Below are 143,341 nucleotides of genomic sequence, written 5' to 3' on the forward strand. Positions count from 1 at the left end.
GATGCTTGTTATTCGGCAGAAAGAGAAAACAATATTCTAGCCTCTGTAACTCTGTGTACATCACACAGTTCTTCTGATTGTTTTCCAAGAAACTACAGTGTCTCAACTTTCCAAAGAAGTCAAGCATTTGATTATAGGCCAAAGAATGTAGGAGCAATGCCCTCCTAAGTAGATGATGTGCAATGTCGGGCAAAAAACTCAAAATGGGGCATAAGTATAAGGGGTTCCTTTTTTTTTTGGTAAGGGGTGTAGCATGTTTCCCTCACTGCCAGAGCAGAGCTGGCTGAACCAGCTAGCATGTGTCACCACAAAGCAACAGGAAACTATGTAATCATCCCCACTCTCATGGGCACTCAATCAGTGGGCCCTTTGAGGACACATGCCCTTCGTGTGGAAACTCCAAGGCACTCGAGCGAAGGCTTGGAAGTGATGAAAGGTCACAACTCGGTGGCTCAGGAGGGATATCTCGTGTCTCGCTTGAAATAACAAGTGAGCTGTGTGGCAGACATCCGCTACTGATGAGGGTTTAAGGCTTGCACTCAGCTGACACTGAATGAATAAATTCAGTCTAGTGCTCAGGCTAGAAAGACCCATGTAGCGTTGATGTCAGTTATCAAATGTATTACTTCATTGATCTCTCTATTGACCAACATTTTAGTCATGTGACAGGCTCCTGTTATAATTATAATCCTGTTTTAAACTGACATCAAATGCAGGAAAAATATGAAATTTAGGTAAATACATAGTTCATTTGTATTGTGTTGGTTTCAATAGCTGTTCTGATAGCTGATTTCCGGATGTTTTTTGCTGTAGTAAGGGAAGACATGTCTGGTCTTGACTTGTGGACTGTCTGTTAGGACAAGTCCAGACCTGCTCAGAGAGGAAGCAACTATACTCACCAATCCATGATGGAACATAATCCTGCCTCATCCAGTCGATTACAGGTTGAATAATAACCTTTCTCCTCTCAGGATACCATATCCTCTCAGATGGCTGATGCTCCATGAAGAATCAGCTTCTTTTTGATCTGACATTAATTCTTCTTAAACTGTCTTTTTATTAAAAATGTCACTATTTGTCACCACACAGTTAAACATTTGAACTAACAGCAATATAAATGGTTTTAGGGGACCATAGAATAACTTATTTCTTTTTCTGTACTCACTTGAATGTGTATGAATGTGTGTTGCTATTGTAGCAGGATGGACTACTTAGCACCAGATTGGTAGCACACTTCAGTCAAAACATACACACTTCAGTCAAAACATATACACATATTTGTAAAAATGCTATTAGTTTTCATTTAACCAATACAGTCCTCAATGATCAGACACTATTGCCGCCAGTTCCACACTGCTGTGATAAATAAAAAACACGTTTGTAAAAAAAAACCTAATTTTAGGAAATAGCATGTGCTTGATTTTTGGCCAGACATTGTTATGTAAGGGATAATTTAGATGACAATAGTGACAAACCCACAACATTCTTCATGATTAGTTTGAGATATACTGTAGGGAGAATGTACACAAATAGGCCTACTATAAACCTACCGAGCACTGCACAACCCTGATTCTGCAGACTGAATATTTCAAGTATTTATTTCAATACTTACAGTATTTCTTAATCAGTTACAGTAATCAACCAACAATGAAATCAATGAAACAAATAAAATCTGTAGACAAATAAAAATTACTGCATGAAGTACATACACTTTGACTCTGAAGAAAAACTAAGCAACAAGAATACTGTAACTATTCATCATCTCTGACTCTTCCTCTATCTCCTTCTTCTCCTCTTCCTCTACCTGGGCCTCCTCCTCTACCTCCTTCTCCTCTTCCTCTACCTCCTTCATCTCCTCTTTGAGCTCCCCCTCTCATTCTCACTCTTCTTCTTCTTCTAGCTCCACATTTAAACACAGCATAAACTGACCAAAGTGCTGTACAGTGGATAACTAAAAAGACAAACAATACAAAAAAACACATTGGACCAACAGTCATAATTCATGAATAAAAGGAAACCTTCAATATCAGGGTACAGAAATACAGAGGACACCAACCCGCGTGTGTGATCGGGTTGAGGACACAGACACCAACAAGGAAGGTAAGCCACAGAAGGTCATTGTTTAAAAGGCAGGTTGTTCAGTTCATTGAGTGCTGTATCAAAGCACATTCATGAAAAGTGGACTGGAAGGGAAAAGTGTGATAGAAAACGCCACAAGGATGACTGCAGCCTGCAGAAAGAATTGTCTGAGAATTGACTGAGGCTGGACTCTGCATCAAGAACCACCACGCACAGACATGTCCAGGAAATTGTCTACAAGTTGCACATTCCAATAATGTGAATCAGAGACAAGGTTAGAGTGTCTTACCTGGGCTAAGGAGAAAGTAACCTGGAGCATTGCTCAGTGGTTCAAACTCCTCTTTTTACATAAAAACAAATTTAGCATTTCATTTGGATATCAAGGTCCCAAGAATCTGGTGGAGAGGCACAGAATCCAGGTTGCTTGAAGTCCAGTTTGATGTTCAGTCAATGATGATTTGGGGTGCCATGTTATCTGCTGTTGTTGGTCCACTGTGTTTTATTAAGTCTAGAGCCAATTCAGCCTTCTAGCAGGAGATTTTAGAGCGCTTCATGCTTCCATCTGCAGACAAGTTTTATGGAGACGCTGATTTCCTTTTCAAGCAGGACTCGGCACCATAGTTTTTTGCTGATCATGGTATTACTGTGCTTGATTGGCCAGACAACTCACCAGACCTGAAGCCCATAGAGAATCTATGGAGTAATGTCAAGAGGAAAATGAGAGACACCAGACCCAACAATACAGACGACCTTAAGGCTGCTATCAAAGCAACAACCCAGTCGGGTTGCCAACCCAAAGCAACCTGGGCTTCCATAACACCTCAGCAGTGCCACAGGCTGATTGCCTCCATACCACACCATGCAGTATTTGTGCAAAAGCAGCCAGACCAAGTATTGTGTATAAATGAGCTATTTTAGATTAGTCAGATTTGTTGATTTCTTTTCAAAATGTCGACATTTCTGTATTATAACCTCTTTATTCTGTTTTGAGATACTACTTTTTGATTTCCATGAGCTGTAAGCCATTATAATCAAGATTAAAAAATGGCTTGAAATATTTCACTTTATATCTAATGAATCTAGAATATATGAAAGATTCACTTTTTGAAATTAATTAAGGGGAAAAAATGAACTTTTCCACAATATTTTTGAGTGAGACCCACCTGTATCATAATATATCTGCCCCTGATGGTCAGTATTTGTATTTGTATAGGCCTATGCCAGAAACAAATAAAGTCACCTGGGAAGATCTCCTTCAGTTTTTGTAAAGTTGTTAATGTTGTCACTGACATTCCAAAAGTCCAACGCTGAGGAGGTGTATGGCTGTATGCCCTTAAAAACATACATCAGTGAGTCTTTACTGGTTATGTACCGGTATATCTGACACAGTGATGAATCTGAATCTGAATGCAAGAGTGATCAAGAATTTACAAAAGCAATTAAGAAGAAAGGAAGATAAATCCATATAATTTCTTATTTCATTTGTCAACTGAATTCATTATTAGCCACTGTTTCTAACGAGGGCCGCCTAAACATTCGATCTATTTTCTAATTAGCCAACATTCAATCTATTTACAAATGCTGGACACAAATTAAACATCCAAAAGCTACCCTATTGCATCCAAAGAATGGAGTAATTTCCAGCTGAGGTTATCAAAGTGTTTTAAATAGATCTGCGGTACATTCACTCGGTTGGCCCTGGCTGTAAGTAGAGATGGCATCTTGGATTTCGAAAACAAGGAAAAGGTTAGTGCAGCCTTTCTAGGTCACTAGGGTCGACATGATGAAATCCGACATCCCCTGGGCAACGCGTGCAGGGGACACTTTCCTACACCTGAAGAGATGCTCGTCTTGGTGAGAGATTACTACTAAATATTAACGATATTTATATAGTGTAAGCCTACTAATAATCGTGTCTGAAACACGATGGCGTGCAGGCAAAAGTTTAACATATGCACATTTAGAAGATGAATAATGTAATAGAGACATGCACGGCTGACGCCTCATATGCACCTCAAATAAAATGCGCGGAATGAGAATGTCTCCACAACCTATTTAATGAAGATCGGCCCCTTTTACAACCAATGACGTAGGCTTACTGCAGGGTTACCTGCCAGGCAGATGGCACCTGCGCACCTGTGGTACGTCGTGGGAAGGTAAGCTACGGCAAGGAGGAGGCGCCTTGTGTTGAATCATTGAGCAGGTGAGGCGAAGCTTTATATTCAGTTGAATGTTACATTCACACACACAAACGAGTCATTCTTCTCCTGTCTCTACGCGGTGTCTAGGTAAGTTTTCATACAGAATTCTAGACTGAATGGACGCATCTAGAGCCTAGAAGTTGAGGTCTGGAGTGTGTTTTTTTTAGAATTCTGCTAGGCCTACATTTAGCTATACGATATTGAGCCATTTTCTACGCCTTTAGTTTAATTGGTATGTGCAGTCTTTTAGACACCTTGCGCGTGATGGCCTATGCGTCAAATTTCATCTTGCTTGGGGCGAAAGGCCTCGTTTAGTCTACAGGCTATATCCAATTTAACAGTTTCACTAAACTGAATAAAAATAATTCCCCAACTTCTTAGCTATGTAATATGGGGATTGCTACTGTTAAATGTATTTAACTATTATGTAACGTGTAGAACTGGCCTTTCAAAATTACCAATGTGCTGTGAGTGATGTAGCCTTGATTGTTATATGAAGCCTTTGTTCATTTAGGCAAGATCTGATAACATCGTTTTGCTAATGGATGTACCTCTTGTTGGATGTTCAACTTAGACAAACTCAAACTCAAACAAAGAGGGCATGCATAATTTATACAATTCTGTCTGCTCATAGAATATATGGACACATCAACGTAACAGATATCACAGTCTGGCACACAATGACATCACATAATTGAAAGGAAATTTGACCTAACTATTAATGTGCCTTGTTAATCTTTTGGGTTAAATTTAATTGGTGTCCAATTTTGTTTAGGCCTGAAGGCATGTTGAGAAATGTGTTGTTGTAAAAGGTTACTAATGTTAACCTCAGGGCCTTTTTCACCCAGGCTTCACTGATCAGAAAGAAAAATGGTGTCCCAGTTGGAAAAATCAATGGAGGGCCTTATCAAAGTATTCCATAACTACTCTTCAAAAGAAGGGGACAAGTACAAGTTGAGCAAAGTCGAACTGAAGAGTCTGTTACAGGGAGAACTCAGTGACTTTCTGGCGGTGAGTCCTACATGTTTTCACCAATTCAAGTTACTTTAGTCATATAACCATACACATACATTTAACTGGTTTCTCCAACATCCAATTTAGGCCAGTAAAGACCCAATGGTCGTGGAACAAATGATGTCTGACCTGGATGTAAATTGTGATGGGGAAGTCGACTTTCAAGAATTTGTTGTCCTGGTTGCAGCATTAACTGTTGCTTGCAATGAATTCTTTGTGGAGAGTGTGAAGAACTAAGTCTTTTCTTGTTGGCATGTTTCCTAACCTGTCCTTCACATATCATGAAGGCAGGCAGGTATATCTTTGGGAATAATTTTAATATGATCAACATGTTTGTTACAGTCCTTTGAAAAATGTTGCTAATACCACATTTAATTAACATTTGTTGAAAGATCAATGTGAATAATTTAAATGTATTTCAAACTTAATGGGAAGTGGTATTTGGAATTGTACATCTATGACTAACAACTTTGTGGTAAGTTGTAGTAAAATATACATTTCCTCTCAAGACTCCTAGTGTGTGCTTTCTATTTTATTTATTTTTGAGTATGACCTAAGTTCCTTTTCTCCAACACACTGATTAAATCAAAGCTGTAAGAACCAGGTGCCTGCCAGAACTGCAGTCTATTATTTAACCTGTCACTCACGTAAAACAACCTGTGTAGCCCATACCTAATTGTAATTTATAATGTCAAACAGAGGCTTGAAAGAAATTGGGAATGAAATTGATCCTTTCACCAGAGTTTTTAAATATCACTTTGATGGGACACTTTAAACACATAGTTCTATGCTTCAGAGGTGATAAGAATTTTTCATTGAGGCTATGAAGGCACTATAAGTACATACAAAGCTATCCAAAATCTCAGTACACACAACCACCCAAGGCCTTTCTTTGCATTTATTTATAGGTACATGGCTTCTGCAGCTCCCCAGGGAGCAGAACTTTCCATGGTTTCTATCTACTGGATATGCCAGAGCAAAACAAAATAACTGGACCCCCAGGCAATACAATTTCAAACCCAATTTCACCTTAAACACTGAGCAGCTCAAGGAAATTGAAGGAGCATACAGTACATGCTTAGACAGACATCACAGTAAATGGAATTTTGGTTTGAAAAACATGTTTTTAACCTTTTCAATACACCACACTGATTTCATTCAAATAAGATGCACAGACTGCCTAATATGTTCTTAAATAGTCTCATCTTTCCACCTGTTCAATGAATTATGCAAAACATTTAAAATGTTGAATAAATCACAGGTGTGTTTGGTATACAACCGCATACATACAACAAGCACAGTATACATTACAACCATTTATTCCAAAAGACTGTATCCCATGAGTCCAGTCTGACTTGTCATAAACTCTACAGTAAAAAATGTAATACATTTTAATTTATATATTATGCCCCAAAAATGCATACTTGATGCGGTCATCTCTGAAAACTAAAAATTCCTTAAAATGCAAACCAACATAATCTGTAAATACACTCTGTCGACGGTACTACACATGAAACTCGTATGATATCGACATTGTGAAGCACAGTGATGGCCCTGTGTTGTATAATAAAAACCTTCTTGTACGTTCCCATGTTCAACAAGCATCCTTTACCCCTTGGGTAAGTCCCTGCTTCACGGCCACAAGTACCAGGTTACGAGGAGAGAAAGCAGGATCAAAGAGAGGCACCAGCTGGCTCGGTATACCTGCCAGTAACAGGACATAAGACATGACTTTAGTCATTCACGTCACAATTTTTTTTATTTTTATGACATTTAAACATGGCTCTAGCTGTGAGATTATAATTTGACTTTACATGCACATTACATGCTGAGCGGGTGATAATTAAATGAATAAAACACCATGCAATAGCACGTATGACTACCGGTACAGTTAAGAACTAAATTATTCATACCCCATACACCTTATTTTTTTGATTCCATGTTTCTACCACATTGTCTTACAACCTTTTGGCATGTGGCAGTGTAATTTTCAGTCAGAACAAACATATTGGTCAAGAGAAAATCAACATTACATCAATATTCGCCAGGGGTATGAATAATTTTGTTCTTAACTGCATATGATATCACTATCTTTTTGCAAGTCAGATTAATCTGACAAAGATGCAGGTATACATTTATATTTTAACAAATAACTTTTTTTAAGTTTGGCCACCTTGGGATTAACATGGCCACGGCTGGGTAAGTAGTACACTAAACAATTGTAGATTAGGCATCCCTGGACTACCTCTATGCTATTTTTAACAGTAACTCTTGGAATAACATGGCCTTGCGTAAACCGACACAGAAAACTCCAGAGAGCAGTCTCGGCCCACCTTGTTCCTGCAGGAAGAGCATCCGGTCCAGCAGCACCAGAGTCTCCACCACAGGGGCCAACAGCAGCACCAGGCTGAAGTAGGTCACCACACGGCCCTGCTGTTGCAGCATAGTGTCCACGCGCGCCTGGTCCAGAGGCAGGTCAGCAGGTAGGCCCACGCGTGGCAGACCTAGTCGAGCATACCTGCAGTGGTACATGTTATGCTTTTATTAGAGTGAAATCACAGGGCGGCGGTATTTCATATGGTTAATATAGTTACTGCATTTTATATAGCTGATATACAATGAGCTTTCTTTTTTGTTTTGTTTAATACGGCATAATTTCAACCACTCATTTTCAGCCTCTCAAGATAATGAGCTAAATACTTCATTCACTCTCTTAAAAAAAGAATTCGAAAATACTAGTCTAAATTAGTCTGATGGACAAACCAAGAGAGTGTATTTTTGGGAAATACAAATTCTTTCTGTAGTTAACATATGTAAAAAGGAGCCACAGGTGCCATTATTCAGTACTATTTACCCAGAGCCTATTTACCTACCTCAATAAAGTTAGTCAATGCTCAAACATATAAAACCATTTAGATTATGGCTGCACGATTTGGGGAAAATATCTAACTGCAAGTCAAGCTTTTAGTTCAATATTCCAAATTTTGCTTTAAGTTGGGCCACTGATGCCCAGCATGCCTAGCCACAGAGCTTCACTATCTATCACACAAGGAGCGTGACATGAATCTAAAAATCATGCATGTGACAAGATTGGAAAAGAACTGTGAGCTGCACCATTAATTGCATTAGTTCAAATTGTGAGTTTGATTAAAAATCGATTCATTGTGCAGGCTTAGTTTATACTTGGTGCCAAGTCACACAAGGCGGCCCATGTACTGACTCTGCAAAGGGAAGGGTGTGTGCTTTCTTGATGGTCTGGATGCCGGCCCTGCGCACGTCTGGACGCGACGCCCGGATGACGGTCTCCAGCACAGCCCGATAGCAGTGCGTCTTCAGCAGCTCGCTCTCCTCACGGAGCCTGTGGACGTAGTCCTCCACCGCGTGGCACGCCCCCTCTCGCGCCTTATAGGACAGCTGGTGCCCGGGCAATCCCCTCACCCACTCGCTCATTGGGTAGCCAAAGTCAGAGGGTGTGAGGGCGTCAGCCGATTGGGCGGTGGGAGGAGGAGCAAGGACACCAGGCGGAGAGGGATTCTCCTTGGTGGTGATCTTCATGTAGCAGCAGGCCACCGAGGTGATGCCCTGAACGCGAGGGCAGCTGACAAAATGGCGCAGGAGGGTGGCGCTCAGGTCTCCGCAAGCATGGAGGCCAGTTAAGACGAAACCTCTGCCCATGCGCTCCTCATCCCCAGGGCCAGCAGTCGAGTCCGACAAGGTGCTATTAAACAGGCAGCTAGCTGATTGTCCTGAGCAAACCACTGGACTGGACCTACAGGGACGCTTCACCAGTGGCGTTTGGGTGTGTTTGACATCTGCTGCTGGCGCCGAATCTGATGAACAGTCGTGTGCCTGGAGGTCCTCCAAAATGGGGCCAGGGCAATCTGTCACCTGGTGCAGTGACAGCGCTCTGGCTCTGGATCCTTCAGCGCAGCTCGGCGAGTCACACTCCGCTGACCGCAGACACTGGCCCTTGGAGTCCGGCTGATGATCCGAGGCTGACATGGATATCCACTGTCTCTTTTTACAGAGGCCACCAGCGGAGACCGGCCACTCACTTTCATCATCCCTACTATTCAGCTGCTCGATAAAGTCTTCCCACGAGGCCTTTGGATTGACCCAGCCTACAACGTGATGAGGTGACGGACCAGACACCACTTGGGGAAGATGGTTAGCGTCAGTCTAGGAGGGTAGAAATGGGCATTGGAGACATTGTTTGATTGGCAGTTAGGTACTGTAGGTATAATAGGGGGGAAAGTGAGTTTAGCTGAAATGAACATGAAGTTTGTTTTGTTAGAAGCTTAATAACAGCTACCTTTCTGAGCCTCTCCTTTTCCAGTGTAGAGCGGAGCTGTCCGTCAAACTTTTTGGCCATTGACACCAGGTTGGCATCTGCCTCAATTGCAGTGACAGACAAGCCAAGCCCAAAGGATAAAAAACGTGTCAGGTGCCCCTAATAATCAATTAAAGATTAAAGATACATTTGGTGCATCGCTGTTCTTAATTTGTTTTGTGTAAAAGTGGGCAAGAATTACCTGTCCTGAACCCACGTCAACCACGTCATCACAGTTGGTCTGTTGACACAGATTTGTCACCATCTGACAAAAGAGACAAGAAACAAATCAACACATGTACTGCTATAACAGACTACCTTCAAAACTAATAACCTTGACAAAATGGGGAAAATATCTTTGGTCCTATAATTTTTATGTGACTGGTGGTTGATTAAGACGCTACTCTGATGCTAAATGTTACTAAGGTTACGACATTGATGATGGCATCAAGACTACACAACATCCTCTGAGCATACCATCCCCAGCCTGCGAATCTCATGCTGCTTCTTTGGTTTCACATGCTTTCGGAAGATGTGTCCTAAGAGGGAACTCTGGCTTTGATTGCTGTGGAATTCTTCCGGCTTTATCCCAGGATGGATTGACCCCTGATCAGGAGGGACTCTCGGATAGGCCAACGCATGGGCAGAGGCTCGGAAGGCGAGGAGAGAGAGAGGCCAGACAGATGGATATCTGTTCAAGTGGCAGGTTGAGGGAGGGAGGGAGAGAGAGAGATTTGTATAGGGTACATCAACAAAAATCTGATCTGTACGCTTTTGCCAAACCTAAAAGGATAGCTCACACCCTTACCCTCTATTTGTGACACTTTTGTCAAGCAGTAGATCAGCAATCTGTGGTGGTGACAGCTGATTTAGAGGCTCCTGCCAGCTTAATGGCAAGGACTCCCAGAGATTTTCACTGAAAAACTCCTGCAGACAATCGAGTTAAACAGCCTGTAGCTCAACCTTATAACGTTTAAAAGGGAAACACAGTGGATAAATGACTTACAATGATGTATGAATCTGAGATGTGCTTGTAAAGAGAAAGCAGATTCGTAACACTCTTCGCCACATGTCTCTGCTGTTCATCGGTGAGGGTGGCAGAGAACATCCTCTGAGGACAGCACAATAAAAAGGTAAAGAAGTCGCCCACGGCAATTTATCAAAGAGATTGTCAAGACATAACTAATGCTGTTTTGTTTTGCCCGCCTGCTGAGAACCATAACATAAGATGCCTTTAGTTTTCTGCAATTCAGTCAATCTAGTGACCTACTTTTCGATAATACACAGTCATATACTTAGATCATATTCATCAGCTCGGCACATACAGTAAAAATGCAGTTATGAAGTCAATGAAAGAAATAGGACCATCTAGCTCCTAACACCGGTTTCCCACATTGCGTTTGTACCCGGAAGCACATTCGTTGTAGTTCCAGGCCCCAGGAAGCCGAAACAAATCAGCGTGGCCAACAGTAGAGTTAACATAGGATTATGTCAGTTTTTATGTTCTAGTAGGCCTACATCCGGACTAATGATTTTACGGCTACATAACACGGAAACAACAGTCATTCGGTAGGTTTGCGATTTTTGTTTAAAAATGATTGAATGTTCGCTAGTGAGATAGGAGCTAACCATGTTAGCTCAAAGGCTAACGTTATCTTACTTAACGTTACTTGAGTTTGCGACATTAGCTCAGCTGTTCTCAAAAATATTGCTGGTTTTGGTACCGCATACCAATACCAAAAAAAAAATTCCTAACTAGTTGTAAGGTTAAACTATAGGTAGAATAAAGGCAAGCACCTTGTAGGCTAACGTGAAGTCCATGCCCAATATTGTTGAAACCTCTGTGAAATGTGTGCGGTTACTTAACGTTACCTCTGGACTGTATTGTATTTTTCTGTTAAATAAACGGTTGGTCTTCTGTTTTAGATGTTCAAGAGGCAGACATGGTTTGGCATTTTTACTTACTGAATTTTTAATTGATCTACATCAACATCAACTCCAGTCTTCCCACTCCACATCGTGTTAAACAGTGACCGACTGCAACCATCAGAACAGTGTGCAGGTAGTTGAAAGACCACTGTCAAAAATGTCGGGACTCATGGTGCATTATGATGTGTCTGGCAGTAGTGAGACTGGCGGGGATTGTAAAAAGCCAACAGGGAACGACAAGCACAAACGTTTCCTCAAGAGTCGACGATTCCTTGAAAGAAAAGGCTTCCTGAATAACAAACAAAACAAAACCCAGCAAAGACACAACTCGTGCCCAAACGGCAAATTCCAACACCAGCAGCATCACCCAGGACCTAAGCCTTTCCACACTGCTGATAAACAAGCTTTAGAAGCCGGCAAATCCTTCCACACAAAATTCACCCCACAGCAAAGAGAAGGTGCAAGTTCCTCCACTTCTACTTCAGTCCATACTAACCCAAAACCCTGCCTCGGTTCTAGTCAGACCAAGAAACCCACAGCCCCTGCAGCCAGTGCCAGCTCATCCTTACCTCAGGGAAAAACGGTTACGACCACCTCAGAGAGCATTGTTGTCACACAATCGGTCCAGGGGAGTGTGCCCCCCTGTGGTAACCCACTGAAGTACTTGGCCATAGACTGTGAGATGGTGGGCACAGGGCCAAAGGGTAAAAACAGTGAGTTAGCCCGCTGCAGTATTGTGTCCTATGAGGGTGACGTTGTCTATGACAAGTTCATCAAACCCATCAATCCAGTTACGGATCTGAGAACCCGCTGGAGTGGAATCCGTTGGCAGAACCTACGGAACGCCACACCATTTATAGAAGCCAAAAAAGAGGTGTGTCAACAGTGATTTTTGTCTTTAATAGTGTCTGTAGATTTGATGTAAAATAAAAATCCAGTGGCTTTTGACAGTATTTGAAAAAGCCTTCTTTCAGAAATGCTGATGTTATCTTTTGCTTTCAGAGAATAGTATTCAAATGTAACATTGTACTGTAAATCTGTGAATGTTAAAAGTGATAAAACAAAGAAGAACTTGAGTGGCCTTGTTGGTGACAGTGCAGTATTCAGTGTCCCTTCTTTTTGACAATGTTTGTAGATTTTGAAGATCATCTCCGGCAGGGTGGTGGTTGGCCATGCCATCCACAATGACCTCAAAGCCTTGAAGTACACTCATCCAGCTGGGCTGACACGAGACACCTCTCGCATCCCGCTCCTGAACAAGAAAGCAGGCATACCAGAAACAGAGGTTGCCTCCTTAAAGAGACTCACCAAGGCTCTTTTCAATCGTGACATTCAGGTACTGTAAGCACCAGATGGAGGGACCCATTCCCATACACTAGAACAGAGGTCACTAACAGGCAGACCGTAACATGATCCTATCCAGACCCTGGACCCATATCCTAGTTATTGAGATTTTCACAGAACATTTCAAAGCTGCACTGATAAAAAAAGAGATGTTCCATATAACAATAAGAGCATTAAAACCAACTTCAGTAGCTTTAAGAACCATCACATCACTTAAGCTTACTGCTGCTCATCCAATCAAATCTGTGCATTCTGATAAAGTCGAGTCTGTGTTTGAAGTTGCTATGACAGCTGACAGGAAAAATGAAAGACGAGAGAAGAGGGATGAGACGAGAGACACTCAGATGAATAAGTAGGTTGGCGATGAGTAATTTATTTTGTTTCATGCCTTGCTCAAAGAGAAGAAAACTAGACTGCAAATATAGAGCTTTTAATAATGGTTGGACCAACATGTATATCAAATATTTTGAGATTACAGCATCATTAAAGGACCTTGAAGCGCCACTATGAGACAACAAATCTTCTGAGCAAGCATACATTACCCACTCAACAGTAAACTGAGGGCACAGAAACTTAAGATCAGAGAGGGCAATGGGATTGACCAATCAGAATCTTAAAGGAGAATTCCGGTGTGATATTGACCTAAAGTGTGTTGAAACATCGGAAGTCTACCAATGAAGTGTGGAGATACATTGAGCCTCGTAAATGGTGTAAAACAGTGATTTATTTGGCTAGCCCGATGCCGAAGCACCACCATTGAAAAAGCTGTTGGTAGCATCGGCTAACTAGCGCCAGATTTTGAAGTGCAGGGGACAAGCCGAGATGGGCTATGAGACATACGTTCACACTCGGTATCATGTTTCAACACACTTTAGGTCAATATCACACCAGAATTCTCCTTTAACACATTCATTCACTGTCCAACAATATGCAAATTAATGTTCCCTGAAAGTTTCCTAGATTTTGGGTCGACATGAAAAAGTTGCTGATGGTGGGGTTCAAGGAACCTTCAGCTGCGGAATATCCCTCTTGTCTTAGCCCAAGTTCTATTTAAGTTCAACTTAATATCCCTTTTGGAGAAAAAGGCGTGATCTCATTTTAGACTTTGCTTTCTTATGGGTATGCCTACTTATTTGATTGGACTTTTGACTTAATTAAACATTGATACAACTAGGCTACCACTATACATATACTGATACAAACACCATCATAATGCATGTTAAACATTATTATGCACTAGAATAATCGCTGAGGGGCCCTTAACCAGCAGCACAAGCAACATAATCAAAAGTCAAAATCTGAGTTCCTAGTTTCAAAAGAATAAGTCTGAACGTGTATATTTGTGATTTGAAAACCACCATGGTCAAGGCTCCATGGTTTGGTCTGTCAGACCACAAATGCATATTTCTGCTTTTTCCCCAAAGTCGGTCGGTAAAATAACTTTGCTGCTTCAGGCGATCTAGGTACTGCTAATATGAAAAATGCTGTTTCCTTTTTCCAGGTTGGGCGGAATGGGCATTCCTCAGTGGAAGATGCAAAGGCCACCATGGACTTGTACAAAATGGTGGCTGTGGAGTGGGAGAAAGCATTAGCATCTAAACCTCTTACTCAGTGATTACACTGTGAACCTTATGCCCTCTGTCTAAGCATTTAATATGAAGACTTTTTGCCGTTCAACATTTTCGGATTTTATCTTGGGAGTCACTGCGCTTCCCTGAGAAAATGTTCTGATGTGGTTGATGCTAGGACTACCACATGGGGGCAGTAATAGTTCAACTTCAGGTTGTAGAGGAATGAGAATGTTTAAAAATGGGGATCCTTCCACAAAGACCAGACAAGAATCTCTGTTGGTGCTTAATATAGTCAATTTCATGGAAAAAAAAAAGTAAAATATGATTTTATACTTGCTATCTCTCTGTGCCATGTCAATGTGTTTTAAATAACGTTTACACCTCATTTGAAATGATGAATGTTTTATATGTAAGTGTTGAATATGTCCGAAACAAGGGATGTCATAAACACTCAGGAAATCCCAAATAATTCTCGTCTTCATGGGGCCATTGAGGTGTCCCATATTTTTAGTGTTCACTACCCTCGGCCTTCCTCCCCACTGATTATGCACATGAACAGTCCAGTCTCAGACTATGAGTTTTGGAAATGGAGGGGGTGGGGGACACACCACACATTCTCAGTACTCATTGAGGAACTTATGCACTTAGAAGTAGATTTTAAAAATTGAGTTTTTTAGCCTTGCTTAGAGAAATGAGCGGAAAGTTACTGTTGCCTGAAGAATGTCAGATCATCGGTCTAGGATGAGTCGCCTAGCAGAGGGAATGATGGAGTTGTGTGTAGAGTGAGGGGCCATTCCCTCTCGCTCTGCGGTTAGGATGGAAGGTTACAGGTTTGTCTGGGAGGAAGATGAGACTTAATCTCGCTCCTCCCGGCTCACACTGTTCCCCTTTAAGCTGCTGGCCAGGGCCCTTGGCAAACTTGGAGCAGCAGCATCGCTCCTCGCCTGTGAATTCAACACCACAACATTAATTATGCCACTTCCTTGTCCCCTTCACGCCGTGGCTCATGCAAAGCTCCACAGCTGCACTGATGCTGCAGCTAATCAAAGAAGGGCTTTTCTCACTAACCGCCACTCCACACACACACACACACACACACCATTCTCAGTTCAGTCCCCTGATCACTGCCCTGTTCGCCACACCACTGTGTTGTGACTGCACTCAGTCAACCTGTTAAAGTGGAGCATTCCTCAACAATCTGTGTTTATTGAGCTGGGATGCTTATTTCTTGTTTAAATGCCATGAGAGAAAGACATATTTTTTCCAGTACAGTCATCTTAACCATCAATGTTTTTTTCTGGGAGAGGAGTGCTATACAAAAGAGGAATAATATATTCCTGCAGACTTCAGCATATTTTTTTTTCTCTTTTCCTTAAAAGGTGTTTTAAGTGGTGGAAAAGAGTGGTCTCCACGTCATCAGTTGACAGTGGGCAATCTATTTCAGGTCATTAATTAGATTACTCAGGATTTGGTTTGGATTACACTCAACTTCCATAAAAACCTCTGGAAGGCTTTGGTAATGTCTTATAAATCCTCTAGTGGTTTTGGTGAAACTGTGATTCAGAAGAAAGCATGCTCATCACAGCTACCAAATCTTTTATGGCTTTACCATGTCGATGGAATAAAGGGCAGCTTTTTGTTCTCTGTACTCTGAGCATGGTCCATGTTTTAGTGGTATTTAGCACTAAAAGCATAACTGTCTAGGCTGTACCTGAACTGTATATCATCTTCCATTACATTTGGAACTGGCATAGGAGAGAACTTTGTGAAGCTGCCTCATTTGTAGTCATATTTGTGTAAGTTACTCACACTTTCAAATACGCATTCTCCACTCGCACTGTCCACTGAAATGACTGTGTCAACTGAGTCCAGACACAGGACTGCTCTGTTCTTTGCTGTCTCGGGCGCAGCACCAAAACTCGAGGCTAGGGGCTGTCGGCACCTCATCTGCCAGTTGGCTAAATCCAGAACACTACACTCCCCCACAACTGGACAGTAGCAGATTAGAGAGTGGGCCTTCAGGTGATGCACCATTCCCTCTAGGGATGTAATGGTATGAAAATTTAACCTCACGCTTATAGTGACCAAAATGATCACGGTTTTCAGTATTATCACGGTATAAAAGGACGCAGAGTGGCTACATGATACAGTACACGTTTTGCGGTGAAAATGTTCCGCCTTTTAAAATCAGGTGTAACTTAATCTAAATCGCAGTTAAATCCATCAATTAGACCAGTGGTTTTCAAAGTGGGGGCCGGGGCTGCGAGGGGGTGCCAGGGGGGCCTCAGCAAGTTGGAGGGAAAAATAAAAGCAAGAAATAAATACATTTGAAACATTTAAAATATACTATGAGGGTTGTTATACAATGCCATTATAATAATGTGACGCATGTCTGAACATATTTCCCTTGATAATGACTGGGAATAATAGTAGAGTGATGGCTCTCATATAGCAGAAAGCCCCAAATAAAATTTTTACACACTGTATGCTCCATCCCGATGTGGTTGTGGCTAAAATAATTATTAGATTAGCTTAATGTATTTTTACATTTGCCGTAGTATTGTCGATGGGTTTAATTAATAAAACATCAAGGGGGTCCTTGGCCAGAACCTAGTGGTATTTGGGGGGCCTTGTCGTGGAAAAGTTTGGGAACCCCTGAATTAGACAACAGAATCAGTAGGGTACCTTTTTTTTTCCATTGTACCAGGCCTACTGTATGTCAAAAGCAGGCTCGGATGAAGCTGGGGAGGATTAAACACACGGTTTTCACACCGTGGTAATCAACTGTGATAATTATGATATTTGAAATGAAAACGGTAATTGTTATCGTCAACATTTTTATCGCGGTTTACCATTATACTGGTAATCGTTACATCCATAATTCCCTCTTGGTCAGGCTTTCCATTTCAGAGAAGTGGGTAGCACCTAAACATCCTGTAGGCTACATGTAGTTTAAGTATGGTTGCCTCTTTGAGATCTATTCATTTTAATCATTAAGGTGAATCAAACATTTTACCAATATCATATATAAAGTATAGTATAATGAACTTCCTGCATAGCTCTTGCAGTTTCACCTTCTATTTGAATTCCTTTTTTATACACTTCAATATACTTGTGACTATTAAAGTTGGCCTAATGAATAATAAAAAGAGTTCAGCGTGTAAATATAGCACACAGACACCGTGAAACATGGAGATCAAACAAATCCTTCTGGATCCAACCGCTTCCTTGCAAATCTGTCTCAGCCTTCCTTATTCCTGTGAATAATGCAATGTCCAGCCATCTCCTAAGTCCTGGCGTTGACCCTCCAGTCTGTGCCTATATGTTAAATTCCTCCAGGGCCTCACACCTAGCCTGGGCTGACAGCTTCAGCAGGACGGGCACAAAGCTGTATTCACCCTTCCTCCCCATCACTGTGCGTTGCTCATCACTACCACGCCCCCACGCCCACCTCGGTTGTCTTGTTGCTCGCAGTCTGTGCTGTGCGTGCCAACCTGAGAATCACTTCATGTCTGCCACAGAGATGAGCAGCGTGAGTCACCACGTTGTTTGCCATGTCACAGGTCACCTGTTAGTACTTAGTAGTCAACCGCATTCAGAGTTAGGAGTGAAGTCCCTAACTCTTCCCCTTGTCTTCAGTTACAGTTCCTAAATCAACTCAGTCTCAGTCTCAGTCTCAGTGTTTCACAAACATGTTGGCAAATATGGCTGGTTGGTCTTGCAAGTCTGCATAAAAAGAATCAGCTGGAGGTTGTTCACAGTTTATTTATCTGAAAAACAAGTCAACAAATAAATCATGCACACGTTGACATTTGCTTTGTGAGTGCAGCTATTTAAAATGTGTAAATCAAAAGAAAGACAGAGTAGTCTGCTTACTGTTCTGTAACTTCTTCCCACGTTTATTTAACTGATCGAGTCATTCTGATGAAGGTCTGAGTGACCAAAATATTAGTTTAGTTATAAAACATGGTGTGTTATAAGTAGTAAGCACGCAGAGCTGTGCTATTCTCTCCTACTTTTCACATATACAACCCCAACACAGAAAAACTTTGGACGTTCTGTAAAATGCAAATAAAAACAGAATGTGATAATCTCATAAACCCATATATAGCTGCGAAAAGGACAGCCAACATATCAAATGTTGAAAATGACCAATTTGAGTATTTCATGGAAAATATATGTTCATTTTGAATCTGATACCAGTAACACGCTTTAAAACAAGGTGGGACGGGGACAACAAAATGCTGGAAAAGTTGTGTAATGATAAAGACAACAATAGGAGGAATATTTCACTACTAATTAGGGTAACTGGCACCATGGTTGAGTATATCATCACAGAGATACAAAGTCTCTTAGAAGTGAAGAAGCCCAGCATCTATGACGGTATGGAGGTGCATTAGTACCTACGGCATGGGGATCTTGCACATCTACTGTATCTACACACACTAAAGGTCATTACGCCACTGACCAATAAAACCTAGTCTAAATTGAAAGGTACATATAAAGCGCAGCTTTTTTAAAGACGCACTGTCACAAGATGTAAACAGCCCTTAGCATGAGTCCCAGGCAACACTTGTCTGCTGGATGAATATCCTTAGGATTTTTATTCAGTCATTCGAACATTATTGGGCTATAAGTGTCGCTTTTTTCAGGCTGTGTTTTCGAATGTAACCCTTTGGCAGTCAGTAGTGAGAGTAAATAACTACTGTAAAACTGTTTTGTCGTTGCCTATGAGACCACGGTAAAGTTAGTTTTAGTTTGCCAATGAGTTCAAATAATAGGCGAGTGCGGATGCACGTAGGCTATCTTCTGCTAGTCACACACGTTTTAGTAAAGGTTTAGTGGAATCCTGGTGCTGCATACAAGGTCTCGCGTGCAAGCAGATTACTTCAGATGCATCGACTCTCAAAATACCAACGCGCTGTTTGATGTTGCCACTGTTTAATATTGCTCTTGCTAATATTGCTTGCTCTTAAAAGGAATGACAGATGTCATTCTCATTGGTTTAAAGGATGGTACGCCCAAAACACTCCCATGACTGATTAAGAAACATAAAAACAATCCTTTTGAACATTGCACATGGCATCTAGCGAATTATTACGCTGTAAATATAGTGATTTTGGACTGGCCACACCCTAAACGTATTTAAACCATCCATTTCAGACAGTGCGTTTCAGATCGCTAAAATAGAGCCCAATGTCTTTCAGGGAAGACCTTGAACATTTCAGGAAAGCAAATGGCAAAATTAACTCTGCACATATTTAAACAGCATTTATCCATAGAGGAAGAGTCCAGGTGCTAAAATGGCCTGTCTGCAGTCCAGACCTGTCAAATTGGGTGCGTCATAGAATGAAAAACATGATTAAGAAGACTACAGACTGCTCAGCAGCTGAAATCCTATATCGGGCAGGAATGGGACAACATTTCATTCTCAAAACTCTAGCAACTGGTCTCCTCACTTCAGTTCCTAAACATGAAGCAGCACACATGAAGCAGCACACACAACATGTTCTTACATGAAGAAGTAAAGCAGCACAGTGGTAAACATGCCCCTGTCCAATTTATTTTCAAACAAGTTGCTTGCATCAAATTCAAAATTAAAGGAACCGTATGTAGGAACCGTATTTCAATTAATCATAAAATGGCCCTGATATGTCACTAGACATTAAGAAATCATGTTCATTTCAAATACTTATATCACTGACAACAGTAGTCTGGCCAGGATATTGTCATTTAAAAAGTGAAGTTGCAGCCCTCAACTGATGTTGATGTTGTGTTTTGTCATGTCATGTTGTGTTTTGGCCTGATGCGCCACCCTCTACCTATCTACTAATCACAAAGTCAGTAGTGTTTCGGCATCTGGGTTGGCAACCTAGAGTCAGGAGGGAGGGGGAGGGGATACACTGCTCTAAAGTAATTTGAAAGTGATTGCAGTACCAGTTTTGGCCACAATCTTACATATGGTTCCTTTAAAGTTTAAAGTGTAAATTCAAGTATTTAGCACTTTGAGTCCCTTTTCTGGTTTGTTTTGGATGAACTAGAGTGGTGGACACCGGAATTTTGACGATTGGTCCTGTCTCGACTTTTCTGACTCGTTTTGAATCGCCTTTGACTAGTCAGAGTGGCAGCCTACAGGCATGCTCAAACATGTCCTAAAACAACCCTTAACGTTCGTTTTCAAAACTGTGCAACTCACCGAGTGGTTAGTGGTGTTTGTTGATGTTCCAAAACAAGTAGTGTAGTGAAATACAGTTTCTGTCGTGTTTTTTTTGGCATTTTGTAAAATCCCATTGATTTCTTTTGGAAGACTCATTGCACTTTGATATTACTGCGCCACCGTCTATGCTTCAGGCTCAAATATTGAGCGGAAGTTAATACGCGATTGTGAGGTGTCTGAAAAAATAGTTCCACAATAGCAAATAAGACGGCTGGAAATCAACATTTGCTATGTTGTCTATGTCCTTTTTGCAGCTAATATATGGGATTATTACATTTGTAGATTATCACATTCTGTTTTTTTATTTGCATTTTACACAGTGTCCCAACTTTTTCTGTGCTGGGCTTGTACATTATTTTCATGAAATGTTAAAATGCTTCAATGTTAATAGCTTTGGATGAACACATACGCCAAATTAATAAATGTTAATAAAAAACACTGACCAGCAGCATTGAAGGCCAAAGAGGTATGGCAAGCAAAATGGACCTGCGCCACAATAATAAAAAAAAATAGTAATAACTAAAGTCTGCAAAAGTCCATCATTATCATGAAGTACATTTTACCCATTTCTACCTGCTTATTTTAAGCTTTGTGTTATTGAATTGAACAAATATACTGAGAGGCCACAAGGTCACAAGTGTAGTGTCACTTTAAGACCACCTTTGACCCCTTGTATATGTTTTGACACATCAAATTGAGAAAGCCTGGCAGGAAGAGCTATGAGGGTACTGTATGTTCTTGCCATATAGATGTGATGGCGAGAGTTCATGCGCCGGCCCATTTGCTGGGAGTTTACATGGAGCAGGAAACTTTTCAGTGCCTGCACTACCCTGCATGTAGACTCCTCTTGAGCCTTTGACCAGAGCTGATTTTAAAGACTGTGGTATTTGGCTAAACAAATACTTAAATACAGTCATCAACACAGGTGTGCTACCAACTTGGAGGCTATCAAGATATTCAGTTATTTCACTGTTGAGTTAACTCTGTGTTCTGACTTCCTCCTGGGTCTATGTGAGGTTATTAGGCTACTGGTAATCAGCTCACAGCTAATTTAAAACCCTCATTGAGCAAAGGCCCAGGACATTTTCTTGGTGACTATAACTCGACTATAAATCATCACCTTTCACAAGCATTTCAGTTCAGTTCAGATATCTTTATTAGTCCCCGAGGGGCAATTCGGTTTACAGCCAACCCATCCATGAAGGGGTTAAAAGTTAAAAAGTGCATTAGCATACACTGTATAAATGTATGCAATGTTAAGAATAATAAATAGACAAATAAATAAGTACTGCAGCAGTCATACATCACCTGTCTACAGCCACACACACACACATACACACTTCACCTGCAGTGACGGAACAGAGCAGCAGAGTCCAAGAACCAATATTGTTGTAGTTATGTGCATTCTTTTAACAGTCTTATATGATGTTCATTTAATAGTCTAATAGCAGAGGGAATAAATGAGTTCGCATAGCGGTTAGTTTTACGTATTGGCACATGGTACCAATACGTAATTGTGGGCAGCCGTGGCCCACTGGTTAGCACTCTGGACTTGTAACCGGAGGGTTGTCGGTTCGAGCCCCGACCAGTGGGCCGCGGCTGAAGTGCCCTTGAGCAAGGCACCTAACCCCTCACTGCTCCCCGAGCGCCGCCGTTGAAGCAGGCAGCTCACTGCGCCGGGATTAGTGTGTGCTTCACCTCACTGTGTGTTCACTGTGTGCTGTTTGTGTTTCACTAATTCACAGATTGGGTTAAATGCAGAGACCAAATTTCCCTCACGGGATCAAAAAAATATATATACTTAATACATAAAACTAACCGCTATGCAAACTCATTCTTGGACAGACACATACAGGTTGCTTGCAGAGTGAACACAAAGTTATATGTTTGAGTAATATTATTTTTAGCAGTCTTAGTCAGTGCACCCGGTTTTATTTTGTTCCACTGCAGTGGAATTAAGACCTGCTGACTAGACCCAACAGGCCAGTGAAGATGAATTCACTGTCAGGTTGCTAGGGGCAACAAAGGACAATCCCTGCCTTGTGTCTCAGGGAATTATAAACCTCAACAACAACAAAAAACAGTCACACATGCACGCATGGCTGCTGTCAAGGAGTCTGTCTGCTTTTAAACTACTCACTGCAGTGCCTTGGCATTAGGAAGTTGTTCCACCATGATCAAAGAGGTCAGTGTCTGTCATGAGAACACTCCACACCGCCACACCAGAACTGTCAGCCTGTCGATATGTTTATATGTGGCATGACGCAATAAGACTGTTTCCTCTCATCCCTGGACCGATGATGTATGGAGGAACAGGAGGGAAACAAATGGTCAGACAACGTTCCTTAGTAGGCTACTCTACAGACAATATAAATGGGCTAGTTAACTATCACATCTAGAGAAGATTTTACATTTTAATTGAATTATGGTGCCTTTTTACTTTTCTACAACATGACATAAAACTACCCCAAATGTTAACAATCCAACATGCAAACAAACAATCCAACATAAAAAAACATGATAGGCTATTGCCCTCAATATGTAGATGATCACCTTGAGGTGACACTAATTTTCTTAAATTTAACTACAAAACAGCCTTTAAAAATGTGTAGAGAAAAACCAGGATGATGTCTATGTTTTTAAGGAAAGTTCAATAAAGTGAAAGAGCACAAAAGTGTTTAGGAGCAGGCGATTTTCCTGGGTAACCACCAATGAATTGCTGCAGTTTGATGCCGTCAGCTTTTCTCTCCCTTCGCTCACTGGGATGCGCAGCCTAGGCTGTGACGAACGGTTGCAGGTGCAGGTGCAGGCTGTGGCAGCATCAGCAGCGTGCGTGCCAGTCTGCAACGATGCAGTAGGCTATCCCAAACCTCAAGTCCTGTTGTTCCGTCGTAAACCCAACTCAGGACAATTTCCCAGAACCCAGAAGTGTAACCCTGTAACTAGCCTATCCGAGCCACCTCGTTACGCGGTGATTCAGAACATCGTTTTAAGATGATGCGTGTTTAAAAAAACGGAATCAGTGCGTCTTGTAGGCTAAACATTTTAATCAGTTCCCACCCGTCCCACTTCCCCTCACATAATTCAAGCGACAAATAAGAGTGCTTTTGTCGTAACCAAAAAAGTGGGCTGTTCAGGCGTTTTTCCTACGTAGTTTCGGCCACCTCTCCATCTCAGACTCTTTCTCTTACCTCCTTCGCTGGCGGACGGAGCGTAGCCTACTAGTATTCTGCACCTTTCTTGTGTGTTTAACTAAATTATCAGTGACATAATTGCTCCAATTTAAGGTACTGGGTTAATCTACTGGGAACGTCTACCTGCAGAAGATTCGTCAACGGAAATACGTCCAAGAGAGATTTTACGGACTTCCAAGATACCGGTATGTAAAATGATCTCTTTTTGTCTTTTTAAGTAGTCTACCTTTAATATTTTTAAGTACCTATCTGTATCTATGAGAAAAGACATGAACATAGAGATTAGACATAGAGCTCATTGAGATTATTTATCTATTTTTTCCACCAAAGTCTCTTTATTGTCACCATGCATCTTCATAATTTTACATGGTTGTTTTGTGTGGTCTCGGTAAAACTCGAGGAAGCTGGAGATTATTTTTCTCATGCAGAATTCCTATTTTGCTCTTTCTTTCTGTTGTTTCTTTCTCAGGTGTATCCTTTAGCTGTTGAGTGGAGTTTCCCTATCAATGTCAATATGATGAACCCCAACACATTTGCTATTGTGCCATAGGCTCATACATTTTCATTTGCTATAGCAGAGGCTTTGGTTTGGTCTGATTCTTTCTGAATGAAAATTATGTTCACTCTTTTGTAGCTCTTTAGTAAGTGATATTTGTCATTTATCTTGTGCATTCTCAAGTATGACTTTCTATGCAGAATCCCACCTCTTAGCAGTTGTCTTTTGGGAGGAAGTTAGCTCTTAAACCTGTTAAACTGATTCATTGTTTGTAGAACTGCGTGGTAAAATGATATAAGATTACTTATCTGAGGATTTTTCATCCTGTTTAGTACTGTGTGTGTGTTTGTAACATCAAAATAACATCTTTAATGTAAATGGGTGCATGAACTGGAAGGGTAATTACAAAGCATTCACACTTTGAAGAAGGCATTGATTCAATATCTGCAGTCTTATTAATACCAGTTTACGCACTCATGGTTCTGTGCCATGCCATGTTATTGCTTTATAGACACTGTTACAATAGAATGTAATACAGTAGAAGAAAAACCTCACAGGCATCATTAGTGTACTCAACACATTAGCATCTCCACCTCTTATGGCCTTCATTAAGAAACATGGCAAGGCTAGCATAGAAGATTATTCCACCTATTTGGCTTTGTATCTGAAACGTTGCACAGCAATAAGAACTATGCATTTCCATGTAGATCATATTGAGATATCAACCATGCTTTTTTTTCTGGATGATAGGTAAGCACAGATGCTCGACAAAGGCAGAGAGAGGAAGCTGTAGGTCTGACCTAATTTCAGAGAGACCATGGCAAGCCCCTTAATCATGTACGGTACCCAGGAGTTTGTGTCTGTCACACCCCACAGAGAAAATGACTGTCAACTGCAGGAAGTTGTCTCCCATTAAAGAGGAGGAGACCTGGGTGCAGAAACACATGGGCCATTTCTGCCTGTGTGATCATTGCACTCATTTAGGCGAGGGGAAAGACGGATATTTGGGTCACGTGGAATGTGGAGCCATGACTGGGAATGCAGAGGCTAGCGTGCGCATCATCGGTCATATATTTGAGTAAAAACCAAGGCAAACATCACACTCTATTGCGCCTTAAGTGCTTCAGCTGCAGACTGTCTACAGAGGTGGCGAGCAATTCAAACTGAAGCTCTTCATTTATGGACCTACATTTTGCCAAAAATAGTTAGTTAGGTGAGCAAACAGCCATGTGTTCAGCTGTGTGAATTGACAGGAAAAAAAGCTCTGAATAAACATAGCACGAGAGCGGTTACGGTAACAGTTGTGTTTACATGTGGGGCTTTGAAGGCCAAAGTCCACAGAAGACATGGGCTCCCACGATTTGCTCAGATACAGCCAACCTAAGCTGTTTAAGGAGCTAAGCAGCAACACAGCAATTTTTTGCCTAATCAGCCTTGCAGCCCAGCCTGCGAATAGGCAGCACCCCCAAACACACACACACACACACACACACACACACACACACACACACACACACTGCACCGCACCGCCCAACCCCCACCGATGGAGTCTGCTCTCTTAAAAGCCACAGGCGTGAGGGCTCACGTCATCCTCCGGGGCCTAGGAGCTTCTGTGCGCGGGGCTGGCCGGCAGGCACGTGGGAGTGCTGATTCACTCTCATCTCGGTTGGTGGTGTCCCCTCAGAACCGGTCAGCTGCCTCCCTGCACTCGCACTCTCCCCAGCAACACACACACACACACACACACACACACATACTCGCTCAGTAATACACACACACAGAGACACACTTACTCAGTCAGTCTCTCTCTCTTTCTCTCTCTCTCTCTCTTTCACACATACACACACACACACACACACACACACACACACACACACACTCGATTTCCTGTCTTGTTGTGTTGTGTGTAAAGGGCTACCGGTTGCCCTGGGAAATGAGCAGACTGAGTCGTTCGAGGATAGGGGAGGCAGAGACAGAGGGAGGGGACGGGGGATCACCACATCCAGAGGTCCAGTCAGGACCCGCGAGGAAAAAGGGTGGACAAAAAGAGTGAGAAATTAGCCTGCTCTTTCTGTGTGTGTGTGCGCGCGTGAGTGTGAGTGAGTGTGTGTGTGCGTGCGTGTGAGTGAGTGAGTGAGTGAGTGTGTGCGTGCGTGCGTGTGTGTGTGTGTGCGTGTGTGTGAGTGAGTGAGTGTGTGTGTGCGCGTGTGTGTGTGTGTGTGTGTGCGCGTGTGTGTGTGTGTGTGCGTGTGTGTGAGTGAGTGAGTGTGTGTGTGCGTGCGTGCGAGTGAGTGAGTGAGTGAGTAAGACAGAGAGAGAAAGCAAGAAGAAGAGAGAGAGGGAGGGAGAGAGAGAAAGAGAGAGAGTAGCTAAAGAGAGCATGAGCAAATCTGTGTGTGTGTTCTTTCCGTAATCTTCTCTTCCAAGCAAGCCTTGATGAAAAGAGGTTTTTTGGTTTGTCTCCATTGTTCTAATCAAAAAGCTATTATCAAAGTGGGGACTGAGTTGGGCTTAGAGCGCTATTCTCAGGGAGACTGTATGGTGGAAGCAGAAGGAGGAGGTGGAGAGGAAGGAGAGGGGGATGGGGTGATGGCGTGGCAAGCTGGCACCCTTCCCTTCCCCCATTTCACCAGTCCGCCACTGAGGCAGCCTCAAATGACCTCTCCCTGGCATCCGCGAGGTCGGACTTCCTTTACTGCGATTTCTCAAGGTGAAGTCATTTGGTATTCCAGACACCGAGCCCTTGTGATGTTGCCTGCCTAAGCACTTCTGAGGTTTTTCTGGTCTGGGACTTGGGACTGCCTCGGCCTCCCAGCTTCCCCTGCTCCACTCTCGGCCTTTCGGAAAAAGTGGCCGTAGCCGTCGGCCACTGATGACCGGTGGGACAGAAGTCTTTCTTTTCCTCAGTGCTGGTTGACCTCGAAGCAGTTCAGACCCACATCTCCTGATAAGATAAGATTCCTGTGCATAGCTGAGGCTGAAAAGCAGGATGTGTGGAGGTTTTCTTTTTAAAGTGACGATAGAGGAGATGGCAGAGACTGGGAGCTCTGGCAGCTTGATTACTGGGTTGCCTCATCCATGCTGGGTTCTCTCTCTCTCTCTCTCCGCTTAGTTCTTTTTTTCCCCTCCTTCTTCCTCTCCTTTTTTTTTCTCAAGAGTCTAAAACGTTATGGAGACTGCCACCATGAATCACAAGAGGCTCTCTAATTTCCCCTTTGAGCACGGCCCAGAACGCAGTGCTCGAATCCCGCAGCACAGTAGACGGGGTGCCCATGCCCACAACCAACACCCAGTGATTTTCTGCCAAGCGAGACGCGTTGGCAGCTCCGTGTGCTGTGTGTCACATTGTCTCTAGAATTTTCCTTTTGTCACATCTACTGACCTTGCTTTGTTCTGTTGGTGATGTTTTTTGCCCACAAAGGCTGATTTGTTAGGTTTTGTTTTAGATGATATATAGGCTTGGTTGTTGATTGGCCACTGTGTGAAATCCCCTACCTATAGCACTGGGAATTGAACACCTCTCCTGTGTACAGTATATTTGAAATACAGCCACACTGCTAGCTCTGATGTATCCCCTAAACAATTTTCCACCTGTTTCTTTTTTTATTCCTTTTCATCATGAGTCAGGATGAGTCATTTTTGAATCATCAAGTTATTTTGGTTTTGTTTCATCGATCCAAGACTACCAATCTATGATATCATACTGTCTGTATTAATAAACCTATTTCCGATTAAAAGCAACCAAGGATGCCAAATGAGCTACAGTGGGAACAGGAATATTAACGCACTAATTCACAGTTTAGTTTGAATAAATCACCACTCAGCACAAAACTCTCAGTGTTTCCCTCCACTCTTTTCATGTCTTCATTGCTTTCCATTCTATTTATTTGGCTGTCCGAGAGCAATAAAATGGGCTTTAGATTTCAATTTTACACTGCAGTGGTGGGATTCGGTTCAGAAGGCTTTTATAACCCAATGATGAAATAGGTCTCCTAAAAAAACACAATTTTTAGTGACCTTGAAACGAGTTAAACCACATTGTAAAAACTATACTATACGGGACCCATTAACGGTTACTGTGTATGTGTGTGTGTGTGTGTGTATGTGTGCGCGTGTGTGTGCGCTGGCATGCTGGCTGCTGGTGAAATGAAATCAGATTGATCTAACTCACTGTATGAGTTGGTGATTAGCAGGTGGCCTTGGCAACGGCTCCCAGTATTCTGGGCCTCCAGCATGACTAGGCACTTCATTTTACTTGCACAAATAGCATCCCAACTGATCCGGGTGGGGGGGGGGGGTCTTTTCCCCATTCATTTATCTTTTAATTCATTCCCTCTCCCTCTCTGCTTTCTCTTGCACCTTCAGAAAGACTGGACACTTTCTCAGAGTGCCGTTTTGTCTCTTGTCTTGTCTGTTGGAAAGACCATGTGGGTGCCTTGATGTATGGGGAGGGGAAGGGGGTGTTGAGAGACAGATGTCCAGAGAAGACCTTACTGTCGTTGGGGGTAGGGCAAATGAAGGTTTGGATTGTTAGCTGTACAGCTCGAGGGATCTATCAAAATTCTGCTCACACGACTGAACTTGGAAAACTTCGCCCTTGCCAGCTGGAGAAGACAGAGGACACACACATTCTCGCATAGCACATGCACACACACACACACACACACACGCACACACACGCACACACACACACACACACACACACACACACACACACACACACACACACACACACATACTCTCTCTCTCTCTCACACACACACACACACACACACACACACACATACACACTCACATGCACACATGCACACACACTTGCACACATGCACACACACTTGCACACGCACACACACACACACACACACTCTCTCACACATACACACAGGCACACATGCACACATACACACTCACACACACACACACACTTGCACAAGCACACACAAACACACACACAAACACAGTCTGTGTCTCTTTCAAGGCATCCACTAGTGTAATCCCCCTGCACAGTGAGACATGGTAAAATTGACCATCAGTGGGCCCTTACCATGTCTGTGAAACCCTGTCATTTGTCGAAGGTAACTCAATACTATGTCTCCATCACCGCAGCATCAGTCGGCTGCAGTGGTCAGAGAAACAGTGCCATTGGCCTCCGCCTTGTAATTGAGTCTGATTTTGATAAATGACAGTGTAATCACATATGTTTTCTGACGTGTTCTTTTTGGGTGGTTGAATCTCTCTCTCTCTGTCTCTGTTTATCTCTACCTCTCTCCCTGTCTGTTTTTCTCTCTCTCTACTTTTCTATTTCTGCTTCTTGACTCTACCTTTTTTTAGGAGAAGTGCTGTCTCTTGTCTAAACATGCTCTTCTTTAGGCATGTGTAAGTGGCATGAGTGTCATTTTCCATCCCAGATCCCAGTCCTATAAACAGTGACTTGCATTTTCCTCATCTCTCTCTCTCTCTCTCTCTCTCTCTCTCTCTCTCTCTCTCTCTCGGTCCATTTCAGATCAGAAATGTTCCCGTCTCGACTGCTGGGAGCCATCTGTCTACTCATCGCCCAGTTCTCCAGCATTGGCAGGACCGCCTCAGGTGGGTCACCTTCTCCATCTGACGTCCAGGAAATAATTAAAGCCAGTCAGGTGCCCTTTAGAGACTCAGTTATAGCACTTGTGAAAGTTAAGCTCTTTTGGCTGGATGGTGTAACAGTGGTCCCTCCTCACCTACTGTGAGATGGTCAAAAAGGGAGACAGCTGCAGTAAAACTCGTCTAGACACCAGATGACTTCCAGGTGTCCATTAAAAGGTGCTGGTTGGATTAAAAAAAAAAACAGACCACAGACACCAAGTCCAACAGGTATCCCAGAAAGGCATATTGTATTGAGTTGGTGTTCTGTCCTTTTCTGGGTCAAACAGATGATGCAAGGCTACTACAGGTGACCATCCCCAAATCGCCACCAGCCGCTGCCATTTTGGGTGGATTCGTTGTGCTCCCCTGTCATGTGTCCCTGTCGCAGTCACCCCCGACGGTCTCCACGGTGGGTCGTCATGCCGTCCTCACCCTTCCGCGGGTCAAGTGGAGTGTTCTGTCCGCGGAGAAGGAGACTGAGATCTTGGTTGCCCGCGGCGACCGGGTGAAGGTGAGCGAGGCCTACAAGAGCCGGGCTTCACTGCCGAACTACGCCACATCCCCGGCTGACCTCACCCTGGAACTGGACGAGCTGCGACACAACGACACGGGATTCTATCGCTGCGAGGTTCAACAGGGCCTGGAGGACGCCCATGACCTCGTCCAGATCAAAGTCAAAGGTGAGACTTAGTCAGTTAAGTCAGTGCTTGTGCTGGGTGGTCAGTGGGGCTTCAGGGTGAGTGAGTTGTGTCTGACACAATGAGTCATTTGACTTTAACCATGATATTTGACAGGCTAACTATGCAGTGCACATTCATATAGTCCACTATAGTATTCATTTATTTGTTTGTGTTTTTATCAAGTGTTTTATGAATCATATCATTTCAACTTTTGCAAATCAGCAAAAACAATCAGCCTTGTTTGTCTGGTGCCTTTTCAAAGCTACAGTAGTCTGTGTCTTGAAAAAGGGAGTACGTCTGTTGATTTTCACAGTATGTCTTTGCAGGGGTCGTGTTTCACTATCGACATCCATCCAGCCGCTACGCCTTTTCCTTTGATCAGGCACAGGACGCCTGTGAGGACATCGGGGCCCAGATCGCCACCCCTGAGCAGCTCTTGGCTGCCTACAACAGTGGATATGAGCAGTGTGACGCAGGCTGGTTGTCTGATGGCTCAGTCAGGTAACAAGCCTTCTGGCCAAGCGCCACTACACCGACATTTAATCTGTGCTCCTGTGGCTTCACTGGCAAAGCATAATGAAGCAATGCCAATACAATGTGCCCAGACTCCACAGGAGCGCTGTTAAAGCAACACCAAAGAGTTTTTTTGTACCTTAAAATAATGTTTCCAAAATTGTTTCAGTGGTTCATCAACTCGTAACAGGGTGAACGGCACTTCTGCATTCGCTTTGCGGCCCTCTATCGGCTATAACCGCACTATGTAAGTTTGCCAGATCGGGTAGCGGATCTGTAGTTCGATGGAATGAGACATAAGAAACTACAAATTTGACGTCGCAATACATCATACCTTCATAAAATCATGCAACATATTCTACCTTGTCTGTGGACATCGTTATTTGCAAAGCCGGAGCTGGATAAACAAATAGCGTGCGTCCGATAAAGGAAAAGTTCTTTGGTGTTGCAAACATGAACATGTACTTTGTTGCTATTACATTTTCTACCATGCTAATATTTGTTCAGTAATGATGACAAACCTCAGAAGTCCCTTCCATTTTTTTTTTACACCAATCAGACTAATTCCTATTTCTCCCAGATATCCCATTCAGATGCCACGGGAGGGTTGCTTTGGGGACATGGATGGAATGCCGGGAGTCAGGAATTATGGAATGCTCGACCCAGATGAGCTCTATGATGTGTACTGCTACGTTGAGAACATTCAAGGTATCCTTCATATACTAGCAAAAAATAGGCTAAAATAAGATGTGATGTCAAAGATGTGATCAAAATAAAAGTCAGTCTAATAATACATTTAGATCAGCCAAGCTTAACTTTTGTCTCTGTCCCAAAGGGGAGGTTTTTCACTCTGCCACACCCCAGCAGTTGACTTTGGCAGATGCCAAAGCTTATTGTGAAAGGCAAGGGGCAGAGTTAGCCACCACTGGCCAACTCTACGCCGCCTGGAACGATGGCCTGAACCACTGCAGTCCCGGATGGCTGGCGGACGGCAGTGTCCGCTACCCGATTGTGACGCCCCGGGAACGCTGTGGTGGGCCCGACCCTGGAGTCAAGACTGTGTACCGCTACAGCAACCAAACTGGATTCCCAGAGTCTCACATGCTTCATGACGTTTACTGCTTCAGAGGTAAGGCCAAAAAAGTTGATTTTAGCTGCACTCTGTGGAGGCTAATGCACAAAATACTACATTAACCCATGTCTTTGTGCCTTCCCTCACAGGCAATAAGGGCGCTCAGACAGAAAGCCCAATGGAGTACATGGCCACCGAGCCAGAGAATCAGGGCCAAGGCATCGTCACCCTCTCTGACCCCCTGGAGGAATTCAGCTTGGGTCAAGTGACGGAGCCAGTGGAGAATGAGGCCCAGGGTGCTGTTGAGTCCTTTCCTGTTCTCAGCAAACAGTTCCCGGGATTAGGAAGGGTGATAGAGCCTCCTGCCACCAAAATGCCCCTTCAGGAGGGTACTCTGGCTGGAGACCCGTTCAGCCCCACAACTCCGGCGCCCATCAACATGGACACTTTCTCCACGCATGACCCATGGCAAGAGGTGCACGTGCTCACCAATCCTGTTGATTTCGAATCAGTGCCAGAAATTTACCGGGAGACCAGCGACCCTGCCCGAGCAGGAGGTGACTCCCAGGAGAACGACACGTACGATCATTCCTCTCCAAAAACAAATCAAACTCCGCTGTATCTGCCAACTGAACAAGATGAACATGGTTCTACTCCCCAACATTACCAGCCAACGCCTGAAACCAGCTCAGGAAATGAAGAATCCTCAGTGCTTTTCAACACAGGGGGCACAAGTGTACCAGAAACAACCATAAGGCCTTTAGTATCAACACTGGTGTATGAGGTGTCAGAAGAGGCCAAGGGTGGTTATCAGACCACGCCAGAGACCAACCTGGGATCAGCTGGCCCATCGGAATATTGGGACGATAATATTAAAATCCATGAGGGTTCTGTGGCCAGTCATGAAATGACAGAGTCCACCAATGTAACGCAGGTCAATCCCACCCAGGAATATGACACCTTAGAAGCAGTGACCTTTGAGGACATGACGACACGACCCCTGGAGGACCTCACTGATTCAACCCTTCTGGAGAACAACACAGAGCTTCCATCCACCGACCCAACCCAATCTCACGACCTGTCTGAAACGGAAGATACGGATCAAACCGACGCACCGGCGCTCACAAGTGGCGCTCACACGGATGTTTCTGTTCACGAGGAACAGGACCAAGTCCAAACTGCCCGACCAACCCAGCCTTCCCTCGTGGACGCCACCACACTCCCTGCCCCCACAGAGGGATCTGGGGATGAAGATGTGGAGGTGATGGTGCCCAAGTTCTTTTTCACAGGAGATGCTGAGGAGGCAGAGGTGGAGGAGAACGGCACGGCTGCCTCAGTGGAGTCGGCAGAGCTGGTCACCCTGACCCCAGACGATTACACAGACCACACATCTCCTGACCACATCCGGGTGACAACAACAGGTAAGTGACGAGTCGAAGAAGTGAAAATAATTTGTGAACTGCACTGACGATTCTTGTATTAGTGTTTGTGTAAATGACGAGCTAAATCGGAAACCAGCCCCAAAACATGAATAATGAACTATTCATGTGTTTATAATACTCATAATCTGCTATTTTTGTAGATGTCTGTTATATGTCAGAGTTCTCTGACTTTTCCCATTGACTGATTTTAGTTTGATTGTCAATTGGTAGGCTTTGATCAGGAGCGGTCTAGTACACCATCTCCGTATTCCCCCACCACTGTAGACATGGTGGAGCAGAAGGCAGGTGCGACATCAGAAGAGTCAGTTTTGTTCCCAACTGATCATGATGGAGAGCATGATTATAGCCAGATGCCTACCATAGCAGGCGGGACAGAGGGAGGTTCTGGCGAAGGCTCGGGGGCTCGTGGTGATGACGACGTCATTTCAGTTACCCTGTTGACCTCCCCCGTGCCCTACACGCTTGCCACTCCGTTGGACACACGGCAGATGGTGGAGGTTGCATCGGGCACTCCGCGTAACCTGGACGTCTTCATACCGGAGAGAACCACCCTGTCTGCCTTGGGAGTGTCCCTGGAGGACCTAGAGAGGGTGGAGCAGGAGGGCTTGGGGGAAACCCCTGACGTTCTGTACACCACAACCGCACAGTACTCAGAGACGACACTTAGCCACGAGGGGAGTGGTGAAGAGGGAAGCGAGTCAGAGGAAGATGAGGTCGAGGAGCCTGTGCAGTCGTCTAGTGGCACATCTGTTCTAGGTGAGTACCCTGACGCCCTGCAGTTCAATGTCACCTCTGCCCCTTCCTTAAACCTCACAGAGAGTGAGGATGAAGACTTCACTGGCCTTCTTGAGGACGTGAACGCCACTGACAGTTTTGATGCTCTGGCCACCACTGACACACTCGAGGCTGAAAGCACCACAGACACGTCGCACATTAATGTGGAGGTCACTCTGCTTCCTGGCGAGACACAGACCCCAAGCTGGGGGACGCCGATGTCATCTACAGCACAAGAGTCTCGCTCCGACCTGGAATTCAGTGGTCAGACTCGCACCTCCACCACCTCAGGGGACCACTTAGACTCGTTAGATACAGAGTCCACCACCTCAGGGGACCACTTAGACTTGTTAGATACAGAGTCCACCACCTCAGGGGACCACTTGGACTCGTCAACCGAGACAGACTCCACCACCACAGGGGGGAACCTGGACTCGTTTGCTGAGACAGACTCCACGACCACAGGGCAGTCCCTGGACTCATCAACAGAGACAGACTCCACGACCACAGGACAGTCCCTGGACTCATCAACAGAGACAGACTCCACCACCACAGGACAGTCCCTGGACTCATCAACAGAGACAGACTCCACGACCACAGGACAGTCCCTGGACTCATCAACAGAGACAGACTCCACCACCACAGGGCAGTCCCTGGACTCATCAACAGAGACAGACTCCACGACCACAGAGGGGTACCTGGACTCTTTAGCTGAGACAGACTCTACCACCACAAGGCAGTCCCTGGACTCATCAACAGAGACAGACTCCACGACCACAGAGGGGTACCTGGACTCTTTAGCTGAGACAGACTCTACCACCACAAGGCAGTCCCTGGACTCGTTTGCCGAGACAGACTCCACCACCACAAGGCAGTCCCTGGACTCATCCGCCGAGACAGATTCCACCACCACAGAGTACCTGGACTCGTCAAGTGAGACAGAATCTGTCACCACACCCCCTCTAGTTGTCACCACCATGGAGTCAGATGAGGTTCATAGCCCCACAACCACATTAGCTCCAGTGGAGCTGGACCTTCTTGATGATCTGACCGTAACAACCGCCACCACCACCACCTCGGTAGAAGAGGATGTTGATGTTGATGAGGAGGAGGTGACGCCTACCGAGCCTGCTATCCAACGACCACTGCCATCTCAAAGAGCGGTGATCGTACGGACGGGGAACCTCTCAGGTAATGACCGAGACACGCCGTGCAAAGTGACCTCCCTGTCCGCCATTTTGTTTCTTCTCCTTGTGCAAATGTACTGAGGTCACCTCCTCCTTCACCACCTCCTCCTCCTCCCCCTGCACCATGCACTGCAACACTTTCTCTCTTCGCTCGCTCCCTCTCCGCGCCTCTCTGTCTCAACGCTACAGCCTCGTTTAGCCGCCACTTGACTCTTTCTCCCTTCCTGACTAAGCACTCTTGCCTCTGCTTGTTTTTCTCCACTGGCTGCTAACAGCTGCCCATGTCAGAATCAAACTTGCACTAGCACATTGAATAGGGCAGCACAAGGCTTGGATCCAGCCGATGAATAGACTGAGTCTACAGCCCAGCCACAAGCAAACCTCAATTATTTTTGGTCTCCTGCTTATTGTTGATGCTTGCAACTCAAAGCTGGAATGAACCCCCAGTAATACTTGCACTGATGTCTCAGCTATGGCTTGCTGGAAACTCTTCTGCACACCTTAGTTGCTCTTTATCTTCCTCTAAATGCAAATGCAAAGCATAATGATTTTAGCATTCATTGCTAATACTTAGAACTGAAAGCCACTGTGTTTAACTGCCAGAGATGGCAACAGGTTAATTAATGCACTTGTGATGCACACGTACTTGCACTAAGTTGATCTTGGTTTGGTAGGGTCTGTTGGTTCTACCTCTGTGGAAAAAAAAAATGTTTATGAATATGTGATTTGTTACAACTGAAACCCATAAACCAGTCAGAAGACCTCAGATTAATATAATGTAGTGTATTAAGGTGTAAATACTTGAAGAAATATCACAGAACCTACGTTCTCAGACAAGGGCACATTTTTGTAGCTGTCTGTGTTGTGTAAGATTGTTGACAGAAAACATTGTGTATGAGTCAAAGAGTGAACAGCAAAGCTCAGTAAAGATCTTTTACACAGTTGATGCACTGGAAGTTGAAAGCCATTTTTTTCAGGACCTGCTGAATGACAGCGATGTAAAATGTTTTATAGAATGTATTTCTTGTATAGTATTTTTGCAAAGGAAAGAATACAGTGTGTGTGGTTCAATGTTGCCTCCCTACATCTAGCACAGTACTAATGACCTACCAACTCTGAAAGAAATAAAATACTGCCCTCCTGTGGCCAACTACTGTAATTACCCAATATCTGGTTGTGTTTTGCCTGCAGTATACAATCATGAAGATGTCATACAACAGCACAAATATAACTTGACCCGTTATTAATTTAAGAAAAGCAGGTAAATTCGTAAATTCAAGAGGGTATTTATGATTCAGATGCCTGCACGGAGAACCCATGTGCTAATGGTGGCACATGTGTTGAGAGTGGATCCACCACCAAGTGTCTCTGCCTACCAACCTATGGAGGGGATTTCTGCCAGATAGGTGAGTGAGCATTGAATTCAGCGTGTGTCAGTCTTAAAATAAAATCTCTTTCTGAGATTATAAAAGTACATATTTCATGTTGATAGGAAAATACATTTCTGCCATGTAACAACATGTCTACAACATTAACAAACCTCACATTGAACATTATAGGCAGCATTTTACTGACTACATAAATGTGGAATCATATTTAAGGGAACAGAAAATGTAGCAAATAAATGTACTGTTTTTTCTGTCCTCTCACTCATTTGTGTGTTGATGTGTGTTCGGTTGTATGTTTACTGCCATGTGTATGCACGTCCATTGGTGCCATTTCCCTGACTGGGTGGGTGGGTAACCCTGTCCCTCTCCCTCTCCTAGACATGGAACACTGTGAGCCGGGCTGGGAGAAGTTCCAGGGCTTCTGCTACAGACACTTTGTGAAGCGCCAGAGCTGGGAGGTTGCGGAGCAGCACTGTCGCATGTGCGGGGGCCACCTGGTGTCAGTCATGAGCCCAGAAGAGCAGAATTTCATCAACGGTATACCGTCACCTCTGAGGAAGTAGTCATTAGGGGTTATCGGCTTGGTCACAAAGTATTCATATCACGATTCTTTATACCCTTGATTTCAGCAATCGTATTTGATTCACTTTACCCTTTTATATTAAGAAATCTGTGACTTGGATTTCCAGTCTTTATTTGAAGTCTATACATGGCCAGACACCAGACAGATTTTGATAACTGCTAAATTTAATAAAGAGCCGACTCAGAAAGCCAAATCACCGAGTTGAAATAAATTTGTACGGCTGCCATTTGCTTTCTATAGCGTCTTTTACATTCAGTAAATGCAAAGCAACACAAGATACACAATATAATGCCAAAATGTATCCATAGCAGTTTTGAAAGTTTCTTCAACTTCCATTACCTGTGTCTAGAGAAGGTCTTTATGCACCACACTGCAGCACAGTTACGTCTATGTATATCACAAGGTATACTTTCCTAATCATTCTGGGCTCGTTCTGGTAGTGCCTAGTTTGCTCATGTTCTTCCCAAACACAGCTACTACTAGTTTTGACTACTCTGTAAAAAGGATGGGGGCTTGAAAGCTATCTTACATTCCAGTGGCCTCTCTGAAGTGTTTATAATCCTCTCTCTTCTTTTCTTTTCTCTCCCTCCTTCCTCTCTCACTCTCTCTGTCTCCAGATAGGTACAGGGAATACCAGTGGACCGGGCTCAACGACAGGACAATCGAGGCAGACTTCCGCTGGTCTGATGGAAATCCTCTGGTGAGAGAAAGTATTTCTTTCTTTTTTTCTCTTTCTTTCTTTCTTTCTTTCTTTCTTTCTTTCTTTCTTTCTCCTTTCTCCTTCCCCTATTGATGTAAATATATTTCTCTCTAAGCTTTATGAGAACTGGTACCGCGGGCAGCCCGACAGCTACTTCCTGTCTGGGGAGAACTGTGTGGTGATGGTGTGGCATGACGACGGGCGCTGGAGCGACGTGCCCTGCAACTACCACCTCTCTTACACCTGCAAGAAGGGCATCGGTGAGTACGCCACAAACGGCACAAAGATGGTCTGATTCCTTTGGTCTTCACATCTGTGACATGACGTCTCAATCCATTACGGTGAGATGGACTATCAGCCAACACCAATCAACATCACCAAACACAACATGAAATGGAAGTAATGTGCTTTAGTAGAGTTAATAATAACCAAAAGGCTCTGTTGAAATGAGTGAGTGTGAAAGTCGAGTTTATTTTAGACGCCTTGATGGTGATCTGTGTAAAGACATACTGTAGCAATCTCAAGACCCTTACATGTTTGAATACACACCAACCATGGACATATAATGCCTAGCCTGGCAGGACAGTATGCTCCTTTTATTGTTAGTGTGATATCTTTATGTTCAAGAGGAAACTGTTCAGTTGGTTGGGAAATACTTGATTACTGTGTTTAGGTCCACTGTAGTTACGTGTGCATTCATCATCCCTAGCCTTCTGTGGACAGCCCCCTACTGTCCTAAATGCAAAGATGTTTGGCAAGCGGCGCCTCCGCTATGAGACCAATGCCAAGGTGCGCTACTACTGCGAGGAGGGCTACCTCCAAAGGCAGAACCCAATCATCAAATGCCTCCCCAACGGCCAGTGGGAGGACCCTCAGATCACCTGCACATCAGGTAGAGTATGCCCAATGCCACCTCCACTAATCCAAATGGGACTTACACATACAATATATTGGCTCTGGCTTTTGTGCATCAGAAAACAGCTTTTAGAAGTCTACCGCACTGCATCCCTTTCATTTATTCTTATTTTCATTCAATCTTTATTCATGCTCTGAAGTTCATTGAGGGTAGTCCTCATTTTCGGTGATGGTGAGATAACATTATTATACTACAGCACTGTCAACACTGTTGCTACCTTTTGTGTGTCTAGGTACACTTCTAACCCAATGCCGTAATCATAATACACTTTGAGGGGGACATGTCCCCCCAATATTCAACTATGCTCAAAATGTCCCCCCATATAAAGACATAAATTGTTTAATGCCTCAATAGCCTGTCACTCACCGCTGTCCGTGCCGCTGTAACCTAATCACAAATTGTTAACCAGAATAAATTCTATAGGCTGATGTAACTAGCCATCAGCCCATTGTGTAAATTTAGAATCTGTTAATGTTCTTATTAATTGTTGATGGGACATTTAATATTGTAACACCATACCAACACTAATACTTACAACTGAATATATATTCCATCGTCAGTTCATTTCACATTCGAGAAATCAAAGACGCTGTAATGTAACGTCAGTCAGTTGCACATTTCTCACAGTCAATACATGAGATTTCAGAGCCATGTTCAGCAAGGACGTGGTTGAAACTGTAAGAACAACATGCAAGGTTGGTAAAAACAGATGTAAAAACTGGTAAAAACAGGTTTTGTTCTTTAAAAGGGAATTCCAGGGAATTCTTTGTCATAACTCCCGTACAAACACACACACACACACACACACACACACACTTACAGTTGGCCTTGGGTGTTGCCATTTCTGAAGAAATAAAAACACAAAAACTGATTATCAAACTCCTGTGCTCTGAATGAATTCCTCTGCCTTTTGTCTGAGGTTCACAGACACACAAGCTGGCCTATCAGTCACAGGCTCATCATCTCTGTCATGCACATGAGTCAGTCATACTCTAGAAGCTTCTTTTTTTTACCTTTCTCCAGTTCATCCAGCCGTTCTCTGAGTCTGGCGATACCACTTTTAGCTCCAGCCTAGCATAGATCATTGAATAAGATTAGACCATTAGCATCTCGCCTGCTAGCATCACGTTTAAAAGTGACTAAGATTTCCGGTAATTTTCCTATTTAAAACTTGTCTCCTCTAAAGTTAGAAAGTGTAATAAGACCAACGGAAAATGAAATGTGGCGATTTTCTAGGCTGATTTGAATATATATTTAAATGTATTTAGCATATTTTTGATCTGAGAGTGAAGTGATGTTGTAACTTCATAAGTATACAGTAGTGTGAGGGTATCTCTATGGGATCATTTTGAAAGTCTGAAAGCTGACGTTTTCTGTCTCCAGCCTCCCCTGAGTCTCCGGCCATTGTGTCGACGTCTGTGGGTACGGAGGTGATGGTGGAGGACACAACGACAGAGAAGGCCTCGCCACAGTTTTGGGACATCAAGTGGAGCTTCTAAGAATCTCACAGGAACCCAACAGAACTTCCTCATCCATAATCCATTGTCATCCCAAGACCCAGGAGATCCTCATCCATCACATAGTCAGAAGCCTCACTGTCACCCAGCGTTTTTAGCATTCTTGAAAACTGCACAACTTCTTCTATCACCAGCAATATACAGACCACAGGATTACACATTGTATATTTCCCCATGACACGGAATTACAAAAATTTTCGTAATTCTAAGATATCAGTCACAACACAGCAGTTAGTGACTCGTTTGCTAATTTGTTCACTCACAAGATGTTTAGCTGATAGAAGACACAATTAAAAAAAAAAGAAAAACATCTGAAAATCTCAGTTTAAAGTGTTCCATATCTGGGAGAATGGGTTTTCTTAATCCTAAACTGCCATACAGGTGCTAAGGCAATGTTAGCCATGCTGATACAGCACAACGAGAGCATGAGCTCCCAATCTCAGCCGGTGCAACTCTAATTAAACAACTCCATTATTACATCTCTGTTTTATTCTACATTCCAGAATGGAGATTTCTGATTCCATTCTTCAGCCTGGTTTTGTTCCCCCTCTCCCTCATGTTTCTACCAAGTCATCATCTCTATCTGGTGCTGTTATTCAGGTCTGTCAGAAGCTGAGGCTGATACCAGGTCTACTGCTGTATGTAATTATCAGTTTTGATTGACTAACATGCAAGAGACAGCAGAACCAAGACACTGTAGTGTTGTTGTTTGTTATTGTTATTGTTGTTGTTGTTATTGTCCATAGATGGGTTTTGAAAACAAGTCAAGACAAAAAGAGAATGACCTAAAATGCACTCAATTTTTTCTTACGTGGAGGTGTTTCTTGAAAACACTGTGACACATTCTAATGACCTTTAAAAACATATTTTCCTGTTGTGTTTCACCTAACCTGAAATCCTGTTTTCTATTTAGTCCTGGTAGAAATGAATGATAACATGAACTGTATTTCCCCCACTCTCCCTAGTTCTGCAATGCTTTGAAATTCTTTTTTTTAGGTTAAGGTCACCTAAAAAACAAGAAAAAATAAACATCTAACACTCATTCAAGCTTTCCTTGACATGTTTATGAGTTGAAATTAAATTGAATCATAGATTATTGTAGATTACATTTTTTAACACACTAACTAAACTTTTAACTAAACTAAAGATTTTTAGCACTTTCCTAATTATATAATAAATTCTGTCTTCTTATGCTCATGTATTCTTACCTTTATTATTTTTACTTTAAAAGTTAAAGGTCATCTGTAGAGTTGACCTCTACAAAGGCTAACAACAGTTTATATTTAGTTAGCTGTCAGGGGTGCGTTTCCCAAAAGCATAGTTGCTAACCTGTTAGCAACTTAGTTGGTTTGCAATGGGAAATTGCATTGCAACCAACAAAGTTGCTAACTTAGTTAGCAACTATGGTTTTGGGAAACGCACCCCAGCATTGTGGGAAAATATTAATGAGTATGTAATTGAGCTGTGCTCCAATTACATCTGTATCTGTAACTGTGAATTTAAATAAAATACATTTACATCTAAATACATTTAAATAAAATCAAGCCATTAGGTGCCATCTGGTCTATGGTACCCACAATTTAAAGCATACAGCTTGTTCCAGGATTTCATAACTGAATAAAGGAAGTCATCTTTTACTAACAATATTGATCATGTTCTTGTTTTATAAACAGTATTCAGAAGACAGAAAACTTCAAAAAGCTTATGTTCATCTTTGAGCTGTTCCAGTGAATATTTGCACTGACATTAAACTACAATCTACCACCAGTCGGATCTGTAATAGTAATAGAAAAAAGGATGTTTGGTGTTGAAATGTGAGCAATCTAATGATAAATCACATTTTTACAGAGAATGGAGAAAAAATAACAAAATACTTCCCAGTAAAATCAGTATGAGGAAGAAAAGGCAGATACAATAATTATTCACTCATATACATTAATAGATTAATCAGAAATCTTCCACAGGCAATAGATTAACAAACATTTATTGAGTGCATAGCAGCGCATTCAAACATACTAAAATACAACCTAAGATATTGGTTTGTATTATTAATTGCTTTTAGAATGCTGTTTTAATTATAATACTGTATTATAAAAAATAAAAAAAATCGAGAAATAGCACTAATGACATTTTTGAAAAGCTATTTTTTGGCTAATTTTATCAGAAATAAAGAAAGACTATGTGTTTACTCTTCATGCAATTAATCCTCCTCCTAGGTTTTGTTAAATACAATATCCATGGAAACAACCCAGCACACACACACACACAAAAAAAAACCTGTAAGATCTATGGTGAATTATTGAATGAAAAACACACATAGACACACACACCTGAAGTCTTTGTGTGGAGATGACAGGCTGTCACTTTTTGATGCCACACATTCTCCTTTACCATATGTGCTTTCAGAATAGGCAAATAAACCTTTCATTTGTTTTCAGAAAGGAAAAGTTCTTCTGCATCAGTGTAGGTCCTCTACTGAGTGTCACCTGTAGCAGAAGGCACCGTAGATTCTTTGGGCCTTGCTCGGGTAGCCAAAGCTGCGCACCCCGGGCTCGGGCAGGCCTCCACAGTGCCGCCTAGGGGCGGTGATGGGGAAGCGCACGCTGCCGTCCCGCAGCCAGCCCCCGTCACAGCGGTCCAAACCCTGGAATCGCCACGCGGCGTACAACTGCCCCACCCGTGCCAGCTCCCCTCGGTCTGCCCGACATGCCTGCTCGGCCTCAGCGAAGTTCAGAGGCCCCGCCAGGAAAAAGACAGATCCTGGGCAGAGAGAGGACAGAGGAGGTAATGTGAAAGGGACATAATCAGATTCACTGCCTTGGGCTCACTGCCAGGTTTCTGTTATTACATTACATTACATTAATGTACATTACATGTACATTAAAGATCAAAAGCAATATTGTTATTGATCTGTTTTGCTTTGCTGGTTTTGTTTATGTTTACTTGTCCTTTTTGTAGTGATACAAAGCTCTAATTGAAATATCTGGCCCTTTGGCTTATTGAGTCGTATTTTCCAATGACATTTCCAATTGTCCATTTGGTTTGGATGTGGTGGGTGCCCTAATGTCATGCCAGGACTCCTGTTTCCCACTGTTTGACCTCGCTTCCACAACGGAGGTCATTGTCTCTTTCCTGTTTAGGTCACAAGTGAACCCACTCTTAGCATTTCCTGAATACAGTCATTGCTCCTATAGTTCTCCAACAACATCGGTACACTCAAGGCAAATACAAATTTTGTCCTACTATAAGTCCCAAGTTTATCAATTGATTATTACATGTGTAGACGGCACAGAATATGAAAAACTCAGATTCACTGATAGCAGTTGCAGGCCGACCCACTTTCACACAAAAAAAATGTTTTTTCTGTCTTCATACAATTACTGACACATTTAGCAAACTGCTGTTTGTCTCCACAATTACAGTTACAACGTCAATATTACCGCTTCAAACAAGTCCTTGTGTTATGGCGTTAGATGGGTCATTCTGAATCCTGCTGAACTGGTGACATTACTGTCCCCAGGACATTAAACGTATAAAAATGTGTGAAATTAAATGTAAAATGCATTTTTATTTTGAAACAGTGTCATACATCTGCATCAACTTGCAAATGTATGAGATTATTATGAGATATGATTTAAAACATTATTAGAAGAGCATAAAAAAATAGCCTTTGCTGCCTGTCCCCAAGGCAAAACACTACATTTTTACTGTGACATATAGCGATTAAAATCTCTCCTTTATCTGTAGCCCCATATTCCATCTACACTTTAAATACATATTTTTAATAAAACCTCCAGAATATTTTAGTTAAAATACAAAAAAATAACAAAAACACATTGCTCAGAAATATTGGCACTGCTAAAAAAATCTTACAAAACCTAAAAGAAGGATTTTCCTATCTAATTTCAATTTATATAAGTTAATCAGAGTGTCTTTGAACTTTCAGAAGTAGTCCATGACTTTCTTTTTCACTATGAAAATAAAGTGACACAGAGGCTAAATCCTAGCCTGGCGGGCCATCCTATATCATTGAAATGTATAGTCTGGAATCGAGCCATTCACCTCGCTTAATCCAAGGGGCGGGCAGAGAATTGTCTTTCAAACTGCCTAGGCATGCAAAAGGCCAGTGCTACGACCATATCCGTATCTGGTCGGCAAAACGGCAAATACATCCTTCTTCGAAAGGAATGACTTAAGTGCATTGTGTTGCTCAACTTTCAAAGAAAAGCACAAGTCCAACTCCTCCAAAGTTCAATTCAACAACCGCCGATTCAAACAACCGCTCTTCGTTCGCCATAGCCACCTTCCTTGTTGTTCACCGTCACAGGACTGTCGTTATCCTGTTAAGCCCGCCTTAAGACTCGCTAACAAAATAGAGCGCTGTGATTGGATAACATCCACGGTGTTAGCCAATAGAAATTCCTATGGTTTGCTACTAGACGTACAGGCAGAGCAAATTAATTTGCTGCCGCTAGGGTGCGTCTAGATTTCTAAATCCTCTTTCAATATTGGAAAGACAAGAAGATACACGTAATCTAAATAAAAACAAAGCGTGTTGACATTTGTAAGTCAGGGGATGTCTATAAAAACTAGGTACTTTGAAAATGCCTATATTTACAGTTAAAACAATGATTAACAGGTTGTAATCAACTGGAAATGTGACAAACATGCTTGGACAAAGACCAATGTCTATCTTGCCCCCACACACATTATGGATGATAGGCAAAAAATTAAATTAAAAAATACAATTTTGGGTAAATCTTAAGAATGTGCTTAGTGTCCTCAAGCTATTAGCATGGATGCCATGTGGCTACATTTCACATATTTGCTAATTTTATCTGAAGAACTCATTGCTGTTACTCTCAGTGCTGTTACTCAAATTGCAAAGAGTAGCAGTAACAGCAATGAGTATTAGGCTACTCTGGTGTATTAATTGCAGGGAAAATATTTATTGGTTCATCTATAAGTGAAATAACTGAAATTGTTGATATATTATCAGTTTTAGGGAGGGACCCAATCCACCATTGAGTTCTGCTGAAAAGCAGCGGCGCTAATTATGCAAGCTATTTAGAGAAGGAACCCAAACAGCTACTCTTACAGTATTTCATGTTACAAGGAAAGGAGCGAGACAAACCCACCACTAGACACAACCATGTATGTATGCACGCACACATGCGCGCACGCACGCACACACACACACACACGCACACACACACACACCAACAGTTAGCTTTATTACTTCTTACAATTTGTAATCAAATGTGACAACATTGTCTTACCAATTGCTTCAATTTATTGTTGGGGACTATTTTATTTTTGACTACTCTATGAGTTTCTTTTTACTCTCTTAGATATTTCACCCCCCCCTTTGTGACCGTCCTAAATCAACAGCAGTCCAGCTAATTGGTGCTAATAGGCTTAGTCTCAAAATGAGTGAAATGGAAATTGGGGGTATTACGCGAGAGTCCAAGCTAGCTGGCAAACATGCTAATTGACAATTAAACAACAATATTCATCATATAACACCTATAAGGCTGTTTAAAATAAATTCCGACAGCTATAACTCCTGTGTAAGTGGTTGGAATCTTGTGAAACCTTCTGACCTAACCCTCTCACCTGACGTGGCAGATGTGAAGCAGAAAGTGTCGAAATGGTCCTTGGTCTTGTCCCGGGGGCCGTAGCTCCGGATGCCAGCAGCGAGCTCACCACCGCAGGCAGGACGCGGCAACAGAATCGGGTAATTGACAGTCCCGTCACTCAGCCAGCCAGCATTGCACCAGTCCAATCCGTCTGTCCAAGCTGCCCCAGGTGAGAGGTGCAATGAGTGTCCACTCTAATCAAGACCTGCATAGCTTTCTGGCATTATGGAGAGAAGTGTGGCTCACCTTTGTAGAGCTGTTTGTGTGTGGCTAGTATGGCATCCTGCTCTTTGCATGCAGCCTGAGCCTGGCTGAAGGTTAACTTGTAGCGACCATGTTTGCTCTGGTATGGAAAAACAACTCCTGAAATTCAAAGTCAAGTTTTGTTAAGTCAATAGTGTTTTATTCTGTCCAATCTTATTTTGGTACAACTGCAATTGTCTCAAGGCCCTTCAATTCAACCCCCCAGAGCATACAGACTAAGGCAATGGTGGCAACGAACACCAAGGAAAGAGGAACACCTCTTGTAGGCTACATGTAGGCCTGCATGATGCATACAAGATAACTGGCTAATACAGATGCTATGTACTGCACACAATGCAGAAACAAAATAGATTTCCAAGAAAAAAGAAATGGAGAGACAGCATTCATAGGTTGTGGAACAGTTTAGCGATTCTGTGTGTTCATAATGCGCAGCATGCAAACATAATGGTCATTCAACATAATTCCAGGAAGAAACCTTGAGCAGAACCTGACTGTATTTTCCGGACTATAAATCGCACCGGAGTATAAGTTGCACCAGTCAAAAAATGTTTCATGAAGAGAAAAAAAAACATATATATCAATATATATATGTTGCACCTGAGTCGCAGGACCAGCCAAACTATGAAAAAAAGTGTGACTTATAGAGCGACTTATAAATATGGTAGTTAGGCTGGCAATTTGATCATATGTGTAATACATTGCAAGCAATATGCAGTAGAACTTTGGAAGAGATTGTTTGTAGCTCCTTACCTTCAATACTCAGAGTGACCTCCACGCTCTCATCTTCAATCCCGTTGATCAGTTCACAGCGGTAGCGTCCGTTGTCCTCCAGCTCCAGGTTGGCGAGGCGGAGGGAGGCGTCCAGAGGATGAGCCTCCCTGAGGGAGGCCCTGGGCCCCAGGCCTCCGTAGTGCTTCTGGGCGTGCCCGTTGGTGATGAGCACGATGTTCTCCACTCCCTGATGCTGGGGCTCCAGTTTGACCCATTTGATTCGATAGCGGGGAGGCTTGGTGTGCATGAAACATGGCAGTGTGGCGTTTCCCCCACGCGGTACTGTGATCTCGGCATACACCGGTGGCTCGATGAGGTATTTTAGCGTCTTCTGGCCTTAGGAGGACAAGGACTTTAGGGTCAGACATGTTAGTTATAGTCACAGAATGTATCACAATGCAAGCACTATGCTGGTTCAGGTAGAGGTATGGGTCAGCAACAGCATAGTTGTTAGCAACAGCTAAGTCTTATTCTCAGAGAGCAGACATAAGGTTAACATGCACATAACATGTACTGTAAACGTGTCTTCTACATGAAGGCATTCAAATGCCAGGTTCTCATACAGTCAATGAGTACAGAGTACCATAAACTCAACACACTGTGTATAAAACAGGCTAAAACCACGTTGTACAGTAGGTATAGCTCCCACATCCTGTATGAAGGATATTTAAATTTAATTCTAAAACATCATCAATGTGACTAAAGTTTGGTTGAGTTTACTGCAGTTCTAATACTAAATAGTGTACTCAATGTACAGATGTAAATGTTCACATTAGCTTTTACCTTGGTCGCCATCAGTGTGGCATAGAACAGTGTTCACTGTGAGGAAACTGATAGTCAACACCACGACAGCTGCCCAGCCCATGATGCCAATGGGAACAGAGGCCCCCTCTGAAACAGCACAGTTACCCTTAATAGCAGGACAGTTTAGAGAAATATTAAAATCCTGGGAGGGATTAGTGTGTCTGCTAGTTCATGTTTTATCAACGTAGAGTTGTAAATAGCCAATAAATAATTAAAGTTGTATTATTATTTTATTACTTTATTGTGAGAACTCTGCAGATTGTTGTTTATGGTTCAAAAATTCACATTACTTTTAAGTCAATAATGATGTGAGCAAATGTGATGAAATTCTTTGGTTCGGTTTAAAGTTACTCTCTGATATGCCTATATGCATGGTTAAAAACTGGTCATCACATTGACAAGACAGCATATTTCTGCTCGAGTTATAAAAAGCATGCATGATATGTATGACCCAACAGAGATGTAAGGAATAGCAGCCAAAATGACATGGTTCAAAACCAACTGTTTTCCTTGAGGCAGTAGACTCCATGAACTCTTAAGTGATATATAACTACCCTTATGCTCTACCACCAAGTGTCAAACAAACATTTCCTTGCTCTTAACAAATCTGACTGCTTGCACTTAAACTATAAATAACTGTCCTGCATAGTATAAATGTCACTCAACAGTTAATTGCGACTGTTGAGTAATTAGAAAAAAAAAACATAAGTAAACTGATTTTTTTATTTAAAAAAAAAAGAATATCATGATTATGCAAATGTAATGTACACTATTTTACAAATGACAGATTGCGTGGAAGCTGAGGCTTGTAGCAAACAGAGACAGAGAAAAGACAGGCTAACCTGATTCAGAGGATGAGTTGCAGCTTTGGTGGAAAAATGATCACTTTCACAGTTATCCAAACATGGTAACTAGCTATCCAGTTGGCGATCTTTTCTCAATTTTCATCAATCTCTTCCAGTAGCAAGTACGCAACTATTCCCTCATCTCCTTGTTGTCTGTCTCTCTCTCTGTCCCTCTCTCTCCCTTCTCCTCTCTTTGCTCTCTGTCCCCCTCTCTCCCTTCTCCTCTCTTTGCTCTCTGTCCCTCTCTCTCCCTTCTCCTCTCTTTGCTCTCTGCCCTTCTCTCTGGTCGCTGTCTCCGTCTCCCTGGTCAGCTGTCATATGTTCCATGCACTAGACACGGTAAACAGCCTTTCACTGCGCGCTCGTCCAGATGTTAATGAGGACTGGACAATTTCCTATTGTCCTCCTCTGCCTATCCATTGCAGAGCAATATGCCCACAGCTAATGGTTTGCAGGGAGGAAATGCAGGAGATAGATAATAATGACTACCCCTCCCTAAGAATGTCCTGTAAAAGGTAAAATGATGATGTCTCTTCCATGTCAAATGTATGGTCCTGTCACTATTTTATTTATTGTTTGTGGTAAGCATTTGATCAGTTTGCAAGTGAGAGATTATAATCACTACAGTATACTACAGTTTACTCATCTTTGCACTTTCACTCTCCCTGGCCTAAATAACCAACACCTTTGGCTGGAAAGGTGCTTTGTTAGAAACACGCTGAATGTAGATGAGAAAATGTTGTGTAATTCATAGAGATTAGAATGTTGAGGTGGCGGAATTGACAAAGGAATAGAGAGATGTGGGGTGGAGGGATAGAGATATGAGGATTGAGGGATATATATGGGGATGGATGGATAGAAAGATATGAGAAGGAGGGATAGAGAGATGAGGGATAGAAGGATAGAAATATATGGGAAGGAGGGATAGAGAGATGGGATAGAGGGGTAGAGATGGGGGATGGAGGGATAGAGATGGGGGATGGAGGGATAGAGAGAGGGGATGGAGGGGTAGAGATGGGGGATGGAGGGGAGCTGATTTATGGCTCTCTATTGTCTCACTGGAGACCCTCATTTAGCAATGAAAGCTGACGTGCGCTGCAGAGTTTGGCACGGTGCATCTGAGCAATGGGAGCACAGCCAAGACTGCTGATGGATTCTGGAATACTGACCGGGACCAATCAGAGTGCATTCTGACAGGAGGGGTCAGTCATTTGTGCTGGCGGGCCACATGTTTATTTACATCACATGTGGGGCCACTAGTCTCATCTGTGTATACCTAAACACTGAAAGAGTACCGGTAAATACAAAAAAAGAGTGTCAGAAAGAGTTATCACAAGGGCAAATATAACACTCAAGCTGTTATCGTCTGTTTGTGAATAAAAGCACTGTATTAGTGCTTAGAGTTGACTTAAAGCGTTGTGCACCGGGTGAGGGCTTTGTGAAGAGATGCCTCTAACTGCCTGGAACAGACCTTAACTGCAGCGCTCTGGCTGACCAACACCACAGAGAAACAGTGGGCACAACAACAGCTGCTTTGTCGGACTTCCTCACGCCCCCCCCCCCCCCCCCCCACACACACACACACCAGTGCCCCAGTGCTGCCCTCCCAGCCCTCTCCCTCCCCAAAGACAACAACAAGTGCACAAACAGAGCAATGGGGGGGGGGGGGGGGCACAAGTAAAAATGAAATAATGGGATTCCTCCATTTCCCCTCGGTGGCTTCCTCATTGTGCTGGCCCATCAATGGTGTCCTTTCTGGGACTCGGCCGGCCCACAATTAGTATGCAGGAGTGCCTGGTTAGGTGACAGAAAACTCTGTTCTTTCCCTGTCTCTCTCCCTATCTCTTTCTCTATCTCTTTCTCTTGATCTCTCTATCTCTTTCTCTATCTGTTTCTCTATCTCTTTCCCTATCTCTTTCTCTATCTCTTTCTCTTGATCTCTCTCAATCTCTCTGTCTATTTTTTTATTTTGGACCTCCTTACTACTTTTTCCACCAATTAGATTACCATTTGGATGTGGAAGTCCTTATATAGCATTGCGTAGACCCTGGATAATGCAAATATGAACCAAAATCCTCCTTTAACTTGCTTGAAGTAAATGTTTGTAGTGAAAATATTCATCATCTCACTCAGATCTAATTCTTCTACCAGGAATCAAAGACCTGACCTCATGTAATCATACGTTTCCTACTCAAATGTAATTCCTTTGCAGAGAACATGGAAATTAATACCCAAAACACAAAATACAACAAAGAAACACAAGTCTGCCTTTCTGAGAACATGGAAATGAATACCCAAAACACAAAATACAACACAGTAACACAAGTCTGCCTTTCAGAGGTGGTTAAGTCTTTGACTTATGTCCCTTGAACCTTGAACACTTCATGCCTTGGGGAAAAGTCTTGATCTAAGAGATGAACAGAGATCTGTTGTCATGGCGATGATGGACATCTCAGAGGTGAGGACACCCCTCCATGCTCAGCCTAATAGACAGGTCATCTGCTGGAAACATGATGCCTATTTTTTGGTCAAAGTTTTCTCCATGGATTCCTGGTCAGAACCCTTATTGAAACAGATTACAACTTGGGGCATGTTGAATTTTGTGCAAAAATCCAATATGGCCGCCGTATTCCAAAATCGCACATTTTTACACACTTTTTGCTATGCTATGGGGACATTTCCAGTAAAAACAGTGTCATTTTAGCAAAAACCTGTCCTTTTCTATCAAATACATATTTACAGAGGATAACGGATGATTTTAAAACCCTAAGTATTTTTCTAATAATTTTAAATCATTAAAAGAATTATAATTTTGTCAGATATGTGTCAAATATCAGAAATCATCAAATTTCCTCTAAACATAAACCTCTTAATACAGTTCAAATAAATTGGGTACCTTGACTTAAACAGATTAAAACATATGGCATTTACACATTTTCCCAAAAACTCAATTATAAATTCAATGATATTCCCAAAATGGTGATTATTTTGGGCCTGCACTTTTGGCTAAGCTAGAGTTTTTTTCCCTATTAAAAATATTATGACAAATGTTAATTGATATAAGAAACAAGATAGTTCCATAAAGGTGATGGAATTACAAAAAAATACTATTTTACCACTCGGCTAGATATATTGTTACTATTATTATATTAATAATATTAATACTTAGAGCTGCTCAGAGAAAATGAGGTAAATCCAGAGATGGAAATGATCTTAGTAACTACCAGTCTTTGCTATTATCTTTTTCATTCCCTGTTACACTTGCAAAAAATACATTCTATCAGAGCAGGATTGAGAGCGCAACTGACAGTAGAAAACTTTGTTCAACTTATAAGTCTCTTCTCAATCCTCCACCACTGCCATCAGCTACAGTACTTCACTTTGCAACATTTTCACTGAAAGTTGCTTAAAAAAGTGCTCAGTTTCATGAGCCCATTAGGAGAGATCAGTATAAATTCAATTATATCCCCAAAATGGTGAATTTTTGGGCCTAAACAATCACAGGAACGGAGAGCACTGGGCTACTCATTCCACCAACGAGGAGCCACTGAGGAAAATAAAGAAATGAAGAAAAAAGAAAAGAAAAGAATTTTGTTCTAGCATTTATGGCTGGTCGACACAACAGGTGCTCATCAGATAACTAGTGTTCAACTAGTGTTATTGAAAATGAAGTCTGTAGTTTGGTGAAAGGCTATTGATGTTCAGTTTAACATTGAATCAAAATTACACCTCTCCCTTTTCTTCTCAAATAACATTGTAGGCCCTACACCTGTCTTCCAGTAACATTGTACAGTAGGCCCTAACTGTTGAATGACTCATGGCACTATGTTTTTATACTGCACCAAGATATATTGTGTTGGCCACGTCATTATTTGTATTAAGCGCACACACTAAATGGAAATCTAGGATTAGTTTGCATAAGATAAGATAAGATAAGATAATACTTTATTGTCTGTTACACAAAGGTTACAGAAAATTGAACTAGTGTTATTGAAATTGAAGTGTTTGGTGAAAGGCTATTGATGTTCAGTTTAACACTGAATCAAAATTACATCTCTCCCTATTCTTCTCAAATAACATTGTAGGTCCTACACCTGTCTTCCAGTAACATTGTAGGTCCTACGCATTTCTTCCTAGTAACACTGTAGGTCCTACGCATTTCTTCCTAGTAACATTGTAGGTCCTACGCATTTCTTCCTAGTAACATTGTAGGTCCTAACTGTTGAATGACTCATGGCACTATGTTTTTATACTGCGCCAGGATACATTGTGTAGGCCACATCAATTTGTATAAGCGCACACACTAAATGGAGATCTAGGATTAGTTTGCATTACAAATGCTGAGTAGGCTATAAACTGCGCCTCAACGGCAACTTTTTATTTATCAGCGCAATGCTATGAACTATGCTATAAGTTGTTTATCCACCCCTCAGTATTTCGTGATCTCTAAAAAGCATACAATAGCTTTTCATATCTTAGCACTGTCACAATACATTTTCTCATGGTGATGTTTAGAAGGATAGCCTATCCCCGAAATAGAAAGACTGGACAAACGCAAAATGAAGAGAAGGGAGAAAATGCCGCTGCAGTTGACAAGGTGTTGGTTAATTATATGATATAGTAAGGTAGACAGGTGATGTGGTTAAAACAATGAAAATCATAGGCCTACCGTGGCTAATTTCAGTGAACTATAAACGGCAGAAATGTAAATCCAATGTCACACATCATATTTTGTTTTATTAACCACATGGATCTCAATACAAATTTCAAGTTTTTGCCTGAAATTGCACTGTGCCTATTTACAAGGGCATTGTTCCCACCTCTTTTGGGGCCAACCATCAAATGCTGGCCCTCTATAGAAAGCTCAGAACCTGTAGTTGTCGTAGGAAACAGTCAAAATAACTGTGTGATGTTCTGACAAAGAGTTACAGAGGCTAGAATATAGTTCTTTCTTTCTGCCGGATTACAAGCATCTCTGAACTGACCACATTTCAGCCCTCTAGGTCACTTGATATCCCTTAGAAACACAACTGAGCCCTAGCACCAGGTCTTGTGAAGCTGTGTGCAAAAGTAGATCAATATAGAATGAAAATATGAGTGCTTTAGACTATTATTTGCCAAGGAATGCGCATGTGTTTTGTAAAATGCCTATGGAAACTCCCCATAGGACTTTTTGTTATCCAAAATGCATACTGACAATCAAATGCTTACTGCACATGAACCCCTTTGTGTAGAAGCATAATCCTGGTCTCAAATGAAAGGTAACACTTCAAGGTTTCTTGTGGACTATTTATATTGTATGTCAGGTGTTCTGATATAGACTGACTACACACAATATGGAATAATGACAAAAAAGTCTCTATTTTTGCATTTACTTGAGTGTGAGTATGTGTGTGTGTATAAGATAGACTGTACAACTAATATTGGATAATACAACATGAAGATTCAATTTCTATGGATTCTTGTGAATATTTCAGTACCCAATATGTTGCATATACTTATTGTGCTGCAGCTACACTGCAGCCAGAAGTCAGGGTAGCACCAAAAGCGGAGGAGGGGGAGGGGGGCATTTTGGATCAAATTTAATTGAGACATAATAAAATTCATCTGAGAATGTAAAGCACTATACAGATTGTACATGAAAAAAGTTGTCATTTTTGGATTCCCAAAAACAAACTCGATGAGAGGGTGCTCGGTGGTAGTGGCATAGGGGCATGAGAGTTGTAAACATTCAAAATTTTGGTCCCCTCAATCTGTCAGACTTGCCAACTGCAGCTTTAACGTATTTAGGCTCGTTAATCGGTTGTAGGCCTAATGTATGCAGACTCATTTTCTGCTAGTGACAGCGCAAAATATTCAGTGTCTGTCAAAACAAACTACTTATAGCCTATTTTATTTGATTTACTTAAATATTTTGGACACACATGCACCCGCAGTGGCATGTCGCTGCTGTTTCAGGCTTTAGAAATGTAGCCTGTAGCCTAGTAGTGCTCAGGCTGATAAAGAGGGTGGGGTGCAGACTGTTTATGAATGATAGTTTTTTTTCCCCATATGCAGCGCTCAGATTACTGGGTACAATATTGTTACTTTTTAAGTAAGTATACAACGTAGTCCTACATTACTGGGGAAAAACACTGTTCATCAAGTCATGATGATAAGCTATTGCGTGACGCAACAGCAGTTTGTGATGTTTACTGAGTTTAGGCTAATCTTATAGGTTATGTCATGTATGAAAACTAGTATTGCCAGGCAATACAACAATGAATTGTAGTATTGCCGAGGCAATACTGGTGACGGCGGCCATGTCACCATGTGCCAGAGTGAAAACCAAGTCGAGGTTGAGAGAATTATCTTAGACCTGCGAGACAGGCTAGCATGCACGCGTTGAACATGAACCAAGTGCACATTATGAAAGTGAATTTATTCATTTAAATCTGTATAATCTGAACTTTTACCTAGGCTAGCATGTCATGGAAAAACTGTCCACTCTCGAATCCAATTAACAATCAATCACTTATTTACTAATTAGCACTCTGGAACAAGACATCCGAAGGAGACAATGCAGACAGGAGATCTCTAAAGGCTGTTGATCTTTATTCACCGTATTGCAGTGACAGCACAGCCCAACCAAAGTCCAGACCATCCATCAAAGCAATAGGGAGGAGATGTCATCAGCTGGGGCCCTCCGATGAAATCTGACTTAAAGATGGCTGCGGCCTATCTTTTATACCCCATGGCCTTCGAGAAGTGCCCTCTCCTCACGCCATTCTCGAAAGACACCTTTTGACCAATCAGCATCTGACAGGGTTACTAATATTGGTGGAAACCATCTTCCCATCATGTATAAAAATATATGCAAAACTGTATAGCTCTGGGTCTTTCTGGTTCTATCCAGTTATAAGCAGGGCTTTCTTATCTTGTTTACTTCATAGCAGCCAATTCCCACCTGTTACTTGTCCTTGCTCTTAACCTCACCAGCTGACATCATTCCCTCTCTTTTGACCATGTAATGAGAGGGCTAGTGTCTACTGTATCCTCCTGCACCCCACTCCTTGACTGTTGATCTGGTCTGTTCAAGATGTGTAATAGCCTTGACACGCTCATAATAACTGCAGTAATATTAAAGCTTATAAAAACCATAAATGCATCCTTTACGTCATTGAAAAACACCACACTAGCTCTTGTGAAGTATGAACTTGCACAACACTGCCTACAGAGCAGACCTCATTGTCAGTGCTGGCCAGGACGGCACATTTCTTTCTTACTTTCTTAGCTGGCTGTCATATTCAAGTCTGTACACTTTCAAAAAGTTTACTGACAAAATGACAACATTACTGTCAGGTTTCTTGTACAATTGTACAATTAATGCCATTTGTGTAACTTTTGTTTTTTATTCTGTTAACAAGACATTGTTTTACATCTGTCAGTTCATAGTAATGTGATGGGAACATGCATCCAATTGTAAGAGCAGCTAAAACATTTCTTAACCAGGCTGAACAGCAATGATTTACCTTATGACTGATTAGGCCTTCCTTAAGATGTAGTGTTACTAATAAATGTAATAGAGGCAATCACAAAGAAAATAGTTAGGCTCCCTGAATTCCAAATGATTTACAATAACTACAACACATTGGGCTTGGCCAGAAATGTGGCAATACTACTTTCACACAAGTGATGGCGCCGCTGGGTTGAACAAATAAAAACCATTGCTATCATATGAACATAAATATATGCATTGGTAGAAAATAAGTCCAAATATTGTGGTCAAAGTAGCAAATATTCAAAAAAATTGGTTGCGCAACATCTGCATGTGCTTTCTGGGTATGCCTTTGTGTGGTTACTGGCTATATTACCATGGTTACATGTGATCATGTAATCAGAGCAGCCTAAAGAGGCGGGGGACATGATGATGTCAATTCGGCAAGGATACATGGGGGTGAGTAAAAACTGACTCAAAAAGCTTAGTCTAGGGTTGTTTTGGTTTGATTATTGATTGCATGATCACATGAGACAGATGAAAGGCAAATGACATGGCCTTAGAATGTATTCTAGTTAACAAAAGTTTGAAGTAGCTAGCAGTTAAGCACTACCTTAGTTCACCTTAAAAAGAGTAGGCTACTGATCAAATGCTACAGGAGAGGAACGGAGGAGAGAGAAGACAGGGCGAAATTCTCAGAAATGATGACCAATCTGTACATCTGCTTTTTGCAATTGGTATGTTGTAATTCCATGGTATTCTAAAACGTTCCGTTTCCATGAACGGAATTCCAGGAAACTTGGCATGCATTCATTCATGCATGCATCCAATTTCGTACAATTTTGACCATGTCAGCCAGAGATACAGTATCTGCGATTGCAACACATCAACACGATCCGATAACTCTGAGGTCGGCACCTCTGAGATCCGATAACTCTGAGGTAGGCACCTCTGAGGCAGATCCGATAACTCTGATGTCTCCTTCATAGATCTCCTTCACTCCGTCATACTCGGAATGAAGTTGTAATTGTGAGAAAAAAAACTCGGAATTCTGAGAAATAAACTTGCATTTGCAAGAAATAGTCACAATTGCGAGAACTAATTTGCAATTTAGCCTCTTTTTTTCTGGTAGAAACAGGCTTCCATACCCACCTACCACGCATTAAAACATTTTAACATAATGTGTTGTGTCATTACTTTTCACTATTCATGCAACATCATATTCAGTAATGTCTATTAATGTCAATAAATAACAGCCTTCATTGAAAAGATCTGATTCTTATCTTAGCTGGCATGAACATAAAGGCAAACAGTACATTTTTAGCTCAATTTTAATTTAAGTATTTCAAACTGGGTTTAGTCAGAATTTCCAAAAGATTATTCAAATAGTCTCCATTTTATCAACCGAACTTTTTTATTTAGTTTTACATGACCACAATTTAACATTTTAATCAGACCACACCACAAAGCGCAAAGCTAGCTATTCAGTATCTACCTTTGGTAGGACTTAAATCTGGCATGCCTCTTGCAATATATTCGTCTGTGGTTCAAACAAGACAATTTGTCCTCTTACTGTAAACACTTTGACAGGCTTTGGACAGTAAATTTATACTGGATCATGTCTCATCTTAAAAGAAAAGGTAAAGATTTGAGACAACAACATGACATTTCTATGTGGTCAACGGTATTTTGCGTTCACAATCACAAAATAACTTGTTTTAATACAGTGAAAGAAATGTATTTCCACAACATGATTAATACAATGAGAGAAATGTATTTGCACAACACGCTTTAGATTTCTTTAAAATTTTTGGTTATCCACATACTGCATGATAATTCAACACATCACATACCTGTGTGTTTGAGAGAGAGAGCTTGTGTTTGTGTGTGTCGCGTACAAACATGTAATTGTGTGTATTTGTGCATGTATAGTATGTATTAGCATGTGTTGTTTGCTTCTGTGTGTGTGTTTGTTTAAATGTGTGTGTGTGTGTGTGTGTGTGTATTATTGTCCTATAGGCTACTAAGATATTATTGCTAGATCTGACTAGTCAACATAATTCTTTATGCTGCTAGTACCACAGAGGCCATAGTAGGCTGAGGGGTAGCATCACACTGGCACAGCCGGCTATGGTCCGCTCCGTCCCTGAACTCTGGGGCCACTCGCACGGAGGCTGACGGTTCTGGTCAGGTTTCGTGCCGTTTGGGTTTCTCTGAAAGTGAACAGGTCGGCACACTCCGTCGATGTCATCGCAGGCCAGAATGAGATGCTTGGTCTCAGAGAACACTTTCTTGATGGTGCAGTCTTTGTAAAGAAGGTGCACTGTGGTGAAGGAGAACTCCTGTCCGCTGATGCACAGGTTGTTCTGCATCGTCCTGCCTCCGGCCGCCGAACACACGTCCAGCACCTGCTGCTTGTCCTCCGGGTGGAGGAAGGACTGGGTGGGTCGGTGACAGAGCTTGTGTTGCCTGATGAAACTCTCCCACTGGTTCTGGTCCAGAGAGCTGGGCTGGTCTTCGGGTAGGTGGCGCTTCAGGAAGGTGTCGTATGCGGAGCGCCACGCTGACGGCATGCAGGGGTGGCTGTGTTTGTTGGGTGGGTGTTGGGTGTTGTTGGGTGAGTGTTGGGTGTTGTTGGGTGGAGCCCCATGCTGCTCGCTGGTTGTGCACAGGTGAAGCTGGCACAGCAGGACACTGAGCAGCACAACTGCGTGGCTACAGACAGAGCCTGGAGTCTGTGAGGGAGATCAAGGTTAGCCACAGAGATTATTACATATAGAGAGATCCATAAATACGGTACATACATACATACATATACGTATATATACACACATGTCCTGTGCATACCTTTCATACTGCATACACACCACTACACACACACTGAACACCTAGCCGTACCATCAGTTCTACTGCATATCATTTGCAAGTTTAGAGATCATACATTACCATGACGCAGGGAATAAGTAGCAATGATCTAGAGCGTCTGCTTCCTCAAGAACAAAGAGTTTCAACTTACTTTCAGTTCCTCCATTTTCCTCCTGCATCAATGTGTGTGTTTCTGGGTGTGTCTTCACATAAATCAAGAAAGCCACTTCCTGCCCTGCTGGGCTTATGGGGGCCCATGTTATGCAAAACTCACCTTCTCTGTGCTCTTATACCATTTGGGTCTCCGATGCTTCTACAAACACTCTTAAGTGTGAAACAAAACCGTACATTGAGTTTTTGTGGGTTACTTGAGAGATACTGTATAATCATGCACTTCTGTAAGTATGGGGAAATTTGAATATTACTACCCCCAGAACCATATAGGGCGCTGACTACCTTTTAAACTTTGGAATAGGCTACATCACCTCTACTGTGCTTATATACCGACCCAAATGAAGGCAGAGGTGCCCTATAGACCCTTTCAACAAGGTAAACAAAAACAATGCTTGAACGTTCTATTTGGGCCCCAATCTACTTCCTCTGCATTAAGATAACATATGGAATGTTAAAAAGGAAGCCTTGTGGGGCCAACTATGATGCTGATAATGGAACTCTCTTGAAAGGGTCCATAATATCAAACTAAGTAACTATCTAACTAGCACCTGTGTGTGCTTACTTTGATATTATGCGCCTCTGTCTCCCATGGACTCTGACGAAGACACAGATGTGTCGACACACTAGTCAATTGCTTGACAAGACCTAATTAAACCCACAACTAATGATTTGGTTGCCAAGGAATCTATCAAGTTATTCATACTTTATATGTTAATGTACATATGTCAAGTGTGCTCATGTCAGCCACCTGACTGTCAACATTTCCCCTCTCAAGAGTTTTGTTTTGTCATTAGAAGCCATTTAATATCAAACATACACACACACACACACACATGCGTGCGCACACACATGCACACACAAAGACCAGATAACATGAGATGGTGGTCACAGCATTCGTTTATTACAGATGTTCACAGTAGAGTATGTACAGAATGATAATAAGCACACAGTAACTAAGACCATCGATCCAACCTGACATCAGTTCAAGAGAGACATTTAAATAACCAATTACACAGACATGCTTACCACTGGCCAGGGGAGAGAGGGGAACAGACGAGGAGAAAGAAGAGAGAGAAAGAGAGAGAAAGAGAGAAATGAGCAGGGTGGAATATATACAGCAGAGTATATATAGGCTTGGTTGATAGAAACCGAGAGAGAAATGGAGGAGTGGTGAGAATGGGAGGATGAAGAGATAAGAGAAGGAAGGAGGGCTCTGGATCATGCAAAGAGCAAGAAAGATGAAAGATGTGGTGAGAGGTCAAAGTTCAGGGTTCAGACTGAGTGGGCTCTGCTGATTTGCTGGACTCGGTGGCTGTCTTTAAAGCCATGTCTTGCTTCAGTGCCTTCTCCATATCTTTACTTCTGCAGAGGGAAACACGAGACACCATGTAAGTCACTCTAGTCCATCTGACTGTGTTTGGGATCCCTAGGCTCCTTTAAAAGTAATTTCAACTATTCACCAGCAGGTGGTGCTGTCACATTATTTCACAGAGCCTATACACTGCTCTGATTTCACCTGCTGTAGACAGTTTTTCTGAATGGTTTCACTCTCAGTTGAGATCTCTTTGTATAAACAGAGCAGGTGGCAGGTATTTATACAAACACATGAAAGGGAAATGATGAAAAAGTACAGACAGAAAAGTAATGAAACAAGGAGGAAGTGGTTTACAGTTTCTTTATCTGCCAGCCACAAAAACCCTGCTGTGTTAAGAGCTTTCATTTCCTAATCAGAGACTAGGGAAGAGTGATTAGCCTGTTAGTGGTACAGCTGGCCTAGAGGAGAGGTGACTGCAGGTCAGTAGCGTCCATACGTGACCTAGTACACGTATGACAGGGTGAGCGGAGGAACCCTGATGGGGTGGGGGGGTCAAGGGATTAGTGTGTTTGGGATTTTCTCTGAGGAGAAACATGTGATCTGGAGTTCATGGGAACTGCTGAGATTGGGGGTCTTGAGTGGTCAGTAAGAGTAGGGTGAGTTAGGATGGGCTAATGTCTTACTTTGATGGTCTATGATAGCTGTTAAAGACATTACACACAACATATTCTCACGTGTCGACTACCTTTCAACTGCCCTTTATCTAACTGTACCCATGTCCTGGTCTTAACCTTAGTAGTCGCATTTCTGTACATCTGAAGAAGATTGTGGTGGACGTTAATCTGTACTTGGATAGACATAGGGAGACAATATTACAAGTCACAACTTGTAATATTGTAGTGACTTATAAACTGAGCTAGTTATTTTTTCTTCTGTTCCTCAGGCCTTCCTCTACTGCATTACCCCCTGTTTCACCCCATGATTGACTGCAGTATACTGAATATGCTCTTAATTTAAAGTTTAATTAGATGTGTTCACCATATCACAGGTGCTTCTGATGAGTTCAGATGAAAAGTTGGCACACCGCCTGTCCTAACCAATCCAAACAAGCTGCAGCCATGAATATGATCAAAAAAATCTTGCCAACTGCAGCTTTAACCTGAAGGGTAAAAATCCCTTAAACCTTAACCATAAACATAAAGCTTTGGGCTCTTCTTTTACATGAATAAAACAAGTAAAGCTGTCAGTTGTTGTTATTGTTATTTTTGTTTATGTCAGTGTTAGGGTCGATTAGGGTATTAGGGGTCATAGGTCATGAATCAAAGAAGGACCTGGATGAGGGCGCTGGCCTGACGCTGGGGAGGACGTCCCAGCTGGACGTGGAGCTGTCATGTGACCAGGAGACAAAATCACATGACTAATGCACGCGCAATCACATGACCAGAACACAAAGGCAAAAATCATAACACAAAATCAACCAATCAATCATGAGAAACGGATCAAAATAGGATTTAGGTTGAAATGAAAATCAGCTGCAGCACAATCAAACTCAAAGAAATGTTGTCCTTAATTTACATAGCCCTACAGTTTGTGATCATTACCAACTATGCCATGCCAGGATCAGTCGACTAAAATGTTAGCAAGTCCGTGCCAGGGTTGGTAGAAGTAAAACTGAGGGAGACGTGACATCAGATTTACTTCGAACTTACCGTATGGTCTTTATTATGAAGCGAACGATCACTGCAAGGCCCACACATCCACACAGTGATCCCATCACTATCGCTGCAATTTCACCTGATAGGGAGAGCGAGAGATAGGGGATTACAGTGAGAGGGGGGATTACAGTGAGAGAGGGGATTACAGTGCAAGGAAAGCAAGAGATATGGGATTACAGTGCAGGGGGAAAAACATAAAAAAAGAAATGATAATCATTTGCTAATACTTTAGAATGAAATGCCACTCAGTAGTACTTTTTACAAATATACCACAGGACTAAAAAACCTACCTGCATTGTAGACTTTGACCCCTGCTGGGAATGAAAGTATAAGGGAATACAGTTAGCGATGTGGTTGTAAAGTAGGAGACATAACAGGATAATTACCATGATAATGCCGGTATATGTCTGTGTGTCTGTGTGTGTGTGTGTGTGGTCATCTACGTTGCACTGTACACTGTGCTCTACTTCATCTGTGTGTGCGTGCGTGCATGCGTGCGTGCGAGCTAGCTTGCGTGCGTGCGTGCGTGCATATGTGTGTGCGTGCATGTGTATGTGTGTGCGTGTATGTGTGGTCATCTATGTTACACTGTACACTGTGCTCTTCTTCATCTGTCATGTAGCACTGATGGCACTCACTCTTTTCTCCTTTTTCTCAGAGTTTACTCCTCTCTCTCTCCCTCTCTCCCTCACCCTCTCTCCCTCTCTCTCCCTCACCCTCTCTCTCTCTCTTTCTCTCTCTCTCACCCTTCCTCTCTCTCTCTCTTTCTCTCTTTCACCCTCTCTCTCCTCTCTCGCTTTCTCTCTCACCTCGTTTTTTGTGCCGTTCTTCTCTGATCCACGTAACAACAATGGTGGCTGTGTTCATGAAAAGAGGTTTTCAGAAACTAATGATCCAACTCATAAACAAATAGCTCAGCCCTAGCCCTAGCTTCTCTCTCTTTCTCTCTCTCCCTCCATCTCCCTCACTCCCATACTCTCTGCATGCACCCCCAGACCCCCAGACCCCCTTATCCTGCCATCTCTCTCTCCCTCCATCTCCCTCACTCCCATACTCTCTGCATGCACCCCCAGACCCCCTTATCCTGCCATCTCTCTCTCCCTCCATCTCTCTCTCCCTCCATCTCTCTCTCCCTCTTCTCACTGCCCTCCTCCTTTTCTCCTCCACCATCCCTTTGATGAAACTGCGTTCTCTGTGTGACTCTAAGGTACCGTCTAAGGACTAAGGTCTAATGGCTACTTTTGTTTTTGAGATTTCTTGTGACACCTTTGGTACTCTTTTTTTATGAGTTCTGGAATGCCATAAGGATTTTAAATTGTTCCCCTCTTCCATAGGCCTATAGATAAATGTACTTCACTGTCGGTGGCTAGTGGAAAAAGATTGTTGGCTCTCGTTCAGATAAATGCAAGATGCCTATAACTTGTTTGTTAAATAACTATATGTTTTCTATCATGGTCTTTTTACGCAGTAGAGGTCACATACTACTAAATACATTCTTATCAACATGATCAAGATGAGCGCTGGTAACGTACTACCCATGTGGAAATATGGGTTTGTCTGAGGATTCGTTAACTCGTTACAATTCTATTTTAAATTGCAGGTGCAAAGCACTATTACTGTAGCCAGATGGTATAATACACATCTGATAGATCATGTAAAGTTTATATGAAGTTAACACGATAGAAAACACTAGCCTGGAGATTCCAGACCCTCGTAATTTAGGAAGATTAAGGGTGTGGCCATGACTAATGTAATGACCCAACTCGAGGGGCGGCACCAAGCATGCATTTGAAAATATCACTGCACGCAATTGTATAACACTACGACCAATGTTTACTGACTGATTCGTTGCAGCGCTGTCATCATCTGTTTAGCTCGCCTCTGGCCCGCCTATATCAGATACACCGATGTGATTGGTTCCTCGTGATGCAAGGGGTAAAAGTAACGTGCATCTTTACTTATTACCAGAGTGTCTCGCAGAGACAATTAAAATTGTGCTCTCGCTAGAACTCTGGATTTCCATGGTAACAAAACACTGTCGTAATTGTCAAACTGCCACCAGCTAAGGCTCACGCCATGGAATGTTAGTAAACAAAAGGCTGGTCTGTATGGTTGAATGTATAGAATGGGCCAGTGCATTCAGTAAAGGGTGCCCTCTCATTGGTTGGTTGGCATGATATCCCAGGTGCCAATTATGATGGTGGTTGGGCATGACCGCAGTCTGACTGGCAGCAAACTTGCAAACGTGTCACATGTCACTTACAGCTTTGGCATGAGAGCCCTACAAACTGGGCATGCAGGAAAACTGTGGCTGTTGATTTGTTTTGAACAGCAACAATGCTATAGACCCTTTCAACAATAAAAACATAAACAATGCTTGAACGTTCTATTTGGTTCCCAATCTACTTCCTCTGCATTAAGATAACATATGGAATGTTAAAACGGAAGCCTTGTGGGGCCAACTATGATGCTGATAATTGAACTCTCTTGAAAGGGTGTATAGTTCACTTGGTGCTTCACACTAAAGTCAGCTTGTTGCAATAATGCAATTAGTCCAGTGTGTACAATGTTGATAATTGTGTGGAAACCCGCTGCACATATAGAGTGCATAGCTGTAAGCGCTTTAGTGTAATAGTCTGAAAAGTAGTTCCTGCGACGTGCAAACCCTGGTGTAGCTTAGATAAGTGTACCATTAGGTAAGGGAGAACTGTTGTTATTACAGGACAACCCTTACAAAAAATGACTGCAGTTATGGGACAAAAAAACTGCAGTTATACTGTTTTTCTGAGGTACAATGCAGTTTCATGGCCATAAGTCCTATCCTCCTCTTCTTCCTTTTCTCTGTCTCTTTCTCTCTCTCTCTCTCTCTCTCTCTCTCTCTGCCTCTGCAGTTTACTTTTCTTCTCGTTGTCTGTGTCTGTCTCCCTCCATTGGAGGGTGCTGTGTGGTACATTTCTACTGACTGTGTTTGAAGGAGGCGAGGACCACCCTCTGGTTGAGTGGCTGGGTGGCACGATAGTTGTCCTGGAGCACCAAGGGATCAGAGCTCCCCTCTTCTGTGGAGTACAGCAGCGTCTCCAGCTTCACCAGCTGAGGAGAGGAGGAGAGTGGAGGAGAGGAGAGGAAGAGTGGAATAGAGGGAAGAGTGGAGGAGAGGAGAGGAAAGGAGGAGAGGGAGGAGAGGAGAAGAGGAGAGGAAGAGTGGAGGAGAAGAGAGGAGAGGCCAGGGGAGGAGAGAGGAGAGAGGGAAGAGTGGAGGAGATGGAAGAGTGGAGGAGAGGAGAGGAAGAGAGGAGGAGAGGAAGAGAGGAGGAGAGGAGAGGAAGAGTGGAGGAGATGAGAGGAAGAGTGGAGAAGAGGGAAGAGTGGAGGAGAGGAGAGGCCAGGGGAGGAGAAGAGAGGAGAGGGCAGGGGAGGAGAGAGGGAAGAGTGGAGAAGAGGGAAGAGTGGAGGAGAGGAAAGGAGGAGAGGAGAAGAGAGGAGAGGGCAGGGGAGAAGAGAGGAAGAGAGGGCAGGGGAGAAGAGAGGAGAGGGCAGGGGAGAAGAGAGGAAGAGAGGGCAGGGGAGGAGAGAGGAAGAGAGGGCAGGGGAGGAGAGAGGAAGAGAGGCCAGGGGAGAAGAGAGGAAGAGAGGGCAGGGGAGAAGAGAGGAGAGGGCAGGGGAGAAGAGAGGAAGAGAGGGCAGGGGAGATGGGAAGAGGAGAGAGCCGAGCATAAGAGCTTACAAGGATAGGACATGAAAGAGCAAAGCTAGCAAAGAATCAATAGTGATGATTTGTTTAGCAGAATATCTCCCCACTCTGTACTTTACTTAAATGTGTCCTACAGCTCTTTCCTCTCAGTCTCTTTTCCTTTCCTGTCGTTTCTCTCTCCTTTTCTCCCCTCCTCTCCTTTCCTCTCCTCTTTCCCCCCACCACCCCACCCTTCCTCACCTGGGGCAGAGACAGTTTGACAGTCTCCTGGAAGACGGTCCAGAGGACGCTCTGGTAGCAGGGCGGGGTGGTCAAAGAGCCGTTGTAGCGATAGTAGCTCCGCAGGTCTTTGGGCAGCAGGGTCTGGATGTCGAACGCAGGGATAGTCACTTTGTCACCTACCAGAGAGACGGCCAACAGGGAAGCACCACTGATTAGTGGCTCCAAAGTAGACAGAAATGTTTCAAAATAAATATTTCGATGGGGGGCGTTTTTTGACATATCATTGGCATAATCCTAAACAGTGGACACCACAGTGAATCTGGTTAAAACAAACACATGCAAAATTAGGGTCAGATCATTTAAGTCACTGGCCAAATCATTTCCATTATGATATTCGGCAAATGATTGGATGGTGGTGGTATTGTGGATAAGGAGCTGGGTTAGCATGTAGTAGCTAGATAGAGTTGTGGGTTTGATTCCTGGATGCCACTGCTGTGCCCTTGAGCATGGCACTGAGTTGCCCCGGTGCCCTTGAGCATGGCACTGAGTTGCCCCTGTGCCCTTGAGCATGGCACTGAGTTTCACCTGTGCCCTTGAGCATGGCACTGAGTTGCCCTGTGTGACTGGCCCTGTCGTATACAACTGACGTATGTAAGATGTTTAGACAGAAGTGTCAGCCAAATGGATAAGTGAGTGAGTTATTTTTTCAGTTCCACTGACTCAGAAATGTTATCATTTTCATTACAGGCCATTATGCTTGATAAATATACTTTTTGTAATTGCTCATAAATGTGTGCTAGGTGTTGGGATCTGTGAGGTCCAGTTGGGTGCTGTTTCCATGACAACTCTGTAGCACACCTGCATGTCTTATTCTGCTCAGGTAGTTGATGATGTTGGCGTATGCCTGATTTGTTTCCTCACCGACCTGTGAAGGGAAAGCATCATTCATATAAGATAGATAGATAGATAGATAGATAGATAGATACTTTATTGATCCCCAGGGGAAATTCAAGATACAATTCAATATGGTTATATTCAATATAACCATGGTAACAGAGAGAGGAAGTGCTCTCAAGCACTGGAACACTCCGGAACAGCTGGTAACTAAGCAGACAGATTATTCACCTTATTCCGCGCGCAAACATGGGGGCGCTAGCTTTGCCCACATTGTCTCCGAACTTCCGATTGAGCAGTACATCCATTGCGATACATTGAGATAGCAGAGCTCTATCGAGATGACTGGCATCATATATTATGGGTCCTCCTAAAGTTAGGAACGTTTATTTAGGATTTTGGTGACTTAAGACATTTCTGTTATACAGCTTTCCTATCTGAAGTTAGGAAAAAACTGACTTTGGAGCAGCTGTTCTGTAAGTTAGCCTCTCTATCCTCTTCTGCCGTGTTATCCCAATGAAGCTAACTAGACGTAGCTAGCCGACCGGAAGTTTAAAGACAACGTGGAATTTAATAAAATGGGCGGGGCTGAATAAGGTGAATAGAAATGTTGGATTAGAATCATACAAATCAAATGTCCTGACAAACAGAGCCACATATATCCTTCAGAATGGAGTTTAAGAGTGAAGGTGAATGCTGGGTTTGTGAACACACCTCCATGAGAACTCCCAGGACCGCCAGACCATCCCGCTGAGTCATCGCCATGGAGATATTCTCATACAACTCGGAGTTATAGTGGACAATGTGGAGCTGAGGAGATCAAGAGAACCATAGAACCATTAGAGTGGTTACCAGTGTGTTTATATGTGTGTGTTTGTGTGTGTATGTGTGTGTATTGGTGTTAGTATCAGTGAAAATGCGAGTGTGTCTGTGTTCTTTCCTAATCTGAAAATCCCTCGTATTGTATCTGGATTAAATGGCGAAAGTTTTTCTGTGTTTGCAGCAAAGTTGGAAAGAGTGAAAGAGTGAGAAGCAGGACACACAGAATGTTAGCCAGAGAGAAACAAAAAAGGAGAGAATGAACGACAGCAAACAGAGAGAATTAGGAGAAAGAGTCTTGCTGAGTCATGGCATTCACAGTGGCCCAGAGAGAGGTGAAGGAAAGGGAGGAGAAGAGATAGACAGAGAGGGAGAGAGAGAGACTGACAGAGAGAGAGACAGAGAGGGAGAGGGGGAGATAGAGACTGACAGACAGACAGAGGGAGAGGGGGAGATAGAGACTGACAGACAGAGAGGGGGAGAGAGACAGAGAGGGAGAGGGGGAGATAGAGACTGACAGACAGACAGAGGGAGAGGGGGAGATAGAGACTGACAGACAGAGAGAGGGAGATAGAGACTGACAGACAGAGAGGGGGAGAGAGACAGACAGAGAGGGAGAGGGGGAGATAGAGACTGACAGACAGAGAGGGGGAGAGAGACAGACAGAGAGGGAGAGAGAGACAGACAGAGGGAGAGGGGGAGATAGAGACTGACAGACAGAGAGGGAGAGAGACAGACAGAGAGGGAGAGAGAGACAGACAGAGGGAGAGGGGGAGATAGAGACTGACAGACAGAGAGGGGGGAGAGAGACAGACAGAGGGAGAGAGAGACTGATAGAGAAAGAGAGAGAGACTGACAGAGAGAGAGACAGGGGGGGGGGGGGGGGGGTAACTCATTGGCAACCACCTGTTACCTCAAAGTTGAGATTAGCCTTAGCTTTGTCATGCAACATTTCACATTGCCAACAGACATCACTACAGTGAATTTCATTACCATTCCACGGTGTCTCATCACTACATCACTGCTAGTCTGAATGTGTCTTAAAAGACTCCACTGTCATGCAAATATCTATCTTATCTCCTCCTCCTCCTTTCCTCATCTGCATTCCTTTCATTCCATTTTCTTTTCCCTTCTATTCTTCTTTCTTTTCCCTTCTATTCTTCTTTCTTTCCCCTTCTCTCCTCTCTTGCCCTTCTGCCTCCCTCTGCTTTGGCATACCTGTGGTAATAACAGATGGACAGCATCTCAGATCTCTCGCCAATCCCTCTCCCTCCTTCCTCCCTCTTCCTTTTATCCTTCCTGCATCCTTTCTTTTCCTTTTATCTCTCTCTCTCTGTCGCTCCCTCTCATCCATCAGATGGTCGCTGTCTGCTGTCCCACTGGGTGGTCACTGCCATATGTAGGCCCTGCTGTCCAATCCCTAATCTTTACAGATCTTAGCCTACACATTTTCCCATGAATGTGCCCAGTTCTGTCATGTGCCAGGGTGACCTGTGGAACTGGGAGAAGGGTGCGATAGCATGGCGGTCAAAGCCCATGGATGCTAGCATCTGACGCTAGCTCATCTCTTAACCTAGGGATCAATAAAGTATCTATCTATCTATCTATCTATCTATGTGGGGAGGGAGCTAGCATCTGACGCTAGCACGTCTCTTAACATGTGGGGAGGGAGCTAGCATCTGACGCTAGCACGTCTCTTAACATGTGGGGAGGGAGCTAGCATCTGACGCTAGCACGTCTCTTCACATGTGGGGAGGGAGCTAGCATCTGACGCTAGCACGTCTCTTAACATGTGGGGAGGGAGCTAGCATCTGACGCTAGCACGTCTCTTAACATGTGGGGAGGGAGCTAGCATCTGACGCTAGCACATCTCTTAACATGTGGGGAGGGAGGTTTACCGACTTACAGCACCACTGTGCCCACAGAGGTGGGTCTGAAGGCCAAGGTCAATTTCAGTATGAATGGAAAGACCTGGGTAAATATCCCCCTTGCTATTGTATCGCTCTTTGTTGCTTCTCTCTTTTGCCGCAGGTCCAATCTGCTCAGGTCTCTCTCACACACCGTGTGATCATGTCTCAGTCAGTTTAACCACACCATGAAACCAGGAAGTGATGCTGCTGTTGCCACACCACACCCCACCCCCTCTCTCTTTCTCTTAAATCAAATCAAATCAAATCAAATGGTGCTTTATTGGCATAACTAAAGAAAGTATCTCTAAAGGCTCTCTCTCTCTGTCACACACACACACACACACACACACACACACACACACACACACACATTCTCTCTGTTTCTTTCTCCTTCCACTCTCCTCTCTCTCCTCTCCTGTCCTCTTCCTTCTTCTTCCTTCTTCTTTTACCTTTACACTCAATTTTTCCACCCTCACTCTTTCTATGTCTCTTTCTCTCTCTTTCCCTTTCTCTCTCTCTCTCTCTCTCTCTCTCTCTCTCTTTTCTCAGATCTTCACAGATGGGAGTGGGTCAGAGGAGCAGTTCTGTGTTCCTGCTCCCTGAGGGGAACCGGTAGAGAACCCCCATGGGACACAGTCAGACATTAGACCATGGTAAGCTACTCTGTTCCACTCCACCTGCTCTCCTCTGTGTGTGTGTGTGTGTGCATGTGTATGTGTGTGTATGTGTGCATGTACATGATTTTATGAATGTTTGTGTGTGTGTGTGTGTGTGTGTGTGTGTGTGTGCGCATGTACATGCTTTTATGAATGTTTGTGTGAGTGTGTATGTGTGTGTGTGTGTGTGTGTGTCTGTGTGTGTGAGAGAGAGAAAGCACCAGGGGAAAGCAGAATTAGAAATATGACAGGGAACCATTGGAAAGGTCAGTAAAATTCCATACTGTAACAACAGAAGGCATGTCAGAGTAATCTGTTTGCAATTCTGGGTTGTAATTAACCTGAATTAGACACTGAATTAACACTTTGTTTTTGGTGTGTAACTGGACTGAAAGCAGCTTTGCATAACAGCATTGTTTGGAAGTCTAGACTGGCATTTTGTTGTTCCATTAAATGGTGACTGATTTCAGGAGATCCAATTGGGCACTTTTGCTTAATGAGACTTTAGGCAAACAGAAACTGAACCCAAGAAAGTGCCAAGTTTGGTTTATTCACTAGTGCTCGTTGTGATGAGCACTCATGTTTCATGTTTGCAATGACAGACAGACATGATATACATACTTATATGCACTCTCACTGTAATGGCCTATGCAGATTACAATTTTTTTTGTACCACGATGGTCTTTTACGATTGACCATGTCAGACTAGATGATCAGAGACAATCAGAGGAGATTGGCCACATTACAAGATCATATAGCCTATCGTAGCCTACTCGTGGCATAGTGTCAGTGTCAACCTATACAGTATATGGTGTCAACACGAGAGTCATAGGAGATTCCTCAAAAATTCTGACATGCTAGACTTTTGGTCGTGGAGTCGTGGACAATAAATCCTGGGACACGTTCCTCCTTCGGCGTCGTTACCGACCTTTCATATTCGGGCACGTCACTGGAAATTTGTTGGCTACGACAAAATCGTGGCAAAATCGGGCTGAAATCGCATAGTCTGCATAGGCCATAAGGCTTTTGTCCTATCGTGTTCTGTCTTCCACCGTGTCTCCTATGTTTACTTCCTGTGTCTCCTATGTTTACTTCCTGTGTCTTGTGCCATGTGCTCCTTTGTGTGGCCTGTTCATGTGCTTCCTGTTCCTTGTTTTCCCTGTGTCTGCCCGTCACCGGATTTTGAGTTCAATTTCCTGATTACAGACCTCTGAAGTTCGCCTGCAAAAAAGCTGCCATCTTTGACATCCGGTATCTGGCGATTTTTCCTATGGGAAAATAACATGGAGATTTTAAATTATCGCACCTGTTAAACTCTCGCGGGGATGAAAAAGTCTGAAATGCTCTGCCTTCGAGTGGATACTGTGATCTCCGGTACGTGAAGGCGGCACACTTAGATTTTTGCTACCCCAGAGCTAACTTGCAATGCAACTTGCCATAGGTAGTTAGCTTCAATTAACAACCGGATCTCCTTATATGGGCAAAGATGGCCGTTTTGGTTCTTTTTTGTAGGAACTTCAGAGGTCTATTGTTTCATCATCTTCACCTGTGTCTTGTTACCCTGTATATTTAAGCCCTCATGTTCCCTCTGTTCACTTTGAGTCTTTCTGTGAGTCCTTACTGTGAGTCCTTCACTGAGGTCTGGCCGGACGCCTGTACGGATCCCAGTCCCGAGGCCCCTGCCGGATCCCAGTCCAACTCCGGGGCTGTAAGGGTTTTGTCCCATCTGGTTCTGTTCTCTCTCTCTGTACCTTGATGTTGTATTCCATTGTGTCTCCTTTGTTTACTTCCTGTGTCTTGTGCCATGTGCTCCTTTGTGTGGCCTGTTCATGTGCTTCCTGTTCCTGTTTTCCCTGTGTCTGCCTGTCACCTGATTTTTGAGTTCAATTCCCTGATTTTTGTTTCATCTTCACCTGTGTCTTGTTACCCTGTGTATTTAAGCCCTCATGTTCCCTCTGTTCATTCTGAGTCTTTGTGTTATTGTAGTCTTGCTGTCCATTTATGTGTTTCTTGAAAGCGAAGTTCACTTGATTCCAAGTTTACCCTGTTTGACGTACGTCACGCACAATTGCACAAACACACACACTGGTGATTTTGATTCAAAATAAGCAGGTACCAGTCTTACAAAACTATTTTTATGATATTTGGATCATTTGTGGGCATTAAACATATTAGTCCAATATTAAAGGCTTAAATCAAAGGAGGCTCTCGCTAATATTTGGAGATACAGGCCTATAGTGTGGGGGAAAGTTGAAGACAAAAATAATTGATAATAAGGGTGCTTATGCTTTCTTCAATAGCTTCAAAAAATGTTTTTATTTTTAATCCAGAGCTAATGACAGTCAGAAAATTTAAACAAGTGGGCCTAGTGAAGTTAAAAGTAGCCTAGAACAGGTCAGACCAAATTTAACGGAGTGGGCTGTGATTCATTGGTAGCCTATGCCTATAAGCTTATTGGGGCTTGTTTTAACAGGCTATTACAGTTTTTTTCAGTCGCTAACAAACGTTTGTCCAATCAGTTGTCACATTTTCAAAACTCTAAATACAGTTAGCACAGCATCGGTCTTTTGTGGCCATACCATTCACACATTTCATGTCGTTTTCACACGATATGCAGTCAGTGAACAAATTTCCTCAATGCTTACATTTTCTTAACAGACAAGCTATACCTCCCAACAAAATTATGGATTGTTTTTGCAGTATTTACGAATGTTAACACACAACATCCCATAATAGCAAAAACAATATTCCAAACCTTAGATACAGTATAAAAACCTCTGCTTCTGTAATGATATCAGTTCAAAAACAATATATCTCAGCTGATAATACAAACAAACAATTATAATTGACAATAGAATAATTGACACACAATTGATTTATGTTGGGTAAATTGGGCCAACCACAGCTGATTCCAGTCTGGCTTAGACTCTGGCAGGGGTTATTTTTTTCTATTACATTGACACTTACACAGTAAAAGGAGGACTTTGAGGAGTGATGTTTTTAGAAACAGAAACAGAAAAAGACAAACACTGTAATGTCTGGACGAGGAAGAGTAAGAGCAAGGGGCCCAGGGAGAAGAACAAGCCCAGTGAGCGATGCAGTGAGAGGTGCAGGAGCAGTGAGAGATGCAGGAGCAGTGAGAAGAGCAGGGCCAGGGAGAGGAGCAAGGTAGAGGTGTAAGAATGGTGGTGGCATTCCAAAGGCTGTAAGAACTGTTGTCAGTGATGAAATTCATGCCACTATCATTGACCATGTAATCAATGTGATGTTGATGAAAACATGTGGCCTAACCCTGAAGATCCTGAAAATCGCATAAATTAGATACAGTAATTTTGTGCTTTGGTTTAGCTCCCCCCTTTTTATCTTGTTTTTTTGCTGTTGTTTTTTTGTTCAGAATGCTCCTGTGTGTCATGGATATTTTGTTCACTGTAAGCAATACTGTAAAACTTTTTCTGTTCTATCATACTGTAAACAGTATTTCTACTGTACCTCCTGTAGTAAACAGTAAAGGGAAAAATAAACTGATTTGCTTTTTACTGGAATGCTTTTGAATGTGAACATAACATGTGGACATACAGTTCCCAACCAAGAAATTTAGTGTAATTATTGCATGCAAATACCTGTAAAACTGAAACATAAAAGTCTATGCAGTTTTTATAATGTCAACAATAGCCAGTATTTTGAAACCTGGGGCCTATTGCACAAAACTAGGATAAGGGATTAAGCCAGGATATCTTGGTTATCCTGGCTCAATTTATCCGTGATCCAGTTGCACAAAAGCGGGATAGGGGGCAGCAGGATATGTTATGGTATAAATCACCATGGCGATTTATTCTGTGGAGCTCCAGGATCTATTTAATCTCATCCCTTATCTCAGTCAGCAGTCACCACAAACAGAAACCAATAGTTATTCCACTGCCCACTACACATTGTTATCACATATAACTAGACCCACTGTCATTATTTAAACGTTTGTGATCATTAATTAACTTTTACATATCGCCATTCCCGACCTGTCATGCGACAATGTGACGTCACGGGAGTGCCTAACCATTTCGCGTGTGGTGGTCGCGGCACTAGTTGCAATATTCTCCTAAACAGAGGTGTTGCTGTTTGTTCTGTTGTGAAAGGGCTATCGCTACCTACTTCACACCGTAGAAGAAGCAATGAAGCCGCTCTAGTTGCCATGGTGAATCAGTGAATCTGTGATTGGTGGCGGGGTCTATTTGAGGGAGCCGTGAGCGCGCACTTATCCAGGATAGGTTTCACCTGGCTTGATGAATCCGTGTCTGCTCATCCTGGCTTGCTCGTTGTGCAACCAATTAAGCCTGTACGCTCTTGTTTTAGATTCATCGAGCGCAGCTCAGTAACTTATCCCGGATGTCTTAATTCTGCTTTTGTGCAACAGGCCCCTGGTGTACTTTGATTGACTGCATGTACCTTGTGAAGTGAAAACAAGTGTTATTCTTTGACAGAATAATTTCATTTTGAGTCAGATTTCCAGTGTTTTGGTAAAGTTAGTGTGTGCAGAGAAATATGTGTTAGTAATATATTTAACAAAATGTGTTTTTGAGAAGAAAATGATCCGTTTGGCCAATTGTGTTTTGTAGGTGTGAGTCTGCGTTAAGAGTTTAGAAAAAGTATCTGAAGTATGGGTAAGCGCTTGTTAGCGATTGAAAAAAACTGTAATTGATATCAACAATCTCAATAATCGGGTTGGGGTTGCAGGTAGGGCATCATTTTCTCTTTAATAATACCAAAGTCCTTTTAGACAAGTCCCTCCACTCGGCGGCCATATTGCAACGCACTTTGGGCACTTATTGGGCATCTATTTTGGGCAGAACTGCACATGCTCAATGCTTCACAACACCAACCTAGACTTTTGGCCGTGGAAGGGGTGGGATATGTGTAGACAACTGCCACATTGGTGTTACAAACTAACCCCATTCATGTCTATGGAGGATTTTTTGAGTGCTGTGTCTCCTATTAGCCTCAAAAGTCTCTGAGTACTAGTGATATGAGTCTAGTGATATGAGTCACGGTTGGGAATACTAGTGATATGAGTCACGGTTGGGTTGAATGATGGCATCGAGCGAGTTACGATCACAGACACACACACACACACACACACACACACACACACACTCACCTCGGCTGCAGTGCTGCGTCCATTGATGGTGTGTTCACTGCCTGTCGCCACACTCGCCCCGTTGCCCCAGTGTAGGTGGAGCTGGACCGCACTGAATTGCCATGGCAACCCGCCTATGCCCATCCAGCTGGGTAAGGGCATCACCACTGGGGGGAGGGGGGGGGGGGGGGGGGGCATGTTTTTAGACAGGTCTCAGAAAGTGTCCACTGAATGTCAGTCATCAATGTAGGATACAGGCTGATAATAGATAATAGGCTGTCCCAATAATGTAAAACCATGTAAAAGATAATGGTCACATATTAATTCAGCAATGTAAACTGACATAGAGTATGGTAAACTGAAAGCACAAACATAAGCATTAATGTTAGACTCTGGCCAGAACGGTTTTAGGCAATGCTGCTATGTGGGTCCGGTCCAGTGTCATACTGTGCAGAGGAGACCCAGCGGCCCAGAACCAGAACCTGCTGTGGCATCCCACTGCTCTAGAACCTACTGCTCTAGAACCTGCTGTGGTGTCCCACTGCTCTAGAACCTGCTGTGGCATCCCACTGCTCTAGAACCTGCTGTGGCGTCCCACTGCTCTTACCCATGTGAACCTGCTGTGGCGTCCCACTGCTCTAGAACCTGCTGTGGCGTCCCACTGCTCTAGAACCTGCTGTGGTGTCCCACTGTTCTTACCCGTGTGGCCGTTGTTGGAGAGGGTGAAGGGCTCGTTGCTGTGCTGGCTGTAGCCCAGCGGCCGGATCGCTGGCAGCCTGGGCTCGAACTTGGTCTGGGCCGAGTCCACGTTGATGGGGGACTGACCCGACCCGCCGCAGTCAGGAAAGAACTCCGACCACTGCGGCTGGCCCATCTGACCTGGAGGAGGAGGGGGGCCAAGGGAGCAACTTTACTTTTTTTACACATAACTCGTTGTGCCTCCATATATTTCAGACATCCAAAAGCTAAAAACCCCAAAAGAAAAAAATAAATGAAATGTTAAATAAAATACACATAGAAACATAAAGATAACACTATGAACCTACATCTTTTAAATCTCACATAAAATTAAATTTTATGATGGGGTAGATTATGGCCTGGTAGATTACACATTGTGGATCTAGATTGGATCTGAATGTGGAACGAATCTAGGAGTCAACTGCTATCAGAAGTCAGAGGTCAAAGGTGAACAGATCAAGAGGGAAAACAAGTGTGTTTATCAGGCCAAGGCCAGCTAGCTCGGTCATGATGGCGACAGGGTTAAACAGATATGGGCGTGTATTTTCTTTGGAATTGAATAAACAACTGCATTTAAAATCTTTGTCTACAAGAAAGATTTGATTGCTGCACTTCTGAAATGATTTGGTAAGACTTCAATGGACCAATTGAAGTAACGTTCCAGTTATGTTAAGTTCCAGGGTTATGCCCCTGGAAGTTGTAAATAAATGAAGCCTTTCCAGACCTACTGTCAATTTCCATAGAGATTTGAGAAGCGGTCTGGTGATCACCAGGCTAGTTGGTGATCTAATGATTCTGATGGGTCCTGGAATCAGCAACTGAAAAGGGAACATTTCAGCTGACTACTTCATCAACCCCTCTGCTATAGTTACTTTCACAGATGCACAACACATTTAATTTTTGAACTTATACTATCACTACTGAGAACTTATCACTACTGAGTCCATTTAAAATCATTAGGTATAATAAACGTACAGGTTATCTCTCTAACATGCTTAGGCCTACATGATTTAATTTCATATACTTATAGCACAGACAAAATTGAATTCCATAATGATCATTCTCTTACTCTCTGATAAGCATTTCTCAGTGCATTTCCAGATGCATTTCAGAGAGTTAATTGGTATTCAAGCGCTGGTCAGTGTCTATGTGTGTGTGTGTGTGTGTGTGTGTGTGTGTGTGTGTGTATAGAAGCTCAGAGCTTAGTCATGCATGCCTGATGAGGTGGCCGAGAGCAACACATCAACACTCGCACACACACACAAAAAAAACCTCCCCAAAATAATTGGATTGTGAAAAGAACAGGGGGTCCTTGCGGAAGAATGAAAAGACAGAGAGAGAGAGAGAGAGGGAGAGACAGAATTACAGACTCATTATGGCGTTGAATGAATAGGCGGGCCAACTGCGTTAGTGAAAGGGAGTGAAAGAGAGGGCGCAGTGGGCATCACGTGACACTGAGTAAGACCATCCAGAAAAAAATATCTAAATAATATAACTAATATAAATCTATCCTGGATTGATTTGCTGACATTTCTATAAGTGACACATAGTTTATGTGTTATAGCCTACTGTAAAACAATTCTTCTGATTTGTTAAGATGAACTTGAAACTTATACTTGAACAAGGACAGAAAGAGAGAGAGAATGTAGCAGAAGACTTCGAAAGGCACCATGTTGATTTCATAAGGATTATCAAGCACACACACACACACACACACACACACACACACACACAGACACACACACACACACACACGGCATGATGCCCCCATCCCCAGCTCCACCTCACTAGCCCTCAAAAAAGGAAAAAAAAAAAAACTTTGTCCCACAGATCCCCTGCTGTTGCCACGGTAATCCCCATGACAACAGTGGGGCACAGTTTCCCATGGCTGACATTCCACCTCTCACACACTGCCCCCCCAAAGATGAGCACATAGGGGACACTACAAAACGCGAAAACACACACATAATACACATCATATACATACACATGCATCGGCCTACAAACGCAAGCACTGCAACCTCACCACCCATAAAAATACATAACATGACACATCCTGAGCTCAAAGCTAAATGTAAACTTCTAACACTCTAACACATGGTGCAACACACAGATCCCACATTATCACACACAACACCACTCATATGGAGTAGGAGTAAAACACGAACAGCACACAAGCTCCATCCTTTGAACCTCACCAAACACACAAATGATGCAACACCAATGAAAATAAATGAACACCATTCATATGAAGCAAAACACAATATAGCAAAGTATACAAAGCAAACAACAAAGTAATGGCAAAGCATCCTCACTATCTAGAAGTGCCTAAGAATAAGAAAATATTGCCAATGTTGGCCACTAGAGGCAAACTTCCAGCAAAGTTAGAAAAAGTTCCAGCAAATTAGAAGTTTCCCACTAGTGGCAAATGTGTTCACCAGGGATTTGCCACTACACTTCGCCAAAATGGCAAAGTGACAAATCTAATTTGCGTAATGACATTGCTGCAAAGTTGCTGCAACATTGCCAAAAGTTAACTGCAACTGTTTGCCAAAAACCTAATTTGCATTTGAAATATGACCTTGCCACAAATTTGCGGCAACTGTTTGCCAGAAACCTGAAATTTCTGTAAGGGCAGATATGGTCGCACTAGCCTACAGAAAGGTTGGTTTTGTCGTCTTGGAATGACAATTCACCCTTGTGAGTTACATCATTTGTGGTTCCACTAACCACCAATGGACGAGACCCACTGACTCTCCCTGTGGTGAGAGAAAGGCTAAGAGCTTCCACCCTCTTCAAAGTCAAAGTGTGTATGTGTGTATGGGTGATGGGTGTGTATGTGTGTGTGTCTGTGTGTGTGTGTCTGTCTGTCTGTCTGTGTGTGTGTGTGTGTGTGTCTGTCTGTCTGTCTGTCTGTGTGTGTGTGTGTGTGTGTGTGTCTGTCTGTCTGTGTGTGTGTGTGTGTATGTAATGTATGTGCATGTGTGTTTGTGTGTGTGTGCATGTGTGTGTGCGTGTGTATGTAATGCATACATGTGTGTGTTTGTGTCCCTGTGTGTGCGTGTGTATGTAATGCATACATGTGTGTGTTTGAGTGCCTGTGTGTGTCCGTGTGTATGTAAAGTATGTGTGTGTGTTTGTGTGTGTCAGAATGTGTGTGTGTGTGTATGAAATGTATGCATGTGCCTGTCTGTTTGCGTGTGTATGTACATAATGTGTGTGTGTGTGTGTGTGTGTGTGTTTGTATGTGCCTTCATGTGCATGTGTGTATGTAATGTATGTGTTTGTGTGTGCCTGTGTGTGTGCGTGTGTGTATGTAATGTATGTGTTTGTGTATTTGTGTGTGCCTGTGTGTGTGCGTGTGTGTAATACAGTATATGTGTGTGTGCTTGTGTGGCACAACACACAGAGACTGTAAAGCACTCCCATTCAGAGGCCCTGTAATCTCAGTCACATGTGCTCTCTGCTGTATGGCCCTTATATCAGAGGCCCATAATGAGAGGTGTGTATGAGGGGCACAATCCAAGCATTGAGCATCACACACACACATGCATGCAGGCATGCGCACGCACACATGTAATCCGTGCCAGGGAGTACAATGTCCTGCTGCTTTTCAGATTGTCGTCATCCTATCAATTGCATCTCTTTCACACACACACACACACACACACACACACACACACACACACACACACACACACACACACACACACACTCTCTCTCCACCTCCATCTCTCTCTGTCTCTCTCTCTTTTCATCTCTTTCTCTGTCTCTCCACCTCCATCTCTCTCTCTGTTTCTCTCTCTCTCCACCTCATCTCTCTCTCTCTGTTTCTCTCTGTCTCTCCACCTCCATCTCTCTCTCTCTCTCTCTCTTCCTCTCCATCTCTCTCTGTCTCTCCACCTCCATCTCTCTCTCCATCTGCATCTCTCTCGCTCTGCGCTTCACCTTCTCCATCTCTGTGTGCTATTAACTGCCTTTCACTGTTTGCCTTTGTCCATGCGTCTGATGCCCAGATGGCTAACTGCTGGGCTGGAAGTAAAGGACAGAGATGGGGGGCTTTGGGGGCAGGGGTAGGATGACAACAAACTGGGACAGAGTGGACTCCACGGAGCGATGACAGTATTTACACACTCAAAAGCAAACCTCACAGGAGCACTCTCTGGCTATGCTGTACCACCACTCACCCCAGCTCTTAAGTCTGTTTTGGATACGACCACATCTCCTACTGTCCTAACTGCCATTAATACCGTATCCCTTCGGCAAAGCTCATTAGTTAGATATGAATGCTATTTGGGATAAAACACTCCTATGCCTCCACACACCAGTCTTAACTTCCCCAGAAAACATGCTGGCCAAATAACACAGTAGTAGTCAGCGAGGATCGGATTGAATCATATGATGGGGAGGTGGGAATGTAGCCTTACCTGAGTATGTCCAATATATATCTGAAATCAGATAAACAGAAGGAGACTTCAGTAAGCAATATCTGGGTGAATGCAATACTTTTATCCTACGGTAACAGTGGGAAATGCACAATGTACAGACATGTCAACTTGTTAACTGAGTTGAAAACAACTTATTTCACTATTCTGATTTCTAAGGAGCCTGGGGATCACCTGTGTCATCTCGTAGGTCTTCTACAAAACTTCCATACCACTCCTAAAAACTATAAAGTTTGTTTTTACAATTCTTACTGTTATTGTTTTTATACAAATGCCCCCAGAGTTCCCTTCCACATGCCCTACTAGTGCAACTCCCACAGTTGAGCTGGTTATGTTAATGAAGCTCTTACCGGCTGCCCGACTCCCTGCACCCAGCCAAAACAGCAGAATCAGCACCAGCGAGGTTCCACACGCGTCCATCCCCTCTCTTCTGTCCCATACGCAATCACAGAATGGCCTCACACACACACACACACATACACACACACACACACACACAGTCACACTCAACCACACACACACAAACACTCTTTTACACACTGAAGAAGAGGGCTGTAGAGTAGTTGTAGTCCAAACCTAGCCTATTATATAGATAGTCCTGCAAGCCTCCAGGCTTCACAGACTCTAGCCTGCCCGGAGATCCTCACAGTCCATCCCAGATGCAGCAGAATGGATGCTCCAATGGGCCAGAGAAAGAGTTAGGATCCAACTGACCAAAGCAAGGGTGTGCGATACACGCAGGGGAAAAGTGTGTGTGTGTGTGTGTGTGTGAGAGAGAGAGAGGTGCGGAGAGAGATGACAGAGGACTTCGGTGCTGGTCACTGAACAAAACCAGTGGGAGTTGGGGAAAAAGAGGGACAGAGAGGAGGGGAGGGGAGAGGAGAGGAGAGGAGGGGAGAGGAGAGGAGGGGAGGGGAGGGGAGAGGTGCCTGAGCTGAGAGTGGCTGAAATGACATGAAAAAATAGGCGTGAATGGACAGGGGAGGCAGGGAAGGGGTGAAGCTATTATCATGCAAGTAAATGGGTTTTGCTTGTTTACATACAAATAACAGGCCATTAGTGACAGTGTGTGTGTGTGTAGTGGTGGGGGGGGGGTTAGGGTCACTGGTAGTACCACTGTGAAACAAGGAGGTAAATGGAGGATAGGATGTATGTTGATCAATAAATCGTCCTGATGTATCTTATTTGTTCTATTAATCGGTTCTGTTTTCAACTGCATTCGTTTATTTCTGCCCATAGGTTCCCTAGAGCAGGGGTTCCCAAACTTTTCCACGACAAGGCCCCCCAAATACCACTAGGTTCTGGACCCCCAAATACCACTAGGTTCTGGCCCCCCAAATACCACTAGGTTCTGGCCCCCCAAATACCACTAGGTTCTGGACAAGGCCCCCCAAATACCACTAGGTTCTGGCCAAGGCCCCCCAAATACCACTAGGTTCTGGCCAAGGACCCGATGTGTTATTAAACCCATCGACAATACTACGGCAAATGTAAAAATACATTAAGCTAATCCTAATAATTATTTTAGCCACAAGCACTTCGCGATGGAGCATACAGTGTGTAAAAATTGCATTTGGGGCTTTCTGCTATATGAGAGCTATCACTCTACTATTATTCCCAGTCATTATCATGGGAAATATAATGTTCAGACATGTGTCACATTATTATAATGGCATTGTTTATCAACCCTCATAGTAATAGGTATATTTTACATTTTTCAAATCTATTTATTTGTTGCTTTTATCTTTTCCTTCCAACTTGCTGAGGCCCCCCTGGCACCCCCTCATGGCCCCCGGCCCCCACTTTGAAAACCACTGCCCTAGAGCATGAACAGACAATCTTCAGATCGATTGAAGTGGCCGCAAACTAAACCTTTTTAAAAGGGATAGAATGGCGCCCTCTAGAGACGTAGTCTAGTCAAGTGTAGCCTTACTGTAAGCGTCTGTTTATGCAGGCAGGTGCACCGATGTCATAGCCTGGCCCCGCCTAGATCTTCTTTCAGGGCAATCCATTTCCCTCTGACAAGAAAAATGTCAGACATACAATCAGCAAAGAGAGGGAGTGGCCAGAGCCTTATACATACAGTCGGCATCTAGTCATAATCGTGGTTACCACCCCCAGTTACCTTGGTTACCGTGGCTTAAACGCCCCCATCATCACCAGTAACCTCCCAGTTTTCATATCCGAGCATGCATGGGAGAAGTTTTTGGTGATCTTGATTTTGAAATGTCTACTGCTCAAAAGGAGAGCTACAATGAGCCAGACCTGTACTATACTAGCTACTTTGATGATGACGATGGTGGTGTTGGTGATGAAGATGTTGATGTTGATCCGGCAGTGTTCAGTAGCTCTGAGTCAGACTGTATAAATAAATATGAGTATTTTACAAATGTAATAGCATGCCTGTTTTATGTCTACAGTAATGTTTGCGTGTTTGGTGAGGTGTGTCATTTTCATTAAGGTTTATGGTCCTAAATAAAAGTTATTCTGCAAACCATATGTCTGATGTTAAGTCCTTAAATTACAAATAAATAGGGTGCATGAAATATCAGATTTCTTTTATAGGAATTAAAAACAAATGGAACACAATTGAACTGTTTACAGTTGACAACATATGTGCTCTGCCTCACACACTCCTTAAATAAAAGCAGAGGCCAATATATTGGTAATGTTACCTTAGAGCGCATCCACTGACAAAGGTCACTGTAATTCAACTTTGACAGAATTTGCTGCCAGGGCTAGTCTAGCAACTCTCCGTTGGCTTGTGAGCTCCAGAAATCGAAACTTAATCAGGCATTGAAATCGTGTATAGAGTCGTTTGGTGGGCTTAACATAATGATTGATGGCAGAGTTGCAACGGTTTGGCTTGAATTCCCTGCTACTTGAAAACAAATATCCTATTGCGTGCAGAGGGAATTTGAAATACAACTGATTATCCCGCCCCTCGGACTGAGCACTGCGAACGGTGAGTGCCCAGACCCTACATTTTAATGTGGGTCTGGCTCGCCAGGCTAGTATTATGGCTGCTGTAGGACATTTATTACTCCACTTCACTTCCAAAAACCACAATGGATAGCTTACAGTTTCACAGCATTGTGGCCTGTGTATTCATAGTAGGATGATTTTCAGGTGAAATGTGATTCCTATTTCTTCTTGAAGCCGAAATAAACCTGAGAATGTTTATCATGCTTGGTTTTTACTGCAGGTAGGCTAGCCTACTAAACTTTCACCAGCTTGATGGTGAATATCCATAGGTAAAATATCCATGGGTAAAATATTGTTAACGTCTGCATAAGTTGAGTGATGGAGGCTAGTTTGTTGGTGTAGTTGTGAAACATAAACACGGTTATAACGAGTAAATTGATAACAGCACTGTAATTGTCTCTTCCGTCATCCCATTGTGTTCTGACCATACTAAGACCACAAAAAAAAGTCTACACGAAATAAATGTGAGCAACTGAGCTTTCATTCCCAAACACTCACTAGACTACATGCAGTGCCAAGTTTGACGTTGTTTGGATTAGTAGGCCTAATGCATGTATCGTTAAATACATCAGTAAAAGCAGCACACATTGGCTTTCTCCGCTCTCCCCTCTTACACACCACAGCGCAAGACCAGGGTGGGATCAGAGACTGAGGGTGTAGCGGGGTTTTGGCAGCACTGAATCAATTATCACAGTCAAAATGCAAGATGTTTGAATGATTATCATTAATATCAACAATTAAGGCTTCCTGTATGCAGTTTGCTTGCATAAAATGATTCCGCGGATTTTTCAGTCAAAACGATGAATAAATGATGCAATAAACTGACAATTGGAATAGCTCAGGCTATTTTGGGCTTGAGACTTTGAATAAACAAACGACAATTCCGACTACAAGGTCCCAACTAAAACGAGCGATAGTCTGATGGTCCCGAATTTAAGGACATTTCAGAATGCCTGAAATGCCAGAATGCCAGAATCAGTTTTACTGGTTTATTTGACAAATAATCTATTTGGATTTGCTCTATAAAGACCTTATGTCTGTTTGGGATTGTTTTGAGAGCCTATTGATGTATCTCAGAATAAAGGAATGTCCACAACATTAGTGATGGTTTTTTTTGTGTGTGTGTGAATGTATTTTACTTAACTCATTGAATGTAGCTGGATACTCATGAACGCATGTCTCTAATAGCCACAATAGGAGTAATTTTAGCAACACTGTATTTTGTGTGGCCCATAACGACCCAGTGGATCATGAAAATGTGCCAAAATTCACATTCCTTGCTTATTGTTGGTACATTAATCCCAGATTGCCACTTATCTGAGATGTAAGAGTTCAGTATAGGTTTAAGGTCTGGGGCAGGGATTTGACATTCTGTGACTTCTTCATTGAGGGATTGCTTAGCAGCACTGTCCGGTTTCTCATTTCTCCTCAGACCAACATGGCCTGGGACCCAGCAAAAAACTACACTCAAGTTCTGGTTCTTTAGACGTTCTAGTTGATCAAGCTCAGCTTTGGTTGTACTTTTTGCGTGACATTAAAGCCTACTGGAAAGATTTTTAATTGCAATTTAATTGAATGCAATTTACTTTTACGATTAAATAAAATGAATTTATCCCTCTCACCCATAGTTTTCTATTTATTTACAAATGTACATAGGCCTACTGTAATTACATTTATACATAGTTATTCTACTGATCTTTATACTATTCATCCTGCACATAGACTTATTCTTACTACTCTTATAATGTTGTTTCTGCACTGCAATGACACTGTTTCCACACTGCACATAGCTGTATGTTACATATCTGTTATATATTTGTCATATTGAATATCCATATTTATTCTGTTTTATTATATTCTGTTAATACACTGCATATATCTATATTATTATTTCTACTATTATAATGTTACTGCTACATCTACATACATTATTCTACTTATTGTATGAGATAACTGCTAATATACTGCACATATTTATATTTAATTCATATTACTCTAAACCACCTTCTGTAAATCAACTGTATACTGTCTACATTGCACTATATTTCTTGACCTGTCTCTGTATATTTCATCACCTTTCTATACTTTGCATCCCATTGCATGCATACTGTACAGTAGCTACATGAATCACAGCTAAGATCCTTGGTTGCTATGAAGACCAGTCGTTCTAAATGGATGGTTGCTATGGCCAAAGGCCAGTTATCTCTGCCGTTGTCAAGCGGGCATATCCTAACTTTATCTTATTTTAAACATCTCTATTTTACTTAGCCTACTTCCATACAGTGACTCCCATTAAGAAGTGGCCACTTCATTCGCGCTTACCGTGATTCACGCAGCAACATTATTAAATTAATCTGTCACCATATGCCTATGCCAACGTTTGCAAAGAGGAGAATCTTTTAATTTGATTCACAATGAAACGTTACATTTAATGTACATGTAAACAATGAGTAGGCTAGTTTTGGTTGTTGTTGGTGGTGTTACTGCATCCCTTAGTTATGCCTACAATGCAAAATTGTTCCCTCATGATAGATGCATTTCAAAACATCGCGACGTGAAATGCCACCACAAAACATTGTTTGTGAATCGGTCTTATTAGGAGTCCTCGCTTAAGCTGTCACAGACTCAGGCGCTACTTTTAGGGCTAAAATGCTTCCTGAATTACTCTTAGTAAAAAAAAATAGGAGTCCTAAAGTTAAGAGTGACGAAGTTACGAGTACAAGCATCTCATATCAAATGACCATGGCATTACGCTAAGCAACATAAACCTCATAACGTTACAGCAACATCTCCTCCCTATGACCTAGCTAGCTAGCTTCTAGCCACACAAGAAATTAATGATGTTAAAATCTCCGCTTAGCATTCTAATAACAGAAGGGGCACATTTATGTGGACCACTACAACATGACTCATTATGTCTGTAACGTTAACTGTATAAAACACTTACTTTCATAAAGGAAGCACACCATCCAGCACATACTGTACACATGGAAACCGTTATTTTAGGTACTTGGCCACGAACTCAAAATGTGTCTCTCTGAAGCTCTGTTCTAGAATCTTTGCTCTGAAGTCTGTCCCCGTTGCTAAGCAACATCAAATAAACGAAATGACAGTCTTCCAGTATTAAATGTGTACGTGTGATTACGAATGGATGTGTGTGGTTTGCAATTAGAATAAACAAGAAATAACATTTCCAATAATTTCCCATGATAAATTACATAATATTTGCACCTTCCTTACTTGTGAAGCTCACACCGTATTTCAAGTACACTAGTGAAATGTAATACAACGTTGCCACCTAGCGTTCACATGTAGCATTCTAGTCTATTTAACATTAACGTGACATTGCCTGCTTATTCTTTCGTCAACTCCATGCTTTTAGGAAAACAATCTTTTTATCATAGTTCCCTCTTCAATGAGCGATTACCAGCTCGTTTTTGTAACAGAGATAGCTGTTTATTGTCCCTAGGTTTACAGAAACACCTATTCATATTAATACGTAGCCTATGGAGTGCTGCCGACCACTGTTAATTACGGCCCAGAATGCCTTGCATGTCTTTACAACAAAACAACCCAGTAAAACCTAATTTCCCATAAACATATGAATTTGCATACTTGTAACATTTTTAATAATACTCTCCCATCCTGATATTTAACAATAATGAAAATTTTAATTTGAATACCGTCAATGTGAAAACAACTCTATTATGTAAGCTATATATAGCTACTGTTCTCCCTGCTATTTCAGTTAGTAAGTCCATACTATCCCATGGCAGAGCAAGGATTTCATGAGTGTGCAAGGTTGCCCGGAAACATTGTGGCTGCCCAGTGGCATTGAGCATACTTGGAAGGTGAATGGTGAGAGTTACCAAATACTTGTGGGTGGTTTGCGAAATAATGGAAGCTTTTGGAATATTTCTTTTTTTTTTAGCTTATGCACCCTCACATTGGAGTCCCCAGTTCATATACAAAATTTGGTATCGATATGTGACAGTGTTCCTGAGATATGGACGACTTCCTGTTTCGGAGCTTCGCCGCCGATTTCGTTTGGCTGTGACGGGCAAACGCTTTCGAAAATCAAAAATCCTTCCGGTAACTTTTGTGAGGCTTGGTCCAAGGATAATGTACGTCAAGTTTCGTGGTGTTCGGATCAAATTTGTGACCTGTGAAAATTTAGATTAGCTTTCTGTTCAATTCAATATGGTGGACGAACGGCACGCCCACCTGACGTCATCTTCGCGACCAACTTACACCGGTACTAACCGGACGTTTTAAAGTTGGAACGGTGTCTCTGTCTCAAAGGGCCTAGGCGCTAGGGCTGACAAAAAATTAGGGAGACGGGAAAAATAATAATAAATATAGCTGCAAGCAGCAATGTGGGGGCCAAGCAGGCAGTTCAGCAGGCCAGATTTGCCATGCAACTCAATGCCGTGGCATCAGGCATATAGAATTAAGCAGTCACAGCAAGTTCCATGCAAAACAACCCAAGATTGGCTGAGTTACAAGGTCAAGTTTCACATCAAAACATAACTGATTTTGTGTGGCTGAACCAGGGCTGAGTGTCGCTGCCCCCTCAAACAGCCAACTCACCGCCGCAATCACCCCTGCCCGTCCCACCCTGCCCCACCCTTGCACGCACGCATTAGAATTAATTGAATGGAACTCGCTGTATCAGTTTCACATCAAAAATAAAAGATCGATTGAGATATGATCATGCTTGCTGTGATTTCAATGCCCCCATAGAGGTCAAAGGTCACCAAATTATTTGTGCATCATCAGGATGAACCAGACGGTTCTATGGGCTGCCATTGACCTCCACTGCAGAATAATGCAGCAACTACAGGCCAAAATACATTTTTGCCAATTACAGAGCCCCTTAGAGGTCAAAGGTCACCAAATTTCTTGAGCGTCCCCCTGATTGGGTCCTGAGTCCATGCACCAATTTTGGCTTTGATAAATGCAAGGGTTGCTGAGATATGAGCTCACTTCCTGTTTGACGGCTTCGCAGCAAGTTTCGATTGGCTGTTACAGCCGAATGCTACTGTCAAATGTTCCAAAAAGCAATGCACTGATAAGGCATGGTCTGAAGATGGTCTCTGCCAATTTTGGTGAGGATCCGTTGAAATTTGTGACCTGCGAAAACTTGTATGTGTTTTTGATTAAATCCAATATGGCGGCCGAATCAATTATGATGACATCACAAATTGGCTTGGGTCGGCCTAAGGACATTCAACAGTACTACCAGACACCACTAGTGCATTTTAATTCTAAGCAAAACTGCTGCTACAGGCCAAAAGGCATGATTCTTAATTACAGCGCCCCCTAGAGGTAAAAGGTCACCAGATTTCTTGAGCGTCCCCCTGATTGGGTCCCGAGTTCATGGCTTGGCTTTGATAAATGCAAGGGTTGCTGAGATATGAGCTCACTTCCTGTTTGGCAGCTTCGCCGCAAATTTTGATTGGCTGTTACGGGCGAACGGTAATACTTCCGAAGACGAAAAGTGATAACTTTTGTGAGGCTTAAGATGATCTGTGTAAAATTTGGTGGGAATCAGAGAAAGTATGTGACCCCTGATACATTTTAAGTGTTTTTGATGAAATCTAAAATGGCGGAAAATGACGTCATAGGGTGCGTTGAACTCGGCTTGGTCCAAGGATTCCACGATACCTGACATTTGAAAATCGGACCTACGGGTCAAAAGTTACGTGAGTGAACACACTTCCAACTTTGGCCTGTTGGTGTCGCATGAATCATGGGACCGTCCCCAATTAGGGTGCCAAATTTCCCAACTTTTTTACCAGACGGTTCTATGGGCTGCCATTGACTTCCATTGCATATAATAATAAATATAACCGCAAGCGGTGATTTACGGGGTCCGAGCAAAACGAACATGAGGTAGCATAGCTTTTTAGTTTTACATATGCTTTGATTGTTTGGGCACAATTGTTCAAAAAACAAAAAGATCGGATTTCAGTTACCGGATTTCGGCTATCGGATTGGATCAAATCTTGAAAATGGGTTATTCAAAGGGAAACAAGGATCCTGAAATTGGATTAGATCACATAATCTATTCTTGGTTTTGATCTGGATAAAACCTTCACTTTGTGTTGTTCAAAACTTTTGAGTTGGATTGGAATAAATTTGATGCATAAAATTAGGATTACCCTGTGCTGTAACATTATAGTGTGCTAACCTCCACAACCTAATAGTATTCTAACAATACCCTATTCTAGTGTGCTAACCTCCACAACCCAACAGTATTCTAACAGTAGTATTCTAGTGCGCTAATCTCCACAACTCAATAGTATTCTAACAATACTCTATTCTACAGGACTATGCATTTGTCATGGATAAGATGAAGGGTCTGATAATGGAAGGCAGTGTTTCCCACAGAATGGAATTGTATTTGTGGTGGTAGGTGAAGGGGGTGGGGGTGGGTTCTGTGTTGGAGTCAAGATGAACAGCCTATAATTATACAGTTATACTTGCCTTGCACGACAAGTCCTGACTAGTAGCTGTAACGTTATAGTGTGCCAACCTCCACAACCCAACAGTATTCTTAACAGTATTCTATTCTAGTATGCTAACCTCCACAACCCAACTGAAGGAACTGTAGGGGGCGATGTGGGTCGAGGTAGAGTGAGTGTGTGGCGAGCAGACAGAGCCTCGGTCAGAAGGCTCAATGGTATGGAGTGATGACACGGAGATGGCAGGTTTCGGTGCAACACAAGTTAACTTTATTTGAGTTTCAATTCATCTGTTCATTTGTTCTTTACTTGTATGTGTGCTGCATCAAAGAGGAAACAAACAGAAAATGGAGTAATCCGTGAAATGGGGTAAATCAGTACAGATCCCAACTCACAAACAAACCAATTGACATTTGAACAATAAACTGAAATCATATGGCTATATAAAGGTACAACTAAACAATACTTGACATCCCAAGTCAACCAACATCACCTAATCATCTCTCACATGGGACTCCAACACACCAAACCAACAAAGACCTTAACTTTACACATGATGGCAGAGCTACTCTACAAACTGATAAACATCACAAAAGTCATAGTGAGGGTCATTAAAGTGATGATTAAAGTGATGGATGACTTACGTTAACTCAAAGACGCACACAGAGCAGGACACACTGGAGTGCTGGGTTGAGATGAACAAAAGAGTGAACTGAGGGCGAGCAAACAATTTATCCTGGTCTGAGCCCCTGCTCCGGAGCTACAGGGTTTCCCAGCAGGTAAACTGGGTGTGGTTAGGTGGCAGAGCCAAACAATCCTGCAATTTCTCCACAGCACTTTCACCTCAAGCCCTCCTTACACTGACAGACTTTGGAAAGATTTGCAAAGATTTGGAAAAGATTTTTTGAAAGACTACAGTCTCAGATTGTGATTGTGCAATAGATAAACAGGAACTGAAAATTATAGCCTACTAAACTCAAAGTCGTATTTTCGTGTTTCTGCAGCATTGTTTCATGCGTGACATCCTTAACCGATATAGAGTTGTTCTGTCAAGTGGAAGAGCCGACTAAATATGTATAAGAAATGACAAATATTATAAGAATAACAAATAATTATAGGCTACAGCTGTGTCAGAGTCAATAAGATAAACAGCCTATAATTATACAGTAATACTTGCCTTGCACTACAAGTCCATATTGACAAGTAGCTGTATTGTTATAGTGTGTTAACCTCCACAACCCAACAGCATTCTATTGTAGTATGCTAATATCCACAACACACTAATGCTTTAAGTGGGATTTGAACTCTCAACCTAAGGATCACCAGTACAATGCATTATCCCACTGAGCCACTGTCAATCCTACATGTTGGCCAGTCACATTCACATGGTGAAAATGTGTATTGGTAAACACACAACAAGAAAAACTCCAAGCATGGAGGGGCAATTAGACATTTGTAGAGATGAACACTAATAGATGAAATATAAATATGATAGACTTAATGATGAAGGAAAAATAGTAAACAAAGAAGTTCCCCTGAATGTCATAGTGTCTCGGCATTCTGATTCTTGGCAACTGATGAGTGTGAATGTTGATTGGCTGATGTCATTCAGGTGCTGTTCAACGGTGTGAATCTTAAATGACCAATAGCATGTGCAGCTTGATCCTAAAGTTCTAACGGGGATTCGAACACTCAACCTAAGAAACACCAGTACAAGGCATTACCCCACTGCGCCACTGACAATCCAACATATTTGTCAGTCACATTCACATGGTGAAAATGTGTGTTGGCAAACACACAACATCAAGAAAATTCCTAGCATACATTTGACAATAGAATTAAGGGCTTTATAAAAAAGAGTACAGATCTGAAAATGTGCACTGTTAATGGTATCCACATAATGATGGTTGTATGGTTGTTCTCCAAGGAAAAAAAAATACTCATATAGGAATATAGGTGATATAGGTGAAATGGGCTGAGTGGTCGAACTTTATTGGTCTATATCTCTGAAATGGAACAACATGTCCAAATTCCTTTGATAACTTTTGTGAGGCTTTGTCTAAACATTGTCTGTGAGAATTTTGGTGAAGATTTGATTATTTTTGAAGAGTGTGAAACTTTTTTTAATGTTTGGCTTTTCCATGAAATTGTGTCAAAAGTAAACATTTTTAGACCATAAGACCAGGGCCAAAAAGATGCATCTAAGTTTAGAGATTAATATTATGAAAGAATTTTGAGTCTAGGTCAATCTGGTAAGGAGAAATTAGCATAATTAACTTTTTTTTCCAATAGCGCCACCTTTGGGTGCAGTACCCCAAATTTTGGGTTATGGGTAGAGGGGGGTACTGGTAACCATACCTGAAAATTTGAAGAGTTTTGGAGTTACGGTTTAGGCTGCAGTATGACTTTTACAGAATTTTGGCCAAAAATGAACGGTACAGAAACAATAGGGGTCCTGCAGCTTCGCTGCTTGGCCCCCAATAAAACTTAAGAACAATAAGTGTGCTTTGCAAGCACACTTAATTAATAATTAATTAATATAATATCCAATGTTCATTATTGAATGCTTAGCTGGAATGATGCTTTTCCATATCATCCTATTTTTAAAGCACGCCTACCTACAGGTTATGGGTTTTCATCTTGATATAGCAATAAAGGAATAGCATCTTTGAACGGGCACTGCAATCTGCTCACAATGTAGTTTATGGCAAGGGTCATCACAGAACCAACACCTATTTTATTCGTATTCTTTCTATTTTATTCAATCTTTTATTTCTTAAACAAATTACTGTATATGAAGAGCCTCTCGTTAGGAATCTAGATAGTTAGGCCAATTCAAATACATAACGTCCCACCTTGATTACAACCTTGTTATGGTAGAACATTTTTACATGTTAAAAATTTTATTAAAAATGACTATCGGTCGAGACAAATTGACATACACACACCAAATGCACACACACACACCAAATGCACACACACACACACATCCACACAATTAGACACACACACACATACGTGTGTGCATGCGCAATCACACAGAAGCACACACACACACAGAGGCATGCATATACTGTACAAGCATACACCCTAAACCCAGATTTAGTTGTAATAAATATGTTAGGTGGTCACTACTAATGTTTGTGTGTTTTGTGAAAACTCTATGTCATAACTAAAATAAATGAGTTGATTGTACTACAGTATTTAAGTGAAATATACAGTGCACTGATCATGTTAAGCAGAGACAACGATAAATGTTATGTTTTTGCAAGGCAGAGGAGGGGTCTAATAAAAATTCTGCCCATCAACCGTTCCTCCTGCTTCTCAGTCCACACAGACATGACTCCATGACCATGCGTCTTGCTGCTGTGACAAATAGGCTACTACATTAAATGGTGGGTGAACTTTCTGACGAACTTGTTGAAAAATTTAAATTCTGATAACCGAAAATTATGTTCAGTTTGACCAATAGTTAGCTAAATGTTTGTTTACGTGATTAACAACCTGAGAAAACTAAGGTAACATTAGCTTCGGTGTTAGCATGCTAGTAGTCTTCCGGACAGTTAGCTCATGGTAGCTACCTTCCAATGGGTGTCTATGGCAGATTATAACAATGTCACATATGTTTTCGTGTAAATATACTTGTCTTGGTGCTACTTAGTTTAATTCAGACTTTATCATTGAAATTGGTGTTTCTGTCTGTAGACAGTTTTAGCTAACAATAGCAGCACATGTTGGTTAGCTTTTAGCCAATGTCACTTATTACTCATTTCTTGCATTCATAGGTGATATAGCAACTTTTTTTTCAACTAAGTGTAGTGAGTAGGGTGGTTGAGACAGGAAGCGCAGCTTGAAGGCCGTCCCACTGACGCTGATTATTTGGATCAGGTGGTACCAGTAGCGCTTCCTTTTAAATGTGGAGTGGGATGCGGACAGGAGAACAATAATGCGGTGTGCGTTGAAGAGTGAGCTTTGTGGAATAAGCTGTGCAAACAGGAGAACGTGAGTCTTTTCAGAAGGTTACGTCTATTGGTCTCTAACACTAAACTTGTTTCCATCGAGTAGCACTTAACACGGTTCATTGTTTGTTTGTAGCTCGGCCTGGTGTCTGTGCATATGGTGACCAGTAAATGGTACACGCAGTTTCAAGTCTACTTTGCTCGCATAATAGCGAGTAGTGAATCCACACTGGTTTGCAGCAACGTAAGTTTACTTGCTCCCCTTTTCCTTCAGACGTAACAAGTAGTATTTTTAGCTCTGACCGTTTCCTGTCTTGATATTGTCTATGGGCAGAAGCAACGCTGATGCTGGTGAGAGTGTGCACAGCTATTAGTCATCCACACTGGTATAACTTTATTGGTTCGTCTAATTCATCTTGGCTGGTCTTAAAAACGTAAGTTCATTCAACTCCTTTTACGTAGCTAACCTAGATACCTAGATAAAAAACGTATGTCCAACAAGCCACTGTTTTTCCTGGAATTAACTATTTTGTTTTATTTCAATTAATGTATGTGCCTCGGAAACCTACCACATCTGTTGGATGTTTACTGGGAACTTAGGTGGGCCTAGGGGGAAGCCTGCTGGTGGTAACCTGTTAGCTTAAATGTTTTGTTTGTTTCTTTGTCTGTTTGTCTGCCAGTCATTGTAATACGTGTTCGGCCTGGGAATGGTGCAATATTTCTTATGGGGACAGTGCTTCGTTTGCAGTGCTCACTAGTGTGAAGTGTGAAATGCCGTGTCTGTGTGTACGGCCCATTTGGTGTGAAGTGCCTCTTGCAGATTGGAGTGTTTTTAGATTGTGTATGTGAAGTATTTATTAATGTATTTGACTTTATACACTAACTCATCTGGAAGACCTATTCATTCGTTGTTATTTATTGTAGAATTTCATCCACTGTTGCCTATGTGGAACATTTGCTTGTCCTGATTGCCGATCAGTGTATTTATAGTGTCTGTCTAGTGTCTAATAAATGTGTATTTTGATTACATCAGTTCCATTCCTCTTCCTTCATTGGACATAACCTGCCTAGATAGTTTGAGGGAGAGCTCTGTTTGGTGGCCTAGCTTAGCTATACAAATTGTGAGCTTGAGCACCCCCTGGGGGTCACATAAGTAAATGAACATGAACTAAAAGTTTGTTTTCTTATGTTTTTTTTTTATAGGTTCTTCATCTACAGTGGATGTGGAATATTTATGAGTTTAAATCTTGTTTGTTCATGTTTTATCAATAATAAAAGGAATTCCTATACATTGTGATGAATTTCTCTTCAATTTTTAATAAAAGTTAGATTAATACAGTAGCCTAATCTTAAAATAAAAAAAACAAATATCTACAGAATAATGAGCTTTTTAACATGCATTTTAACCTAGGCCTATACTAGGCCTAGTTATTTTATACAACTGCAACTTCTGAAACAATAATTTAAGTGAACTAAAGATGTTGAGTAGCCTAAAGACTACTAATGTAAGCTTAATTTGTCTACAGCATCAACATAAGGTTGTTAGTTGACACAACTAAACCTGTTTAGTTTTATGTTTGTAAAAACTACAATGGTTTGAGGCAATCGGTTTCCACGCAATTTTCTAGTAATGACAACTAGTTCGGGTTTAGAGTGTACGCAAAAGTTGCAAGGGTAGGGGGTGGAGTTAGCCTGACGAGCCAGACCCACATTAAAATGTAGTGTCTGGGCACTCACCGTTCGCAGTGCTAAGTCCGAGGGGAGGGATAATCAGTTGTCTTTCAAATTCCCTCTGCACGCAATAGAACAGCGCTATGAGTCCCATGCGTTTCCCAGTTCAAACTTTTGCCAACGTAATAAAAGCTTAACTCGTGCCACACTGTTCGCCAACAGCAACATTATCTTATTTGTTTTCAAGTAGCAGGGAATTCAAGCCAAACCATTGCAACTCTGCCATCAATCATTATGTTAAGCCCGCCTAACGACTCTATACACGATTTGATTGGCCTGATAGAAGTTTAATTTTTCGAGCTCACAAGCCAACAGAGTTGCTAGATTAGCCCTGGCTGCCGCTAGGGTGCGTCTAGATTTCTAGACTAGGGTGGAGTAGGAGATGATGACCAGGGGGGTATTCCATCAACCTCGCTAATGAAGGCGGCGCTTAACAGAAATAGCCTGGCTTGAACTAGCGTAGACTTTCACTTGGGGCTGAAGCCGTTCCATTAACTCAAGTTAGCGGCATCTTGGCCTCGTTTATTCAAGCGAGGTTTAGTTCAGCTTCATCTCTGCTCGTGCACGAGGTAGAAAAGTAGACCAAAACAGTAGATTGACTAAAATACGATATATGTCATAAAATTAAGACAATACTAGATGATTTCTGTTCGATAGGCAAGCGCCATCTACAGGATTTTCATCGAAAGTCATCAAATTTAACATCGAGAGAAAAAAATAGATTGCCTACAGAAGTAGGAGAATAACGAAAGCATACATTTAAAACAACAATGCTAATGGTTTGAAATCAATTGCGAGTTTGATTGGCTTCACTCTTGAACACATAGACTATAGCCTACAGTCTATGCTTGAACAAAACGAGTGAATGAATAAATAGTATAAACTCAAAAACAACTTTGCCATATATTCAAAACTATCTATAGCCTACGTTCTTATATTAAGAGTTCACTCCGAATTATTGTCTAGGTGGTCATAAAATAAATTAGTATCAACATAATAGCCTATTGTCTCCCATAAGTCCCAAAGTGTTTGAAATAAAATGATCTAAAATGCAATGGCTTTCAACTCAATTTATGCCTAGTTTTTGATCTGTGTGGCACACAGTTGATTTGACATTCATGAACAATCGTCGACACCTGAAGCAGTTTTAATTATTCGCTGCCTAGGCTAAAGAATAATTATCCTTTGGCTTGCATCAGATATATACCAAATGTGCATGACCCTTTATCAGCAGTAGACATATGTCTTTCATCAAAGATACACGATACCAAAGATACCTTGGGGAGACTACAGACCAAAGCCCACCTTGAGACCCTTGAGAGTAATGAGAGAGGAGTAAAGAGAGACGAATAAGGGATTGTTCAGCAGTAGATAGCGCAGATTATAGATAAATAGATAGGCTATAGGTATGTATATAGACAGGTAGATAGATAGGTAGATCATGTCATATGCTGGTCACAGGGGAGCTCCTCGACCAGCGGCCAAAATGCACTCGCTTCACTAGTTACTGCAGCTCTCCACCACAGTTCCATCGGGACGGCACAGCCCACACAAGCACCTGCAAAACTGCGACTTGCCCATATTATCTCCCTCTTTGGTAAGCCGTACCCTGACAATGTCAATGGCAATCAATCACGAGCAGTAGTTATCGAAAAATATTCATGTTGAAGACACGACCAGCCTAATCGGCGGCGGCTAGAAGCTAAGTAACTGGGGTGGCTCACAGGTGGGACTAAAAAGTTAGCCCAGCTATCGATAGCTATCATGATGCTTCATATTCTGATCTTCTGACTAAGTTTGCCCGGTAGCCTACTTATCTGAACTAACGACATGATCACTATCACTAGATATAAAGAAAATGTTGACTTTCATTCGGTGCTGTTCACTGACAGTAACAAAAAAAGTGTCGTAATGTTATAAGCATAATACATTGAACTGAATAGGTGCATTATGTAGCCTCATAACGAGGCCTCTCAAATTCAGAAAATTGCATTAAACTAAAATCGGAAGACATTGTTATCTTTGTTAGACCATAGGGTCGTTGTCATATAAATGCTGTAACGAAACTCGAAGTGTAAATATACAAACTTTATTTTGAAAGTGTAACCGCGACCGTTTCCCATAGGAATGAATGTAAAACATACCCTCCAAAACTAGACCTCCCGAAATTCAGAATAATTACTAAATTGATATCAGGCACCGTTATTATTACCATTGGTAGATCATAGGGTAGCTGTGATATAAATGCTGTGACGAAATTCGAAGTGTAAATATACAAACTTTATGTTGAAAGTGTAAGCGCGATGTCCATTGAAATGCATTGACATGAATGAAGCGCAGATCAAGTAGTCCCCAAAGTGATGTCATCACCGAATTGCGTACAAAAAACCCTCTAATGCTAAAAACAACAAAAACTGGCATTTAACACCATTTGGAGACATTTTTTAAAATGATATACATATATTGAGTGCTTTATGTACCCATTAATCAACAGTGGTGGTTAACCTGCAACACAGGCTTTAAGTACATTATACAAAAAGAGATTCATGAGCATTTGGAACAGTCACAGTACACTTTTGTAACATCCCAAGTGTACTGGAAATGTACTTAAAAGGCATTACAGTATAACTAATAATAGTGTAGTAGTGTATTTTGAATACACTCTTATCATTCTCATTTCTATTCATTTGGCATGCTTCTGTAATCATTTAAATTAACTTCAAATGTACTTCCTGACTACAATAAGTGCCTTGAACGTTTGCAGTTATGTTAATAAAAGTTTAGTGTTAAGATACTTTAAGCATTATAAAGCCATGCAATTTAAGTATAATATTAGTGTGATTTAAAATTGTACTATTAGTACTCGCCTACCTATTGTGTTACATGATAAATTACACTTTATGAGAACATTTTTTTGACATGAATGAAAATTACAGATTTCTCTCAAAACAAAACATAATATTCATCCATAACAAACATTGTTTGTCCACCATTACAAAAGTAAAACATTTTTCTGAAAGTTATGGATCTCTTGAGCATATCTTTTCAAGTTCGATGTGGTAACTTTGTCATTGTAGGCCTACCACGGAGACACAATAGAGCCACAAAGCACTCACGCGATAAAACATGCATTTGGGCGTATTATATTGTTTCACACGCATTGATATTAAATGCGAACGCACAAATTCTCTGTGCGCGCGCGGACTCAGAGGAAACTGCTCCCTGAGCGAGGAAAAAATGCTGCGAGTGAGGAGGAATCTGACCAGTGAACCTGGTTCCCGCCCCCAAGTAGGGACCCACGAGAGCAGAAATTCACTTCCCGTGAGCAGAAATCAACTTTGAGAGAGCCGAGTGATTTTTCGAGTGGCTGTTTGGATCGCTGGTCAGATTCCTCCTCGCTTGCAGCATTTTCTGGGGACGCTAGGCGCAGCAGTGAAAGTCACCATTTTCACCGGAACAGGTCATTTAACCATCCAAATGATTTCTAAACGGGTTTATTACGTTGAAATAGTTGCCAAGTTCCTCTTTAACAGTCTAACATGGTGTAACGCATGCTGGCTCACGCATGAGCTACATAAGGGAGTTCCACGCCAGAATGAGTAAATAAAGAATATTTATTAAAGTAATATACGAGAAAGTCAGTGTAGTGAATAAAAGCAAGGTGTAGTGCGAGTGTATGTCTAGGGATGTGTTCAAACAAAACAAAAAGACGACGGTCGAGAGGAGAGGAAGCCCATCTGCACTTGGAACCCAGGCCTTCAAATACAGGTGCTCATCAGGGCAATACCAAACACCTGCACATCTCGGGCAACCTGCTTCACACAGACAGACAAACATGAGCGCAAGTGGGCGGGGCCAGTGGAGACCTGGCAGGGTCGTAACACATGGCTACATTTGTAATGCATGATCATTTATTACTTATTTGTTTGCAAAGTCTTCTGGCCCAGAAAGAAAACCATGGTGGCTACGGATCATGGCTGAGGAGGAAAGGTACAGCTGGTAGAGTTGTGCAGTGAGTGAACTTCCCTCCTAACACTGAGATGTGGTGGCAAAAGCTGTGGTAGCTAGCTTCCTTACTAGCACACCATCTTTCAGTCCAAGATGCATAAAGTTTTCGGTGCCAACCCGGGGCTGGACGGCAGTTAAATGCATTGACCTTGGTATTAGAGAATTTGTCTCTGTTGTCTGTGAACAGAAAGAAGATGGACAACATTTTACAAGATAAACAATATTTTACACAGAAACGTGACATTTACTTTTTGTGGGTCAAATTGGTACTTGACACCATCTGTTTGCCATCCTGGTATGGGTAGACCTGGCCAGGTAGTCTTTCGTTAAAGCGTTGTGCACCTTGGCATCGATATGAGTGCAACCACCCTGTTTTCTCCATTTGATTACCTTAGATTCCTTTGTTTTCAATACAATCGTAATGTCGTTTTTGGGTCAAATGGCATTTTGAATGGGAGTCGTAGGGGCACTAGCCTACTATTTTGATGCATGAATCAAAATCATCATGTACATCACGCGACTTTAATTTGTATTTTTCCAGTGACGCTGCAACGACGCTGCAACAACCGGCAGAGGTCTCAAGTGAGCAGGGTGTCTCGTAAAAAGAAATGGAGCTGGAAAACCCTACACAGACTTCACTACAGACTTTAGCAGACTGGTTTAGAAATAATTTAATAGCCAGAAATATGCCTGCCCTGCCCTAATAAAGAAATATTTGGTTAACGGCGAGTGAATCCCGTTTGCAGCCGTAGAAGAAACGCAGGACAAATTAAACATTCTGGTTTTCTCCGAGTGCAACGATGATAGACAGACATCATTTGGACAAAATATAGAGCATATTAACCTCCGTTACTCAGCCAAATGCCTTCCTGTTACGTCCTGTTATCACGGAGTTACAGGCGATAAACGATTTTTGATGGTCACAAGTTTACTTCATTAGCGTTTATTTTTTTTGATTATTAAAGAGTGTTTTACATTTAAAGGCTTGACTTTGTGCTTATTCAGAAGAGCATTTAGTGCTCTCCCCAATCCCAGACGTTCACATTGCATGTTTGTTTGTAATGGATGCAACCGCGAGATACGCTCGTCATAGGCACCGATACCGTGGGTGCTCCGTCTCTCGGGCACCTACTGAAAACATCGAGCACCCACGTGTGCCAGCTTACAGTCCCGGCTAAATTTACATTAATTTAAAATCAAACATCGCAGTTTATGTTAAATTCAGCATCTCTCATAATGTGATAGGATATGTTGCTGTCAATTCCCTACTCCATATACTAACCACCAATGAGAGCGTCTCTCGTATGAAAATTCCTGACACTTCCCACCTGAAGTATTAACGCAAGGCTTTGTCGGGTCTTCAGCCCGAATGTTTAAAATGTATATAGCCCTGAATATCATTTTAAAAGTAGTCTGACAAAGCTTATTGTTTTGTGACACAGCTAAACACTGGTACCTCATAGAACGTCTATAACATAGCCTAGGTGGTCGCAACTCACAAAAGTAAAGCAGATAGAAAGAACTCACGCAAATCTAGCCTACAACACGCAGACAGCTTCATGCGCAGGAAAGAGAGCGCGCGCGCGCACTGTGCTTTATGATTGTTGGCTTCTGATGTTATCTTGCTAATTCACTGAACTGCATTAGGTGACACAAATGGTATTGCCTTTATCTTATAACTCCTTGTCTGAGCGACTACCAGGCCTATGGTTTTTAAAAGTCAGATGTTCCCTGACAAAGACATTCGAAAATTAAGAATGTTTATTGACTTGAAAAATACACTCATTTTTGCAAACTCCCTTCATTCAACCCTTGAAGACATCGCGGTCTGGTGCGCTATGTAGATAATTTCTCGTACCATTTAGTTTCTCAGAATGTAGGTCTACTAGGCCTACAATAACGTCATCACCAAATACATCTTTTATTTTTAGTTGATCAACCACAAAGAGTAGCATAGGCCTACTGTGCACAGTGCACTGACGACTGTAGCAGCCCAAGGTAACCAGTTGTTGTGGATGAGAGGCAATCCCTTGTTTCAGATAGCCTGGACAACATGTTACCTGGGTGTTGCCTACGTTATTAATTAATGGTAGCCTACAATAGTTAATTAATTCGCGTAACATATTAGTTGGCTCAAAGAGTAGGGAATCAGGATGGAGAGTCACGTGTGTGTTGCTTTTGCGGGATCGAATCCAGTTTAATGCTCGTTTTCAAAACATATATTTTTTTACATGTCTTTTGTCCGAGTGGCTGTAATGGAGCCGAGTGCTCATGGCGTATGAAAAGCGACTTCAAACCGCCTAAAACAACTTGTTTGTGAATGTCTGACAACTGCTGCAGCGCATGCACGCGCAAGGAAACCAGTAGGTGGAGAAACCAGAAGGCACACAACACCGGAGAGCACGATTCATTGGCGCTTGCATGTTCGGCCGTATGTCTACGAGCGCACCTGCCTACCATCAGGCTACTCAGCTACTAGAGAAATAATTTCCCCTGTTTGTATATTCACTCCAAGTTGGCCTACCATAACTTACCAACTCTGCACTGTAGACCCTAAACTGGCTATTTATATTTTTCTGTGAAATAAGCAAATGTATTTGTTCAACTTTATGAAGCAGAATGCACTAGGCTACTTGGAACGTAACACATTTGACAAAGGACAGATGTATGTTGCTAGTGACAAAATATTAACTTTCAGTATTTTACGATGTCTTTGTCATGGGGAAGTGTTTTCCCCCATGCATTTATTCTAGGATACTGTCAGTGACTGCCGCGAGAGAAGCGGGTTCTTTGTTTCGTTCATTTCAGTGACTGACGCGAGAGAAGCGGGGTCTGTGTTGTTGGGTTGCGTTAATTTATTTTCATTGGGCATGCCCTGCCGTAACGTCCACAGCTCTTCAGTTCCGACAAAGCCGAAATTACTCCTTTTGAAACAATAAGTGCCGCTTGACAGGGGGGTATCCCAAGCAGCTTTCAGCCATAGGCTAAGGTTACTTTGAGAACATTTCCTAATTCACCCAACACTAATATTCAAAATGTTGAAAACTATTTCGGCATAGCCTATAAGCAGTTTAATTAAATGTAATGTTAGTTGTAAACAAACGGGCTACTTGGTGAGGCTTGGCCTCACAGATGCGCTCGTGCCTTAGATGGCAAGAAAAATCTTCACGATATAGCCTAGGCTAGGCCTATTAACTGACCACCCGATTCACGTTGGCTGGGGGGCAGGGGGGCCATCAGACATTTGTGCCCAGTTAATCCGGCCCTGCCCCAGCGTCGGCGTCAAGGGCGGGCCATAGGGGGCCAGGCCCGTCCAAACAGGCCAGTGTGCCCCCCCCAACTGAGTTCTCTCCCTCACATAAAAAAATCAAAATATTATTATGCATGATTGAAATGAAATCCATATTGAACACTGATGTTGAACAGCCTACTCAAAATGAAACATGACGTGTTAACTATGCTACTGTTGGTGATGCAAACTGCGCGATGAAAAGGGATTCTACACACTCGGACACCGTTGCAATGAGTGCCACCGATATATTTACCACGATTCCTGCAACGCCAAATGAGCATAAATCTCTTGCTTTGCTCTGCTTTATCCAGAGGGAGACATTTTTGGAAGCAGTGACAAAAAGCCTATCATGGACCTGGCTGGGAAATGCGACAGTGGAGTCGGCATTCGTAGGCTACAGCCTGTCGCTGCAAGTACTTCTCCAAACTCAAAAACAGTAGACTTAAAAGTGGCAATAAAAGTGGACTGTCAGAGCAGCACAAAATACTAAAAGTCAGGCCGAGTGTCCTGTTTGCTCTTAAACTTTCCATCACAGTTGGTGCATTTAGAATTTGTTCTGTAGGCTACTTTAAAGAACATTTGAGGGATCACATAGCCTATGTGCAATGTTGTGATATTATCAGTATGTGTAATTTGCTTTTGAGCAGGATCTTACAAGAACATTTCGAAATGAATGGAAAGACACAGTGAAGCCTATAGCCTAGGCGTGTTAGTGGTGAGTCTGTTAGCCTATTTACTTGTATTGTAGCATATGCAACGCTATTCTATTACAATTCTATTATTCTAAACGTTGTGTGCTAGTTTATTCAACGGCTATGACCGCTATGTTCTTGCACTATTTCCCCCCTTGATCATATTGTTACAATCATCAGCCAATCAAGGTGGTCACTTCAGTCAAGCTCGTGCATGAGTAATAACGTCATCCATAGCAACGAAGACTCACTCACTCTTAGTCAAAGATTCTAGAGCGCTCAGCTCCAGAATCTGTTCAGGAGTTGTCATTTTTCCTTACTAAGAGTAGCCTAGGCTAGGTCTGAAAGGCTTTGTGAATAACTTAAGAGAAACTCCTAGCTAAAATCTTTTATTGCTATTTAGGAGTAGCCTACTCCTAGTGGTAAGATAAAAGGCTTTGTGAATATGGCCCCTGGTGTCTAACCCAATGTTGACCACCTCACACATTTCTCTAGATTTTGCAACGACCTTACATGACACAATGCCATAAAATGCCAGTTTTTAGGACACAGAATAATGTTTGTAATGATACCAGTTAGGCCTACGTTCAACAGTAACATAAGTGTAATGAGCTATTCATTGTCGAAGGTGCATGGTGAAGTGAAATTCTTACTTTGGAAAACAAACATTTGCCGATATCATTGGATAGGGGATAGGCCTAGGCCTACTTGTTTATTTTTTACGTAGCCTACAATGGCCAGTTCAGACAAAGCCGAAATTACTCATTTTGAAACATTTGTATGGTTATATTGCTTGACTTAAATCCCAGAGAGTAGGCTACCGCACCCCACAGTGATGGGCCTAGCTAGCGGTCTTACGCGTTCAGTGTGGGGTAGGCTATAAACAAGCTGAGAATGTAGCGGTGTCACGTCTGCCTGTCACAGACGAGGGGAGCTGAAGCTTGGGATACAGTTACAGTAACAGTATTTTATTTTACTTCTTATGGAATTTTTTTTTTTTCACTTTTATAAAGGCTTTGTTTGAATGCTGTTGGAATAAATAGTAGTTGATTATAAAGGCAACTTTCTGTTGCAATATTCTGTGTGTTCTGGACTGCAGGTAACTTGTTAAGCCAGTGGTTCTCAAACTTTTTCTTTCATTCCCCACTTTGATCAAGGGGGCATTGACTGATGATGGTGGACATAATGTGTTATCTCGAGGCCTTTACAAGTCAGCATCTCCGACGGTAGTCTACCCTATTAAAAATATAAGTTTTCGATGTCCCAAACGGAGAGCCATACTTTATTGTTTTAACGATCTCTATGCTACTCACCAAAATGTAGGCATGGGAACATGATGAAGTATCCAACTGTCGTGTGTTAAATTATTGTGATTACGAGCCAGTGGTTTTCAAACATTATGCGTGACTCGGACATCTAACGAAATGCAACAGACTCATATCGTCTTTGCGCGTCTGCAGAAGTTAGCCAAATATGAATGTAGCCCAATTCTGCGGCATAAAGCAGATGTATTTGTTTATTGTACAGAAAAATAAAAATGACATGTCAAGCAGTCAATTGACTACATTTTGCTATTGAATTCGTAGGCTGGGATTACTCTCGGCAACAATTATGTTTAATGGTAGATCCTGCTTTTTCAGAAGGGGCGGCAGGCAGAGCGATGTACAGTGGCAGAGCGACGCACAGTGGCTGAAAGTGGTACTAAAGCTTCCCGCAGCTTCACGCCTCGTAATGCGCGAATGAAGTGGTCATTAGAAAGCGATGTCCACTGTATCAAAATAGTTGTGCCCCTACGACTCCAATTCAAAATGGCATTTGACCCAGAAACAACAATACGGTCAAGCTTAATAGTGGCGCTTCTAACGTAATTATGCTTTTAAACTAAAGTTTGACTCGGGTACATTCCCAAAAAGACCCTAGGTTGCATTTTGGCTTGAGTTATGCTTTAAGAGTAATGGGGCAAGGTCCTGGATGAAGAATACCGTATTTTCCGGACTATAAGTCGCTCCGGAGTATAAGTCACATTAGTCAAAAAATGCTTCATGAACAGGAAAAAAACATATATAAGTCGCACTGGACGATAAGTCGCATTTATTTACAAATGTATTTCACAAAAGCCAAAAAGCCAAAAAGATTCATGTTAATGAAGACGAAGAAGGAGTGAAGGCAGCCAAGAAGAGGGCCGGATAGGCCTAATTGTAAAGCAAAAGATTCACTGAAAGAAAATGCCATGTGGTACACCAACATTTAGCTAAAATGTGGAGAATACAATGCAATCAAGCATTTTGGGCGATGAGGAGTCACAAGCTGGCAGCAGATTAAATGCTCACGAGAGAGAAAAAGATGGTTTTAAAAAGACGTGACCGAAGCAAGCCAGGCATAGATCTATAGGCCCGAAGTTAATTGTAAAGCAATTTACAAAAGATTCACTGAACGAAAAAGCTGATATGGTACATGAAAATTTAGCTAAAAATGTGGAGAATGCAATGCAATCAAGCATTTTGGGCGATGTGGAGTCACAAGCTGGCAGCAGTGCAGAACATTATTAAACTTTGACTAACGTTTCGATGTTCGTTAGTCAAAAACATCGACACATCAAAACGTTAGTCAAAGTTTAATAATGGTCTGCACCTTTTACTAAAGAATAAAGAAAATTAACAAGACATCTGAGCTGCACCGCGTCTCTCCTTCTCTCTAAAACAGGGGTGTCAAACATACGGCCCGCGGGCCATGTACGGCCCGCACGATGATTTTGAACGGCCCGCACGTCAGTCCCTCAACAACGAGAGAAAACTTACCTTGTGTATGTGTAATGTGTATCACACCAAATTGGTCAACATACCTTCCCAACTATGCACAGTACCTATCCCATTAGCTGCATGCCATCAGGCTATTTACAATTTTCTATCGCGTAAAGTTAGTGAACACGTTATCAAAATTAACGCAAACACATTTTGTTTGAGCAGGAGACAGAATACGCACGCAGGCACAACTAGGCTACTTGTTTTCTTTTACTCGGCTATCTATATATGGTTATCAGCACACAATGTTGGGCTAATTCACTAGTTATGGATATCACAAGTTTAAACAACGAAAACAGAAAAGAAGGAGGCAGCAAAGCTAGAGGAGTTATTTCAGATGGGCAAGAACAAGGTAGGCAATTGGTGTGCTTGTCAGAACGTTAGATTACAGCTGTTTAAAGCCAGACGTCACGGTACGCTAGAACAAAACTAAAGGTAACTTTAGGGCTGTATCAATTTGTCCAAATGAATAGGTCATCATAGACGTTGTTGTTGTATTATTGCATGTGGATATTGTTATGCTATGTAGGCTACTTTTTTTGGAATGCACGGACCTAAAACCGGGAAACGGACAAATATTGTACACGCGTGAATTTGTTTTTGCGGGGGTGGGTGGGTGTACGTACCATAGCGCGCGCTCTCTCTCTCTCTCTCTCTCTCTCTCTCTCTCTCTCTCTCTCTCTCTCTCTCTCTCTCTCTCTCTCACACACACACAGTACCTTTCTTAGCCACAGTTAATTTTAGTGGTGATATGTGTTATGGACATTGTTATGCACATTATTGATTGCAGTTTATTCTCATCAATGTCAGTCCATGAATGCATATTGATCAGTTGTTAACTAATACTGTAGGCCTAGAAGTTGCATTTGAAAATGTTACTGTTGTAGGCTTTTTGTTTTTTATTTCAGCCACAGTGTTTTAAAGTGGTTAGGACCATTATTTCACACCAATTTTGCATAAGCCATACTGCAATACCATGCACATGTTCGCCGATTATGTGGCCCTCAGTAACCTATAAATTCAATGATGTGGCCAAACGACAGAAGCGCGGAGAACCCTCTTTTGTCTACCAAAAAGTGTTACTTTGTGCCCCGCGCTCCCCCACTGCTTGTGAAAGAAGGGGGTGGGGGAGGGGGGCTTAACGTGAAAAAGCTTAATGTCCCAAAACGACAACAAGTCATAATGGTAGGCTACAGGAAGTGGGGGGAGGGTATGGGATGACCAGAGCCGTCTTCGCTGTGCTATTCAGAAAGCATCTTCTATTGTCTTTCCAGGCGCACACAGCTCGTTATAGCCTATCGAGTGCCTTAACAGATAGGCTCTGCTCTTGGGTTTGGCCTCACAGCGAACTCAACCCTCTTGTTGCTTGCAGTTTGTTAAATAAAGCGATGCAGATTACATTATTTATTTCTGATTAATTGCGTCTTTTGATGTCTTTTGCAACATCTGCTTGTTAGGCTGGGCTACTGTCAATGTCCTGTACAGGTGTTCAACAATTGCTGGTGTAGGCCTACAGGCTATAATCAATTAGGGACTGTTCAGGGGCTACCGGAGGAGTTTTGGGAGCGTTAGTCAAAAAGACCCTCCCTCGCCAGCACGACATTTTTCTATGACCCTCCAAAGTGATTGAGAAAAAACGCATGACCCTCCCCAGTCCCAACAATTTAGGCTATTGATGCCTTCTGTAGGCTACTGGGTCAATTTGGGAGCTTGCATGCTACGACTCCTTCCTTGAAATGCTTTGAAAAGGCTGTCGTTTGCACAATTTCACAAATAATCACCGGGACCGAAACAAACCTGTCAACTTTTCCCGGGTTTATTGCGTATTTTAACTTTTTCCTCGCTGTCTTAGCAGGAGCTGCAGGGCCGTCGCAAGGGGGTGCGAGGCCCTGTGAGAACTTGACAGATGCATGAACTTACGTGCATCATGCGATAGCTTACTTTACACATAGCCAAGGCTACCGTCGGTGCATTTTAATAGTAGCCTAGTCTAATAAGCTACACCAGCTTGTCTTTAAGAGGGGAAATTGTATAGCTTATAACATTAGCTGAGTCACATATTTGGCCATATGGTGTTTATCATAGGACATCACGAAACCAAATAGTGTAACAAAGGCGAACACTTTAACAGGGGAAATTAATTGGGCATGAATCATTGTGCTGAACGGTATTTGTCAATGAGCAGAAACACACACGATATTCAAACTGTTGATAAGATGTGCACTATGGAAACTGCTCTGTAGGCTAACTGTTGATAAGATGTGCACTATGGAAACTGGTCTGTAGGCTAACATTGGACAAATAAATGACACTGACTCGCCATATCTTGCTTTGCCGCAAACTCAGCAATGAAATCATAGGCCAGTTTGCAGGTAGCATAACGTCTTTTTCAATTAATAGAAGGGAGAGCCCAGTCTCTCCTGTGACATTGAGGTGCGCAAATAGTTTTTAATAGCCTGTTCAACTTCGAAAAAGCTTCGTTCACCTGATGCCAGTCACTGATCGCAATTTCAAATTTCGAGAAGCTTCGTTCAATCTTTTTAAGTTTTAAGTAGGCCCCTATCTGCCCCCTTTGGAATTATATCTCGAGCCTATTATAAGGTCCAGTGCGTTATGTCCTGGGATTTGGACGTGCTCAAAAAGAAAAGAAAAAACACTTTTTTTTATAGACGGTTATGAGGAGCAATATGAGTCGTGTCATTCAGACTTAACCCTCTTGTTGCTTTGATATCTTTTTCGTTGTCGTTTGAACGTCGGCAAGCAGGCATTTTGCGGTTGCAATTTAAGTGAAATTTCTACAGTAGGCCTACAACATGCAACATGCTTGTTAGGCTGGGCTACTGTCAATGTACTTGTACAGGTAAATGTTCAACAATTGCTGGTGTACAGGCTATAATCAATTAGCTAAATCATTTGTCTAGTTGTTTAAAAAAAAATTCGTGCTACATTCAAACGCAAAAGGTGCTTTGATATCTTTTTCGTTTGAACGTCGGCAAGCAGGCATGCTGCGGTTGCAATGAATGAGGATAATTGGTTTTATCTGCGGATTTATTTTTTGCATTATTTTGAGTATGACTCGCTCCAGTCTCAACAGCACGTCTACTTTTTCCACACGCATCTAAGTTCTAACACACCCTCTCGCTTTCTCTCTCTCCATCCCTGCGCACCATGCTTTCTTAAAGGAGCTGCACCATCTTACAACAATTGCATCTACATTTTCATATTAGAATGTTTTGTCAAGTGTAAGCTTAAACTACCATAATCAATTTAAGTTCCCGTGCCCCCGCTGAAAGTCTCATGTGCTTATCGTTACACTATCAAATCTATCTTTGTCAAGTAACCGTGACAAATAGGGTATGATATATAAACTCACGCTATTGTATTATCATATATGTTTGGTATTGGCTCAGCTTTCTCTGATTGGAAACTGCATCATGGAAGCAGTAAGTCAAGTCGCATCAAAAATAGTCGTGGCAGAACTCCAAAGTGACACCTTGTGGTTGTTTGTGTCAACTGCAGTTTGTGCCATTTCTGCTGAGAAAATGGGGTGCGTGATTCCTGAAGGAACCCGTCCAAACTTAACTGGGACCCACTGTAAGTTATTAAGTCTTGAGCATAATAATAAAAGTCCCACAACTCTATCATAATGAGAGAAATTCCCACACATGTTACAGTGCTCTCTGATAACATTAATCTAATAATGGAGCGAGCGGCCTGAATGCGGGACTATTGACTGGACAGACCAACTCTGACTTCAATTGAACCCGATGCAGACACACACACACTCGCATGGACCACTTTGCGGGTGTCTCTCTCTCTTCCTCTCTCGTCGCTGAAGTCAAATTATAGCCTAGGAGGTGCTTCTACATCAATCGCGATCGACAGGAAAGAAAACCAAACCATTAGCGATCAGGAACCGTCAGGAATTTTGTAAACACAGAAGCATGACAGCCTTAACCTGACCCTAGCCAGATGAATGTCGTTCCGCTTAGCTCCGCCTAGCTTCACTCACATCCATCTGGGACCTCTTCCATTGAGAGTGATTTCTCCAACCAACTTTATGGTTTAGCCAATCAGGACGCAGGGCGGGAGTTTCATAGATGTGACATAGCGTAGAAGCGACTGTGAGTCTGTTATTAGCGTCACGGGTTGGCTTCGATGTAAGTGGTTGAAGTAGCACGTCAATAGATGACGGACAAGTGGCTTATTCAATCATATGCAAGCATTTTTTGATTAGGCCCAGCCTTCTGAAGCAACACTTCAATGGATCGGTTCCAGATGGATGAGTGGAGCTAGGCGGAGCGAAATTCATCTGGCTATTGCCAGGTTATGACAGCCTATAACGCGAGAGAACATGGACGTGTTCTCTATTTGAGGAACGTTATAATCGATTGCGGACGTGAACAGACAGATACAGACACGGAGCGCAGTAGGCCTACTTTCACTTTCTAGTGTGCATATTCAGTACGTGAAAGATAATTAGTAGCAAAACAGTGATCAAATATTAGCCTACATGGCAGTGAGTTTTGTTTTCAAATGTTTTCATGCATGTCTAGATAACGGGTGAGGAATGTTTAGGAGACAGACTATCGTAAATCTTCAAATTATCGCTGGGGTCTTTTTATTAGGCTGCGCAAAGCACAGCACCTTCATTTGGGGCATGGCTTACTGTTTGATTATATTGCTAAATATCGGGACTGATGACCACTGAAATCTGCGGGGTATTTGATGGTTCACTATTAAGTTTCATGTAAGGGTGTTGGGATTTCCATCTGCTTAATGCGAGATAAGGCATCCACTTTCATTTATTCATGGAACGTGTGTTGTGCTGAAATGGAAACCTTATTCAGCCTAAATTTACCGTAGTTATTTTTTAATCATGCATGATTTACTTTTTTATGAAATTCGTAGGCTGATTCCTGGCAGCAACAATTGTGTTTAAATGTAGGTTACTGCTTCAGCCTCTGGCAAGCTCAGAAGGGGGCGGCATGCAACTGATAGCTTGAGAGCAACGTGTTGGAGACTTGTAAGACAATGACTTTTCATTGGCAACAATATTAAACCAACCAACAATATAAAATATTAAGCTCTTTTAGGCTCTTTTATGAGTTAAATTGAAACAAAATTATTACTGGCCTTTATTTGTCCGAATCTGAGGCCCAAACAGAATCCTGGCCGTAATTTGAGGATTTAGGTATGCACGTGTGTTTCAGGCATAGTGCAACCACTAATCTCTGACTGAAAGTGCACAGAACTTGTGCATTTGAGAGCACTCTCTCGCGGCTAGACAGTAATGTTTCATGTAGGGTTCATGTCAGTTAATATGAATTAACATTTAAAAACATGTTCAATTATATAATGTTTTCATATATAAGTCGCACCTGACTATAAGTCGCAGGGCCAGCCAAACTATGAAAAAAAGTGCGATTTATAGTCCGGAAAATACGGGATTTACCTTTACTGCTGATTATTTGAGGCATTCAGACATCTCGGTTTCAAAACTGTCCAGGAACACCTGTAAAAACATACTTAGGCTACAGATTAAAACTAGGTAATTTACAAACACTACCATGAAATTAAATTTAAAAAAATCTAAATCTATTGCATAAACCAAGGCATAAATATCAATAATGTAGCCTAAGCTTCATAGCACTAGTAGAACACCAGGTTTAACCCTTAAAGGTGTAGGTTTTTGAACATTCTAAGTTCCGCAACAATTGAAGGTTCTAAAATTCTATGTTAAATTCAATGAACCCAGATATTCTTTAGAATGTTAATTTCCCAACATTCCCGTCACACCGGTGTGACGGTACTCCTTTAAGGGTTAAAGATGAACTGAACTGGAATTTGAAGTAAAGGTGATATAACAGATGTATTTTATTTCTTCTCATTGGTACAATGATTAAAATGGCTGAATTTATTAAAAGGGATACAATTGTACGTTGAAAGTGTTGTTGTTGTTACATGGGCGCCGCCATGTTGGATTTCAACAATCGGCTACGTCACTGGCATGGTAAGCTACTCAGCACTAGCACTAGCAGCCATAGCAGATAATGAGTCTGAGGCTAGCTGACATGACTGAGGAAACTAACATTAGGCCTAGCTGAGTTACATATTGGCCATAAGCTGTTTATCGTAGGCTAGCCTACATCACAAAATCTCATACAAAATGAAACCAAACTAGTGAAACAAAGGCGAACACTTTAACAGGGGAAATTAATTGGGCATGAATCATACTGAACCCTATTTTGTCAATGAGCAGAAACACACGGCATTCAAACTATTGATAAGATGTGCACTATGGAAACTGGTCTGTAACTTTGGACGAATAAATGCCATTGACTTGACATATCCTGACTTAAAAAAAACCTTTTCTTGCTTACTTTATCGCAAACTCGGTGGGGCAGCTTGTAGTCTTTTTCAATTCGTAGAAGGGCGAGCCCACTGTCTGTCTATGTGCCATGGAGCCTAAGTTTCAACTTCGGCTTCGTTCACCCAATGCAGTCACTGGTCGCAATTACAAAGTCCGGGAAGGTTCGTTCAATCTTTTAAAGTTTTAAGTGCAGTAGCCTATCTGTCCCCTTTGGAATAATATCTCGAAGTAGCCTCTGATGAGGTCCACTACGATCCAACCTAGGAAAGGGCTAGCAGCTAAACACCTTGGAAACACTCTTATGTCAAACTCCACAAGCTAGCACTCCGACCATAGAGAGTATAAACCATGACTCCGACGATATCACAGATCGATAATAATGCATTTACTAGCTGGTAACTAAATCACAGCGGGTCTGTAAACAGAATCCAATGTCCCTTTCTACTCACCCTGAAGCCAGTTGTTCACCGTCTCAGGGCAGATTGTTGATGCGAGGGAGTTTAACTCGCAGTGCTGTTATCCAAGAGACTCGTGCAATATCAACATCCACAAGGTAAAAATCTGCAAACGTTCCACTAACGTTAGCCTAAAATAAACGGCAAACTCGTGTATCCTCCGTGTATCTGGGGTCAACTTGGGGTGACGAAGTTTTTTAACAGTTTCAAGGGAGGGAGAGAGAGCCCGTGTGAGTTGCTGTTACGAGTGCCAGTAGTCCAGACTGCGTTAGCTTACATTGCCGTGACAATGCGTGTATAGCTTATTTGTATGCACCGTAGCTTCGCATAGGCCTAATGTAGTGGTGGTGAGTGAGTATGCAGTTGTGTGGAGGATGCACAGTAGGCAATGTGTGTGTGTGAGAGATGGAGGGAGACAGAGAGACAGCGTGCGTGTTGCTGTCTCAAGCGCCCCTCGTCCAGTTTTCTACATGACCTGTAGGCTAGGCCTACAGTAGCCTATGTTGTGCCGCACAAAATGTGTCTATGTTGTACATTGCACAAAATGTATACGCCCCAAAATAAACATATACATAAATAAACATATTTTCCCCGTCACTTTAGCTTCCTCGAACATTTTCCCTACGTTTCGCCACTGCTTTGAAACAGATAGATTCCAGTGTCCATGCTCCGGCAGCGCCCACACAGTCATTTTCACCCAAATGATCCTACTGAAGGTTGAGCTGGAGCCTGAAACCGATCGTCCCCCATCTAGTGGTAGTCAAGACACTACAGGCTTGTCCCTCACAGGCTCAAATGTGTAACCCATGCCATTAAAATGACTAATTTTCGTGTATACATAATATGCTGCAGCTGTTGCCTATAGAACTTCTCAGGTCCTACCATGCCAGTGACGTCATTGAAACGGGCAGCGTTCTAATACTAACAAACGCAATTTTGGTGTTGCTTAAAAAAGGCTACGTATTTATTTTTGTAATTACATTTTTTAGTGTCATTTATTTTTAATTGTCATAATCAACACATTATCAATGTTGATTATTTCAGTTCAGTTCATCTTTAAGGGTTAAAGGAGTACGACGGGAAAGTTGAGAAATGAGCGTTCTAAAGAATATCTGGGTTCATTGAATTCAACATAGAATTTTAGAACCTTCAATTGTTGCGGAACTTAGAACGTTCAAAAACCTACACCTTTAAGGGTTAATTCCCCCTCTAATATCAATGGTGGAAAAAAACGTTCTAGGCTACTTCATAAAATGCATGTAATTTGTCCTGTAGACTCATTTTAAAAGATGTCTCCACGATTAAAGGGGAAAAAACAGGTACAATGTCATTACCATGTCTAATTAATGTTAAGTGTGACACTTTGGGGGATTTTGACTAGCACCATCCTCCTTTCCATAGTTCACCACACATAATATTAAAGAACATTGGTGAACTTTAGGCTTTAGGCAAAGAACATTGGTGAACGTTGCTTATTAAAGAACACACTTTTTCCCCCATCATAGTTTGCCTAACAAACTCTTGAAAGATTGCTAAGCCACCAATTTCACATCTCCAAATGACTATCGAGCTACATCAGAATCATTTAACAATATGCTTTGGGACTCACCTGATAACGAACAACTTGGCACTTTAGATCCAACTGGCTTCAACCCTTGTCATCTCATATGACGAGTCCTTCTGGCTCTAGGACTAACGTCTCTGGCATGACTAGAATCTATAACGTTAGTATCTTTAATTTTGACAAACCTGAAACCTTATACAGACCGTAAACGTATGCATTTTCTGGTCTCTATCGTAACACCCCCAATTATCACCACTTTTGTTCAGAAATTCTAAAACAACGATGTTTTTTAACACTTCAAAATAACATTTATTAAATTAACCTTACATTTTTCAGTAGCCATAGGTGTGTAGATTTGAACAAAATCTAGTTTGGTTCTTAACGGGAGCATTTACTGCCTGAAATATCCGATTTTGTTTACCACGCTCGGAGTTATAGTGCTGGCCTGATGGGTCGCCTATTTACACCGTTTCAACCGAGACCGAGAATTCTCCTCATGAAATTAAAATTCCACTGGAGCTCCAAGCGGTTGTGTACACGCAGCCTTACAACACTGTTTACAGCTCTTTGAGTCACGGTAAAATGTAATTTTTGGTACATAGCTAATTTAGATACACCTATGGTGTGAGTGGTTGCGTTTCTGTAGGAATCCGCTGTCTTGGTTTGTATAGAAATGGATATTAAGTGACACATACAAGCAAGACGGTGGAAATACGGGACCGACGGTAATAGGGGGAGTTCCGATACAGTCCATCTGTCTTGCAAATAAAGTTACAAGCGCATAGACTGTATAAAATAACGTTAATGTTTGCTCACACCACGTTTTGCTCGAAAGGTGCACAGACCCGCCCACTCCATTTCAAATTCAAACAGCCATCGTGATTGGTCAACTGGACTGCCACTCAGTGTTGCCTATAAATTTAACAACATGCCACATTCATCCTCTCACAACCTTTACTACATCACAAACTACTTACTAAGACACAAAATTAACAAAAGAAAAAAATATTATTTGATGACCAAAATTGATCTGTGTGTCTCTCTGTAGGCTAGGTTATTGCACATTGCCATCCATGTGGCTGACATATCAGGCCTATAGGCTACACACATTAGTATTTTATTAAAAGTTAGATGAAACTATACAAACAATCTTTTACCAAAATATACTTTCCATAAGTACACTATATTACAACTCTAAATATTACCAATTTAATACACTTAACCAAAATAAACTTCTTTACCATTTAAAATACAATAACAACAAAGTACACTTTTTAAAAGTACATTACAAAAACACTTTGAATATTGCAGAATTAGTATATTTACTTTTAGTACACTGAAGTTGAACTTAATAACATCTACTTTGAAGTATACTTTCTAAAAGTACACATTAAACATACTTTACATAAAGTACAAAAAGTGTAAGCATACTTGTTTTATACTTCATATACTTTAATCATATTTCTAACACACTAAAGTATACTACTTTTTTTACCTGGGATTGTTCATTAGAAAATACTTACAGAGTAAACTGTCATATTGACAACATGACAAAGTAGTTTGACTCTCTTGATCATAAACAAAGGCGTAAGGACATGTAGTTTTGATTGCACTGAATGTGGTATAAATACTTGCTTTTGAGAAAGACTAATAATTCACCTGAGAAAAACTGTTTTTGCATGGCCTCGTTGCCACATTATCTCAGCTGATAGTTTGACGCTTTCAACACATTTCTGGAGTTAAGAAACACAAACCACATCCCAAATGATGTTTATGCATAATCATTCCTGGAAGCAGACTGTTGCTACACACAGAAATAAACCCAGCAAAGTTCCCCTTATCAAGGCTTTATAAAGTGATGTTCTGTGATCTGATGATGAGACAGGAGTGTCTGAAGAGTCCCTCCACTGTCATCACTCATCAGAACCTAAAAGGTACGTCAACCACAAAAACAGATGAATCAACTAAGTATCTAGAGTATAATGTTAACCTGCAATTCTATATTTGACAGCAACACAAGCCAAACTACATTTTAACTGCTTTTACTTACATATTGCTTCAGTGTCGCCCAGAATGATCCTTTGTGGAAGTGTGCTGTTGGTGGTTGGATCCGTTTTGGTCCACGCCACACACAACCCAGCTCTGGATACAGCATGGGAGGACTGGAAATCCACCCACCAGAGGGAGTACTTCATTTTGGTACGTTTGAAATCTGTGTCTATTTTGGATTTGAGATGTTTATATTCTGTGTATTATTCAAAATAATACATTTGATGTTTCTCATACATTTTATGGAAAAGGTAGAATAACAAAACACTCTTATATTGTCAAACTTCTGCATTAACCGTGGTCAAGTCAAGTTTATTTATATAGCACATTTCATACACAGAGGTCATTCAATGTGCTTTACATAAACAAAACCAAACAATAATAACAAATAAAAGCATAGAAGGGCAATATAGTCAAAGAATAGTTAAAAGGTAAAGATCATAATAAAAAGAAAACATAAAACACAAGGTAAAATCATTTAAAAATAAAGAATAATTAGTAAGCAAAAACAAAGGCAAAAGTAGTAAAAAAAAGTAATAAAAGACAAAGTAGAATAATTATCGAGGCAGATTCAGAATTTGTAACTCGGCACAGTTAGCAGAAAGCGTCTGAGAACAGTTTGGTCTTAAGTCTAGATTTAAAACTGGCTACAGTTGGGGCCTTTTTAATGTCATCTGAAAGTTGGTTCCACAGCTGCTTCATCATGTTTAGTTCTAACTGTAGGTTTTACTAGCAGATTTTTCACCTGGGACCTGAGAGGACGAGAAGGTGTGTACTGCTGAAGCATGTCTGACAAGTATTTAGGTCCTGCTCCATTTACTGATTTATAAACAAGCAATAGTGCTTTAAAGTCAATTCTGTGACTTACTGGAAGCCAGTGCAAGGACTTAAGAATTGGAGTAATGTGGTCAGTTCTTTTAGTTTTTGTTAGAGTCCTAGCTGCTGCATTTTGTATCACCTGAAGCTGTTTAATAGTCTTTTTAGGAAGGCCTGTGAACAGTCCATTGCAGTAATCAACCCTGCTGGAGATAAATGCATGAATGAGTTTTTCTAAGTCATGTTTTGACATCAGCCCTCTGACAATATTTTTGAGGTGGTAAAAAGCTGATTTAGTTAGTTATCGCTTTCATGTGGCTGTTGAAATTTAGATCACTGTCAATTAATACACCAAGATTTTTAACAGTATCCTTTGCCTTCAACCCTTTTGTGTCAAGGAGAGTGGCAACCCTAAGTCTTTCCTCATTTTTACCAAACATAATTACTTCAGTTTTTTCTTTGTTCAGCTGAAGAAAATTTTGAGACATCCAGGTGTTGATTTGTTCTATACACTGACACATAGATTCAAGAGGACCATAGTTGTTTGGTAATAGAGCTAAGTAAATTTGTGTGTCATCTGCATAGCTATGATATGAAATCAAATTATTTTGAATGATTTGTCCAAGTGGGAGCATATAGAGGTTGAATAATAGTGGCCTCAAGATCGACCCCTGGGGAACACCACAGGTCAAGGATGTTGGTGTTGAGGTACAGTTTCCGATGGCAACAAAGAAGCTCCTTTCTTGTAGATATGATTTTAGCCAGCTGATAACTATGCCTGTAAATCCAACCCAGTGTTCTAGTTTGTATGGTAAAATATTGTGATCAACAGTGTCAAATGCTGCACTAAGGTCCAGTAGCACTAGGACTGATGTTTTACCTGAATCTGTGTTGAGGCGTATGTCATTGGAAACTTTAATGAGAGCTGTTTCAGTGCTGTGATTTGCCCGAAAACCAGACTGAAAGTAATCAAAATACCCATTTGATGTTAGGAAGGTGGTTAATTGATTAAAGACTACTTTTTCAATCATTTTGCCAATAAAAGGTAGATTGGATATGGGCCTGTAATTGTTTAGCATGGAGGCATACAGGTTATTCTTCTTGAGAAGTGGCTTTACAACAGCTGTTTTCAGTGACTTAGGAAAAGTGCCAGACAGCAGTGATACATTTACAATTTGAAGGACATCCGCCGCTATGAGGTGAAAAACAGTTTTGAAGAAATTGGTAGGCATAGTGTGTCTAAGACACATGTGGAAGGGCTGAGATTCTGTACCGTTTTTTCAAGTGTTTTCGTAGTCTATCAAGCTGAACTCTGACATCAAGTTTAGTTTCCCTCTGTTTGTTGCTGGAAGTTCAGGTTGTTGAATTTGTAATTGAGCAGATATGTTGAGTCTGATTTTGTCAATTTTACCTTTAAAAAAAGATGAAAACTCATTGCATTTATTAGTTGAGAGAAGTTCAGGCGCTAATTGTGAGGGGGGATTTGTTAACTTATCAACAGTTGAAAATAGAATACGAGTGTTATTTGAACTTCTATTGATAATGTTAGAAAAGAAAGACTGTCTTGCTTTGCATATTTCAGAGTTATATGTGCGGAGCATCTCTTTATGGATTTCATAGTGGATCTGAAGTTTGTATTTACGCCATTTTCTTTCAGTCTTCCTACACTCTCTTTTTAGAAGTTTAACTGCTGGATTTTGCCTCCATGGTGCTTTCTGTTTGTCCTTAACTTTCTTGAATTGTAATGGAGCAATGTCATCCATAATGTTTGCCATTTTTGCATTAAAGTGATCAAATAAGTCTTCAGAGTCTGACAGTTGACTTGACTTTAGTGAAAGTGCTTGCTCAAAGAGAGCACTTGTCTGATCATTTATGATTCTCCTTTTTACCATCATAGCTGTGTTTTGAGTGTGTGGGGACATAGACACATCAAAGAACACGCAGAAATGATCAGATAAGGCCAGGTCTTTAACAGCTGTAGAGACATCGAGACCCTTTGTGATAACAAGGTCGAGGGTATGGCCGAGAGAGTGTGTTGGCCCCTGTACATGCTGTGTTAGGGAGAAAGTATCGATTAGTGCAATGAATTCCTTGGCATAATTGTTTTCAGGATTATCCACATGCAAGTTTAGATCCCCTGATATAATAAGACAGTCAAACTCTATGCAAACAACTGATAGCAGTTCACCTAGCTCTTCAAGAAAAACTTTAGCTGAATGTTTTGGAGGCCTGTAAATTGTCAGTAATAAAATCTGAGGAGAAGACTTAATGCATGCACACAGATATTCAAATGAAGTAAAGTCACCGAATGACGACTGATTGCACTGAAAAGACGTCTTGAAAATTGTGGCTATCCCCCCACCTCTTTTATTTGCTCTGGTAGCACTCAAGAAACTGAAGTTTGGGGGAGCTGATACGATGAGAGTAGCAGCATTGTTTGCTTGATCTAACCATGTCTCAGTTAAAAGTAAAAAAGTGGTGTCAGCAGAATCCACTTTGGGCCACAGAGAACATTTTGCCATTTTCCCAGTCTAGCCATTGGCAAAAGGTGGATCTTAACGGACACCAATATCCTTCACTGTCACTATCTCAGGCTGTCTGTCTGTCTGCGTTTGTCTGTGTGTGCTGCAGGGTGAGGAGGCAATCCGCAGGTCCATCTGGGAGAAGAACATGCAGCTGATTGAGGCGCACAACCAGGAGTATGAGCTGGGGATCCACTCCTACGAGCTGGGCATGAACCACCTGGGGGACATGGTAAGAGATTTAGGTACATCAATCAACAGCAAGTCCAACATGTACACCCAGTGTCCATTTCTAACTCTCCACTGCATCAACTCCTTAGACGAGAGAAGAGGTTGTGGAGAAGATGATGGGCTTCAGACCTGACATGCAAGCAGAGAGCAATAACACCTTTGTTCCTGAGTCTGGACCTGTGCCCACCTCCATTGACCACCGTAAAAATGGCCGTGTAACACCTGTCAGGCAACAGGTAGGAGGCATTGCGACATGTAGCCTATTATTTTTCACTCTGTATGCTTGGTTACAAATATAAATAGTTATAGTGGTTAATTGACTGCATCCTGTCCAGACGATGTGAAGAAGAGTTACACACCACAGTCAACAAAGGAGCAAGACTGACAGAAGCTTTATACTTCATATTAGAAACTGCATCATTCAGAGCTTCTTTGTTATTGTTTCCCCTTTGTGTCCCCAGGGCTCCTGTGGCTCCTGCTGGGCCTTTAGTGCTGCTGGAGCTCTGGAGGGCCAGCTGAAGATGAAAGGGAAGAACCTGGTGGATCTGAGTCCCCAGAACCTGGTGGACTGCGTGGGCCAGGACACAGGCTGCAATGGCGGCTGGATGGTCTACGCATTCGACTACGCCCGCAGGAATGGCATAGCCTCTGAGAATGCATATCCCTACACAGGCCGGGTAGGCTTCTCATCGTTCTCGTAATGTAATGGAAAAATATCAAAAATGGTTGCAAAACATAATTACATTATGATATGTGTTGAGACTTATCAATTGTATGCCAATATATCAATATCCCCCAGGATGAGAGATGTGCTTACAGTAATAGCATGAAGGCTTTCGAATGCACAGGCTTTAAGGAAATTCGTGGAAGTGAGACGGATTTGGCTGCAGCCGTGGCTCAGGTTGGCCCCGTCGCTGTGGCTGTGGATGCAGGTCAGCAGACGTTTCATTTCTACAAACGAGGTAAGCCATCACTGAAGTGTTTTCTTTCTTTCTCTCTCTCTCTCTCCCTCTTTTTGTGACATACTTTTCTGATTACTTAGAACTGCACCACTATTTTGAAATTAATTGCATACTGTATGCATTTTAAAGGCATAATATGAAAGTGTTTTTACCTTAAAAGTAAATTCCCGTCTAACAACAACCTAATGTAAGATTTTGGATGATAACTAGGGGAAATATTAATTTCGGACCAAAACAACGTAAATCAGTGCAGTTTTGAGTAAAACCTGAAAATGCATTAATTTACAACTGAATAGAGTGTACATAGCATGTGTAGCATAGATATGTTTTTCTGTAGAAATTCTCCCCATACTAGCATAGATATTAATTGATCATTTAATGATAACGCTATAAAAATAGTGTAGCGTCCACTCTTAACCTTGCGCTATACGTACATACATCAGACAGGCCCCTTTTGCTTTGGTCAGACTGCATTGAGATTCTTTCCTCTTTCAATTTACTTTAAAGATGAAAAATGCCTCTGAATTCTGAGCATCTCCTAACATTGTCTTCAGGTGTATACTATGACCCGGCGTGTAACCCTAGAGCACTAAACCATGCCATCCTTGCAGTGGGTTACACCCAGAATGCCTGGATTGTGAAAAACAGGTGGGTTTTGGCTCTTACAGCAGCTCTGAGCGGCTTACATTGAATAACACTAAATAGCCTGACTTGTTGCTGACTAGTATGTAGGGCATGCTGCACTTGCAATTGAAATGTTATAAGCTCTGTACAAAGTCAGTTTGGAATGTATGGCCATGTTGTCTGTATGGATAGATGCTTTTGCATGTTGTTGTTGTTGTTGTGTCACCTCACAGTGGGTGGTTATTTATCCACAAGTGGTTTTGTCTATTTACAGTGCATGAAAAGGCACTGTTCTGTTATCCGAAGTCTTCTTCTTCTTATTATTATTATTACAGTGCATGAAAATGCACTGTTCTGTTATCCGAAGTCTTCTTATTATTATTACAGTGCATGAAAATGCACTGTACTGTTCTTCCTAGGCAACAACAACAACTTTTTCTTCTTCTTATTATTCCGCTTACCACTTTTTCCGTACGCTATTTCTCTTAAACAGTTTAACTTAGAAACTTCATTCAAACTTTGTAACGTAGGTATTCAAACGGACCAAGCTGCTAAGTTTTAAAAACTTTTTAAAAATCCCCATAGACTTAACATTGCCGATTGTGACATCATAATACGGCCGTTAAGCAATTAGAATCCTATGGCAGGTGTTCAGGCCACCTGGATCAACTGCCAGTCTCAGGCTTTAAGCATACAAACTGGCCCTATTAAGACTACACATCCTGTTCAACTGCTTCCTCTGCCAAAAACTGTTTCAAAATAAAGTCCTCACTACAACATTTCACTGTTAAACAATTTAACCCTTTAAACTACTGAACTTTTTAACTGTTCAGCCATTGTAACTGTTACTTGTTAATTGCTAGCACTGCTATAAAACATTAGCTAAGTAGCATGGTTAGCATAGTTAAAAATCTTAGCATAACTGCTAGCAAACTATAGAGCCATTCCAACTTTCAATTATCGTCAAATATCTACCTATACACAGCCATTAAACTATTTGAATATTAACATTCATTAAACTTCCAGTCTGTCAACAACTTTTAAACTATTTACCTTCAACTTTTAAACGGTCTACTTTTAAACTATCTATTAAACTAGCTGTCTATCAACAACTTTTAAACTATCTACTGGCTATCAACAACTTTTAAACTATCTACATTCAGCTTTTAAACAGTCTACTTTTAAACTATCAACTTTTATTAAGCTATGCAGCCACCATGTCTATCCTAGCATCACCGTAGTAACCATCTCTGTATTATCTATTTTAACTATACATGATATTTTACATCACAACTTTAGCATTTTCATGCACTGGTAATTCCTTGGAATTGCATTTCTAGTTATTATTATTCTTCCCACCAAATTTCTGCGTCTAATTCAGCTTCAACCGTTTAACGTAGAAACTTTGTTCAAACTTTGTAACGTAGGTCTTGAAAAGGAGACTTGAGGAATGTATTTTTCACTTTTGTAAACTTTATACTTTTTGAGATATTAATAAAAAAACTAGAAAATGTAATTTCGAGGAAATTACCAGTGCATGAAAATATAAACATACTGTATATTAACATAAAATGCAAAACAAACTTTTATTTGGAAACAGTTGGCAGGAGTCATAGTTGATAACAACTGACAGTTGAAATGTCTAAACAGTTAAATAGTTGTAGTTTAAATAGTTAAATTATTTAATAGTGAATTATTGTAGTGAGGACATTTATTTTGAAACAGTTGTGGGCAGAGAAAATAGGAACAGAATCTGTAGTCTTAATAGAGCCAGAGTGTATGCTTCAAGCCTGAAACAGAGTATATAGTTTAAAAGTTGAATTTAGATAGTGTAATGGATGTTGATAGACAGAAAGTTGAATGGATGTTGATAGGCAGATTGTTTAATGGGTGGATGAGTGAATGGTTTGAAGAGGATGAATGGATAGAAAGTTGGATGGAATGTGCCTTATATCCTAGTAGAATGGAGAGACACAGAGAGAGTTGGCCTAGTTAAGCAGAAAGCAGTTGATACAGGTGTTATCAGTTTAACTGGCCCTTTGATGGGCCCTAGTAGTGAGCAGCTGGAAGTTGATACAGGTGCAAATCAAGTTAACTTCAACTGTTTCCAAATAAAAGTTTGTTTTGCATTTTATGTTAATATACAGTATGTTTATATTTTCATGCACTGGTAATTTCCTCAAAATTACATTTTCTAGTTACATGTTCATCTTGTTTGTGCCTTGGCAGCTGGGGCAAAGATTGGGGAGACCAGGGGTACATCTACATCTACAGGGGATACAACATGTGTGGCATTGCCAACATGGCCAGCTTTCCAGTTGTGTGAAGATGCATTTTGCAAAGGAGTCTCAGTGATTTTCTTGCCAGTTGAAAACATTGAAATTTAAATAAACATGTGATGTGTGTATTCCCACATTGATTTGCTCTGCCTGAAGAATAATAAATGCTTTGTGCCACTTGCACATTAGTCTCATACTGTATGTAGTTGTTTTTTTCTCAGTCACTATGGTGTATTTCTTAAATCATAGTTAACGTTTGCACAACAAACGTTTGGTGCATTTCTCAAAACAATTAGTGCGCACTACACTTTAAGAGGCGGTGAATATTTATGGAATCGCTTATTGATATAAGTTATGTGGTGTGTGTGTGTATTGCAAGACGTATATCAAAAAATGATGTATGATGTATTGTTTTACTAAATCATGCAACATTTTACAAAATTGTGGGCCCGTTTACTAAATTCTGTCAAATGAACGCACTAAAATGAAGCACTATTTACTAAAATGAACGCATAATATACTCCATTTGTGGTGTTTTTCTATGTTTCAATAACACATGTATATATTTCTATAAGTTTTATAAGTCTCAGGACTACTGCATTTATTAATAGGTATGGAAAGGTGTGACATTTATTTTAAGCTGAACTGTCAGACAGGGGGTGAAGAATGGGGAAACAGACTAAATGTTAAAGTAGGGGAGTTAAAAACAGACTAAATCTTAAAGCAGAAGAGTTACAGGTGTGAATCAACAGGAAATGTAAATGACAATATGGCCAAGGAAAAGGAAAGTAGACCACGTACTGTATGGCTCAGAAGGGAAAGCACCGACCCTTCACAGGCCAGACAAGACCTATGAAGGAGCCATTCCACCAGACATGATCAGAATGTATAATAATAATAATAATAATAATAATAATAATAATAATAATAATAATAATAATATGTATATAAATGTATTTATTATTATTATATGTATAAATATAATAATAATGAATTAGGAACAAGTTCTGTAAAAGTACTCGTATCAGTACCAGTACCGTATCAGTTCAATACGGAACACATATTTTTCCTTTTAATTACGGGACGATTCCGTATTTTACGGAACCCTAAAAATGACTCTACTTATCGCTATCATCATCACCGCCATCCTCAAGTACAAGTCCATTGGTTAACTCCTCATCCTCCTCCTCGCTCTCCACCATACAACGCCAATAGGCTACTTTGTAAAGCCACCCAGTAACACAGCCATGGTTATGTCGTAGCCCCTTTTGAGCTCAGCTTTGGTCGCTGCGCTGATATGACAGAGATGAATCCCAGGATGGGGGACGAGGGGCGAAGTTGAGCTTTCGCACCACTCTCTGAAGCCAGTCTGCAGTCAGCTCCTCGTTCATCCATCCATTTTTGGACGTGGCTACCACCACCCCACTGATATTTTTCATTGATTTCACCTTTGAAGATCAAGTAAGGTCTCAATTTGGTCCCGTCTGCTTTTGCAGCCAACACTACAGTTAAACGTACAGTCAGAGCCCGTCTACAGAGAGCCTTATCACTCCCTATTAAACCCCATTGTACCGAGTTTGGTTGCCAGAGGAGGAACTACAGCCAGTTCAGAAACCGGAGTGGAAGTTCTACAAATAGACCTCTCCAGAATAAAGGCCCATTCACACCAAAAACGATAACGATAACTATAAATAAATATCGTTCTCGTTAATATGAATGACGACGTTCACACATAAACTATAACGATAACGACATGAAGAACGATATCGTCGGGGATCACTTTCAGAGCGATTTTCACAACGATAAAATGCTAATAGCCAATCAGAACCCATCGAATTTTAGCCCTCACATTTATTAACACAATGAGAGACTTTGTTTATCGTTGTTCAGTGTGAACGCTTTTATCGTTATGGTTATAGTTATAGTTATATCGTTATCGTTCTTGGTGTGAATGGGCCTTAAGTCCCGCCTCCTAACTTCCGTATCCATCCAACCTTCGGTTGTCAAATGTCTATGAGAAATAACATGGCGTTTTGAAAGATCGTACCTGTCAAACTCTGTAGGTGACAAAGTAGAAAAAGCTGCTGGGCAGATTGGCCTACACACTTCTGCCATCTAGTTTCCACTGGATTTTTTGATTGTCGGTGCCGTTTAAGTACGCTTGCTAAAAACAAAATGTTGGCAATTGGTTATAAGGCAATTGGTTATAATTGCAACGTTTTGCAATAAATGGATTTTTGTAGGCCTATTGTGACGCACGACGATTTTCTCCGTGCCAACGTCAAAACAACGTTACCCCACCGGACAAAATGAAGTTGGCACAACGTCAGTAAACAACGTCATGCCAACGGATGATATGCCGTTGTGCCAAAGCCAGTGATGGTTCGGAGTCCTTTCCACACTCGTGCTGGATCACCCTCCAAGAAATCAGCTTCAACTCTGTCTCTATAGCGCCGCTTAGCATCTCAGGGAAGTTGGTCAAGGTTCATCACAAGGAAGTTGGTCCAGGTCCATCACAGTGAAGTTGGTCCAGGCCCATCATAAGAAAGTTGGTCCAGGTCCATCACAGGGAAGCTGGCCCAGGTCCATCATAAGAAATACCAGTCTGCACACACTCTGCTCTGGTCTGGACCCAAATGCATGGTCAAGAGCCTTGTGCAATGGCAGCAATGTCTGCTACACAAGCGACACATCACTATTTCAGTTTAATTTTCTCCTCATTAATTTGTTTATACTATAATTTAAGGGGGTGGGACATGGAACAGCAGTTTAAGAATGATGTTTAGTAGGGGATTGACTTTTACCATGTTAAGCTATGGAGACTGATGGAGTTTGGGTCGTTAAGGACACTTGAAATATATTTTAAGTGTCAAAATGTTTTTTTTTCCTGTCAATTTTGAATATTTACATATATTTCAAAATATATTGTGAAAATATATTTTAAATATTTATTTGTGTATGGGGAACATTATATTAATGGAAACACATACTGTTACATCTATAAAAATGGCAGAATCATCGATATGCATGATATTTCCATTCCATAACCGAGAGGTGGGCTACACGCTTCACAATGACGGCAAAGAGTTGTTAACGTTATGTGGTTTGTCCTTCACACAACGCAGATTTTTGCGGCAAGACATGCATGCTGCTTGACTTGGAATGATCCTGGAAATTTAAATGAAGGATCAATATTCGGTTTTCCTTTATTTAATTTTAAAATATTCGGTCCTCTGTCGGGATGAATGAAACATACAGCTTAAGCCATAACAATCTGCTGTTGACTTGTTCATCAACACTGTCATGTGGCTCACACTGTGTCCACTCATTTCCCCCTTTGGTGGACATTAGGCAAGCTTCAAAGTGCCTCATAAACAAACCATAGTAGGCCTATATCCGTTTCTAAATCTGCAGACAGCAAGTCCCCAACTAATGTATGCAAGACCAGCCACTGTTTCCAAATAGGAAATGTGACTTAACTGTACAACGGTTTAAAGATTACTCAAAAAGTTAAAGGCTATATTGGGTAAAGTTATACTGATGTCCCTGACTTTATAGCGATAACTGTTCTTTTGTGAAACATTGTTACAATAAATTGTGAATGTTATTCTATGTTGCCAAAGTCATTCCAGACAATGACAATGTACCCAAACTCTTTTGCAACCAATAAACATGATTCTCTGAGATTGTAAAATAATTATATCTGGCTTGGTGACACCTATACAGGTAAATTCAGATAAATCTCTTAGAAAAGTGTATGGCTCCATTCTCTAGCAACTTGTAAAGAGACTTTGTGCACAATCCCAGATGCATGACAAAAGCAAGCAAAAGTTTTTAGGGAAAAGTCCACACATTCCTTGGTATTTTATCATAGTTTGGCAAGAATTACACTATGACCTTGATTGGTCTTCCTCAAATTAACTGCAAACACAGGCATTGCACATGGTCTAAATCACCTGGCCTATAGGTGCCAGCTGAGCCAGCTCAGTGACACATTAACCCTTACAGGTACAGTATGGCAGGACAGCTTGTGGCGTGATTAATGCCAGACAAATGCATAAGAACATTAGAAAAAACATTATAAGAAACATTAGTAGAACTTTATATGAGACCAAAACAGATCTCTAGTGTATACAAATGCAGATTTGAAAAAAATATAGAGTTCATTCACTAGACTTTCTGTTCACAGTCCATATTACAAGTTCATATTACAGAAAAGGCCTGATTATGAAATCTTCATTGAGCCCTCTTGGGGCCAAAGTTCACTGGTGGTAGATGTAAAAAGCCTCTCTTTTTAAAAGAGAACCTCAGAGCTGAGAGTGGGTGTTTGTTAAAATGAACAGCCAGGAGACTCTTATCATCATTGTTTCTGATGTTGCTTCTGTGTTCACATCCTTGTCTTCAGAGCCCTGCATGTTTTTCCTACATATGCTTTCCCACAGGGACATTTGATCAAATATACCTAATTAGTAGTGCTGCATGTGATTTTTCCTTTAACCCATAGTTCTTTTCCTGTTATAGGGTGAATGAAGGAGTGACATTTGTGTGTGAACTTGCCCTGTGTACAGTGTCCACATGGATAATTTCCATCTGGAAATGTTGCGGTGTTGGTGCAGGTGGGCAGTCTGTTATCATAGTCTCTGAAAATAGAAAATAAAATATATACAAAAAACATATATCTTGACAAAATATATTTTGACAAATATGACAATTTTTCAATATAATAATTTGACACTTAAAATATAATTCAATATATTTTTCCAAATAAGTGCTCTTACCGACCGACACTCCGTCAGTCTCCATAGCTTAACATGGCAAAAGTCAATCCCCTACTTGAACTGCTGTTTCATGTCCCACCCCTTTAAATTATAGTATAAACAGATTAATGAGAAGAAAATTAAATTGAAACAGTGATGTATCTCGTGTGTAGCAGACGTTGCTGCCAAGGCTGTTGACCATTCATTTGGGTCCAGACCTGAGCAGAGTGTGTGCAGACTGCAGGTCCATTCTTATGATGGACCTGGGCCAGCTTCCCTGTGATGGACCTGGACCAGCTTCACTGTGATGGACCTGAACCAACTTCCAAATGATGGGTCTGGACCAGGACTAGCTTCACTGTGATGGACCTGGAAAAACTTCCCTATAATGGACCTGGAATAAACAAAGCAGACAAAAATATTATGCAGCTTATTGTATAAAGGTTTAAACATGGCAAGTTTCTCAGAATTGTAGCAAGAAAAAAAAAACAACAACAACAACTTGCAGATTTGTATTGCCTATTAGCAAGCAATTTTTTTGTATTTTATCTAGCCTAGCAGCTAACATTAGCACAAATTACCATGGCAACAAGATTGCTTAATTAGCTTCAAAGCTATTTCAACTATTGGGTCCCTTCTTGGTAATAGGCTAAAGCAGTCACTTTTGTTTGTTGTACATTTTCCAGGAGTGACATCACCGTGTTGGTCCAGGGTGGCGATGTTGTTCCAGGATTAACATTGTAAAGACGGTGCTGGACCAACATTGTAAAGCCGGTCCTGGACCAACATTTTAAAGACGGTCCTGTACCAACATTGTAAAGACAACATTGTAAAGCCGGTCCTGGACCAATACTGTAATGACGATCCTGGACAAACATGGCAATGAGGGTCCTGGACCAACATTGTAAAGACGGTCCTGGAACAACATTGTAGTGATGGTCCTGGACAAACATGACAATGTGGGTCCTAGACCAACATTGTAATGACAGTCCTGGACAAACATGACAATGTGGGTCCTGGACCAACATTGTAATGATGGTCCTGGACAAACATGACAATGTGACAACATTGTCTTTAGAATGTTGGTCCAGGAACAACTCTTGCTTGAAAAAATCACAGTCACCCGCCAGCCCCCACAACAACCAAAGAAATATAGGTCTATTTCATTACATATAATGGACATTTTTCAGTAATGGGAAACATGCAGCCTACCGAACTGATGCAAGATTTTGTGTGTGTGTGTGTATTTGTAAAGGTGTGAGATTGCTTCATACATTAGCAAACCAGAGATGCGTATCTCATGAGAGCCATCACATGAAGTGGCGCTGACTGTCAATTGCTGTAGCAATGTATGAGTACACATTTCAGCTTTTCAATTGCATACAATGTATGAGCACACATTTCAGCTTTTCAATTGCATATGCACAATTTTGAAAATAGAGACAGTTTTTTTTTTCAAAATACTACACACAGTTAACACAACACCATACCCAAGTAGCAGAATCCGTCAGATGTTTTGCGAGATGAAACACCAAAACACAATTATTAATCAAAACTCTATTTTGTTGTCTTTTCACAAACACATCCATCATACAGTAAGCAAACCACATTTGACAAAACATATTTTCCTGGGATATAGTGTAGGCTTGATTTTTTTTTAGAAATATTGTTCAAGTAGGATTATTTAGAGTACAAGAAAGAATACAATAATATACTGACCAAACAGGACACATAAGATCAGACATGTAAATTTGAGGACTTTTTTCCCTCCACATTGTGAAGTACACAATGTGCAGTTTTCTTTCAACTCAACAGCTTCCTTTTTTTTAAACATGTCACTCAAACACCATAACCCCATTCCAAATTTGCAAAACCATACACTAGGCTAATTCTCAGCCTTTGACTCAGTTTTCAATTTCATGAAACACTTTTTGTCAAAACACCAAACCGCTTGCATGTTAGTATAGAGAGTACAGAGAAGTGTATTTCAACTTCTCTCCATGACTTTCCCTCTTGTATGGAAATATACGTAGAAGGCCATTAAGACAGAAGAGCTTTAAGGGCTACAGTACGTACACCAGCACCAACGTTATTGCCGCACATTCCGCTTTCGACATTTAACTACATTATATTCTATTGTTCTCAATACAACCCCGCACACCAGCATCGGCCTTCAAAATCCCATATCGGTCAGGCTCTATAGGAGATGTAGACAAATTGATTTACACATACACATATGCACAAACACACATCCAGATGCACAGACACACACACACAGACACAAACACACACACAGGCACACACACACCCGAATGCACACACAGGCACACACGTACACACACACACAGGCACACACATACAAGCATACACAAAAGTTGCAAGAGTAGGGGATGGAGTAGGAGACAGAGACAAATTGACAAGCGCAATTTATTTTCGTGGAGAGGATTTACAGGACTTAGTGGCGGTCATATTTTGTACCGCTTTGCGGTGCATCTAGTTGTATCTATCTCAACATCAAAGACAGGTTGATGGTCAAAACTTACATTACAGGTTGATGGTCAAAACCTCTGGAACCACTTGATGATTTTTGAATAGGTGTGTGCGTGTTTGTGTGTTTATAAAATGCTTCAGTGTTTGCAGCCAATTTACTATACTACTTTGGGAGGTAAGCATCTTCTATGACAGGGAGAAAGGCGAAGATTATTTCATATTGCCTTATGAAGAACACCATAAAAAAAAATTGTGAAAGTTACAATTATGTAAATCATCCACAGCCTCAACCGAAAGTAACATTATTCTAGTGCAGAGAAGGCCACAAAGGTCAAAAGAGACCAGCAAAGGGCACACTATGATTGGCTATACCTATAGCAGATAGACTTGCATGCTAAAGATTGCAAGAGCTGACACACACAACTGACCAAAATTGCACAACTGATGCAAGGCAAGTTCTCACTTTGTCAAAAAGTGTTACCTTACAGTGTTTGTGTAACTTGTAACCAGTGGCGCAAAAAGTGGGTATGCGCTATATGCGGCGCATAGGGGCGCAGCTCTATGGGGGCGCCAAAGCGATGGTAAAAAAAATAAAATAATATATTTGGTATTTTCTATATGTAGCCACTGCTGTCCGTTTCTAAATCATTTCAACATTTTCTCAATGTTCTATAACATTTTAGAGGACTAACAGGCTAGAGTAGGCGCCCTATCTCATAAGATTCCATCATAGAATTTTGACATAGAAGAGGGAGTGGGGGCGCTGTGACTGCAGGCGAGCAGATAGGCTAAGTGCCGTCCATTGCCGTCTATGGAAAAAGATGGATACAGTAAAAAAAAGCTGTTGACGACTAAAAATAAAAAAGAAAGAGGGAAAAGGAGATGGCATGTCAAGGGATGCAATGCAACAGCAGTTAAATAAGTGGACGGTGAAAGGCAACAGGTAGGATTTAAAGTGATGACGTCTGTACTTGCAAATAACAGACTAACTAGCGTTTGTTAAGCATAATGCCGATTGAAACATAGCCTATTCCATTCAGATAGCTGGGTGGCTACCATGCTCATACTGCACTTTTAATGGCCAACTGCAAACAGAAATGTCATGCTAGCAGCAACTCATTACATGTTTCCATATCCTAACAATGAAGGCTCCTTGTAACATCAAGTTAAACATCAAATTGGCAGCATTTCTTTAAAAACATATTCAGTAGACAGTAATGCACAGTAATAGTGTAAATTATTGGCCTTTTGTTTTGTTTAGTTGTTTGTGTTTTTTTGTTTCTTTTTTTTTTTGGGGGGGGGGGGGCACCAATATTGTTGTTGCTGTTGTTGTTGTTATCGGCTGCAAGAACATGAGGTCTGAACGATGTCATACGATGAAGTTACCATATCTACAGTACTGTACTATGACAATTAATTTTAGTTTAGTTTAGTTTATTAGTTTATTTATTGCCCAGGGTTTTATCGTAGTTACTTGTCAGCAAAGCTATTTTCTTAGTAAGATTCTCTTATACATTTTGTTTGAATACATATTTGTACATTCAAACCATTCAAACCAATCTGTTTCAAATTCTACAATAACAAAACATCAACACCATTACAAGAGTAATCATGATATTGTTATAATCTAAAATAACATTGCTTTTGGAAGAATACAAAACCTAAACACTGTTGTACTGTATGTAGCACAGCTAAAACCATTTGCTACTACAGTATATTTGGATGTGTATACAATACAAACAAGTGGCATTCATGACACATACACACTTTTTTTCATGAAGGTGATGGTGTGAGGAAGTAGCAGCTAAAATCAGTCTAAAAAGAGCATCGCATGTCACAATAAAAAAAAACAGCCATGCAACTTCCAAGAGTGGCGCCCCGCCAAAACTCGCAAGAATCTGAAACATTACCTTAATATATGATATATTGCTAAAGGGTTTTATAGTAGGCCTAGTAGATTTTCTTTTGACTTTTTTGACTTGCTAATTCAAAAAATATTGGGAAAACATCCGTGCTTTTGGGTTCTGTGCATAGCTAGTTACTGTAGTATCATAATGTTCTCTTTAGTTGGGACGATGGTTGGCTGGGCTATTTGGCTCATGTACAGAGTTGTCTCTCTAAATTGTGGACACACTACTATAATGCAAACATCTTACAACTGTATACTTTTCTCTCTGCTTTATAGTGGTAAAGGCAAATTAACAGGAGCTAATAGAAATAGTAGCTAAAAATTATTATACTGGATTCATACTCATATGGAACTTATGTCTAGATAGATAGATAGATAGATAGATAGATAGATATTTTATTGATCCCCAAGGGGAAATTCAAGAATTCTAGACAGGTAGGCTAGACAGGTAGGCCAGGTAGGCCTAACCCACCCACAATATTCAAAATAACCCAAATTCATAGGATCTCAAATGTATATGCAAGAACATAAGAGGGTCAAGGCCCTGCATAACCTGATCTTCTTCAAGCGTCATGGTAGGGACGCAGTGTTATTACAATGTGTTCACCAGCCTAATGGTTACAGGACAGGTCATTAATCTTCAGCCTATTGTACTACTAATTTCCATTTCTAAATGTCCCCTCCGCAAAAGGTTGTGGTCTGCGCAAAATCTGCAGACACTTATTTCAGAGCACCCCTGCATGCATAGTTGAGACAATATACCTGCAATTTCTATATATATATGATTATTTATAAACATGTCCTTTATAAAATCACTGTATAGGGCTCAAGAGACCATTATAGCCTGTGTCTTTTCAGTCACACTGTGTGTGTACAGTGCAGTGCATCCCTCAGGGTAACGTGGAAATGTATGACATTAGCGGCATGTTTTTTAAACCAAATTAGAAAAACAAAATAATAGGAAAGAAAAAAAAAAAAACGACATTCCACTATGCTGCAGCAATTATCTATAAAACAAAGCACACAACACCACCTGTCCATGTTAACAGTCCATGTTAAGTCTTCAGTAACGTGGACACCAAGGTATTTAAAACTTGTGACTCTCTCTACAGGTTGCCCGCTGATCATTAGTGGGGTGTAACCTTAGGTATGTATAGTATAGTAGTATTACCATTATTAGGTATCATATTACATTATGATAGTAATATACTGTCAGACACACATACACATAAACAGATAGATAGATAGATAGATAGATAGATAGATAGATAGATAGATACTTTATTGATCCCCAGGGGGCACACACACACACACACACACACACACACACACATAAACGCTAACCCCATAAAACATCACTATAAAAACAGATATAAAAATACACTTTACACACAGCTCTGGCTCCATAGACTGTAAAAAATACATAATGCCCACAAGAGTGTGACCTTTGCCCCTGGCTTTGTGTCTATGATCATGCGGAATTCAGAAAGTGTGTGTGTGTGTGTGTGTGTCCGTGTCAATCACCACGTGTTGACCCAGTTGGCTGCTGCCAGTAGGGAGGAGAACAGAGAGTCTGGCCACTGCATCAGATCCTCTGGAGTGTTCATCTCTGCCACCTGACACAAGAGTACAGCAGTGTTATAACACAAGTTGTGTTGTGAGTGCGTGGCGTTTTGGATGAAAGCGTCTGCTACATATCAGTTGGCTTTATCTTTAACTCTAAAATCTGATTGTGTTTTAGGGCTCCTGTGGCTCGTGCTAGGCCCTTAGCTCCTGCGCTGCTCTGGAGGGTCAGCTGATGGAGATCATGGGCCACCTGTTGGACTGCGGCACGGAAAACAACGGCTATGGCGGGGGCTACACGACCAACTCCTTCAACTACGTCAACAACAACAACAATAATAATAATAATAATAATACATTTTATTTATAAGCCCCTTTCAAGTGCACAATCGCATCGACTTGGAGCAGGCCTACCCTTACGTAGGACAGGTGCGCCCCTCAAAATGAACATTGGACTCTCATTTCTGTTAAAAATATGGATGTTTATTGAAAAATGTATTTATTGTTGACTTCATATTGCATTTCAAAAACATTTAAGAGAATATAAACACTAAGAGAATTAAGGAATTGCTTCATGGATATACAAGTAAAAGTCCATTTCAATTAAATTGTTCTAATTTAATATAATGCCAATTGATATGGTCTTAGAGTCTTTTTCAATATTTTCAACACCCTCCTGGATATTTTTATTTTATTCTTCTCAGGACCAGAGTTGTGCTTAAGGCCCATTCACACCAAGAACGATAACGATAACTGTAACCATAACGATAAAAGCGTTCACACTGAACAACGATAAACAAAGTCTCTCATTGTGTTAATAAATGTGAGGGCTAAAATTCGATGGGTTCTGATTGGCTATTATCATTTTATCGTTGTGAAAATCGCTCTGAAAGTGATCCCCAACGATATCGTTCTTCATGTCGTTATCGTTATAGTTTATGTGTGAACGTCGTCATTCATATTAACGAGAACGATATTTATTTATCGTTATCGTTATCGTTTTTGGTGTGAATGGGCCTTAACTGTTGAAGGTTTAATTAAGAATCACGTTCTAAAACTTAAGGTTCTGTGAGATTAGTGTGCATCAGTCCAGGGGTCCATTCTTTCAGAGCCCACCCAAGTCAAATTTTTGTTGACTAGAAAGAAAGAATACATTCAATAATTTAGTAGTTTCCTTACTTTGGTTACATTGCCATTTCATTTCATGCATTTAATAGTATAACACAGTTATCCTAATATTAGACTACAACTGATAATGACCCTCTGTATGAAAAGTCCAGCGATCGGAAGTCTGTCGGTTCGAGCATGACTCCTCCCTTGCTTTGCAGCCTCCACCATCAGTTTATGATTGTGTGTGTGTGTATTGGTGAATGTGAGGCATGACATTGTAAAGCACTGGGAGGAGTGGGAAAACACTATATAAATGCAGGCCATTTACCAATCTAATTTGTAATGATAACATGCCTGAACAAAACAGAATTCTCATTCCAAGTCGATCACAGTCTTGTGTGTGGACATTAACTTTGGATGTACAGACCTCATCTGTCTCTGTAGGGAGACTCTTTTCCCATGTAAGGCATGAGGGAGGGGGAGAATTTGTAGATGCTGACTACGCCACCTTGGGGAACTTTGCCTCCAGGAAACATTGTGCCTACGTCAATGAGTGCCTTCTGGAAAACTATCAAGTCTGCAGTCTTTCCCATGATTGTGGTTGTGTTTACTGAACCAGACTAAGAGTTTAAAGGCTCAGGAAACCGACATTTCTGTATTTTGTAACTTTTTTAATTTAATATTTTGAGATACTCATTTTTGGTTTTCATGAGCTGTAAGCCATAATCATCAAGATTCCAACAAAAAAAATGGCTTGTCATATTTCACTTTATATCTAATGAATCTAGAATATATGAAAGATCCACTTTTTGAACTAAATTAGGGGATTCTAATTTTAATATTCTAATTTTTGGAGACCCACCTGTATCTGGATAATTTTTGGGCGTCAGTGTAGGGCTGTGTGCTCGAGCAGGTAGTGTCACAAACCACGCCGAAATTGTAACTAGCACATTCTCTGCTAAGTTTGTTATTATCATTGTCAATTGAGGCGAACAAGCTACTCAGAGAACTTATGGCAAGATGCCTAATCTAACGTTAGAACACTCCTATTTTTTAATCAGCACGTTACAGGTTGTCAGTCAGAGAACTCCCTTCTGTGGCGCCATTTGCTGCCATTAAGTTGGACTTTGCAGATACCTGACCAGGTGAAAGGAGGACAGGAGGACATCCAGTTCCTGAAGATTTTAAAGGGAGGTATCCATCAAAATGATTGTAGACACCTAGAGATGCCCAGACAATAAGAAACTTGCACAAGTCCAACTAAAGCACCTCAAAAGGAAACTGGTTAGAGATCTTACTGTAAGTGCAAACATGACTATGTGAAATTCATGGAAGGCGTCTTTAAAGATGGCAATGGGGAAAGAGCAGAGTTGCAACCATGGACAGGAGACGTGCGGTATATTCTAAACCAAGGGGTTTACCACCCAAAGAAACCAGAAAAGATCAGGGTGTGTGTGCATGTGCGTGCGTGCTTACGTATGTGTGTATGTGTGTATTTATGTGTGTGTGTGTGTGTGTGTATGTGTGTTTATGCTTGTGTGTGTGGGTGCATGCGTGTGAGTGTGTGCATACCTGTGTGTGTGTGTGTCTGTGCTTGTATGTGTGTGTTTATGTGTGTGTGCGTGTCTGTGCTTGTGTGTGTGTGTGGGTGTCTGTGTGTGTGTGTGTTTATGTGTGTGTGGCATACCTGTGTTTGTGTGTGTGTGTCTGTGCCTGTGTGTGTGTGTGTTTATGTGTGTGTGTGTGTGTGTGTGTGTGTGTCTGCATGTGTGTGCATGTATCTTTATGTGTGTGTTTGCGTGTGTTCACATTCAACGTGGCATGCATTCAGAGGGTGTCAGAATGATCCTACACCTCCAATTTTGTGCAGTTTTGTGTTGACCCTGTCAGCCAGAGATACCTGCAAGTACAACACATCTTTTTTGCTGCGCTTCGCTGCACGGCGGTCATAATGAGGAAGAGAAACTGCTTATCCAGTGTGTGTTTACGGTGATAAGCAAACTGACTAAGTGAGCTCCCTCTAGTGAAAGTTAAGGGAACTACACTATACTCACTGCACCGTTCGTCCACATGGTCCGTCACAAACACAAAACAAATGAGCCAGTTAGCTTATCTTACGCCCCAGGAAGGGTAAACAATGTATGTGGGTCTAGCTTTGCTGTAAATAAATTTCTGCATTGAGGGAACTACTTCAAATATCAACTACAAGGCACTGAGTCTGATTGACGTGCCTCCAGCTGGCCTTGACCCGACCCTGTCCTTGCTTGTTTGAGTTAGTGTGTGATGTGCTGTGTTGTATAGTGTATGTTTTCATATTGAGGATGTTGCCATACGAACAGTCCAAGAATGTTGGGTCAATGTACTGTAGCAGTTTTATCAAGTGACAATATTTCTGCAACCGCTGCCACACCCATCACACCCATGATGATTTCACTGGCAGAATAAACCAAAATGTGTCAAAGGCCGCAACCCACAGGATGCTGAATGTCTGTTTGCACCTCAGTACTAGTGTTACAGTTGTTCTCAGTCACTTGGTGCATTTCTCAGATCAGAATTAAAATTCTCAAAACTGCTTGTTCAAACTCCATATCAATGATATCATCTTACTTGTGCACATCATTAAAGCAGTCTCTCCCCATCTTGAACAAACAGCAATGCTTTAGCACATCCATGCAACTAATTTTTTTTTTTTACAAACTTCTGCTGTTTTCCTGCTGTTTTTTCAGCAATTTTCAATTGCTAATGTCATGTTGGTCAAAATGCACTACACTTGTTCCATAGGTCTTTGGAGACAGTTTTTGCCTGTTGTTAATTCTTCACCTCCACAACAAAAGCATTTTCATTGTGTGCATGGGGAACAAGTCACGACAAAAAGGCTATTTACAACGGCAGAGTAAAATATAAATATATCGGAGAGCTCTTTCCCTGCTCCCCTTAGCATACCCAGGCGGAAATCGTGTTTCTTACCTTGTAACATTCATATTGTTTTGCTGAACTTATGCTAACCATTTCGCTAGCTTGTAAACAAATGCGCTTTATCATTACCTTTTTCCACAGTTTGAAATAGCATAATGCACAACTTCTACAGCAGAGGGGGAATATAGCTAATCCCGCCAAGTTTCCCTTTAAAACTGCACCAGCACTATTTTGAGATTAATTGCATATGCATTTTAAAGTCATAACATGAAAGTGTTTTTACCTTAAAAGGAAATTCCCGCCTAGTAACAACCTAATGTCAATATTTGGATAATAACTAGTGGAAATTTTCATTTCGGACCAAAGCGACCAATCAGTGCCGTTTTGAAACCTGAAAATGCATTAATTTACAACTGAATAGCATGTAGCATAGAAAAGCTTTTCTGTAGAAATTCTCTTCATGCTAGCATAGATATTAAATGATAATTTAATGATAACGCTATAAAAATATCAACACTATTGACCTCACGCTGCCTAACATACATAGGCCTACTGTCCATCAGGCAGGCCCCCTGTGCTTTGGTCAGACTGCATTGACCCTTGAGTTCCCTTATTATTTTGCCTGCAAAAGTGTGTATCGAGCTCAAAAAGCCTAGTCTATTTCTAAAGACCAAGTATTTACTAACGAAACTATTAGTGCAATCAAAATGACCTTACACCATTGTTGTTTTTTATGTCTTTTAATTTAATTTTTAAACTATTGCTCTTTTACTATTACCTTGTGTGTTTTATGTTTTCTTTTTTATTATGGTCTTTATTCTTTGACTATTGCTCTTCTATACTTTTATTTGCTATTACTGTTTCTTTCTTTACGTACAGCATGCCCCCGGACCCCCGTACCTTAGCTGACTTATCAACTTTCTGAGGGGGGCCCTTGTCATGTCTACGCCCAGGGGTCCAGTGGCTCATAATCCTAAAATTTCATGTCAACGTTATTTTTTTTTACACACCGTCAACAGTTGTAATCATTGTGATATGCAGGCCTATAACGTCCATACTCTGATTTGACTTAAGGCAATACTCTATTACAGTATAGTTCTCTTTTTATGGAGACTTGCCATAGCTCAGTCCTAAAATCTGATCTCCTGCACTCATACAACCAGCGCTCTCAAACAAAGCGCACAAGAGACAGAGAGAGAGGGGGGGGAGAGGGGGGGAGGGGGGGAGAGTGGAAAGATGAGGTGGAGGGGGGGAGGGGAGAGAGACACATTGCCTGTATTGCATCTGCAGAATGGCTCCGCTGCGTGTTGATTTTCATTTTGGCGCCCATGTTAACAGATCACAACAGCCACACCGCCTCCGGATGCGTTTCTGAGGTGCAGCTCGAACCGCGCTGCAACCACGACCCAGCTAGAAAATTGAGGGGGCGCCTCTTCGTTTGACGTGACAGGCTACTGTATGTGCAGAAATATATTCATACCAGTAATCAAGAATCTTTGACCTACTCTAAAAAGGAGGACACTTGTGACTAAAAGTGAAGTCAAATGGGCCAAAATGAGGGCACCCTCAAATTCTTGCTTATAGGCCTATTCCTATTTTTGGGGGGGTTGCGTGACAGTAATAATGTCAACATTGGCTTTTTACATGTTATCAGAACATGATGCTATGATTAAAAAGGAAAATTGCATAAACCTTAAAGGAACCATATGTAAGAAATGTATTTCAATTAATCATAAAATGGCCCTGATATGTCACTAGACATTAAGAAATCATGTTCATTTCAAATACTTCGTAGCAGTGATAGCAGTAGTCCTGCCAGGATATTGTCATTTAAAAAGTGAAGTTGCAGCCCTCAACTGATTGTTGATGTTGTGTTTTGTCATGTCATGTTGTGTTTTGGCCTGATGCGCCACCCTCTACCTATCTACTAATCACAAAGTCAGTAGTGTTTCAGCATTCCGGGTTGGCAACCTCGAGTCAGGGGGGAGTAATTTGAAAGTGATTGCAGTACCAGTTTTGGCCACAATCTTACATATGGTTCCTTTAATAATATAAAGGTGTACAGGAATGTTGGAAAATTAACTTTCTAAAGAATATCTTCATTGAATTCAACATAGAATTTTAGAACCTTAAATTGTTGAGGAATGGAATGTTATGCAAGAATGTTAAAAAAAAACACAACTTTAATGGATAATGTCCATACTCTCATATGTGTTTTGTGTTTTCATTTGTATGTAGGCCTAGTTTACACCAATGTTTGTGAGACATTTTGTGATTCATGAAAAAACTATGCATCTGAGGTGTGCTAAACTGCATGTTTACATGTCTGCAACCCTTGGTCTGACTCTGCACCCAGTGGTCATGTTCACCAATGCGTTTGGAATGCAGACAGAGTGTAGTCAATATGCGAATGTGCGATTTCCATCCTGGGGGAAGAGGTGGAGGTCTCTTCCTGCGAAAAGAGGAGGCGTGTTCCGGTGCAAACGTTCCCTGGTGCTATTTTGTGGTTTCAGAAAACAATTCCGCCACAGACCAGGAAAATCCTAGTCTAAAGTCAGTGGCGGTTATTCAGATGCTATTTTAAGGGTGCATGCATGGCCACAGGGGCACCTGCAGGAATAAATGCCATGCACACTAGGGGTGTAAAGATTAACCGATACGTATCGGTATCCGTTTTTAACCTGTAAGATACGGCTACATTGATACGTGAAGCCCCGTATCGGAATAAAACTGAAATGAACCGGTCGTTATATCGATTTACTTGTTACAAATTGATTCACAACCTTTTCTGCTCGCTCAGACTGTCATTTATGTTCCAAACAGCGCGTTCATCCCACTTCCGGTTTTGAAACTACACGTGGCACGGATTTGTGGGTAATGCAGTTCGTTTTTGGCTACATTCATTGCCCAAAGTTGTCAAAGGACCTCATTACCCATACATCTACTGTAATTTAAGCACGTGACAACTCGCACTCGGTCGTTGTTTCAAAATCCAGCACGAAATTAAACACAGCAACGATAGTCTGTAGAGTAGCCTTACGTTTGATGAAGGGATTTCCTTAATGTTAAATAATAATTTGGCCCTTGCTGCTAAAACAATGCACAAATTATTAGGCAATTATTTTGTTCATATTCACCCAGACTTGTGGCATTATAGGTTTCTGCATATTAGGTCTACCGTTGGAACAAAATAAGCCCAGAGAGTTCATTGATATGTAGGCCTATTTTATTATTGTAGGCTATATGAGAAAAGGCCAAGAGTGTCTTAAGCACGGTTTTATTTTATTTCGGTATTGTCTCACCTCAACAAGGCTACAGCTCCTTGAAAACAATCAGATATAACTCTTATAAAGTCTATAAAGTATTTTTATGTTGTTTTTGGCTGCTGTGTTTGACTGAAATGTAGACTATTCTTTTTTCATTTCAATACAGTATGATACAAACCTCAGTTTAGATAATAATATTCACACATTTTTTTTTGCCTAATTGACAACCATGACCATGATAATTGATAATATAAAATGAATGTGCACCTTGAGAAAATGATAAAAAAATCTTTCAGAATCCTTTCCATTCTTGAACTGCATCGAATTGCATCGAATCGCATCGCTCTGAATCGTTTTTTATGAACATGTATCTTTTCTT

General features: G+C 41.6%; 8 protein-coding genes and 3 long non-coding RNA genes across 26 annotated transcripts; 6 read left to right on the plus strand and 5 right to left on the minus strand.

Annotated features, from left to right (window-relative positions):
- The first annotated feature begins 4,172 nt into the window (after positions 1–4,172).
- On the plus strand, positions 4,173–5,804 carry s100a1 (S100 calcium binding protein A1). Of its 2 annotated transcripts, none has more exons than XM_042106468.1 (3): positions 4,173–4,282; positions 5,129–5,291; positions 5,382–5,804. In XM_042106468.1, exons 2-3 carry the CDS (start codon positions 5,151–5,153, stop codon positions 5,529–5,531), a joined length of 291 nt encoding a protein of 96 aa, XP_041962402.1. In that variant the 5' UTR covers positions 4,173–4,282; positions 5,129–5,150; the 3' UTR covers positions 5,532–5,804. The 2 variants fall into 2 exon arrangements, with proteins under 2 accessions (XP_041962402.1, XP_041962400.1); XM_042106466.1 differs by having other exon boundaries at positions 4,191–4,367.
- A 29-nt stretch (positions 5,805–5,833) lies between these two features.
- mettl25b (methyltransferase like 25B) lies at positions 5,834–11,475 on the minus strand. Of its 5 annotated transcripts, none has more exons than XM_042106403.1 (9): positions 11,422–11,475; positions 10,631–10,735; positions 10,433–10,551; positions 10,102–10,315; positions 9,827–9,889; positions 9,607–9,744; positions 8,515–9,473; positions 7,628–7,812; positions 5,834–6,998 (listed from the first exon to the last, which is right to left on the minus strand). In XM_042106403.1, the coding sequence occupies exons 1-9, from the start codon at positions 11,443–11,445 to the stop codon at positions 6,889–6,891; spliced, it is 1,917 nt and encodes a 638-aa protein (XP_041962337.1). In that variant the 5' UTR covers positions 11,446–11,475; the 3' UTR covers positions 5,834–6,888. The 5 variants fall into 5 exon arrangements, with proteins under 5 accessions (XP_041962337.1, XP_041962339.1, XP_041962340.1 ...); XM_042106405.1 differs by lacking the exon at positions 11,422–11,475 and adding an exon at positions 11,031–11,087; XM_042106406.1 differs by lacking the exon at positions 11,422–11,475 and adding an exon at positions 10,990–11,063.
- Positions 11,021–14,807, plus strand: isg20l2 (interferon stimulated exonuclease gene 20-like 2). The gene is made up of 4 exons (XM_042106444.1): positions 11,021–11,193; positions 11,551–12,427; positions 12,689–12,889; positions 14,399–14,807. The coding sequence occupies exons 2-4, from the start codon at positions 11,711–11,713 to the stop codon at positions 14,510–14,512; spliced, it is 1,032 nt and encodes a 343-aa protein (XP_041962378.1). The 5' UTR covers positions 11,021–11,193; positions 11,551–11,710; the 3' UTR covers positions 14,513–14,807.
- An 8,670-nt stretch (positions 14,808–23,477) lies between these two features.
- bcan (brevican) lies at positions 23,478–42,413 on the plus strand. Of its 4 annotated transcripts, XM_042106401.1 has the most exons (15): positions 29,682–29,751; positions 29,879–29,961; positions 30,285–30,677; positions 31,004–31,178; positions 31,771–31,898; positions 32,026–32,319; positions 32,412–33,683; positions 33,915–35,124; positions 35,215–35,669; positions 36,964–37,071; positions 37,432–37,590; positions 38,254–38,336; positions 38,452–38,596; positions 39,046–39,228; positions 40,636–42,413. In XM_042106401.1, exons 1-15 carry the CDS (start codon positions 29,732–29,734, stop codon positions 40,749–40,751), a joined length of 4,824 nt encoding a protein of 1,607 aa, XP_041962335.1. In that variant the 5' UTR covers positions 29,682–29,731; the 3' UTR covers positions 40,752–42,413. The 4 variants fall into 4 exon arrangements, with proteins under 4 accessions (XP_041962334.1, XP_041962335.1, XP_041962332.1 ...); XM_042106400.1 differs by lacking the exon at positions 29,682–29,751 and adding an exon at positions 23,478–24,064 and having other exon boundaries at positions 33,915–35,669; XM_042106398.1 differs by having other exon boundaries at positions 33,915–35,669.
- Positions 42,414–43,100: 687 nt separating this feature from the next.
- Positions 43,101–49,303, minus strand: hapln2 (hyaluronan and proteoglycan link protein 2). 2 transcript variants are annotated; one of them, XM_042106447.1, is made up of 6 exons: positions 49,090–49,303; positions 48,227–48,334; positions 47,423–47,779; positions 46,655–46,771; positions 46,386–46,568; positions 43,101–43,529 (listed from the first exon to the last, which is right to left on the minus strand). In XM_042106447.1, the coding sequence occupies exons 2-6, from the start codon at positions 48,306–48,308 to the stop codon at positions 43,252–43,254; spliced, it is 1,017 nt and encodes a 338-aa protein (XP_041962381.1). In that variant the 5' UTR covers positions 48,309–48,334; positions 49,090–49,303; the 3' UTR covers positions 43,101–43,251. The 2 variants fall into 2 exon arrangements, with proteins under 2 accessions (XP_041962381.1, XP_041962382.1); XM_042106448.1 differs by having other exon boundaries at positions 48,227–48,353.
- An 8,672-nt stretch (positions 49,304–57,975) lies between these two features.
- Positions 57,976–59,924, minus strand: LOC121720399. Of its 2 annotated transcripts, none has more exons than XM_042106464.1 (2): positions 59,586–59,924; positions 57,976–59,304 (listed from the first exon to the last, which is right to left on the minus strand). In XM_042106464.1, the coding sequence occupies exons 1-2, from the start codon at positions 59,598–59,600 to the stop codon at positions 58,642–58,644; spliced, it is 678 nt and encodes a 225-aa protein (XP_041962398.1). In that variant the 5' UTR covers positions 59,601–59,924; the 3' UTR covers positions 57,976–58,641. The 2 variants fall into 2 exon arrangements, with proteins under 2 accessions (XP_041962398.1, XP_041962399.1); XM_042106465.1 differs by having other exon boundaries at positions 59,516–59,924.
- Positions 59,925–60,487: 563 nt separating this feature from the next.
- ca14 (carbonic anhydrase XIV) lies at positions 60,488–87,132 on the minus strand. Of its 6 annotated transcripts, XM_042106433.1 has the most exons (14): positions 87,074–87,117; positions 83,075–83,159; positions 81,492–81,598; positions 81,124–81,144; positions 76,658–76,837; positions 75,980–76,125; positions 68,160–68,255; positions 67,410–67,476; positions 66,570–66,727; positions 65,602–65,728; positions 63,448–63,495; positions 62,929–62,952; positions 62,633–62,717; positions 60,488–60,970 (listed from the first exon to the last, which is right to left on the minus strand). In XM_042106433.1, the coding sequence occupies exons 3-14, from the start codon at positions 81,559–81,561 to the stop codon at positions 60,874–60,876; spliced, it is 1,119 nt and encodes a 372-aa protein (XP_041962367.1). In that variant the 5' UTR covers positions 81,562–81,598; positions 83,075–83,159; positions 87,074–87,117; the 3' UTR covers positions 60,488–60,873. The 6 variants fall into 6 exon arrangements, with proteins under 6 accessions (XP_041962367.1, XP_041962365.1, XP_041962368.1 ...); XM_042106431.1 differs by lacking the exon at positions 83,075–83,159 and having other exon boundaries at positions 81,492–81,646; positions 87,074–87,132; XM_042106434.1 differs by lacking the exon at positions 83,075–83,159 and having other exon boundaries at positions 87,074–87,092.
- LOC121720409 lies at positions 63,004–77,878 on the plus strand. The gene is made up of 3 exons (XR_006034538.1): positions 63,004–63,061; positions 67,649–67,651; positions 77,839–77,878. It is a non-coding gene; the product is annotated as an uncharacterized LOC121720409 (long non-coding RNA).
- Positions 87,133–94,218: 7,086 nt separating the features above from the next.
- LOC121720405 lies at positions 94,219–95,830 on the plus strand. Its single transcript, XR_006034535.1, has 4 exons — positions 94,219–94,595; positions 94,689–94,796; positions 94,887–94,986; positions 95,756–95,830. It is a non-coding gene; the product is annotated as an uncharacterized LOC121720405 (long non-coding RNA).
- A 4,376-nt stretch (positions 95,831–100,206) lies between these two features.
- On the minus strand, positions 100,207–115,609 carry LOC121720408. The gene is made up of 3 exons (XR_006034537.1): positions 115,514–115,609; positions 112,532–112,591; positions 100,207–100,468 (listed from the first exon to the last, which is right to left on the minus strand). It is a non-coding gene; the product is annotated as an uncharacterized LOC121720408 (long non-coding RNA).
- A 1,643-nt stretch (positions 115,610–117,252) lies between these two features.
- Positions 117,253–125,134, plus strand: LOC121720383 (cathepsin K-like). Its single transcript, XM_042106438.1, has 8 exons — positions 117,253–117,402; positions 117,531–117,667; positions 120,965–121,087; positions 121,176–121,322; positions 121,548–121,763; positions 121,886–122,048; positions 122,603–122,696; positions 124,902–125,134. Exons 1-8 carry the CDS (start codon positions 117,327–117,329, stop codon positions 124,996–124,998), a joined length of 1,053 nt encoding a protein of 350 aa, XP_041962372.1. The 5' UTR covers positions 117,253–117,326; the 3' UTR covers positions 124,999–125,134.
- Positions 125,135–143,341: the final 18,207 nt, after the last annotated feature.

Source organism: Alosa sapidissima, chromosome 10 (assembly GCF_018492685.1).
Source record: "Alosa sapidissima isolate fAloSap1 chromosome 10, fAloSap1.pri, whole genome shotgun sequence".
Taxonomy (NCBI): Eukaryota; Metazoa; Chordata; class Actinopteri; order Clupeiformes; family Clupeidae; genus Alosa; species Alosa sapidissima.

Bases quoted from the DNA above. Each gene is read 5' to 3' on its own strand.
- ca14 (XM_042106431.1), bottom strand. From the start codon at position 81,561: ATGGACGCGTGTGGAACCTCGCTGGTGCTGATTCTGCTGTTTTGGCTG. The intron at 67,477-68,159 runs GTGTGTTCACAA...TTCCCTTCACAG, and splicing joins TCCTGGGAGTTCTCATGGAG to GTCGGTGAGGAAACAAATCA. The intron at 63,496-65,601 runs GTCAGTAGAAAT...TCATGAACACAG, and splicing joins CCTCGCCTCCTTCAAACACA to CCACCATTGTTGTTACGTGG.
- mettl25b (XM_042106403.1), bottom strand. From the start codon at position 11,445: ATGGACTTCACGTTAGCCTACAAG. The intron at 10,736-11,421 runs GTGCTTGCCTTT...TGCTGTCCTCAG, and splicing joins ACTTCACGTTAGCCTACAAG to AGGATGTTCTCTGCCACCCT. The intron at 9,890-10,101 runs GTATGCTCAGAG...CTCTTTTGTCAG, and splicing joins AGATTCGCAGGCTGGGGATG to ATGGTGACAAATCTGTGTCA.
- bcan (XM_042106398.1), top strand. From the start codon at position 29,732: ATGCTCTTCTTTAGGCATGT. The intron at 35,670-36,963 runs GTAATGACCGAG...TTTATGATTCAG, and splicing joins ACGGACGGGGAACCTCTCAG to ATGCCTGCACGGAGAACCCA. The intron at 39,229-40,635 runs GTAGAGTATGCC...TTCTGTCTCCAG, and splicing joins TCAGATCACCTGCACATCAG to CCTCCCCTGAGTCTCCGGCC.
- LOC121720383 (XM_042106438.1), top strand. From the start codon at position 117,327: ATGTTCTGTGATCTGATGATGAGACAGGAGTGTCTGAAGAGTCCCTCC. The intron at 117,668-120,964 runs GTACGTTTGAAA...TGTGTGCTGCAG, and splicing joins AGAGGGAGTACTTCATTTTG to GGTGAGGAGGCAATCCGCAG. The intron at 122,049-122,602 runs GTAAGCCATCAC...CATTGTCTTCAG, and splicing joins GTTTCATTTCTACAAACGAG to GTGTATACTATGACCCGGCG.
- hapln2 (XM_042106447.1), bottom strand. From the start codon at position 48,308: ATGGGCTGGGCAGCTGTCGTGGTGTTGACTATCAGTTTCCTCACAGTG. The intron at 47,780-48,226 runs GTAAAAGCTAAT...TGTCCTCCTAAG, and splicing joins CCACACTGATGGCGACCAAG to GCCAGAAGACGCTAAAATAC. The intron at 46,772-47,422 runs GTAAGGAGCTAC...TTTGAATTTCAG, and splicing joins GGTCACTCTGAGTATTGAAG to GAGTTGTTTTTCCATACCAG.
- s100a1 (XM_042106468.1), top strand. From the start codon at position 5,151: ATGGTGTCCCAGTTGGAAAAATCAATGGAGGGCCTTATCAAAGTATTC. The intron at 5,292-5,381 runs GTGAGTCCTACA...CATCCAATTTAG, and splicing joins AACTCAGTGACTTTCTGGCG to GCCAGTAAAGACCCAATGGT.
- isg20l2 (XM_042106444.1), top strand. From the start codon at position 11,711: ATGTCGGGACTCATGGTGCATTATGATGTGTCTGGCAGTAGTGAGACT. The intron at 12,428-12,688 runs GTGTGTCAACAG...CAATGTTTGTAG, and splicing joins TTATAGAAGCCAAAAAAGAG to ATTTTGAAGATCATCTCCGG. The intron at 12,890-14,398 runs GTACTGTAAGCA...TCCTTTTTCCAG, and splicing joins TTTTCAATCGTGACATTCAG to GTTGGGCGGAATGGGCATTC.